The 143,805-nt window shown below is 41.4% G+C and overlaps 6 protein-coding genes and 4 long non-coding RNA genes across 16 annotated transcripts in view; 5 read left to right on the top strand and 5 right to left on the bottom strand.

Moving 5' to 3' along the window:
• LOC6506473 (phospholipid scramblase 1) overlaps positions 1-137 on the bottom strand; it is a 5,169-nt gene extending 5,032 nt beyond the window's left edge. Inside the window, exon 1 of the mRNA XM_032454010.2 lies at positions 1-137. This exon is cut by the window's left edge and continues 266 nt beyond it. The gene's annotated coding sequence lies outside the window, so the exon portion shown is untranslated.
• Positions 138-12,227: 12,090 nt separating this feature from the next.
• On the top strand, positions 12,228-17,546 carry LOC26513641. The gene is made up of 3 exons (XR_001408909.3): positions 12,228-12,267; positions 12,749-13,186; positions 16,721-17,546. It is a non-coding gene; the product is annotated as an uncharacterized LOC26513641 (long non-coding RNA).
• A 1,857-nt stretch (positions 17,547-19,403) lies between these two features.
• On the bottom strand, positions 19,404-21,352 carry LOC6506472 (odorant receptor 67c). Its single transcript, XM_001957767.4, has 4 exons — positions 20,438-21,352; positions 20,185-20,383; positions 19,969-20,124; positions 19,404-19,914 (listed from the first exon to the last, which is right to left on the bottom strand). The coding sequence occupies exons 1-4, from the start codon at positions 21,235-21,237 to the stop codon at positions 19,855-19,857; spliced, it is 1,215 nt and encodes a 404-aa protein (XP_001957803.2). The 5' UTR covers positions 21,238-21,352; the 3' UTR covers positions 19,404-19,854.
• A 20,783-nt stretch (positions 21,353-42,135) lies between these two features.
• Positions 42,136-46,892, bottom strand: LOC6506471. Of its 4 annotated transcripts, XM_001957768.4 has the most exons (6): positions 46,505-46,892; positions 45,086-46,450; positions 44,922-45,021; positions 44,694-44,855; positions 42,310-44,635; positions 42,136-42,257 (listed from the first exon to the last, which is right to left on the bottom strand). In XM_001957768.4, the coding sequence occupies exons 2-6, from the start codon at positions 46,344-46,346 to the stop codon at positions 42,162-42,164; spliced, it is 3,945 nt and encodes a 1,314-aa protein (XP_001957804.2). In that variant the 5' UTR covers positions 46,347-46,450; positions 46,505-46,892; the 3' UTR covers positions 42,136-42,161. The 4 variants fall into 4 exon arrangements, with proteins under 4 accessions (XP_001957804.2, XP_032310230.1, XP_032310232.1 ...); XM_032454339.2 differs by having other exon boundaries at positions 45,086-46,892; XM_032454341.2 differs by having other exon boundaries at positions 44,694-44,852; positions 45,086-46,892.
• Positions 46,893-56,367: 9,475 nt separating this feature from the next.
• On the top strand, positions 56,368-58,265 carry LOC6493460 (odorant receptor 67d). Its single transcript, XM_001957769.4, has 4 exons — positions 56,368-57,159; positions 57,219-57,656; positions 57,709-57,898; positions 57,952-58,265. Exons 1-4 carry the CDS (start codon positions 56,822-56,824, stop codon positions 58,171-58,173), a joined length of 1,188 nt encoding a protein of 395 aa, XP_001957805.1. The 5' UTR covers positions 56,368-56,821; the 3' UTR covers positions 58,174-58,265.
• Positions 58,266-58,460: 195 nt separating this feature from the next.
• LOC6493461 (odorant receptor 67d) lies at positions 58,461-60,437 on the top strand. Its single transcript, XM_001957770.3, has 3 exons — positions 58,461-59,289; positions 59,343-59,532; positions 59,587-60,437. The coding sequence occupies exons 1-3, from the start codon at positions 58,484-58,486 to the stop codon at positions 59,803-59,805; spliced, it is 1,215 nt and encodes a 404-aa protein (XP_001957806.1). The 5' UTR covers positions 58,461-58,483; the 3' UTR covers positions 59,806-60,437.
• A 4,055-nt stretch (positions 60,438-64,492) lies between these two features.
• On the bottom strand, positions 64,493-67,014 carry LOC116655892. The gene is made up of 2 exons (XM_032454783.2): positions 66,676-67,014; positions 64,493-66,576 (listed from the first exon to the last, which is right to left on the bottom strand). Exon 2 carries the CDS (start codon positions 66,350-66,352, stop codon positions 64,502-64,504), a length of 1,851 nt encoding a protein of 616 aa, XP_032310674.1. The 5' UTR covers positions 66,353-66,576; positions 66,676-67,014; the 3' UTR covers positions 64,493-64,501.
• A 13,407-nt stretch (positions 67,015-80,421) lies between these two features.
• On the top strand, positions 80,422-99,001 carry LOC26513948. 2 transcript variants are annotated; one of them, XR_001408911.3, is made up of 2 exons: positions 80,422-81,682; positions 98,802-99,001. It is a non-coding gene; the product is annotated as an uncharacterized LOC26513948 (long non-coding RNA). The 2 variants fall into 2 exon arrangements; XR_006507001.1 differs by having other exon boundaries at positions 97,923-99,001.
• A 7,695-nt stretch (positions 99,002-106,696) lies between these two features.
• Positions 106,697-143,515, top strand: LOC26514116. Of its 2 annotated transcripts, XR_006506959.1 has the most exons (5): positions 106,697-106,864; positions 110,605-111,330; positions 119,692-119,725; positions 130,967-131,010; positions 139,788-143,515. It is a non-coding gene; the product is annotated as an uncharacterized LOC26514116 (long non-coding RNA). The 2 variants fall into 2 exon arrangements; XR_004310862.2 differs by lacking the exons at positions 106,697-106,864; positions 110,605-111,330 and adding an exon at positions 115,640-116,063.
• LOC123257038 lies at positions 111,653-115,593 on the bottom strand. 2 transcript variants are annotated; one of them, XR_006506960.1, is made up of 2 exons: positions 112,275-115,593; positions 111,653-112,233 (listed from the first exon to the last, which is right to left on the bottom strand). It is a non-coding gene; the product is annotated as an uncharacterized LOC123257038 (long non-coding RNA). The 2 variants fall into 2 exon arrangements; XR_006506961.1 differs by having other exon boundaries at positions 111,653-112,224.
• Positions 143,516-143,805: the final 290 nt, after the last annotated feature.

Genomic DNA, 143,805 nt, shown 5'->3' with positions numbered 1-143,805 from the left:
CGAATCGAAACCGCAACAATGCCGATTTGTTTTGATCAATGAATTTTCTATCACTGTCCACACGGAGCGTACAAATTCCACGCAAAAATAACACAACCACGGATATGTATGTACCAACAGTGCTGCCAACTTGGCTATTTTATTGCAAAATATGGAGGTATTTCATTTCCTAAAACTGAAAAACACTAAATTCAAAATTTATATTTTGTTTAAGCTATTTTACAAAATATATTTCTTATTTTTAACTATTTTAAATACATTAATTCTCTAACATTTGCCAAAATAAAGTACAAATAAATGGTTATTCTTGGTATTTCCCCAACACTGCTTGGCGGTCACTGTGCTAACAGTACCTCATTCAAATTTGAATTTTTCCGATTTCATTGTGCAAAAATTATTAAATTCTATAAAAAAAAATACATTTCTGATCAATTCATTTCAAGACACTATATATTAAAAGTTTCGGGATCAGGGATAATCAAAAAAAGTACTGTCTGATTGGTTAAGTGGAGAAAAACAACAAGAAGCGCTTTACGATATCAAGTCAGAAATAAAGACATCCTAAATAGATATTAAATTAAAATTTTTATTCTATTTATTCATTCAATATAAAATTAATGATATTTTTGGCTATTATTGTGGTACTGCCTTTCTGGTATTTTTAGTATGACCTGCGTTTTAGCCAAGTTCGAAACCTTAGGAATCTTAATAACTTTTTGACTTTAATACATAATAGAGGTCGCTTTGCTGAATTATTTCACGGCAAGTGGCTTTAAAACCTTTTTAATTCCGAAACGATAAAAGTTGCTTTAAAACCTTTTTAATTCAAAAAGTTTATTTCCAACATTTTTTTTTTTCAAATTTCCAACACTTTTCGTTTTTTAAATTTCTAACACCACGGGTCCTCATGCAGCGAATGAGGATGTTCCAACACCTCGGATGAGTTTTATAAGCCCTAGTTTTCGGAATAAACGTTGATAACAAATAATAACTTTTTTTTTAAGATATTTATTTTAGAACTTTAAAAATAACTAAGGTATAACTAAAAACAACGAATAAATTATAAGTATTTAGGCTTTCCTTATCTTAGTTATATTGTCCTTTTTTTTATGATAGCTAAGAATGTATATAATTTTTCAAAGAGAAAAAGAATTTGAAAAACTTGTTCATTAAAATTAATACCTATAAAGCAATAAAGATTAAAAATAAATAACTTCGATTGAATTATTAAATAGAAACAACATGGCTGCTTAAGTACGTGTATTTAGGATCTAGAAATCCAGAAAAAATCCATTTTGTATGCCACATAGTGGCATTCACCCTCACACTTCCAGAGGCCACGAAACACAGCCCACATTTTTTTCTAATGCGCGAAATTCCAGTGCGAGGGTGCGGAAGTCAGGGGTGGATGAGTGAAAGGGACGGGGCGGTGTAGTTAGAGCACATAAAAAAAAAAAATGGCGGTTTCCGACGCAAAAAATGTGGGCAGGCTATTGGATAGCTGGGGGAGAGAAAGAGAGAGGCGGAAACGGAAAAAAATGCTAAAAACAGTGTATATAAAAAAAAAAGTATAAAAAAAAACTGCGAACAGAAACCACCCCATGGCCACGGACATTCAGCAGACGTCCCTCACACACACACACAAGCGCATCTACTAGCGTAATTACCCATACAAATGCAGCGAGAAATGGAGGAATCCTCATCATCATCAGTGTTGGATTTTTTTCTCACAGAAACAAAAAATATCAATCAGGATATTACTGGAAAAAATTGTTAAAACTACTATAACAAAAATAGTAAATTTATAGCCATGAATATCAGGAATAGAATGAATATTAGTAGATTAAATATGATCTAGCACATTATTTTTCTTAGTGCATACATCCATAGAACTGAAAGGTCCTGGAAGCGAAATCATTATGGCCGAGGAGAGGAAATCTAGAAATGAGCGCTTAATGCGCCATACTACGCTATTTTCTGCACTTGTGTTGGTGGGGCTTAGCACATTCAATTAGTTGACTTGCAATGGCAGCCCAGGAAATGGGCAAAAAAAATATATAAAACATCCGACTGAGATCGGGAACATATTTGCGGTTAGCAACCTACCCGGCAGAGGCACAAAAAGTAGGCTCACAGCGCCACAATTGTTGCTAGGCCATGCCCCTCCTTTGTTCCAACTCCCACTCCCACTCCACCCATGACCTTTGCCCTGGCCGCCGGTGAACGGTTCAGTTGGTTTCGGCGCAAGAGCCGCCTCTCATAGAATCAAGCAACCGGCAACCGGCAAGCCGGGGAGCATAATACGACGGTAAACAGCCATAAGGCCACCCAGGCCAGGATCCAGTCACTACAGGCATGGGGAAAATATTTAAATTTAAAAAGGACACATTACAGAAGCCATAAAACATTTTATTTGAAAATTTTTTCTAATAAATATGTATATGAATATTAGACGACTAAAAAAATAAATATCCTGCATCAGTTGCTTCAGAAATATTAATTTTTCGTATCCTTAATATGTCTTTTAAGTTCACTGCTAAGGAATTAAAGTGAACTCCTTTAAGAGGAGAGAACAAAGACCAAACTATACATTATACGATAAGCACCAAATCAACTTTGTGCCTTATTAGCCGTCTATTTAAGGCGACAGCCAGAATTCAGGTTGTCTTGCTATCCTATCGTCTGCTTGACTATCTCAGACAAGATCTTATTTATGTCCCTGTCCCTTGGGCAACGGCGAAAGGACGTTAGCCAGGCATTCTACCATAAATCAAGTTTCTCAGAGCGATCAAGAGGACTTCCTTTCAGATCGATCTAAGTCCTTTTGCCACGAGCACAAATAAAAAAATAAAATGAATGCAGCTGCCGTTGAAAGCTCAATAGTATTGCAAAGTATGTCGATTTGGTTGGCCAATAAATAATAAGCAAATACATTGTTCTATTAGAGTTCTATTAAAATAAATATTAGGAACCACACTGTTGTATCACCGCCTTAAATAAGGTCAATTGATAAGAATATATTTCATAAAAATAAAAATAAAAATATGAAGATCCGCATTGTTGTATCACCGCCTTAAATAAGTTCCAATGAAAAGAATATATTTCATAAAAATAAAAAAAAAAAATAGGAGAAACCGCATTGTTGTATCACCGCCTTAAATAAGTTCCATGGGTAAGAATATATTTAAAAAAAAATAAAAATAAAAATAGGAGAAACCGCATTGTTGTATCACCGCCTTAAATAAGTTCCATGGGTAAGAATATAATTATAAAATAAAAATAAAAGTATCAGGAACCGCATTGTTGTATCACCGCCTTAAATAAGTTCCAATGATAAGAATATATTTCAGAAAAATGAAAATAAAAATAGGAGAAACCGCATTGTTGTATCACCGCCTTAAATAAGTTCCAATGATAAGAATATAATTCATAAAATAAAAATAAAAGTATGAGGAACCGCATTGTTGTATCACCGCCTTAAATAAGTTCCAATGAAAAGAATATATTTCATAAAAATAAAAATAAAAATAGGAGGAACCGCATTGTTGTATCACCGCCTTAAATAAGTTCCAATGATAAGAATATATTTCAGAAAAATGAAAATAAAAATAGGAGAAACCGCATTGTTGTATCACCGCCTTAAATAAGTTCCAATGATAAGAATATAATTCATAAAATAAAAATAAAAGTATGAGGAACCGCATTGTTGTATCACCGCCTTAAATAAGTTCCAATGAAAAGAATATATTTCATAAAAATAAAAATAAAAATAGGAGGAACCGCATTGTTGTATCACCGCCTTAAATAAGTTCCAATAATAAGAATATATTTCAAAAAAATAAAAATAAAAATAGGAGAAGCCGCATTGTTGTATCACCGCCTTAAATAAGTTCCAATGATAAGAATATAATTCATAAAATAAAAATAAAAGTATGAGGAACCGCATTGTTGTATCACCGCCTTAAATAAGTTCCAATGATAAGAATATATTTCAGAAAAATGAAAATAAAAATAGGAGAAACCGCATTGTTGTATCACCGCCTTAAATAAGTTCCAATGATAGGAATATATTTAAAAAAATAAAATAAATAAAAATAGGAGAAACCGCATTGTTGTATCACCGCCTTAAATAAGTTCCAATAAAAAGAATATATTTCAGAAAAATGAAAATAAAAATAGGAGAAACCGCATTGTTGTATCACCGCCTTAAATAAGTTCCAATAAAAAGAATATATTTCAAAAAAAAATAATAATAAAAAATAGGAGAACCGCATTGTTGTATCACCGCCTTAAATAAGTTCCAATGATAAGTATATATTTCATAAAAATAAAAATAAAAGTATGAGGAACCGCATTGTTGTATCACCGCCTTAAATAAGTTCCATTGAAAAGTATATTAGTTTTCATAAAAATATTAAGATGAATTTATTCAGAAGTTGAATTCATCAGAAAAGAAGTAAAAAAGCCAAGAAGGGAAGAGATGTTGAGCCAAAGACGGGTGTCACAAGACTGAATTTCCTTCCGATGTGTAAGCCTTTTATATGATTTTTTCGGGAATCGATTTCCGTATTTCAGATAAATGGGCCTACTACGTTTGGTGATAAAAAGGACAAAGTGTTACGAACCGTTTCCAACACTAAGATAACACTCGGAATTTAAATCAAAGCCCCGAATACTGAGTGAGGTGGGGTTAGGAGAGCGTGGGAACCCAGCCCCAAGTGCTGAAAATAAAGCTAAAAATGTGTCAATGCCGGGCAGCTGCAACGAATGCCACCGCCACCGCCACTGCACTTGGTCAATGGCCAGTTGTTTGGCCTTCTGGCCAGCTGGCAGGACTGGGGAAAAAGGGGGCCCGTCAGCATCACGTGCACATATGCCAAATGCAATCACGATGTCGCGATTTCCAAAACGAATGACAGGAAGTCCAGACTCATGGCCACCGATGAAAGACATGGTAAGAGAAAAAAAAAAAAAAACACAAAAAGCAACAAAACAGGGGGATCCCTTACGTACATATGTACATATACACCTGGCCCAAAGCACTTCATCTTGCCGTGGGTCAGTTACCCACAAATTGGCAGAAGGGGAAGTGCCGCAGGGCGAAAGTGTTTTCTAGCTAATTGCTTAATTACGGAAACCGGACAGGAAGGTCAGACGGATGGCTGGCCCCGGAAAAACTGGGTCAGCAAAAGGCGACGCGGCAAAAGGGTTATGCGGAAATCTTAATGAGTTTTCATTCTGGTGGCCTTGCTCTTCTGGCCATCCTCTTCTGCCCTTGGAATGTTTTCTAATTAAAAGCACAATGACCCGACCCGAGTCGACGCGACCCTTTTCCATGGCATCCAGCGAAGGACACGAAGGACACCAAGGGGGTTATGCTAATGAGCCGGGGCACGCACTTTACTTTCCCCCTTGGCCCTGGAAAATTAATTATCAAGTGTTGAACTTGAACTTGCCGGCCGCGACTGTTTATTAAAGCCCGGCTCTTATTGATTTTTCGGGTTGTTCTCTGGATTTTGGAAATATCTAAAAAAATGGAAATTTAAACCTGGAGACCTGGACCTGGAGAGAAGAGGAATGGAGGATTCGGGTTGGACCTTGTCTGGCGGCCACATGTCATGGCCAAAGATTTAAATCAGAACCGACAGCCGGGCATGTATATGTACTCTTTGCTTTTATTTTTATGCTGCTTTTCTTCCCCCTTTTTGAAATCCTTTTTCGGCGCTTTGTCCTGGCCGAGTGGCTCTACGTCAACCTCAACCTCAACCCTTTTTTTGTCGGGCAGGACGCTGGGCAGGCCATTGGCAGGATGCTGGTCGCTGGAACACGGTAATTGCTTATTTAAGCGCGCGCCTTTATCCTTCTACGGGATGCCAGGATATGCAAACAAGGCAGCCTCGAATGGCTGGAAATAAGTTTGGAAAAAAACGCGAACACAAAACAAAGGCCAAGCAAATGCCCTGTGTAATTACAGGGCCAGAGGCAGGGGCAGGACAGCTGTCTAGCCGGACCATCCATCCAGGACCAGAGCGTGGACCAGGACCTAACAGGAGTATCTCGCAATAAACTGAAAATCAGGCAAAGGGGTGGAGGAAACCACGGGTCACCATGCGTGCATATTAAAAATGTTTTGCGAATGAATTTTTTGGCTGCCTGCTTTCCTCCAGTTTTAGGTTTTGAGGAGTAAGTGGGGTAGGTGCTTCGAAGAGGGGTTACACTTGAAAAAAATATAACATTTATTATGATTCATTTACATACATAAGTATTGATACTAAACGAACACTTCGTATTTAATCAGAAGCCTTAAATAAGTGTCTAAAAAACACAGAACATTGAAAAGTAATATTAAGATCAATCATCCATTTTTATTCCCCATACTTATATATCAGATTCATCATTAAATTAATGATATTAATTTATTTTTAGACCCAATATTTTCCCCAGTGTAGTGAAAGGGCCAGCAGCTTTTATTGTTCAGCCAACTGAGAGGTCCTCGCGGTCCCGCCCTTCTCCTGAGCCACCCTTTGGGTTGAGAGCAGCTGTTGGTATCTAATCTGGTCCATCGCCATCTCTAAATCTGAAAGGTCAGGGGTCACTTCCACTAAACAGGGTAGATCGATCGATCTGCCTGCCTGCCCTTCTGGAGGTTTCACAGACTGTCGCGCATCAGACACAAAAGTTCAGAGGAACAAACACAGACAACCAGGCAGCTGGTTGGCAATCGAAAACAACTTTTGTTAACAACTCAATAAGCATGGTAGAAACTACAGAAAAAGCTACTACAACTCCAAAACTAGTTTTTTGAACGAAAAAATACTAATTGTAATTATTTTCTTGCTTTCATGGCAAGGCATTTGAACCTTAAGTTTAATTCTAGATCTAGGAATATGTTTAAAATATATTTTTGATTTTTTAATCATTTTTTACCGTGTAGCAGACTTGATTGGTTCGTCGATCGGCTGGTGGGCAGGCACTAAGACACGCGGCACTGCATGTTGGGGCATTTTTCAACCTTAATGACACTTAACCAAGTCGGACGACAACATGATCTGGATATATTCGTACATAAATTTATATTCTAGGAGCAATGCTATCTCTTGCCACTTGTCTGACGTAAGAATTTACTGAATTTAATTAAAAGTTGGCAGCCAGTCGTAAAAAGTTCATATGACATCCATTAGAAACCTTAGCTTGTATAGCTTGTATATGTTTTTTTGGCATTTAAAATATAATACAATTTATTTTCAATACGATAGATAGAGAGGTCCAAGCTTCAATCCTCTGACACAAGAAATAAATGAAATTATTGTCAATTAATTAAAAATGGACTGGGGCTGGTCTTTGGGGCGTTTGACACACAGTAGGAGTTGTCCATAAATAGAAGGTCTCAGGTGCTGATTTGTTCAGGGAAGTAGCTTTCAAGAGGGAATGGTAAATATATAAAAAATATGTAGTTTTCTCTAACCATTTAAACCAGTCTTAAGTAGCTCTTATAATAGCTCTATTTTATATTTAATTTAGACTTTAAATCCCTTTGCTAGTAAACACCTCTGGCACTTCTGCACTTGCCTAGCCCAGCTTAGCCCCCTCTTGAAGTGGCTAAGCTGCCTAAATGGCTTAAAGCGTTTTCGCCAGGCATTTGACATTTGCATTTGAGCCACAACAATTATCTGTGAGTGGCCGATTGAAGCAATAAACGTATGTAATAATAATGAATTTTAATGTCTGGCATTAACAATTCTTGCATTTTAATTGGTCCACCCAAACGATAGTTTCCAGTTCGATTCTGATTCCGAATCTGTAGCTGAATCTGAATCTGGAGCTATGGTCGTGTGGGCTGGCATAAATTGTCGCTGTTGATATGATTTAGTGACATGGAACAATGCACTGGAATTTATGGCAAAGGCTCCCAATGCATTTAAGCGGATTATGTCAGAGCTCTGCGGCGTGGCGTGTAAATAAAAATTCAGCTGTAATTTGTCAGCAAACATGACAAAATCGGGTAACTCATTTTTTTCTATTCGAATCCAGCCATTCGAATGTTCAGAAAATGTTAATGAATGCACAAATCATATTTATAAAAATGTTGTTCGCCAAGAGAGAATGAAAAAGAAGGCGGTACCCCCGGCAATCGATAAGCGACAAAATGAGGGCGTTTTCGCATCGCTGTGGGGAGTGAGGAGTTGGGGATAAAAAGTGGGTCAATTAGGGAATCTGCTCAATCAGTGTCAAGCATAAACTAATTTTTATTGCCCGACGGTCATTCTCTCTATCATTGAAATAAATATCTTTTTTTCTTTTAAATAGCAGCCTTAAATAGTGGTAATCCCTTGCCTCTTGGCCTGGCCATAATCATTTTTCATGTTCGATGGCGCTACAAGCAATGGGTGGATCTTCATTAGTACTAAAATGCTTTTCCAATTTGTAGCCACCGGCGTAAGTTACGTGCATCTGGCACCGCCCAAACCACTCTGCAGACCACCGTACCACCGACCACCGGCCTTGTAGCGCTGCAACTCCGCCACTCAGAGTTGTCACAAAAATGGCTAGGAATTAAAAAATAAAATAAAGATTACATTAAACTAAAAATTCATTGAAAATATAAAAAAAAGCAGGAAAAGATGGCTATTGCCGATCTTTCCGACTGATTAACACCCGATACTTATCTTAACCGCAACCCTAACTCACTTTTCTAGGTATAGATTCTTTAAAGAAAGTGTTGCATAAATTTGTGTGTCTCAGAACTATCAATTGAAACAATTTAGTTGCAGAACATAATGCAGAACAAATATATTACTCCCCTATATATAATAAATATATCTTCTACAATATAAAAATTGTACGATTTGGCTGAATTTTATACAATTTTTGAGCCGAGTCAAAAACTTAAAACAAACTTTGGTATTATATAAGTTATATGAAAAGTAGTGTCTGAGATCCACCCACAAATTTGAAGTATTACTAATTTAAGATGAAAATAATCAAATTTAAAATATAATATAATTATACTGTAAAAAAAAACATTAAAGCTAAGCCGAATCGATTGTTTCACTCCAGAGCTGGAAATGGTATAAAAAGTCGGGCGAACATTCGATTTTATTTAAGTAGACTAATAACTGAAACCAAAATGAAGATTTGTATTCTGCTGTTCGCCATTTTGGGAGTTACTCTGGCTGCTCCCATGTCTCCTGAAGCCTTTAAAACTGCGAAACCAAGTCTGGGAACTCCGCCTAAAGTTCCAGAGGGTAAATGAAAGGATATAATTTTAAAATATATGTATTTGTATAAAAATATATGTAAAGTATGATTGTAATAAATTATTAAAAATATTAGCAACAATTTTTAATCTAAAATATGCAAAAATCTTTAGGATTTTGGTTAGAATTTAGATTGAAATTTCAAGATAAGATTTGGGGAATGTTAGCTTTATTTTTCTGCCAAAAAAAGCCACGTTGGCATAACTCCTAATAGCTTGCAATCAAATTATGAATGGCTGCAGAGAGATCAACCCGTTTGGAGTTGGTTTATGAAGTCGTAAAGACTTGGCCCCCTTATTGTCAGCATTTTAAGCCTTCGGGGTGATGGGGTCTTTTATCTGGACCCAAGTGCAGTCGAGCTGGCAGCATCAGCATCTGTCACATGCAATTAGAAGTGCGCACCACACACTAATTAACTGCAAGGCACCACCGCCCCGCCTTTGGACTGGCACTGGCTCACCTTTTGAAGCAGCTGGAGGTGGAAGGAGCATGGGGGCGTGGTCTCGAGCATCCTTACAATGTCGCAGCGCCACTCGAGGATTTCCCAGGGGCAGGGCACAGCAGTTTGTCAACAGGAGACACGCGAAATGAAAAGAAATTGCCACTGTCTGCCTCTGGTTTGCTTTTTACGCCTGGCAGCAGTATCAAAAAAAAATAAAAAACGAGGAAACTGGTTAAAAAAAATAAGCAAGTAAAAATGGAGGAATATTCAGATAAAAAGCCAAAGGAAAGCCGGGAAAAATGTAGAAAAAGAAACGCCAAGGAAATGCAGCCATCTGCACGAATTGTAATTGAAAAGATTTCCCTTGAAGGAATTACAAGAGCGTGGCGAGGATCCCTTCCAGTTTTCCTGTATAACCTCCGCTCCTTGCAGCCAACAAAAATAAAGAAAATCAACGAATTTAATAAGGACACCCGCGGCGAGTTTATATTGTACTTTGTGTGAAAAATAATAGTTTTCTAACCAGACTGAATTGGCCAGCGGCAAACGAAGAGCTGAAAATAATTTTATTAACCGGAAAATATTTTCCAAGGCGTCAAAATGCCCTTCCCAAAATGCCCTCAAAAATATGCGACTTAATGAAGAAATATTAGTGAGCCCAAGCCAAATGAAATTTCAGCTTTCAGCTTAAAGGCATTTTCATTTAGCATTTAGCTTTCTGCCTTCCTTTTTTTATGGTTATTTCAATGGCTTTCCTCTAACTTTCTGCGGTTTGCAAATGTGGCAATGGCGAACGGAAAAGCTGAGGCATTTTTTAATGAAATCCCTTAAAAGGACTCGCCCAGAGGGCCTCGTAGATGAGTTCTTGAAAAAAAAATCGGCAAACAATTATTTAAAAATTAAATTGTAATATTTATTTATTAAATTTTCTGACATAAACTTTTTTAAAGTTGAAATTTAGATATAAAAATCTGTAAGTAATTATTTAAAAGCATTTTTATTTCCTGCAGTGCCAAGGTGTCGACTGACTCTGATGACTGTACATTTAATTTCTTTCTTTTTTTTGGCGGTTTCCCCTTTGGAGCTTTTCGACCAAAAGAGGAACTTCTTCTGGCTGGTTTGTCTGAGTCTGCGGCATTTCCATTTGGCATCTGAGTCGCACAAAAGGGTCAGCGTGGCGCGCGGGGCAGGTGGAGGCTTACCCTCGGGAGGCGCCAATGAACTCAGGTGGCAAATTAAAGTATTAAAATAATTACTCGGCTGCCACAGACAATGCAATTATAAGCAGCAAGTTGTGGCAGCCCCTGGGGGTAGCAACTTACCCCTCTCATTACGAATTTCCTTTTTTATTTTCGTAATGGGAGTATCAACAATCGATACAGCAATCAATGACAACCGCACAATCGATCAATAAGCCGAAATTGTAGCAGAAACATTGCCAGCTAAGTGAGCACTGATCGGGCCCCTAACCCCTGACTTTTCAACGAGGGGTGAGATCCGTCAGGGGTGCAACCCCTCATTTTTTTTCTATTTGTGACAGAGATGAAAAAGGTTAATAGGCTTACTTTTGGTTCATTGTGAAATTTGCTCAAGCACTTGAAACTGACAATTCCTGTGACTCGGCTTTATTGCCTCGCTGGAAGTCGCGTCAGAATCCCATTTGTTTGTCAATAAATTTGCAAAAAAAAAAATGAGGGAGAAGTCCTGCCTGTTGCTGTTCTATTTTTTGTGAGCTCTGGTTGATTGATGTTCTCACTTTTCAGGGCAGATTAATGTGGTTTTAAGTTAGTGGAAACTGTGATGGATGCTGATGAAGTTGTCCCATTGCGGAAATCTTTTGGAAAATGTATCTGTAATTGGTGGACTGAAGGTTCATTTAATCAGATGAATTTGGGGAGTGAGGATGTAAAGTTTGGCGTATATATTTATTATTAATATTTAAAATTGACTTCTGCAAGTGTCTTTTTATAAAAGTGTTACATCTTCAATGTTCTGATTTACGTTAGTTAGTATAGATTATATGATTTACAATTTCATCCAAAAGTTCTTTTACCAAACCCAAGACTTCCTTGTAATCATTTAATGATCTAGTTCTCCCTTTCATTTAAACAACTCCCCAAGGATTGTCTCTAAATTCGATTCACTCGATTCGAACTTCCCGTAAATACTTTGGGATATTAAAAACAGTCTTTTTTTCCTGTCGAGTTGAGTCAGAATTTATAACTCTAAATGCAAAAGACAGCTTGTCAGTGGCAATGCGCTTTTAAGCTAACAAGCGTTCGCAAAGCGAAACGAAAACACAACAGAGGAAAATCCATTTACATTAAAATTTATAGAGCATAAAGTGAGCGCTTTTTTTATTTTATTTCATTTCGTTTCCAGTGAACAACACCCCGTAAGCAGGACACAAAAAATTGTTACAGTTTGGCTATAAAATTACAAATTTTTTGTTATTTTTTTCCCTGGGTCCTTTATATTTGAAAGAGAATATGTCAGCATGTGATTTCAAAGAGGCAAAAAAAAAGCGTCTGAAAAAAATTTAATAAAAACCCACCGGAAATTATGTGCGTAAGTAAGAAGAAGCGGCAAACAGGACGTAACCTCTGCCCCTGCCATGGGGTTTATATATTCACCTATATAGACCATAAGTACGCAGCAATATTGTTGTCAGGATACTGTTTTTTTGGGCATTTTTTTCTGTTTTTTTTACGCTCACTCTGCCACACTATTTTAATTTTTCCGCGTCGTTTTCTGTGTGGCACGAACAATTGAATTATTTCGGTACGTGGAAGCTGCAAGGGGTGGTCCTTTGCCATTAGCCGAGTGCCACCCCACGATCATCACCAGGACTCAGGACTCAGGACTCAGGAGGGAGTTCCCTCCTCATCAACGCCTAGCCCAAAAAAAAAAATTCTTAAAAAAAAGCGAATAAATGGAATGGATTCTGAAACAAAAAAAAAATTTGTAGCAAAAGTTGTACGACGTGACTGTTGGCAAGTTTTTTATTTCACATCCCATTATAATTTTTTTTCTTTTTACAAATTTTTAGACGACTTGATTGGAATGTCAGATAAAGTCAAATGGATTTCAGCGTAAATTAAGTTGCCAGAAAAATGGAGAATTTCCACCCAACACCCAGCTGCTGTCTAAGCTTTTTTTTTATTATCCTAAATTTTTGAGGGAAAATGGTGTAAAAAATATACATTTTTGGTCTAGTTTGGAGATTTTATATTGATTCTAAAAAAAATAAATATTCACCATAAGAACTGATGAAAGCCCAAGAAGGAAGGATTATCCTTTTCTTTCCGAAATAAAAAGGATAAAATTAAATGATACAAAACCGGTTAGACCGGTCGTATCCATGACGAAATATTGTGGTATTTTTTATGAAAATATTTGATCCATTTCGCATATGAATATCTCCGGTGAATGGGAATAAATTAAACCCCTTTCGGGATGCAGCTGGCCAAGTTTCGGGCATATTCAGGTAGGAATTCAATTAAAATTGGTGCAAATAGGGAAAAATAGGCCAGGGTGAGAGTCAGGATCCTGGATCTGGACCAGGACCCTTGACACAATCGCAATCAGAATCCCAAACACGGAAACACACAAAAACAGAAAAGCAGAGATGATCGCAGCATTGTGAGAACACAATCAGAATCAGAAAACGGCAGTCACCAAAAAACGATCTCCATTCATTAAAGGGCATTCATCCTTTCACCCTTTCACCGAACCGCGTTGACAAAACTGTTGCCTTAGTTTCTAATGCCGCATTATCCTTCCTGCCAGGATGGTGTCCTGTGTACGTGAAGTGACATTCCATCTAATTTAAATATTGCCGCCGTCGTCTTCGTCGTTTCCCACGATTTATGTTTATGATTTGCCAGCGAGCGAAGAAAGGACCTTCGTTCAGGACCGTCTTCATCGGTTTCTTCGGCACTCGACAATCCTTAACCCCGCTATGCTAATGCAGTTGCCATAAATTCGCTTCCATCGGTGGTCCCGGCTACAGGTTCGCCTTTCTTGTGACTACCGACTCGATTCCCCCTTCATATTCATATTCGAATGAGGCCTTTTGTCTGGCCCGTAATTGTCGAAGAAATTATTTACACATTTTTAATTGGCACTCAAGTGGTTGGGCACCTCCTGCTGGTTTCGTTCCTTTCCGTCGAGAATTTTAAATCAAATCCTAAAGCATCCTATTTTGAGGTCTAAGAAATGTTCTGAGACTCAGACTCTTAGATCCTTTTTTAGAATTTTTCAAATTGAAACCACCTCATCTAAGCTTGATATTAGTTAGTAGATATTCCGAAAAAAGAGAATAATATTCCGAATCCAAGATCCTTTGTTCCCTCAATTGGATCCTTTTTAACACCCAGACTGATACGTTTGACCTAGTCCTTTGATTTGGAAGTGCCGACGATTGATTTGAAATGCACTCGTGGGTTTGGGGACAGAGTGGAGGTCCTGGAGAGTATCATTTGCTTTGCTGACGCACAAGAAGCGAATGGAAAAGGTTGCAAAAAAAAGTAATTATGCCGACTAAGAGCTTCATCAGACATCCCATTATGCGGCCTGCAGCCGACTCAGACGCACGTAAGCTCACATGCAGGCCGCCCCGTGGAAAACAAAGGAGGCACGGTACGGGCTACCTTTGTGCCCAGCCCCACCCACTGCCACCGGGGTGGCATGGCTCACTCACAGCCGCCCCCCTTTTTTCAGCGTCATCATAAATGTTTGCATATGAAGTGCTGCAGGGCGGCGTGGCAGTGGGTGTGGCATGCACTTGAGCTGAGGCATTGAAAAGAAGAGAAAACCTTGCGTTGGTATTAAAAATGCAGTGCATTGAATTTGCCCAACCAGCCCCCCAGATTCCAGCTTCTAGCCCTTTTTGTTCCCCTTTTTTTTGCAACAAATAATGATGCACTTGAAAAACTTATCCGTGTGTGTGTGTGTGTGTACACAACAACAGTGGTGGAAGTTGCTGGAAAAATATTGTAGGTATATATCATTAAAAGCTTACCCTGCTCGGGGAGCATCGCTTTATTAGAGCCAAAGAACCGAGCCGCCTCCTTGCCGACATCCATGCCATTAATATTTCATTTAACGCTGCAATTGTCCCAAGAGCAATACAGCCAGTCGCCACCCACCCACTACTCGCCTTCTGTAGTCCGCTCCTGGCTTACACATACACCGCCCCTAAATAGCCCTAAAATGTTTAATTCATTTTATGCGATTTCATTCAGCTCGGGTTTTAATTATGAGCAGAGAGTCCAGTGCTGACGCCGCCTGGAGTGGAATGGATAGACCGCCGCAGAGGAGCTGAGGTTCATAGGGCAGGGGCAGGTCAAACAGGGGGGAATGCACTGCACAAAATATTCTATTTAATATATAGAAGTGTCTAAGAAATATGGTAGCTTACGCCATATCTCAAAGCTTTTACTTCAAGTCTAGAAAAATATCTAAGCCTTGGGAGATCATTTTAAAATTTCAGTCACTTGTTTTTTCTTTACTAAAAATTCTTATTTAATAAATATTTTTTTTCCAGAGCATTCATGTTGATACCAAGCAACTGACTTGTGTAATTTGTGCATAAGTTTCATTTACTTTGGGGGCGACATAATCTTCAGTTGCTTACTCCGGCTCCACGGCTAATGTCGACCGACCGGCTCCTGCCACCGCCTGGCCCATATCCTTCGGCCCATTCATAGCCAGGTCCTTGTGCATCCTCCGCCACTCCTGGCGGCAGTGTCAGCCGCATTGGGCGTTGGCAGCTCCTTCTCTCTTGGCTCTCGAAATTAAAAAATTGTCTCAATGGCCTTGCCCGCTCGTTCGGTGCCGGGTCTGGTCTGGTTTGGTCTGTGATTATGCACTTGATGTGATGTGCATAAAGCTGAATTTTAATTACGAGTAAATATTTAAACCATTAAGCTCGAAAAGCAGGCTGCGGGCTAAGCAAAAGTCGCCAGAAAACAACTGGATGGGCTGGGAGGAGGTCCTGCCACAGTGGAGCTGGGCTTCTGGGTGCCAAGTAGTTAATGTCCTAAGCGAAGAAATTAGAACGCACTCGAGGATGAGTAGCGGGAAGGAAGCCGAAGGAAACGAATTTTGAAACATAATTATGTGGCTTATGGCAGATCGTGACCAGAAGTTGACAATCTGTAAAATGGAACCGAACACTCCACCAAGTAATTACTTAATTGGATTGCTGGGCCCTGGAAGATGAAGCTCTTGAGAGCTCGAGGGGGCTTTCATGTATCAAAATATGAATACACTTTCTGAAATCCCAATCCTCAATTGGCAAAAAACGAACTATTAATTAAATAAATGCAACTGTAGGGGCTTAACCAAATTCACAAATATAATCGAATTTCAACGCGAATTTAAAACTTTTCTCATGCGTTCTCATATTTTTTATTACTTTATTAATGCTGTGATTATTCGAACAGGAGTCAGGGAGAAATATATTATTAATTGTTCGAGCAGGAGTTTGGGGCACTCAATTAAAAGTTTCAACATCGACAATCAGACGTTGTGAGTGTCGATAACAGTGGCGGTCAAAAGTCTGTGTACCATGGGTAATCAATGCAAATAAACGGGAATCACTCATCGATCGACGTTAATAAAAAATACAAATCTGAAAAAAATGCGAGGCAACAAAACTTTTCAACAAAGCGGTAAAAAAATGGCGGAATATACAAATGGGAAAAATAATTCCATTTCAATGGCGAGGGAGGAAAAAGCCGAAGGAGATGGAGGTCCTTCAACAATCGCTTGGCTCTTTTTTTTTTTGCTGTTTGTTAGCTGTTTGCCTGCTGCCTGCTGATTATGTGTATTTGCATGCTAAAGCAGTTGTCCTGCGGTGTCCTGCGGTGTCCTGCCCCACACCCCATACCCCACACCCAAAGGACCCACTCCCACCCGTCACCCTCTTGTCTACGCGTTGTTAACGTAATTTCCATAAAACATTTTGTTACTTATTTATCTTAATTAAAATAAATTTACATTTTTCTAATTTAAGAGCGCGACGAAGGAAAAACAACAACATCCATATATACAACTAGCCGGTCGTGGCCCCCGGCCCCGCCCCACTTTGGGGCATTAGAGAGCGACATTTTCTTAACAAGCCAAAAGGACATTTGCTGTCCCCCGAGGAGCCAACGAGACCAGGGAGCGAGAAGAGTCCTTGCACAAAGGTTCCAAACGAAGCACAACAAGAGTCGAAGGAAAAAATGAGGGAAAAACTCTGGAAAAAGTCGACGTAATGGAAAGTTGCCCGGGCAGCTCTCCGCTCGGGTCTCATTAGCGCTGGTTGCCACGGGACGGAGGCAAGCAAGGCTGAGACTTCGTCCAGGACACTTCTAAGGAGGCAGGTCCCCGGACCCGGCGCCCGGGACACAAGACCCGGGCAAGACACAAAATTAAAAGCTGATGAGCGTGAATGTTGGGCAAAATAAAAAGATTTCTTAACGTATTTGCGTAGTTTGTGCCCGGCATTTTTTCCATTCCTCCCCATTAGCATTGGAAGGAAAATGCGACAGGAAATATGAGCAGCAAATGGAGTGGATGCCGTGGAAAAAGGACGTTCGATAGAAGCTGATGATGGTCACTAGATGATGTGCACTTAGCAGATAGATACAGATACAGCATACACAGACAGAAAACAGAATACTTAATAGCCTTAATTAATTGAATTTAAAGTTGATTCTGAAGACTTTAAGATACAAGGATCTACTTGGTACAATATATGTACTTTTTATACTTATGGAAATTAGTTCGACAGGATATTTAGTCCTGTAGATTTTAAATCTAATTCGAATAAAGTTGAATTAATGATATAAGAAATATCCTAATGGTTTTAGATTCTAGAACAAAGTACTTCACTTAAAATTAATACAATTTCTTTGAAATAAATAGACAATAACTATGTATCTATCTATAGATATATCTAAATAAGTAGTATCTATAGAACTTAACATTTTTTTATCTAAAAAATATGAAATATGAAAACCAAGTACAGCAACCTCTCTGATGACTAATTATTAGCCTGACATTAGCCACCTTGTCCTAAACAGTCCACCAGCAGCGCAAATCGGCAATAAATCAAAAATCAATACAGTCAACGCCATTTTGCATTTGCTTTAGATAGGGAAGTGGGTGGGTGGTGGCAGGTTGGAGGTGAAAGCGTCAACTGAAAACCAATACAAAGGCCATAAGTGAATCTGTGTGAGCCCGGGCAGGATCTCTCCATCTTCGTCTCGCTGCCAGCTCACGGCTGTCTCTTTCCATCACCGCCTCCAGTGACTGACACAAGAAATGTTAGAAAAGAAACAAGCCAGGGGAGAAAAAAAAACCATCCACCCGCCGCCACAGGACGAAATCCTGAATAATATTGTGGGAGGAGTCAAGCCGAGGGAAGCTTGAAAAGAAGCTGCGCCGGAGAAAAGGAAAAATAAAAAATAAATTCAAAGCAAACGAGACTAAAATTATAAAAATTGCCCTCCTGGTGGTGCCTGTGGAGAATCCACTTTTTTTTTCCAGCCCTCTCCACATTTTTCTCTGACGGCAACGGCGACGGCAATGATGATGATGGTGAGATGGTGATGAGGACCAAGGACCAAGGACCAAGGACCAGGACCAAAACGAAACGAACGCGATTCCAATACGGGACATCAACGTCACCGGGGGTGGCTGGTCCGATTTTGTATTTGAGTTTGAGTTCGAGTCCATATCCTGTTCCTGGGGGTGGTACATAATGCCCTTCCTCTAATCCCCCCGACACCCCCTCTCCTTTATGTATGCAGGACTCGTTGTATATATATACAATCGCTTCTTCGCCTTGTGTACACACTATATAGCAATGGCCCGCAGCGTCAATGGACCAAAATAATAACGACTAACGGCCTGTTAAGGGAAAACGCAACGAGCTGGCAAGGGGGCTGAGTAAATAGCAGGGGCAGGGACCGGGCCGGGGATGTCCTGGGCGGTGGGGTAATGGGGAGTCCAAAGGCAGGACTCTCCGAGGGGACAGTGGGGGTCGGATGGCCAAGGTTTTTTAAGTGGTCGCGCGTGACGTGCACATCGGAGTTGTACATAGGAAGAAATACGATTTCATGTTTTACATTTAACTTTGAGGAAATGTGATTGGAATTCTGTAAAAAAAATAGTAAAAAATGTATAGTTTAGTTAATTAAAGTTTAATAGATTTTCTGATAAAGAAGGAATAAGATAGAGAGATTCCTAAAAAGCTTAGAGATGAAAGAAATATAAATGGAAAAAGTTCTAAACTTGTCTAAAGTCTTGCAGTTGCCTTTAAGGACTTGTCTCTCTTAGGGACCCCCCTTTTTTCGAGTGTAACCGAGGGCTGGGTGAACTGCTCCTGCTGACGTGGTATTTGCCAGCTCCGGCTCTGATCGGTTGCCCGCCATGGCAAAACAAATTCTTATACCCCGCCTCCGCCCCAGCCAGGACTGCCCCTGCCACCTATTTGCACACAAAACTCTTGTTACTAGCTGCCATTATGATTTTGAAAAGCCATTGGCAATGCCATTCCACCCCAGCCACCCAGCCTCCCATCCTCCCAGGCCACTGCTTCATTTTTTTGCTCATTGAAAAACTGTGAAATTTTATAATAAGCATTTTTCCTTTTTTTGTTTTTCTCTCTTTTTTGGTTGTTGCTGCCAGATTATTGTCGATGATTGTGATTGCGTTTCATGTTGTTCCTTTTATTACCAGGTCAGAGCGGGGAGAGTGTAAAAATGGTGGAAATTATGGGGGACATGGGGCTGGGGGACTTGCCTCCCCCTCTTTGTATAGCGATTTTTTACCAACTGCTCTTCTTTTTTGCCCCCCGTTCTTGGCGCTGGTTTTTTGTGAACTGCGGTGCTGTAATATTCCTTTCGAAAAAAATATTATTTTGTTTGCCTCGTGTGCTTCCAGCTTTGGCCGGATTTTTGTGCTCGGCCAGGCGCCATTGGTCTCCATTTAAGCTTATTAATTTTAAATGCGATTTTTAATTAAATATTATCAAAGCGTGTCGAGGGCGTCATTAAACATGGTAGCGATTGGCAAAAGAATTGTAGGGTCAGGAAGGAGCAGGATTTCTTTCAAGAGGTCGTTCGAATCAACACTAATCAGCTACCAGAAAGATTTTTCTTAATTATCCTTGTAGGTGGTTCTCAGCAGGGCGAAGAATTGGTACGACATGCTGATGACCTGTAATAAAAATTAATATTTTTCTTGATATTCAAATAGTACAAGTTATCATGCCTTCATGTAGGTAACCAGGGATATGGGCGGAAATGTTGGAGGCCTAATTGAAGCTGGTTTCTGGCTGCGTTTGATCAAGAGCTTCAGCATTCCGCAGTAGGACTTGTCGCACTGGAACCACTTCTGATTATAAGCAGCATCTCCTACTTTGAGGCTCTGAAAGTGGTACAGAAATTGTCACAAAATTGTCATAGATTTTATAAACATTTAAGCTACCGCTGCTATTAAGGTGTCACCATAGTAGCAGACCATAAAGACCTGAACCATTGAGGTCATCAGGAAGATGCAATAAATGATGATCACTTCCACAGTCGACTCAGTGACCTGAAAGGCTATGAAGCAGATCTGCATGGAGGCCATCAGAAAGTTTAGGAGCAGGGAGAAGCTGTACAGATCATTCACATGTTCACAGAGTCTGCAAGAAATACAAAAATGTAGTTATAAATTCTATTAAATATATCTTAGTTACTTCAAGCACTTGTCATGATATCTAATCATGTAGATGAGAAACTCCTTGTTCTCCTCTACCGCTCCTGGGTGGCAAGGGTGCTCCTCCAGACGCATGGATATGTATTCAAAGTGCATGCAGATCTGGGTGATGACCACCACCAGTAGGAGATCGGCACAGAGGAAGGCTATTCCCGCCAAGTAGGCCCCGTGGGCAATGTCCCAGTAAGTGATCCAGTAAACCAGGTTGCTGCTGGTGGCGTCGAAGGGAAACCAGATGAGGAAGCCGAAATTCCGATCGAAGGTGTCATATCCTAGTAATTGAAACTTCACAGTGGCCTTGATCGCAGGATAAAAAGAAAAGGTCGTGGTGTAGGCCAAGCAGAGGAACGTGAAGATATTGATAACCTGCTTCATGGTCTGTTCAAAGTTGGACATTTTGTACTCCTTTTGCTTTTCGAGGGTCTTGGGATGCATGTCCTCCAGCTCGTCCAGGAGCCGAATCAGGGTCTGCTTGTGATAGACCATGGCGAACTGCTTGAAGTCAGCCACCAGGGAGAATCCGATGCAGGGAGCCACGGCAATGGCAAAGCGAATGGTTTCAAAGTTCTGAATGGATTTGAAGAAAAACACGATCTCTCCAATCACTAACACGTTGAAGTTTATGAATCCCGCGTAGAGATAGACCTTCAGCAGGAGGGACCTCAACGGATTCTTGGATCGATGGGCGTAGATGTCCTCGCCGATGCTCCTGTAGAACTGTACTGGCACTCTCATCATGTCCTTAAATGTCCTGGGTGTATTATCCACTGACTTTTCCATATTTTCGGTAACTTTTCCACTGAGTTTTCGGGCGGGAACTGTTTGCGGTCTATTCACGTCATTTGGCTTATATAGAGTGGGCGCTAGGTGGGCGTGTCTGGCAAGTTTTTGTGCCCCATCATGTTGCGCCTTGGAAAGTGTTGATAATTGTGCCTAAACTTTTAACTAACCAATGTAATTAGCTGTGAACTTTTCCCACTTACTGTGAAGGATTCACCGGCTGAGGTGGTTCCCAAAGAACTGGAAACCGGACACGACCTCCATCAGTGGCTAATCAACGTGAATTGCAACAAAAGATTTGGCCATCTTGGCACCTGTTCTTGGAAGACTTTTTAAAAGTTTTAAATATGGGAGTGGCTCCTCCTTTAAATACTAACACTCTGCCTGAATGGTGCTTAGTTAGGCATTATTGGCTCAAAAGATATTCCGTTAAATACAATCTTAATAAGCCTTTTATTTTTCCAGCAGGCCTTGCCAACAAAAGAAGCTCAAGGTGTGGCCCTGGACAAGGACTGCTTTGGGCCATAATGAATGTGTTGAATGAAATGAAAATAATTTTTCTTGTTATCCTGCCTCCCCGGGACACAAATTGAGCGGAAAATAACTAATAAAGTCGGACGTGGACCAAGGCCATGAATAAAATGCAAGACTCCCAGGCATTTGCCAAGATTACGGCAGGGAAGGTGGTCCTTTTTGCACGGGGGCGCGGACGAGGGTTTCTAGGATGGCGTAAAGGAGCCGAACGAGTCGAAGGCAACCAGCCATGGAGCATCAGGATGACAAGGATGAGGCGGGTGCTGTGGGGTCAGAAGGTTTCCTTCTCTCCGGGCACGTGCAAAATGGCAACTCAAATTGAAATGCTGCCGATGCCACAATGGGTAATTTTCATTTCAATTTTCACAGTTTTCCCCCTCATCTCCTTGGTGCTGACAATTTTTTGCTCATTTGCAGTTTGCATTTGAGAATTGAACTTGTGCCCGAAGCGAACAATGATGTTTTTCAGATGATGACGGAGGAGTAGGATTTCAATATTTTTTTTTACGTTTTTGTGATTATTTTTTAGTTTTGTTGCCGCCTTCGAACGAGCAACTTTATTCCGGCAGCTGCGTGTGGCAAGAAAAAGTTTTGGGTAATGTAGAAAATGTTTGCAACATATTGAAAACTCGTTGCATTCTTCGCCGTTGTTGCCCCGGGAAACTTTTGGGCCAGGCCCTGGATTTAATAAAGCATCTGAAGGTTGGGAGCTATTTCCGAGAAGAATTTCCATGGTCTGTCGCATTTGAAAACATTACAAAATATGCGTTGATAGGTGACATGTTTCTTGAAGGTTTTAATTAGACTCTTAATAAATTCTTTTTATTTATTATTTATTTTATGCTACAATTAGTCACTTCTGTCTAATGCATAAATAATAGGAACAAATGGCATTACGGCAATGCAAATATCTCACATACGATGGAAATTTGTCCTTTTCCAATGCCATGGACTCTCCAATAGCCTTTTCAATTACTAAGTTGGATTAATTAGCACAGCTGCCAGAAATGGCAGATACATAGCAGTAATGCCTATGTACAGAAGTCGTCAGGGGCGGTTTAACTCAAATTGTCTTTTTTCCGCCCCTTGATTTCCAGGAGAACTGCACTTCTTTTTGAGTAAGTAGGGGTAGTATTTGAGTTTGAGTTTTTTTTTGAGTTTGAGTCGAAAGTAATCTATGTTTTCGAGCTGGCGATGTTTTCAACTCGCCCCTTTTTAGAAATCCACTTTCTCCTCTTTACGAGTGTTCTCAGTGGTATGGTGTCTCTGCTAAAAGAGTGTTCCCACATTTTATACCCTGTAGAGGGCGCTCGAGGCGCTTCAAGGATAAAGAAATATTTTCTATGATTTTTGTTCGCTCTATTAGTTGATTTTTGTGTCGTTAGTTTAGCTCTTCCCACACTAGATGTCGTCTGACAAAGGACCTCAAATCCTTTTTCCCATATCACCGTTTAAATTTTGTTTGTTCATATTTCTTTGAGCCACAATTTTGTGTTTTTTGTTGCAGGACTCTCGAGTGCTGCACTTAAGCGCAGATTTTAATTACTTTCCGGCCGACTGGCAACGGAAGGCACACACACTCTCCCAAGGATCCTGGCGAAAGGGGTTTCCATTTGTTTTGGACTTGAGCGGTGACGGGAGAGGATGAGAAGGGGCATCCTTTTTGCAACATTTAGAGAATGCATTTATCTGACGGACCCTTGGATCCTGGAATCTGGCATCTGAATTAGCCGCTCGCCTTTGTCGCCGGCAGGACGCAGGCAGGACGAAGGCAAAGAAAAGAGTGCGCCTCAAGTGCAGGGCATTATGTATTCATGGCTAAAAGAAAAGCTACATGTGTGCGGAAAGGGGAAGGGGACCGAGAAGCAGTCGGAAGGTAGTCCGGGGGTAGGGACTGTGCCAAGAAACGGTGGGCAAGTGCACTTAGCAGCTTGTAGACGCCCCAGTTGACATTGCCACACGCACACAAGTGTGCCGCCTGCCACTTGGGGGTTGTTTTCTTCAAGCCATAAAAAATTCGCACATGAGCACGACACAAATACAACAACACACTCATAAAAAACTAGACAATGGCGTTGGCCAAAATGGGGGAGAGGGTGGGGTTGGTGCAAGCGAGGGAGGTGGAGTTGCTCGGAGTGGTTGCTTGCAACCCCTGCTGCAATTTTCAAATGGCTCAAACGCTCAAGGCGCAACAACACCAACTTCATGTCCATGTCCTGGCCGCTTTTGTTGCAGTCCTGACCCCCATCCTTCGCTTCCTTCCCCCATCCCTCCCTTCCTCCTCGTGCTCCGTGCTACATTTGGTATGCCCCCACATTCGTGTAATCACAAACATGCAACAAAAGCCAAAAACAGGCTCAAGTTAATGACTTGGCAACATGTTGAGAACGCTACGAGAGCAGGACTACTCGGATGCAGTGCCAAAAGGATATGCACTGAGAGAAACTCAAGGAGAATAAATTGAAAAAAATTTGTGGTTTATTGTAAGGCTAACTTAAGCCCAATTATTTTTTCCAAGTGCATCTGCCGATGAAGTCAGCCTGTGGAGCTGGGAACCTAGAGATGGATGCGGGATATGCACCTGCATTTTATTGCATCCTGCCGGAAAAGCAAACAATGCTCCTTTGTCTAGGCCCGTCTATATGGATAAATGGATACCAGTTGGCAGCTGCTGTTGGCCAAGAACCATTCCCATCAGGACGCAAAGTCAAAGACGGCCAAATCGCGATGATCTTGATGGCTAATTGAGCTGGGCCATCTGGGGGGAAGAGATTTGTCCCCGATGCTCTTACCATACCGGTGAGATTGTAGCCCAGCCATCTGTGGCTCAAATGGAGTCCTGCCCCCGCCCCCTACCCATGCACTCCCCCCCTCAGGCGGCACACCACCATTCTCTCGGGGGTGTCACGCATGCGCCTTTGTCACCCGTCGAAGCCATGTCAACACTTTGCCTGTTCGGTGGAAAGAAAAAACCCATTTTTGGGCAAATAACTTGCTCAGGAAATCCCGTTATCGACGATGGCCTAAAGAGTTGTCATTCAGTTGTCGCCGCAGACCACCGCTGGAGATTTCAGCTCACCGAAGAGAAGACCTCTCTGTCGCACACAGTCTCCATCAGTCTCTGTTCTTGTCAAGCTGGAGGGGGACTCCGACTCCAACTTTGTCTTTCGGTCTGCGGCGTGATGTCGTCTGCAAATTGTTCGCGTCGCTATTATCCAGGGGCATCAATCTCCCGCCAATTGACAGGCCTGCTCTCCCCCACTCCCCCAGTCCCCCACCCCACCACTTGGCCATCACTGTGACAGCCTTTTTATGGCCAAGACGAAATTATTTACTCAGCAAACCAGCCGCCACCGCAATTGTCAACCCGGGAATTGGCCAGCACTGAGATCGCCTTCTCGTATGTTGTTTCCCTCTCCCTGCTCCCAGCATCCTCCCCCCTTTTTGCGAACGCCCCTGGTCTTGTGGCAATTTGATTTGTTGGCAGTTTTTCTGTAAATTGCTGCAAGTCTGCCTTTTGTCTCGTTGCTTAATTTAATTTGTATTTCGACCCAAGCGTATTTATGGTTAGTTGGCGGACTCGACTTGATTTTCTTCATTGGTTTTTTTGTCGTTTTCTGATTGACGGTTTGGTTTGGACTCTTGGCAGGACTGGCAGCCAAGGTGGCAAGAGTCAGGAGTACAAAAATGACAATATGAATGTAAATTATGGTGAAGTTAATGGTGATTGAGTTGGAGCTTGGGAAGAGGTCTTAGATGAAAGCCTATAATAAAAACATTAATTCTGATTTTTACTTTTTATTATTAAACCTCTGACAACTCTTTAAAATAACTCTTTAAATAAAACTCGACTTTTAAGTCACTTTTCTTCAACAAAAATACTTCGCTTGCTGCCTTTTTCAGCTTCATCAACTTTAAGCTGATTTTGCGGTCATAACTGCTCCCTCTTCTGGCCCCCTGAACCCCAAGGTCTCGAAACAACAGCAATCCACCAACTTTTCCATATGAATGCCAGGCAAAAAAAATAAACAAAAATTAAAAAATACCAGGCAAAAAAAATAAACAAAAAATAAAAAATACGAAAAAATAAAAGAGAGGAAAAGAGGAAACAGCAAGCCAAGGCCCCTCGAAGAGGTAAAGGGCTTGGCCGGAAAATTGGGGAAAAATAGAGGAAAACTGAGGATCGTGATGGTGGGGGGCTGGATGGTGCTGGTGGGTCCGTTCCATTGCATTTCCGTTGCTTTTGACGCGGTTTTTCCCACACACACTGCTGCCGCATGCAACAAAAGCGTGGAAAACAAAAACAAAACTTTTGCCATTTTTAATTACAGCTCTGAAAAGCGCCGAAAAAAATTCGCAGTTTGCTTTAATTACCGCGCGAAAAGTGAGACAGAATGAAAAGAGTGGGATAGAAATTTGGGAGGGGGGAGTACATTTCTTTTTTTTCTCTGATGAGGCGCACTTTGATGAAAGAATTGCAGCGACGACGCAATTATGGCAACATGCAAATAAAGAAAAGCGAAAATAACTCTCGTACTTGAAGGTAGCAGGCAACAACTCCATTTTTTTCCCACTGCCCCTCGAGCTCTTGGTTGGCTGCTCGGCAAGTGGAAGTGCATTGAGGCATGCAACAGTACAGAACAGAACAGAACAGAACAGAGTCGAACAGAAGCGGCACTGCCACATTGCCACATCCACTCTTACAGCTGCCCCATGCACTTTAACTTTGCCGCGCAATCCAAGAAGGGGGGGCTACACTCCTGCATATAATATAAAATGAATAAGAAATGTACTTCGCATGGCCGCCGCCGCTGCTGCCACGCCCCCAAGCTGCCATGTGCCCATATTCTACAATTAATGGAGAATTCTCCCTGGGAATTGGAACTCACTACTCACTACTCGATTTTCAACATAATTGAAATATTTAAAACAAAGTCTTGCACTTTAATTTCTTAATTGAAAATTTCATTTAAAAAATATCATAGGAAAAGCCTGACTTGCAAGGAAATAAGCATATTCCCCGGGAAACCTACTCCTAGACATTCAATTTTCAAAGAGCTGGAGGTGGAGGGCTCATAATTATGCTGACAAGAGTTTTCTGGCCCCCGACTTCTTGCCAAGACCCAATGCAATGGAAATGTCATTAATATTCGCGCCCATTAAAATCGACGCCAAGCGGAAAAGCCCCAAAGGGCAGATAGATACGAAAGGTAACATCATTGCACTTTGAATGGGCTTCATTAGTGCGGTTTATTGAAACGCCGACTACCGACTGCATACAGATAAATACAATTACAAGTAGGTAGGTAGATAGATAGATAGATAGATGGATGGTTGGATGGATGCGGATGCCATAGATCCCTTAGATACTCAGATACAATTGCAAAAATTAGTATCTGAAGTGGGCATTCATTGAGTTATGGCCACAATGGAACTGATCGGATCTGAAGTGGCCCACAGTGGCCAAGTCGAGGCTGGAGGAAGCCAATAAACAAGTCAATATGAAAAAGCGTACTAAAGTCAGTTATGAAGTGAGAACGTTCAAGAGTTCATGGCAAACACAATTAAGGATCTAATGAGCAAATTAATCAAAATGCGTTAGAGGGAAAGTATTTGCTGAACACTAATAAGCAGGCCTAAATGGCACAAAAAGAGGTGAGAACTAATAGTTTGAATTTAAAGCTTTTTGAGATGCTTCGTAAAGTACCGATTTCACATGCAAGAATAAGTTTTTATAGGGGTAACCCTTGGCTAAAATCGAAAAATTTTAAAATGATATTTAAGCAATATTTTAAATACTGAATTGGGGTACAAGATGTGCTGATTACAAAATGGTGCACTATTTCTAGATCGGATGTATATTAACAGAGCTATGGCTATCGCAAGGGCGCCAAGTGGGGAAAGTTGGAAACCCAACTTTTTTATAGGGGTACCCCTTGGAAAAAATCGAAAAATTTGAAAATGATATATAAGCAATATTTTAAATAAGGAAATTAGGTACTAGTTGCGCTGATTACAAAATGGTACACTATTTCCAGATCGGATGTATATTGGCAGAGCTATGGCTATCGCAAGGACGCCAAGTGGGGGGAAACCTACTTTTTTTATAGGGGTACCCCTTGAAAAAAATCGAAAAATTTGAAAATGATATTTAAGCAATATTTTAAATAAGGAAATGAGGTACTAGTTGCGCTGATTACAAAATGGTACACTTTTTCCAGATCGGATGTATATTGGCAGAGCTATGGCTATCGCAAGGACACCAAGTGGGGAAAGTGGACACCCAACTTTTTTATAGGGGTACCCCTTGGAAAAAATCGAAAAATTTGAAAATGATATTTAAGAAATATTTTAAATAAGGAAATGAGGTACTAGTTGCGCTGATTACAAAATGGTACACTTTTTCCGGATCGGATGTATATTGGCAGAGCTATGGCTATCGCAAGGACGCCAAGTGGTGAAGTGGGAAACCCAAATTTTTTATAGGGGTACCCCTTGGAAAAAATCGAAAAATTTGAAAATGATATTTAAGCAATATTTCAAATAAGGAAATGAGGTACTAGTTGCGCTGATTACAAAATGGTACACTTTTTCCAGATCGGATGTATATTGGCAGAGCTATGGCTATCGCAAGGACACCAAGTGGGGAAAGTGGGAAACCAAACTTTTTTATAGGGGTACCCCTTGGAAAAAATCGAAAAATTTGAAAATGATATTTAAGAAATATTTTAAATAAGGAAATGAGGTACTAGTTGCGCAGATTACAAAATGGTACACTTTTTCCAAATCGGATGTATATTGGCAAAGCTATGGCTATCGCAAGGACACCAAGTGGGGAAAGTGGAAACCCAACTTTTTTGAAAAATTTGAAAATGATATTTAAGAAATATTTTAAATAAGGAAATGAGGTACTAGTTGCGCTGATTACAAAATGGTACACTTTTTCCAGATCGGATGTATATTGGCAAAGCTATGGCTATCGCAAGGACACCAAGTGGGGAAAGTGGAAACCCAACTTTTTTATAGGGGTACCCCTTGGAAAAAATCGAAAAAATTGAAAATGATATTTAAGCAATATTTTAAATAAGGAAATGAGGTACTAGTTGCGCTGATTACAAAATGGTACACTTTTTCCAGATCGGATGTATATTGGCAGAGCTATGGCTATCGCAAGGACACCAAGTGGGGAAAGTGGGAAACCAAACTTTTTTATAGGGGTACCCCTTGGAAAAAATCGAAAAATTTGAAAATGATATTTAAGCAATATTTTAAATAAGGAAATGAGGTACTAGTTGCGCTGATTACAAAATGGTACACTTTTTCCAGATCGGATGTATATTGGCAAAGCTATGGCTATCGCAAGGACACCAAGTGGGGAAAGTGGACACCCAACTTTTTTATAGGGGTACCCCTTGGAAAAAATCGAAAAAATTGAAAATGATATTTAAGCAATATTTTAAATAAGGAAATGAGGTACTAGTTGCGCTGATTTCAAAATGGTACACTTTTTCCAGATCGGATGTATATTGGCAGAGCTATGGCTATCGGAAGGACACCAAGTGGGGAAAGTGGGAAACCAAACTTTTTTATAGGGGTACCCCTTGGAAAAAATCGAAAAATTTGAAAATGATATTTAAGCAATATTTTAAATAAGGAAATGAGGTACTAGTTGCGCTGATTACAAAATGGTACACTTTTTCCAGATCGGATGTATATTGGCAAAGCTATGGCTATCGCAAGGACACCAAGTGGGGAAAGTGGACACCCAACTTTTTTATAGGGGTACCCCTTGGAAAAAATCGAAAAAATTGAAAATGATATTTAAGCAATATTTTAAATAAGGAAATGAGGTACTAGTTGCGCTGATTTCAAAATGGTACACTTTTTCCAGATCGGATGTATATTGGCAGAGTTATGGCTATCGCAAGGACACCAAGTGGGGAAAGTGGGAAACCAAACTTTTTTATAGGGGTACCCCTTGGAAAAAATCGAAAAATTTGAAAATGATATTTAAGCAATATTTTAAATAAGGAAATGAGGTACTAGTTGCGCTGATTTCAAAATGGTACACTTTTTCCAGATCGGATGTATATTGGCAGAGTTATGGCTATCGCAAGGACACCAAGTGGGGAAAGTGGGAAACCAAACTTTTTTATAGGGGTACCCCTTGAAAAAAATCTACAAATTTGAAAATGATATTTAAGAAATATTTTAAATAAGGAAATGAGGTACTAGTTGCGCTGATTTCAAAATGGTACACTTTTTCCGGATCGGATGTATATTGGCAGAGCTATGGCTATCGCAAGGACGCCAAGTGGTGAAGTGGGAAACCCAAATTTTTTATAGGGGTACCCCTTGGAAAAAATCGAAAAATTTTAAAATGATATTTAAGCAATATTCTAAATGAGGAAATGAGGTACTAGTTGCGCTGATTACAAAATGGTACACTATTTCCAGATCGGATGTATATTAACAGAGCTACGGCTATCGCAAGGGGGCCAAGTGGGGAAAGTGGGGAACCCAAATTTTTTATAGGGGTACCCCTTGGAAAAAATCGAAAAATTTGAAAATGATATTTAAGCGATATTTTAAATGAGGAAATGAGGTACTATTTGCGCTGATTACAAAATGGTACACTTTTTCCAGATCGGATGTATATTGGCAGAGCTATGGCTATCGCAAGGACGCCAAGTGGGGAAAGTGGGAAACCCAACTTTTTTATAGGGGTACCCCTTGGAAAAAATCGAAAAATTTTAAAATGATATTTAAGCAATATTTTAAATGAGGAATTGGGGTTCAATATGAACTGATTACAAAACGGTACACTATTTCCAAATCGATTGTATATTGGCACAGCTATGGCTATCGGAAGTGGACCAAGTGGGGAAATGTAGAAACTCCACGTTTTTATAGGGTACAGTACATACAGATCCAGTTACATCCAGATGGAATAATCAAGAAAGACTTATGTCTTAAATTTGAAGCTTTTGAAATGAAGAAATACATTTCTCCTTTTGATTCAACTTTGTTGCCAATTTCACTTAGTCCATCTGTTTTGAGACCGTTCCTCCCCCTTGGCTTTAGTTTGAAACGAGCTTACATCAATTTTAATTACCATCTAAAGACTTCCCCTCGCCATTCTTAACTACGCCCTTCTGAATTATCTTGGCCATCACTTGCAGCGTGCGTTGAAATAATTTGCGTTAATTTTTTGGTATTAACAAGTAACTTTTTTTGAGCACTGTCTCTCTTGGCCAGGACTTTCAAATGGTTACTCTGCGAGGAGGTTGAACCGGCGCCTGCGAGGGGCAATTAATCATAAGCTTCCCCCCAAAACAGAAACAAACAAAAAACTGTTCCGCTTCCCTTATGGGGATGGGATGGGTCTCGGTTTCTTTTTTTTTGGCCCGAAAATGTAAACAAAATGCACGCCCCGTCGTCATGCGGATCGTCATCGGTGTCTGGCGCAGACAAATGGCCAAATGGCTAAATGGCCAATGGGCCAATGTGACTGCCAACTGCAGTTCCAGTTTTTATTTTCTTGCAGTTCTTGCCCTGCTGGAGAGTTTTTGGCTTTGGCAAGAAATGTGCATGTGATTTGGCTTTGGGAATGTGGTTGGCCAAGTTTATAGGCCATACATTGATAAAAAAAAGGGAGTTATTCTTTCCTTAAAATTCCTTATCAAATGCATCACAAAAATTCAATCATGTGTTGGCCTTGTTTGTGGATAAGCTGCTTGGCAGTCGTTTATATTTTCTTTTGTTTTTTTTGCAGCCATGGCTTAGTGCTTAATGCGCTCTTAAACATGCAAATTGGCTCATTATTAGCCACGTTCTCGGCTCCTATTCATGGGTGCGACTTAATTAGCCTGGCTAATTGCAAGGCGCTACCGTTTGCCGCCGCTCGTTTTCATTCCCGTTCCCGGTTTATGGGCTGCTAATTGAGCTCCACAACTCGAAAGTCAGCAGGCTTTGTTTCTTTCCTATACACCACTTTTTTGTGTGTGTGTTTTTTGACCCGGCTCATTTCAATTTCGGTGAATTTTTGAGGCGAGTTTGAGTTTATGATGCTTGAAATTGATTTTGGTTTGAAAGCAAGCGCAGGTTGCATTTGAGGCCATTTGGCTAATGAGATGGCAGGCACCTTAAAAAGTATTTAAGCTTAAATGAAAATTAACAAATTTGCTTAGAAGAGATGTCTGACTGGAGGTGTTCCGAAGCTGTTATCCTACCCTGTAATAATCCACCACTTGACTGACTCCTTGTAACATATAATTACGATTCATGAGAGTCAATTGCAGAAAACAATTAAAATGGCAAGCCCTCCGCCAGGCTGACAAACTGACAATGCAAATTAGCACTTATCCCATTGATTATTGCCAATTGCCAATCGATTCGCACACACAGAGAGAGAGAGAGACCAAAAAAGGATAATAAAACGATTGCCATTCAGAGGGTAGCACAAAAAAGGAGGCAGAGTGCCACAACAAAGGCAAACAAACCGATGTCCTGTTGCAAAATGAACAAAGGAGGCAGCCGGGAAGCAGCCTCTGAACGTTGCAATTAAGCCGAATAGATCTCTGGGTGTCTGTGACCCCGTCTCCCAGGATATAGATTCCTGTGACTGCATTTGCATAATTTCCATATAATTCTCTGTCGCCCGTTTGGAAAAATAACATCGAACAACAAAGGGAAAGGGTTTCACTTCGATATTCCCTATCGAAGAGAATACTTCTCTATGCAAATTCCTGGCCGGCGCGTCGTGTGAAAATTTTATGCCGCTTACAGAGTCAAGGCAGCTGCTCCTGCCAGGTTTTAGTTTTGTGTTTTTTTTTTTTGTCCACTCCTTTGATGCTGTTGATACTTCGCACCTTGGATGTAGAATATCAAACCATTATTCCGCTTACTCCTCGCGGTGTTTTCACTGCAGTCTATAAATATTCCGGCGCTGCATTGACAGGCCCGCGGAAAAACTTTTTCCTGGCCAAAGTTTTCACGCTGCGACAGCTTAAAACAATAAAAAGTGGAAAAGCGGAAAAGCGGGAAAAGTTAGCGAATCATTTGGCGTTTTGTGTTACGCTGATTTGCCGCCATGGCAGCCACCACAAGTTGCAACAACTTGGCGGGGCATTTAAACTTTGTACTTTGCACCACAAAATGAACTGCGTGGCAGCAACTGACAGCCTTGAATGGTTTCTAGTATTTTTAATATTTTGGCAGTTAAAAGATAACTTAGAAAGTGATCTAAATGCTAAATGACCCACTGGGATGTCTATAATCACCTTGAAGGATTCTTATATTGATTCTCTAAAAGCCCTTAACATCCTTATCACAAACTTACTCAGAAAAGATGTAAAATAATAAGAATACATATTTCCACATCCCTCTCCCTATCCATTTCCTCTACTTTTGTTACCAGTTTGTCCTTTCTGTTAGCCCAGTTCCTTTTTGGCAACCAACCGCTGTCCTTTTGCTCCAGTATCCAGGACACACAAGCACTCTGGCCCAACAGGATACACACAGAAAACTTTCCAGCCCCGCCCCCAGTTTGCAGAGTTAAATTAATTAAAAACTTTGCCTCCGATTGCTGAGAACCTGTTACAAGTGACGGGAAATTGCTCCACCGGCAGGCGCCAAAGAGAGTTCGTGAGAAAGCGCCAGAGAGAGGTGGAGATAGTGAAAGAGACAAACAGACATAGAGAAAGAAGGATAGAGAGAGAGAAAAGGTCCTTTCAGAGAGTGTTAATTGCGTTAGCGACCGAGAACTTTGACCCCAAGCTCCAATTTGCGGTCAGCGACATTTTTGAACACTTTCATAACGGGAACAGACAAGCGCCATCTGCTGGCCATTTTCCGCGGCACCTGGCACCTGGCCACTCCCACTTGCCACAAGTATTACGTAAATAAATTTCATGGTGTTAATAAACTTTGTATTTCTTTTATTTCACATTGTCCTTTCAACTTTAAATATTTTAAACTAAAATAGAATTGAGTTTTAAATTTTAAAAAGTTTTAAAAAAATATTAAAATTTGATTATTGAACAGTTTTTAGTATAATTCTTAATATGTATTATTTTTTAACAGCCTCCTGAAAGTCTATAAATGAATAGAAGTAAGAAAACCCCTCTACCTATGCCCCTGGTATTTTGGCGTACTTTTAGGTGTTTTTTTCCCACCCGCCTGTCCGTCCTTGGGCATCTCCTTTTCGCTCCTTGCTTCTGGCCCGTGACAGTGAAAATGATAGCAAGGAAAAGGACAAGGAAGGACAAGGCAAATGGCTAATTAGGTTTTTGGCCCGGGCTTCCTTGGTGACGTCACCGTTTTGGGCGTAATACGGTGTAAAATGAAATTAGAGGGTGGTGGGTGGTTGGACGGTTCAGGGTCGGGCAAAGCTTTATAATGAGTTTTTGTTTTTATTTTGTTTGGGTCCGGGTGTCTTTGGGTTCTACTAATTTGCATTTCCCGTATTTTGGTCAAGGTCAATGTCAACATAAATTCCCCGGCGGATCGGGGTCAGTGAAAAAAATTGAGGAAAAAGGCGAGGCCATTTAATGTTTTTTTTGCAAGGTCTTTAATAAGGGACAGTGGCTTTGGAAGGTGTTCGAATATCAGTTAACATAGAAGAAATAGAGTAATTTTTAAGGTAATTTAATGTAAATAAATTATGATTTTGATAGGATTTCTTTTTAATACCCCTAACCCAAAACAAACACATTTTCTTGAACAACCCCAATTATTCCTTTATTTTGCGTATTTGAAAAGAAACTTTTGTCTGAGTTATTCCCTTTATTTTTTGCATCTGAACCACTTGAAACGCTTTCAATTTTAAGCTCTCCCCTGCTGAAGGAATATACTTCGTCTTATTTGAGAATAACTTAACCAAAACTGTACTCACATTTGTATCCTTGAAGAGACTCGCCCATACATACATATTTTTCCACTGCCTATGTGTGTGGAGGAAACGCACATTTTCCCCCAGACCCGCCTCCTTCTGCGCCGCGGAAAACTCACAAGTTTCCGCCCACCATTTTCAGTTGTACTTTCTCCCCACTCCCCATTTCCACAGGCTTGTTTTTGTTGTACATTTTCGCAAATCAGCGGCAGACAAAAATCTTTTATTCAAATTTTATTTGATTGCTTTGCGATTTTCGCTGTTGTTCGGGGAATGAATAGGAAAGGTATGCTGACAGAGACAGGACATATCCTTAGAAAGAGAGATGCCCGACAGGCGCATGAGAAATAAACATCGGAGGGCACTGAAAATATTATTCCGAAGACGACAACTTAGGGTTATTGTTCAATTTAAGCACGCAGACAGTGGCTGCAAAAGAGTGGAAAAATTTCACGTCACTGGACGGGACAGCCAAAAAAAAATGAAAGAAAAGCTCGGAAAAGTTCAGCATCAGCAGGATAAGAGCGGGACAAGAGGTCCTGGCCGAGCACGAGTGGCATGTCTGATGAGAAGACAGATGGACAAAAGGACATAAGGACGGTCAGGACAGTCACTTGCAGTCAAAGACAAATTTTGGCCGAAAAATAAAGTCAACTCTTTAAAAAGGGCATAGAGTTGTGAGCACTTTCAGGGATATTATGATGTCCTGGAACATCATCAGGTGCAGTTTCAATGAAAAGTGTACCAAGAAATTGCATTTTTGCATTAAACAACTCTTTAACAGCCGCCACTGCCGCCTGATTATTAAATTTCGCACATTAACAACGTTAGTGGCGGCGGCTGGCAAGGCTAGGGCCAAAACAAAATCTAGATAAATATGCCCGGCCAGGATAGGGCAGAAGGCAGTCAAGCGCAAGGTTCAATTTTGAGGCAAACATTTTGCTCGAAGAACGCCGGACTCATAAGCGAGATGCGCCAGTCAGTCGTCTATAAATTATATCCGTTCCAAATTGAAATGCGCGTTAAAATGCAGTTAACTTGGTCGTTTCTGCTGTCGCTGGTTCTGGTTCTGGTTCTGGCCATGTTGTTATGGCCACGAAGGCAGAACTGCCGTTTTATAGCGTCCTCCTCCGTCCTCATTCCATTTTTTTTTGCCTGGTGCCTTTATGCACCCAGACTCCTGTTTTACAGTTTGTGCGCACATAAAAATAGAAAATGGCCAGAAGCACTGCCGGTCGCATGGACACGAGCACATTAGAGTCCTGCCACTGCTCCTGGCCTGGCCAGGAGCCCACTCTCATGCCATTTTTCCCACTCTCATGCCATTGCCCAGTTAGTGTCCACCTGTTTGGCCCAAATGTTGTTCAAAAAAAAAGAAACGGAAATTTCATTGCAAGCAGAGACAAAGACAATAGCTGATGGCAAAATAAAGAGGAATTTTTGACGATCCTGGGAGAGGAGATGGAACTCGATGGTGTCTATTGATATAAGCCACGTGCTTCTCTTAGATTTGGTTCTGGTTGGTTGGGGTTTGGTTTTGGTTGGTTAAATAAACTTACAAAAATTAAGAATTAGAGCAAAGAACCCATAAACTTCCATGGCAGCCAATTTTTTAAATAGAAAACATTTTGCATAAACCATTGAACACTTTGGAGGGGACAGCGACCATTTGTGAGTCCATCGATTGGAAATAGCCATCTGGAGCCGTCTCCTGCTCTACTGCGTGTTTAGCTTATGTCATCACTGAGGCATGAACGAGCTTTGGACACGCTGCCTGATTAAGCATACGCCATGTGGTCCCCGGCACCGGCTTTAAACTTTAAAGAAATAAGGGCGATTTGTGGCGAATTCTGGTAAAAGCAAATACCACAGCCAGGATGGACGGGTTTCAGCCGTTTGTAAAAACTATATTCAAAGGCAAAAAGTTTAGCAAGGAGATGAAAATGCCACGCCATTGGGGGAAAATGCGTGCAAAGTTTTGAGGTTGCCGACGAACAAACATGGCGGCCCGAAAACAGAGTTGCTTGTAAATACATTTGCACAATTTTCTGAATAAATGCGAATGAGCTGAAAAGGATGTGTTTGTGGGAGTAGTGGTGGGGTGGGTGGAAAACCATTTCACATGGGTGGAAAAACTAACAAAGGCCACATAAAGAAAATTTTCCATTTTATATGGAAAATAGGAAAACCCTCACTCATACACGCACAGATACAGAAACAGACACAGACACAGACAAATCCACCACCCAACCACCACCACATGCATGTGTGTATTGCTTTAATAGAAAATTGCAAAAGTTTTGCAAAAGAAAATGCCTTAGCCAAGTCAGTTGAGTCAAGCCAACCCCGCTCGTTTCCATTTCTCTTTTCCATTTCTCTTTTTTTTTTTGCTGTTTCTGTTGAAATTGAAAAGAATGTGCAAAAGTAGCAAACCAGAGGGGTAGTGGAATTGGCGGGCGGGATTAGTGTTTGGGGGCTGGCTAGAAAGCCGGAGTAAGCACGAAATAAACCCTCATCGTCCACGCAGGGCAAGCAGGCAGTCAACTGGGGAAAAACTGAAGGAAAAGCCCCAACGAAAATTTGATATGGTCTACCTTATGAGGTTTTTAAAGGAGAATCTTTCGGAAAAAATAATTATTTTAAAATTGATTCATGTTTTCATATCTCAATTATTTCATTGATTTTAATGCTTCACCAGGGTGATGAAAAAAGGTATAAATATTCTGCAATCTTATTTGGCAAACTTTTCACTTATCCCGCCTCTTTTATCCTTCATATCCTTTTCGGTTCCTGCCCCAGGATGTAGAGGAAAAACATTTCAGGCCAACACACGCAGTGGGCTCTATGAAGATTTAACGGTTTTAACGTTGCCAGTCAGCAGTTCCCTTCCAGTCTGTATCGGTGTGGGTGTGTGTGTGTGGCTGGGGGAGGCAGAGGTCCTGGACAGGATTCAGTGTCGGTGTCGCGTCTGGCATTATTCGTCGCATGCCCCATGTTCGGTTTCCTGTGCGCCCTGCCATGTCGTCATGCTATCAGGGCTTGGAAATCCGGGAAGGGAAATGGGTATGAGAACGCAAGGATACAAGGATACCATGCTACGGGGATGCAAGGATTCAAAGAGCAGGAGAACATGGCCGGGACGCATATCGATTTGTTGAGACACACAGGAGACTCACAGTGACTCAGGTGATGCCTTGGCCAGGAGAACTTCACCTCGTGTTGAGTTTATTTTCTTGAAAAATATCATCTAAAATATGTGCATGGAAAATGCAATTTTAGCAACGTGATAAATGGCTCATGATTCTCAGGATCTCATGGTTTCGGGTCGTATATTTCCTGGTGCCACATACATATTTGATGAGCGATTGCCCGCCCATAATTAGGCGCTACCTCTCTCTCTGGCCTTCTCTGGCATGTGCGTGCAACATTGTGGCAAGTGCTATCGGGCTAGATACACAGATACGGGTGTAGAGCACACTCTGGCCCTTATCGGCGGCCACTATCTTCTGGCCAAGTGCGTGCGACCTGGTAATAAACGGTGCACACTATCCGAACCTGTTCTGGAATGGAAAATAATTAAGTTAATGCAAAATGCATTTTCAAATTGTCGGCCCCGGCATAATTGCCACTCACTGCCAGTTGTTTACAATTTTGAATGCGAAACTTCCACAGAGCTAAGTGCTGAAATCTATCATTTTTAATGGCCACGTTTTTCACTCGGAAATGCCAATTGAAATTGAAGTAAACTTTTGTTATCTGCTTCCTGGGAACTTTTATATTTCATTTACATAATAATATATCACATTGTCTTTGTGGTTCTAGTTTTCTCTGTTTTCTCGTTAACCCTTTTTTTTATAAAGTTAAAAGTCAAAGTACTTATTCGCGAGGCAAATTAAGTTAAGACCCAACCATAAATTTGATATCTTAACTACAAGTTTTCATCTCGTTAACCAGCTTTCGCTGTGAAAGGAGATCGGCGATCGGTGATCCTTTCAACGCGTTTCGCAAGGTCCTGCTTCGGAAGGTCCTCTTTCCCGGTTTATCCCAACAAAAAGCCATTAAATTCATTAAAAGTGCATCAAAATGTATCAGCAGAGGCCGTGTAATTTGCCTGTAATCCATCAGCGTGTCGCCGTCGCCATTGACACCCGAGGGCCCCTTCACTTTACCGGTCATTTTATACACTTAATACTTATATATATATTGTAAATATGAATTACAATGTGCGCCCCAACATGTTAATAAGATGAAGTATGTGAATATGCACTTTCGGGGCCAGGACTTCGGCCCGAACTGGACTGGCAAATTCAATTAGGCGGCCGGGCCTGAGACAGTCATGTGCGATAAGTGGCTGCCACAAAAGCCGCAGACGGGGCCTTTATCCTAGCTTATCCTGTGCCCAGGATCTGCATCTGCACCTGCAGATTCATTGTGTGCGAAACAAGCCGAATGCGTAATTTAATAAACTCACGTGGCAACTAGGAGCAGGTTCGGGACATTTGCAACAACGCCTGCCAGCCATTCAGACGAAAACTAGTCGTCGTGGATTAAAAGTGGTTCCTGGCCATTGCATTTGCGTAATAAAATGCCCAGTTTATTGTTAATTAAAAGGCAGCACAGGACCTGAGCCCAAAGGCCTTTTGACAGGCCCAATGCAAGCAGCTGCTGCCACAGTTCGAGCCACGTCTATCAATGTAATGACACTGCCACAAACGTGATCTGGCCATCGCCCGAAAGTGTGGAAATTATAATAAATTTAGCTGAGTTTGGCCCGCAGTTTCTGTTGCCTTGCCGCAATTATGCAGACACCTTGCCACGGCGTTGCAATTGCATATTGCATATTGTATATTTTGTATACTGCATATTGCATATACTGTCATATTGACAGCATGATGGATGTTTGCCTCTCAAGCAGTTTTACGTCGAATCGAAATCGATTCGGCAGCAGGAGACTCAGCAGAATGCACTGAGAGAAAAGTCTAATTTTATGCAAACATCAGATACCTTTCCGATGTTTTTTATGCATTTTTATATGATGCTTTTTAGCTATGGACTTTATTCTCTCTAGCTATTTAATCATACAAAAGCTTGTTACTAATTGTCATAGACTTTATAGCTTCTAATAAGCAACTAATATCTTAATCTCTTTTTTAATATATTCAAAATTAAGATGAATATTTTTGTAAAAGTGCATTTATTGCCACGGGTGGTCCGCCGTCAAGTGGCTGGACATTAAGATTCGTCCGGCGACTACCGTTGGCCATTTAAGACAATAAATTTCATAAATAGCTTATGCATAAAATGTGCAGTTCCCCGCAGCCGTTCCCTACCCTGGCAATACCACTCTTGGCCACTGTATTTGGGCCTGGCTCTCAACTCCCGCTGCGTTGATATTAATTGGACGACATAATTGCGGGCCACGTTGGCCATAATAATGCAGAGTGCGGATCGTGGGGTAATTGGTCTGGAAACACGTTCCACTGGCGGCACACACACTCTCCCCAATCGGAAGCGAACTACTGGAGTTGGAATTTGTATAAATTTGGCAAACATCGGTCCAGGCCGAAACACACCATCCCGGCCAAGTGGCCATCCCGGCCATCCAGACCCTCTATAATTATGGGTTTTGACGGCAAAACGCTGAGGCTTTAGACCAGGCTAAGGCTGCTGCTTTTTGGCGGCATCGCAATTATCGTTGTGTGTCCGCATTTTAATTTATTGTTATTGGCGCTGCCCTAAATCCAATTGTAATACAATACGCGGCATTTATCATATTTAAGTACCGACTCCGAAACGCACACACATCCTGTATTTATGGCCTGCTAATACGCGGTTTAGGTTTAATGAGTGCGACCACGGATATTCCCCTAAAAAATAATAAAAGTGCAACAATTTTTGCAATGCAACATAAATTCAAAAGAACTGAAGCATTTTGAAATATTTTTATTCCACTTTAATGCTTGTTAAATATTTTATCCGTTCGAGGATGTTTTCCTTTTCCACTTTGAGTTTGTTTGCTCATCATCAGCCCGAGATTGGTTCGAGACCAGCCAGGACACAGGACATTGTTATGATTATAAATATTTATTTTATGCGCCGTTCTGCCCGGCTCGAGGCTTTTGTTTTCACTCCACCTTCTGGGAGCTTCGAAATCGGTTAAATGGACTGTGCTATTTATTTTTTTTTAGTCCTTAATAAGCTCTGTTTCCACGAATAATGGTCGAAAAACGAGCAGGAGGACGCTTAAGGGAGGCTGGCACTGTAAGGACATTCGTGGCATGTGTGTGGCAAGGTATGTGGAAAAGAAAATGGCGAATCCTGAAGATGGAGCAACCGTGATAAAGGTAGAGTCGGTAAAGTACAGCCCAGAAAACATGTCCTGGCGAAATTGCGCACAATTATGGGCCAGCAACCGAATATATCCCTCCGACTCTGCCACAAACTCCCCCCTTGCGTCTTATCCAAGCGGAAAAGAATTATTACGTTGAATTTTCCCAAAATGTATATATATTATATATAGAGAAAGCAATGGAAAAGAAAACGAAGCAAAAGAATTCTCATTTTTTGATAGCCGGCCAGGACAACGCCGCAAGGATGCAGAGAGAGAAATTACTTGTTTATGAAACTTAGTATTATTATATTAATTTAATTTTCAATGAAGCTGTAGAGACCTTTAAGTTGTCAAGCTTTACTTTCCATATCTATTACCTATTTTGTGGCCAATATTTTCTCTCAGTGACGGCTAGAATGTGGCAGCCACATCGCCTGGCTCACGTGCATATGACAGTGGAGTAAACAATTTCATTTCGCGCAGCAGGACCCACAAGATAACTGCTACAAACGAGACACAAGATGCTGCAGTGGCCAGGTGAAGGGAGGAGGGTGGAAGGGCAGGAGCTGGCAGGAGCAACAGCAGCAAGGACAACGACAGCACTTGAGTTCTGTTTTCGAAGCTGTCCAAGAACAACAACCACCCGCAGCAGCAGCAGCATAAGAAGTTGCGTAAATATATTGTCCTGTCGCTTATTCAGGGACGGGGGTTTGGGGTGGATACGGGAAAAGGACTTCGCAGGACTCCGGACTGCGGACTGCGGTCGGTTGGGACCAATTCGAAACTCTCCTGCCATCGCCGTGGGCGTTGGACGCAGTTAGTCGAGCGTGCCTGGCGGATTTTTTAATGCGTGCCTCTATAAATTTTGCACGCCTTTTGTAAATGCGAGGTCCAAAAAAATAAAAGGAGGTTAGGGCGATTTTTTATTGGAGAAGGAGGTGGAGAATGAGGAGCGAGTGGGTCGTGGGCAGCTGTACACGTGGCCAAAACCGTTTTTTTTTCCCCCCCAGAAACTGTCAAATTGTCCGCTCTGGGGGTTTGTCTCTGTTTACGAAAGTCTTGTATATTTGTCATGCGAAATGTTTATCCCCAATATCTTTTCATAAACAGCACGGGCTAAGGTGCACATAAAGAAATTTGGTTGATTTCTAAAAAGTATTTCTATATTTACAGACATTTTTGTGTTTCTTTAAGAGTACCTGACTCATTAGAACTTGTTGCACTTTGGGGTTCAGAAGCTAATCCATCATCTTTGCTTTCCTGCTTAAAAATAAAAATGCTTTTAAGTTTAATTATAAATCTCTCAAAGACTCACTTCTTTTTCGGTCACTTCTTCATCGTCCGCTTCTGGAATATGCAAATCAAAGTCTGACTCACAGGCGCCTCTAAACTTGGCCATGTCCAGAAACTGCAGCCACTCGCAGGCCTCTGTCTTCATCTGATCCAAGGACTGCTTGGTCTTGGAACGATGGCCCTTCGGATCATCGGGACTCACACAAAAGGCCAGAAGCAAGTTGCGACGGGTGAAGCGAATCAGGTAGAACGGAGCATTCTTGGTAGAATAGGCACTGATCAGAAGCTCCTCTTGAGTGGCGACCGCCAGAGGATCCTTGGCAGCGCACTCCTTTCTTTTCTTAGAAGATTTTGCTGGTCCGTAGTCCTGAAGGAGTCGTTGAAAGTCCCAGATGGACAGTTGACAGTCCTGACCACCCACCACTAGGAGGTTGTTGTCCAAACAGAACTCCATAGTGTTGATGTGGGCATTGTGGTAGTCCAAGTACCGAATCAAACGCTCTAGAGCCGTGTCCCAAATCATGATGAGGTTGTCATCGCCCCCGGAAACCAAGTAGCGGCCACACAAGGAGAAGGTCATAATGGAGATTCTGCGTCTATGTCCCCTGAAGAGGCGAATCTCAGTGCCATTGATGACGTCCCACATCCTCACAGTGCAATCGGCAGATGCTGTGGCCAGGTAATGGCGATTAGGATGGAAGAGGCACATGGTCAGCTCAGCCAGGTGCCCCTCCAGGATGCGAGTTGGCTTCTTGCAGTCCTGCGTCCAAATCCTGGCCATGCCATCGTCCGAGGCTGTGGCGAAATAATAGCCCAGTGGAGCAAAAATCACATGGCAAACGGGAGACAAGTGCCCAGGATATATGACTATACAGCACCAGGATAGCAGGCACCACAGTCTCACACTAAAGTCCTCTGAGCAGCTGAGCAAGTAGCGATCCTCCGGGTTGAAGCAACACGAATAAACAGGTCCTTGGTGGCCCAGGAGAGTGCGCCTCGTGTACTTCTTTAGGGGATCTATCATTCCCTTGTCGATCCCTGCCATTCCGGTGTCCAGAATTTTAAGCCAACTGGCGGACTTGAGTTGAACCAACTTTGTGGGCTTCAGGGAAAAGACGTGGATCGAGGAGGCCAAAGTCCCAAGGGCTATCATTGTGTTGGCTTCGGAAAAGGTGGCGCACAGGACCACATCGTCAGAGGCAGGAGCTGTGTAGAGATAGGTCGAGGGCAGATTATCCCGATCCAGTTTCACTCGATGCTTTTCGTCGTTTTTTCGATGCAGCAAGTCCATTCGTTTCGGAGTAGGAGTAAAGATCCTTTCGCCAGGAGGAAAGTGTACATTCCTGTGTGGCGGCGACTCGTTCCTCTTCTTGCGACGTCCTCGCAGGAAGGGCCTAACGGTGAACTCCTTTTTGTGGAGTGGTTCTGGGGCGGCCCAGAAGAGCACTTCCAGAACTGGTTTCCCCAAAATAGGTCGCTGCTGGGGCTTCTCGTCCTCGCTGTAGCTTAGGATACGGAAATGGGTGAGCACTTTCTCCTGGTGGCTCCTGGGCCACTCCTCCAGCTGGAAGAGCAGCTGCCGGAAGGCCCCCTTCGACATGTGCAGCTCTAGCTTTTCATAACCAGCCAGCTGCTTGCGAGCCTTGTTCGGAATATCCTCCAGTCGGCAAATGTCGGCCAACTTGGTCAGCCTGGAAGTGTAGGACTCGTTCAGCTGGCAACTCTCCTTTTCCAGGAAATCAATGGCCCGTTGCATATTGTCCCCGGCCACCATCTGCATGTAGGTTATGGCCATCATGGGATACACCATGAGATGTATCTCGAACCTGTGATGACTGGGTACCTTGGGAACCATCCTGATGAGCCGGTGCACAGCCTGCTCATACTCCTCGAATATATCCTCATCCTTGATAACCATGAAGGAAAGGTTCTCCCTGTTCTGCTGGTACGTCAGTGGATCCTCGTAGAAGTCGAAGCCATCGTTGAGATTGGTCGGATCTTTGATGGGCTCCTCCTCCTCGGATTCGTCACTGGCGTTGTCGTGCGAATCGGAGCCCTTTTCGATCCTCCTAAGCCTCTCCTCTTCCTTCAAAATAGCCTGGAGCTCCTCCTGGGTGATTTCTCCTTTGTCGACGGGTCGAAAGGACATGTCGTCCCAGTAGCTTAACTTCTTCTTGGCCGTGGAAATATCTTCCAAATCGGAAAGATCATAGGATGGGCCACTGCTAAAGCTAAAATTGGAACTTGTTTCGCTGCCACCAAGATCCTCCTCGCCCTCCTCCTCCTCAGGATCTAATTTTGTGTCGGTTTTATCTTTCGTCGGTTTATCTTCCGGCTTATCTTCCTCACTAAATTTATGATTTAATACTAATATTAGTTGATGGTTCTAATTTCTACATAACTTACCTCTTTGTAGGCTCAGTAATCTCTGGCTCCGGAGGCTTAGGAGTCTCCATCATCTTAAACTGATTTGATTCCGCGTCGTACAAGGGCATCGAGGGCATGGGACCAGTTAAAATGGGCAATGAAGAATACTCTACATTGTTGTTATTAGGGGGCTCTTCACTACTGGAAGACAGAAGTTAAAAGCCTATAAAAATACCTCTATGATGAATACTATTATATTATTCCTACCCGTTCTGCTCCACTTTCTGAGCCATTTCAGATTGATTGGCAGTTTCCACGGACAAGCGGTTAGTGTTTGTTTGCTTATTAAACCACCGGCATAAGGAATCTGTAATCATACATCTTATAAATTATAAATCACCTACTTTTCTTTTATATTATAATAAGCTGACCTTCAGAGAAGCTATCGGAATCACTATCCCGTCGAGAACTGGTACTGCTCGACTTTTCCGTATCGCTCTCCTCCAGAGGCTTACTGGTATCATCCGATTCCCCTATTTTTAGACCCATATGTGACTCGAACTCCGCCAAAAACCATTTGTTCATTTTTGATTTATTGAAGTCTTCCTTTCGATGGTGTTCCCTATCCTGCTTATCCTTTTTGTCCTTCAGCTTTTCTTCTTGAGATTCATCAACATCTTGATCGGACAATGGCTTCTCATTTTCATTTGAAACATTTATCTCTTCATCATTTTTTTGGTTGTCTAAGGACCCTACATTTTCGATAAGAGGTTCCTCAGATTTTTCGACTTCCACTGACTCTCCGGTCTGATCAAGATCATTTGTTTCTTCATCAGATCCTTCAGTATCTACAGACTCTTCGCTTTTATTTAAATCGTTTGGGTCTTCATCGGAATCTTCGGAGGCTTTTGACTCTTCGCTTGAAGAGTTTGAATCGTTTGAAGAATCATCAGATTCTGAGTTCTCTGACTCTTCGCTTCCATTCAATGACTCACTCCCATCAGATTCATGACTTAGTGACTCTTCATTTTCATCTGAAACATTTAATGATTCCTTAGAATCTTCTACAGACAACTCGTCCTCGTTTTCATTTGAATTTTCTACAGGCTCTTTATCAGACTCCTCTTTTTCACTCACAGCATCTGCATTTTCATCAGAGTCCTGGATGTATAATGGCTCTTTGCTTTCTTCTATGACTTCAACATCAGAGTCGTCAAGGTATATAGGCTCCACGGTTTCATTTTCATCAGAGTCCTGAATGTACAGAGCCTCTACACTGGCATTTAAGGTATCATCAGATTCCTGGATGTATAGTGGCTCTCCATCGTCCTTTGAAGCATTTAATGTTTCATCAGAGACTTGAATGCAGAGGGCCACCTTGTTGTCATTCAAAGTTTCATCAGATTGTTGGATGTACATAATCTCCCCGTTTTCGTTTAAAACATTCAAAGACTCGCTGTTTAGATTCAAAACATTTACAATTTCATCAGAGCCATCAATGTATATTGGTTCCCCAGTTTGATTTAAAACTTCCTGCGAGCTTTGGACACATACTGGCTCGTTTTTTTCTTCCAAAGTGACTTCCTCATTGTCGCTAGCATCGTCTAGCTCGATGACCTCAATGTTTGGGTTATCCTCCAGTAGGGCCCGGAGCTCCGCCTCTATATCGTCGTCTATATCGTTGTAGGACATGATCGCTAATTATCCTTAGAAAACTTTTGTTTCGCTCTTCAGCTATTGCAATGCAAGCTAATGCAAAGAAAACTTTCCTGTTTGACATTTCCCAGAATAGAAGGCTGCATTTTCGATAAGTTGTAGTGCTGCCATATACATTAACTTTATGGCATTACCTGTTCAACTTAGCGGTTGATTTTATTCATTTAAACTTTGAATCAATTTTTGTACATTTTTTCGACAGCATACCGATTTGAAACAAAATGCTGACACAGCATCACATGAGGGCGCCAGAATCCTGGGATAAAAACCATCTTGGGATAGGGAAATGAGCGGGCTGGTCTGTAGGTAAGACAAAAAAATTAATTTGCATATCCAATATTCAACGGATTTGCTGCTGAAACAAGGTTTCCCATGCCGACCATAAGGGATTCATGTTATGTGATACCCTGCAGTAGGAATAAATTATTTCCTTGAAATAGGGTTACTGAGCCAATAATAGACACAATTGAGTGATTTATTCAGGAAGTATTAGAAGCTATATTAATGACATATTTAAAAATGTTTTTCTGATGTTTCCAGGGCGTAATGTGGTCGACTACCCGGCTATCCTCCATTAAGTTATATTTTTTTAAACTCAATTTTTAGTGGAATTGCCCGAATATGCTGGCAGACCCGCGACCCGCGGATGCGTTTGGCATTCTCTGCAATATGTCGAGCCCGGCAACTCACTTTTCTGGGCCCACAAACCAGATAAAAAGTAAAGTCAAATGCAAAATAAAAAACACAAAATGATAAAAAACCGGCGAAAGGACAGCCCAGCCCGCAGAAGCGAATTTTGTGCTGCATATTGTTTTGTAATTTCGGCCATGATTTATGGCTGTCGGCCGAAAAAGTCTTTAACGGCTTTAACGACCGATCGCGAATATATATGGCAATACATGGATGGGTATTTGTGTCAATTGTCAAGGCTGCTGTTAGACGGGAACAATGGCAAACAAAGCCTCATTATGGGATTGAAAGCCAAATCACTTGATATGTAATGCTGGCTGGTCGCAAATAAATCACACTGCCGCATAATCCATTGTAAGTGTCGAAAAAGTGCAATTGAAATGCAAATCCATGCAAATCGATACTTGAATCATCATCACCCAGTCGGTGCTGCCATCGCAGCAGCACCACTAACTTCAACATGAATGATTCATGCAACGCACGCGAGCAACATGCAACATTCAAATGCAAATAATGCCCGAATGCAAAATGCGAAATGCGAAATTATCCAAAAATGCAAATATGTCGAGTGCGAAAATTTTCCAAAAGGGGTGCGGCTAGGAAAATCCCGCTGTGCCGCTGTGAGGACAACAATCAAATCAAAATAAATGCACCACACCGCACCACACCAATGCCAGAACTGCAACAAAGCCGCCAAAAAATAAACATGCCACAAACAATGCAACACAACGGCGGCGAGGAAAAGTGCTTGTGGATTTTCGCACTTCCGGTTAACTGTTGCTAATTTGATTAGGGAATTTTCTGAGAGGAGGGAGGGGGGCATTGGGTGTGGGCTGAACTCGGCTACAGAAAGGGGGTGTGGCAAGCGAAAAGGCCATAAACATTTTTAGCTGCCGCCGATTTCGCTCTGGCCTGCCAACTTATGCAAATTATCTTGTGTGATTTATGCCCGGAATTTTCTCGCTCGCCTGAGGAGCAGAAACTTTGCTCCTTAGGGTGTTGGCCGTAAATTGAATTTCATAAAATACACTGTAAGTTGATGGTGGAAAGTTTTCAACTATAAAAGAGAATACATTGTATTTCTACAGTGTTTGATATTCATATTCGAACTTTTCATTCGCATGTCCATAAAAATAATTTCACACACAAAATAATGAAGCGGAAGCTGCTCTTTTAAAGTCCTTTCTAAAGCTGCCTAACCCAAGCTAGGATTCAAATTTAAATAGATTTAGAATTTATTCAATTCAATCATATCCTGTCATCTTGCCACCAGGAAACTGGTTCTTCTCAACTCGTTCTTCCTGTCGCGCATTGTTCATCCCGACGATTGTCATGCTAATTGAGGCGAGAGGCGCAAAAAAAGGATTCCCAGGACTCCTTGGACCAGGTAGAAGAAGCCGTAGAGCTTAGTTCCTTCCCAGACATTGTCGCGTTGAGTGCTCGCCGGTAGCCAGTAGTTAAATAAACCATAAAACAAGCAATCAGCCATGGAAAACAAATAAAGCCCACCCACAAAACATAAGCTGGGAAGACTGGGAGGTTTGTGGTTGGGTGGGTGAGTGGCGGGACAGAAGGACATCGGTGGAGAAACCACAGGCATGACAAACATTAACACGGCCTCTGACGCAATTTAACACCAATTACAATATCCGTTACATCTAATTATTGTAAGATGGCCAAAAGGAAGCCACTGGGCAGCCGGCCGTCTTGCTCGACGACTAAATTAAAGAAAAACACCTAGGCCAGGACATGGGTGGCGCCATTTGCGGTTGCCAGGACATTAACAATGAGCAGGACGAAAAACAGAAGCAGGACCAGTGAAGGCAAATGGCGGCTATAAAACAACAGTGAACAGTGAGCACAGGACCCATGAAATATGAGCAGGAAACGAAAGGAAAACACCGTCCTGGCCAGGACTCGGGGCTTGAGTTTTGGGTGGTTGGGGCAAACATTTCTTAATTTCCAACAATTTACGCTGAAAGCTTTCCGCGCTCAAATGACGCACAGACGGCTGCAGGACACCAGTGTCCTGTCCTGTTCTTTTCTTCGCTCAACTTCCTCTCCTTGAAGGCGACGATGATGATCTAACGCCATTATTTCCCGGCCAAACGACAGGCAGTTGTTAATGGGGCTTACCACTTAAGCGCGTCGGCATAAAATAAACACGCGGTCTGCCGCCCCGCCCCGCCTACCGTTTTGCTCCACCCACTGCCCACCAGCCGGATGTCCTGGCAAATTAATTAACATGGCGCTCCATCGCTGCCAGCAATTTTCACACTCGAAACATGGGGATTTAATAAATACAATTTTGTTATAAGAACTTTTTTAAAATTAGTCTTCCCAAATTAAAAAGTCAAGATAGAAAGACATTCTCCAGATAATAATTTCCTTACCTCTATGATACATTTAATAATTTTAACAACTCTATTTTGTATGTATCTTGAAACATTTCCTTATAAAATCCTGTTCATATCCTAAAAATGTTTCTTGTGCATCTCTCGAATTATTTCCTTCAATATACTGTTGTTTTTTTGGCAGTTTTTCTCCCCAGACTCAGACTTAATTGTGAACAGTCTTGTCCAGTCCTTGAGGGTATCCTCAAAAAAGACTGAAAAGAATAGTGGGGTTTGGGAAAGTTGGCCATCGGCTGTTTAACAATTAAGAAACGTTTAAAGTTGGCCGAAAAAAAAAGTTGGGGCGCGGCCCTTCTTTGATTACAAGTCTGGTGGATGGCAGGCAGGCAAGCTGGCTGCCAGGACACGCAGGATCCTTTGAGGTAAGTCCAGGACATTGAGCATACGCGGCACGTTGTCTGCATCCGTTTGACACCTTTTGTCGGCCCAAAATGGCGACGGAAATGAGCTGTCCGTACGTGACTTGTTTTCAATGTTTCCAGCAAGTTGGAAATGTAAAATATTTCGGCCGCTCAGGGCCGATTGTTTGGCAGCTCAAAAGGGTCAGGCCAGCCATCGAGGAAACTCTTTAAGCTGACCCCAAGGCGACTCTGTTTAAAATTCCAAATTTGTGCACTCGCTCAATTTCCTTCCATTCCCCAGAATGTAATTACCCAAAAAAGCGAGTGAAAATCTTTCTGATTTGACACGAATTTGTACGGCTCTCTGCCTTCGCCTCCGACTCCGTCCGGAATAATTAGTGTCCATTGAAGGGGACGGCCCACTGTGGTGGTACGTGCCAAACACAACGCCCTGCGGCAAGGACGAACGCTCCTTCGAGGACTGTCCTGTCTGGCCGGGTCTGGTCTGGCATAATTGCAATTAAAATGTTCGCCGGGAAGTGCAAACACTTTGAGGCAATTGCCGTGCACAGAAATAATAACAGGCAGATTGTGCAAATTAAAATATAATTAGAGACAAACAAGACGCCGAGCAGAGGCTGCTATTAAGAAATTGCGGGCACTTGGAGAAATCCTATGGAAGTGGATAAAAGGAGGTCTTGCATTTCTGTTAGCCACTAATCTTGTGCCAAAAATATTAATATATTATGTCTTTCTTTTAACAAAATAAGCAGTGCAACTCCCATTAAAACCCACTCCCATTTTCTTCAAAATTACAGTGTAAACAGTGGCGCCCACTGGCGAGCGGTGGCCGCGCAATGCCACGCACTTTCCACTGGAAGAAGTCTTGTGTGTGGCTGGAAATTAGCGTGCGACAGCCCTCCTCTTTTTTTTCCTTTTCCGAGGGTTGAAAGTGGAAGCGAGACAGAGCTACAGAGCAGGACGGAGAGCGTAGATCGAAGACAGCAGAAATACCTGGGACACATGGGCAGGTGGGATGGGGAGTGGCGGCGGTGGGGGGGCAACTAACGAGCAAGTAATTTTGTGGGCCAACTGAGCCGGACGCCCAGCGTCTTTAATGTTGCCTTGACTACTTTAAGCCGCCACTGTCTTGGCCTTTGCCCATATCAAGTATACGCCATCATGGCCAGAGGCGTGGGGTGGTTTTATTTCGGGGGGTGGGCCTGTGAGGGTCGTTTTTTCTTCGGAGTTTTTTTGCAGGCCACACCTTCCACACTCGCAGGGGTGACTAACAACTGAAATTTTGTTGCCGGCTGCGTGCGCCGAGCGTTCGCTTTCACTTTTTTGTTTGCCTGGATTTTCGATAAAAAAAAAGAATAAATATAAATAAAATATACAGGAAAAAAATGGGAATAAAATGAAATAAAATAAAAGCGAATTTGGGAAGAACGAAATTTGTTCGCTGGCACGGCGAAGGCAAAAATCTGCTTTATGAAATGTCAAAACTTCAAAGCGAACTCAACTGAAATGCAAGAAAATGAGAAAATATTCACTTGAGTGCGTATGCGCTGTCGACGCTGACGGCGCTGCCATCGTCGCTGCCGACGTCACGTCCCAGGCTGTTGTGTTTCCATTGTCCTGCCACCAAGGATGTGAATGCTGTTGTTGTTACTGCTGCTGTTTGAACTGTTGTTGATAGCCTTTATTAGTTGTTGGCCCAAAGCTTAGGCGCTTACGCTTACGAACTCGCCTCTTCCTGCTTACTCCCCCTCCCACCCGAATGTCCTTGGAGGATGCCAGGATGCCAGGACTCGTGCGCTCAGCAAATATATAAAAAAACGTTTTTCTTTTTTCTTCTAGCCTCGTTTACATTCTTTGTTTTCCATTCGTTTTTCGTTTGGAGTTTACTTTTTTCAGTTCCGGCAGCAAATTTTATTAAAAATTTTATATTAAATCAATTGCGTGGAGATTTTCTCCTTATATTCCGTATTTTTTGGGCAGGGGGTGTCAGATGTGTTCATGCATAAAGTTGGCCTGCCTGGGAGGGGAAGCCAAACACAAATTTATTTGGTTTGAAGTAAGAAAGTATTGGCCGCTGAGTCTATTCACAGACTCCTTCCATACAACAAAATTGCAAAAAATGTACAACACAGAGTAAATGAATCTAAGAACTCACAAGGAACGATTGCTGATTGGAGAAAAGTAATTAAGGAGCACGAAATCGCTCTTGAGGAAAGGTTCGTTTCCCTGAAGAATACCCCTTCTCCCAGTCAATTAGCTATTCCATCTTCAACTAGTGTTTATCATAACTCAGCTTTAGAAACGGCCGAAAACAGTCTTATTAATATTTCATCCGAAATTGCTTCGTTTCTTTTGGCGAACAACTCAGAAACCCCAGTTAATATAAGATCATTTCTAGAATCCATTAAAACAAAAATAGCAAAAACTAACACAGAGATTGACCTAAAAAAAATTAACCTTTCAACTTAAATACTTAAATAGACATTTGTTCATTGTTTTGTGATTTTAAATAATTATAGTAAAAATTTTTTTATTTTTAGGTTAAATTAATGCGTTTTCTTTTCTTTGTGTTTTTTCTTATAATTCAAACCAATTAAAATCCTACAATATAATATTCAAAGTCTAACGTCACAAAACAACAAACAACTCCTGGAACTTTTTTTAATTAATAACAACATAGACATAGCCATTTTATCAGAAATTTGGGTTATTAATAATTCCATGTGTAACCTAGCTAATTATAATTTTATCTGCAAACCTCGCTGTGACGGTTATGGAGGCGTAGGCATTTACGTTAGGAAATATATTAAATACAAAATTCTAACCTTCGATACCAACAACGTTGAGACCATAGCTATTACTACTAAAAACTTAAAACGTAATCTTAATATTTTCAGCGTTTACTGTCCTCCCAATACGAATGTAAACGATTTTAAAGCAGGCTGCAAGGACATTCTGTCTACTGCCGCCAGACTCAAGGATCCCTCACTTGTAGGGGGCGATCTTAATGCCAAGTCACCCATCTGGGGCAGTTCTATACAGGACAGTAAAGGACAAGCATTAGAGCAAATCCTTTTATCAACTGGTTTCTGCTGCATCAATAATGGATCCCATACATATTCCCCTAATCCAACATATAGCTCCGTACCCGATGTAACTTTTATAAACAAAAATACCTTCTCCGCTAACTGGTCCGCGTCCAACTCAAAAATATCGAATAGCAACCATTTCCCCATAACAATTGAGATTTCAAACTGGTCCGCTTCCACAAATGTCCTCAGAACCATACAACCCAAAGTTCTTGAGGATTTCTCAAAAATTAATATTACCTCTATTGATAACCTTTGTAGCTTAACTAAAGACATTATGGAAAAAAATACGATTCTTCTTGACGAACGTAATAAATATATACCCAAAAAATATTGGGACGAAACTTGTGAGAAACTTTTCAGACTGAGAAATGCCAGTAGGCAAAAATACTATAAAACAAAGCTTATTTCAGACGCTGAATTATTTCGAAAATATAACAAAAAACTAAACAATTATTTTTACAAAGTACGCAAAATTAACATGAACATGTTATCTGACTCACTATCTAACCCCCAGTCCTCAAAGGAGTTCTGGCAAAAAATTAAGTCCTTAAAAGCATACAAGCAAGTCAAAACGACCTCAAAACTCTTTGATGATGAGGATCATCTTACCTTCCTACAACACGTCTCAACATCCCCGGACACCACAGGCTGTATTTATTATGATTTCCCACAAATCGAGCTCGAAACTATAAACAAAATATATTTCTCTCCTTGTGATGTTTTGTGTTTTTTGAAATCCCGAAACCCGCATTCTTCTAAGGGTCTAGATAAAATATCCTATAATATGCTACTCTCCCTACCCCCCGAGCAAGTTGACAAGTTTACGTCCATGCTAAACGATATCTTCAACGAAGGCAAAATACCAGAAGTGTGGCGTAGAATCAAAATCGTTCCAGTGCCTAAAAAAAATCTAGATTCCTCAGTGATCACCAATAACAGACCTATTTGTCTACTTAGTGTCGTATTCAAGTGTATGGAAAGCCTTGTAAAAAACAAGCTAGAAGAACACATTGCAATCAATAGCCTCCTTCCTGACCGATCCTATGCGTTCAGAAGAAATCATTCGACAGCACACTGTATAAATGATGTCATAAACAACGTTGCCAATCTGAAAGCCAAGGGCTTTCATGTTGTAGCTGCAGTCCTAGACTTGAGCAAAGCCTTTGATTGCGTTAACATCTCAATCCTCTGTAAAGTCCTTTGTGATCTTGGATTTAACCACCGATACATCAATTTTATCATTGAATTCTTAAAGAAAAGGATACTTGTCATGGGTAAAACCGAAGTTACGGTTAGCAAAGGAGTCAGTCAAGGAAGCTGTTTAAGTCCCATCCTCTTTAATCTCTACACTGCTGTTCTTCATTCTATAAGCGACCACCAAAGCCTCATTTTTCAGTACGCGGACGATTTTTTCCTTATCTCCTACAGCAAAAACTTCTCGGACGCAAGGAACATACTTGAACAAAAGGTCAATAACTTTAACAATATCTGTGATACTATTAACCTTACTTTTAACCCGTTGAAATCGTCTGTGATACATTTTAACAATAAAAGACGTACACTAGGTATAATGTGTAATAATTTATTAATTAAGGAAGTTGATCATGTTTGTTATTTAGGGAGAACTATCTGTACAAATAACTCAACCATCAAACATATTAGACACACGCTTTCAAAAGCCAATCAAACTAACATGTTTTTAAATATGTTAAGTGGTTGCCGTTTTGGCATTCATCCCGGCAAAGCCATTAACCTTTTTAAAGCTTTTGTTAGACCAAAATATGAGTATGCCTGCTCATCTTTTGCTAATATTTCTAAGACTGTTTCATCTGCTGTTCAGGTTCATGCAAATTTATATCTTAGAAAATCTCTTGGACTTATTAAATCAACCCCGGTTAACATTATTTATCACATGGCAAGTGAACTTCCTCCAGCATACAGGATGAAGTTTGCGACAGCTAAAGAGTTAGCAAAAATTTTTGCCTTTAACCTTCCGGCTGCCTCTCTTTTAAAAAACAATTTTTCCGCTAAGAACACTAGCTATATAAAGACCTACCTAGAATTTAAAGATATATATGATTCCATAACACATGTTGACTCCTTCACTCATAAGCCTAGGATTCTAACATTTGACATTGATTTTTTCAAAGGTGTATGTAGTAACAAAAATTCTTCTAACCCTGACTTGGTGAGCAATTTAATGAAAGAAAAACTTCGTATTCTCTCTGACAAAAGTTATGACGTTATTTTTACCGACGGTTCTGTTAAAGATAATTTCACTGGGAGTGCTTTTTACCATATAAATAGCAACACAACGAAGAGTTTTTATATGAACAAAAAATTATCCTCGCTCACTGCAGAACTTACAGCCCTAGAGAAAGCCATTGAGTTTGCAATTGAACAACAACTGGTCAAGGTAGCTATCCTGTCTGATAGCTTGGGTGCTTTACAAACCCTCAAGAATTGCCATTCTTCTAATCGCATAGGGTCTGAAATCTTAAAAAAAGTTAACTCCAATCAAAGTATGCTGTACCTTCAACTCCATCACGTTCCTAGTCATGTTAATATTAAGGGAAACGAAATAGCTGACAATGCAGCGAAAAACGCCAACAGCTCAGGAACACTTATCAATTTTAAATATGAGATCAACGATGCTATTAACCATATTTATAATATAATTAAAATTGAATGGGAACGCGATTATAATGCCTTCTGTTTAGAAAAGAACAGGGGTTATTGCAATCTATTTCCTTATGTCACACATAAGCCATGGTATAGTTCCAAACACTGCAATCTCAATAGATTACAAGTTAAGCAAATTAACAGGATCCTCAGTGGCCATTCTTTTGATAGATACACTCTATTCAAACTAAAAGTGTATGACAGCCCCAACTGTGATTGCAACCTCAACACCATAGAAGACATCTCTCACATTCTCCTGAAATGTTCAAAATACAATAATATCCGTCGAAGATTCCCGCTTCTGCTTAAATATAATGACATCTATCAATTTTTCAAACAAGAACCCATTGAAAAATACAATGCAATAACTGATTTCATCGAAATGGCAAAGATAGATCTATAAGATACATTTACTTTATTTAACTAACTATCGGAATATTGGATTTAAGTATCATAATGCACTAACATAACAATTCACCCTCATAATCATATGGTCACTCTAAACAATCGTTTATCGTTTCATGTATCATCACTATATACATATGTTTATACCATCAACATCAATGTATAAATAATTTGTTTGCAAATCTTTAACAAGTTTCTCGAAGTTCTTAATTTCACACATAGGCGTTGGCGTTTACCCGTCTTCACGGGACGGCCAAGGAAATCTTCCCCCTCGTTGAGCTGGGAAGTAACTTAATATCAAAAAAAAAAAAAAAAAAAAAAAAAAAAAAAGAAGTAAGAAAAGTGATATTTTTACCTAAAAATGGGATGGGGATAAGATTAGTAATTGCTCATTTAAGAACTAATAGAAAACTTTATAAAATATGGTAAAAAAAAAATATTGCCGGTATGCAAAAAATAAATAGGTATGTAGGTGTGATTAGGAAGGCAATTGTAACTGCAATACATGGATAATATCCCCATAAATTTTTAAATAGGAGAATGACCAATTATTTCTTAGCAAAGTCGAAGAGAAAATACACTTTCTTTTACTCTTGGTATATAATTTTCAATGCTCGTGTTTGATATAATTCTATATAGACCCCCAAGACCTACTTTTAATTACCTCTCTCCTGATTGTTTTTCTAATCGCTCCCATTAAGTTGTCAATATTTTGACAGTTGTGGCCAGCAAGGCATTCCAATAAAAGCCACGTTTATCCACCAAGCCAAAACATTCAAGTCTTAGCTTCAGTTTCGTGTCCTACAATGTCAAAATCAAATAAAAAACTAACGCCCGTAGACCGGTATCTGAGAATAGTTCGCGTTATTAGATTCTTTGTTGGATTCTGTGGCAATGATGTGGCCGATCCGAATTTTAAGATGTGGTGGCTGACCTACCTGGTACTGAGCGCCATTGGGATGTTTTTGGCCTGCACAGGATACACAATTTACAGGGGAGTGGTGATCGACGGAGACCTCACCGTTATCCTTCAGGCCATGGCCATGGTGGGATCTGCTCTGCAAGGACTAACAAAGCTTTTGGTTACGGCGAACTTGGCACCTTTATTGCGTCACATACAGTATGGCTACGAGGATATCTACCGGTGGGATAAGGACAATTTTATGGGCATTGAAATCATATAAATATTTCTTACAATCACAGAGAGTATGGTGCCAAGAGCGGCGAATACATCAAGTGCCTGGAGCGCATCATTAAGATCACCTGGCGGATCATGATCAGCTTTTTTTGTCCTTGTCTGATGAACCTGATTGCCGTTGTGAGTTTTCCCATCTTCTACTTGGTGGTCTACAAAAAGAAAATCATGGTCATGCAATTCCTGATGCCACTTATTGACGAAAAGACCGACACTGGCTACATGATTCTCTCGGCGGTTCATGTGGGTCTCATTTTCTTCGGTAGCTTCGGCAACTACGGTGGCGACATGTATCTCTTCTTATTTGTCACCAATCTCACTCTAATCAAGGATATATTTTGCGTAAAGCTAAAGGAACTCAATGAAGTGGTGCTCAAGAAAAACGAATACGAGCAGATGAGAGTTATGCTTTTCGATTTGGTGACCTGGCACCAAAAATATCAAAAGTTTGTATCGATTTTCGTAAAAAATAATCAATTTTAATACGATTCTTTAAAGCATTCTTTTGACAACGAGGAGGATCTACAGCTTTGTGCTTTTTGTCCAGCTCTCTACCACCTGCATCAGTATGCTGTGCACCATTGCCTGCATTTTTTTGCGAGTCTGGCCAGCAGCTCCCATCTATCTTCTTTATTCTGCCACAACGTTGTATGCCTTTTGTGGTCTTGGAACAGCGGTAGAAATTTCGGTAGGCTAGAGCTCCTTTATTCCAATAAAATACTATTTTATTTTATTGTGCAGAATGACGTCTTGATCAGAGAGATCTACTCCGGTTGTTTGTGGTATGAGCTGCCCGTAAAGGAGGAAAAAATCATCATCCTGATGCTGGCCAAGGCCCAAACAGAGCAACATCTTACCGCTGCCAATATGTGTCCTTTGTCCATGAACACCGCCCTCCAACTGACCAAGGGCATCTATAGTTTCAGCATGATGCTGCTGACTTACCTGGGATTAGAAAAATAAGTATAGGAGCACAAGGAAAATCTTATAACTAGACAAGCACCAACTGTATTACAGAGTCGATATTCTCAATAAAGATTTTAAATCAAACCTAGAAAGATATTGATTTTTTCTAAGGGAGAATCCCTCGGAACCCTCTTTTTTAATTCATTGAAAGTCCAGCGCAGTTCTCAGATTATTACCCTAATCAATTAAAACCACTTAGCAAATCCCACGCCAATTAAGTTACAATTATTTGTCACCTATAAAAGCCATTAAACTGGGCCTAGATTCAATTCAATTCAAAGTGACCCACAGTAGACCTGCTAGAAAGATGGCCAAAGAGGATCTCTCCCCGGACAGGGAAGAAAGTGAAACTATTTATAAGGAGTTCAAGAAATTAAGGAAAACACTGGATGCATGTGCTCGGTTTGTGGGCTACGAGGTCACCATTCCCACCTTTAAGATGAACTGGAGGTCCTATGCCATTATTGCCATTTCCGTAGTCTTTGTGATGGGATCATTTTACACTATTTATGAGGGATTGTTCATTGGCGGGGATTGGATGGTGCTTTTGCAGTGTACTTGCCAGGCCGGAGCCGCATTCCAGTCCATCGCCAAGATAATTTTTTATATAAAAGATCGCCGATTTCTTTGGGAGATTCTGGATATATTGGACGCCACCTACGAGCACGAGAGATGCGGGGAACACTATAAAAGGTGCTTGCAAGAGGACTTCCAGCTCATCAAGCTGTGGATGAAAGGATTCGGAATATTATACTGCATTGTAGTCTTATTATGCGTTTTGTTTCCTCTAATCTACTACATCCTGTATAAGAAAAAGCTGTTGATGATGACATTTCTAGTGCCTGGCATGAATCCGGACACCACATATGGATACTCTCTCCTCACCTCCTTTCATTTCGGGTGCATGGTGTGCGGAGGCGTGGGAAACTATGCCGCCGATATGTATTTGTTGTTCTTCATTTCGTCGGCTCCGGTCTCAAAGAACATCCTGCGCTGCAAGCTTCATGATCTAGATGTCAAGCTAGATGCTTTCAAATCCCACAACCAAATCAGTTCTCAAGAAATCCGCGAGGATATGGTCAAAATTGTCACATGGCATCAGAAATATTTGAGGTAAAAGTTTTTCAAATTTTTAAGGATATGATGTTTTGATTGACTTCCTTAAGAGTTCTTGAGTGCTCGGAACGCGTCTTTTTTGTGATTATTTTTGTGGAGATTGTGGCCTGTTGTGTGAGCAATCTGTCTCTTCTGTACTGCATTCTGAGAGGCGACTGGCCGTCGGCAAAGGTGTACATCTTCTACTCAATCAGCACATTCATGATGTACTGCACCCTCGGGACCATTGTCGACAATTCGGTGAGTTGGGTGTCCTTTAAATGAGTTTTTTGCTTACAATTGGGGTTTCCTTAGAACTTGGACTTCATGGATATCGTTTATAATTTCCGTTGGTACGATTTACCTCTTTCCGAGCAGCGGATCATGCTCTTCATGCTCCGGCGATCCCAGGCCACCAGCGGGCTCTCGGTGGGAAAAATGATGCCCCTTAATATGCAGACCGCCTTGCAGCTTTCTAAGTCCACGTACACGGTCCTGATGATCTTGCTCCGGGGCAAGGAGACTGTTGATTAATTTTAGCTCTTTGTCTAATGAACTTGCCGCCTAAGAATTTAATAAACAGCCCCGCCACTTTTTATGGGCACACACAAAAAACATAATGTCTGTTCGGCCACAGACCGTGGAAAATAGTAGAGGAAAGAAAAAAAAGGCGGTCAATGTAAATGAGGGAAAAGTATGAAAAAGCATCGTTGGTAAGTTGTAAAAATTGTCTTTTAATGCCGCGCAAATCCAGCAGATTGCCACGTAGTGCTAATAAAATAAAGTTATGTCCGGGCATAAAGAACAGAAGCCCCGCACACCAAAATAGTGTGCCACACCACCTCAGCAAGGAACACAGAAAATAATAATATCCACCGAAATCCACAAAAAATGGCGTTGAAAATTGAGTGCGCGGGCGCAGGACGAAATCATAGGATGGTTGATTGGGAGGGGGGCTGTGAGGGGTCGGTAAACGCATCATTAATCAAATGTCCGAAGCGTAAGCACCGTTATTCATCATTGCTTATGGATAAGGTGCCCCTGCCCAGCTCTTTGCATCTTCTACGTCCTCTGGAAGCCCCACTTCATCCCCTCAAAGGCAGAGGCGAGTCCTTAAGAAAAACCTCATGAGTTGCCATATTCTTTTGAAGCTTTTTTGGGGCGATTTGGAGGCTTTACTTTAAAGTTTATTATTTGAAAAATATGATAAAAATATTTCTAATAAATAGATTTTATTTTATACATCTGGGAAGCATTTCCTTTTGATAGAAATATATTTAAAAAAAACCCTATATTTGTAGAATTATTCTGTAGACTTATAGAAAATCCATACACACGTGTCCTATTCCAAAAAAAATCCACAAAAAAACGTGTCCTGCTCCGCACTACTCCCCTGTCCACCTTCTCCGATAAGTTCGCTATTTTTCCCCACCCACAATCACTCTCCCAGCCACCCTAATGGCGCATATCAATTTGGCTCAGCCACGTGCTGATGATTTCTTTTGCGTACTTTTTCCCAAATTTTTTTTTGTATTTATTTTGTTGTGGGTTGCCTATATTTTGAAGAGCTTGTAGAGTATATTTCTGCGGCCTGAAAGTGATTTTGGTGGGCTGTTTTATTTGGACGTTGTTGGAAGATCATAAATCAGGCTTACATTGCACAGAATCATCAAACAGGCGACATCTTTCGAGGGGACATGGGCAGGAAAGTGTGTGCCTGGGAAGCGAGTCTGGGGGGAAAGACAGGAACTGCTAATGGAGTTTTTACATTAGAGATTGCTTCCCGTTGACTGGATGCTGATTTTGTTGTTTTTATCAAGGCAACAACATCACAGCATCACGATGTTGCTCTAACACCCCTTCAAGTGTCAGTTACATATTGTCGGGACAACAAAACGCTTCACTTTCCATCACAGTCAGCAGAACAACAACAGCCGCCAACAGGACGAAATGAAAAGAAAAAAAAATAAAATCACAGGAAAAAAAAGGTTAGAACCAAAAAATTTGCATACACAGCAGCTGAAACAGGATGCGTCCTTTTTTTCCGTTACTGTTGGTGTTGTGGTTGTCTGTGCCGGAAGTGTGCACATTGAAAGGTTTTCCCCTTTTTTTTTTTATCGCCACGTCTAGGGCCTCTGATTTTTTTCCTTATTTTTTTGGTGGAAAAAATGTTACTGCAGAAGTAAAAATGTTCGGTATTAATTGGCTGGCAAGCCAGGGATGCTGGGCGAAAAAAAAGAGAGTAGGGTGGGACATGGTCCTAAATTAAATAGAAATTATATGCAAATTCGAATCGAATTTCCCATTAACCCCTTTAGCCCCTGGTTTCATATCCACATCACGTCGACGTGTTTAAGTACGCATCATTTGGCCGCCTGCTTGTAATTTAATTGGTTTGGCTTTCGGCCTTCGGCGCTCCTTCGAAAAGGTCCTGGCAATGAGGCGACTAATTTATGCCATCGTCCTGGAGGGTAGAGCCATCCTTGCACGTGCATCGCCGTCAAGGAGTTGCCTTATTAATTATTATTCTAATTAATAAGACGCAGATGTAAGCAAGATGGAAAAAAAAACTCCGAGAAGAAAGGACGAAAAAAAAACACGGATGAAAAGGAGTCCGGAGCCGGCAATTTGCATATGAGTGACACAACAGGACATTTGCTTCCTGTCACGAAGAGGACACAAAAGAGGCGACAGGCACGTTCAAAGGATGCCGGGCGAAGGGACGGCTGTGGAAGAGGCTGGCTCTCCAGGACCAAATCTCATGCATAATGCAAGTGCAAAAGGCGCGTGAGAAACTCCCAGGACGAAAATTATAGTCCTGCCAGAGACAAGGATCCCTTTCCTGCCAGCTGCTCCTCACAGCAATCGAAAACTTGAGTCCAAAACTAGGAAAAAACTCCCAACAACCTCAACAGGTACTGGGGTATTGCCAATCCATCCAATGACGCCCAAACAATTTGCCAAATCCGTAAAGTCCTCTGGTAAATAGTCCTTAATCCCCGCCCCTAACCGATCAACCCCGATCGATTTGGCATTGCCATTTGCCAAAAATTACCAGAGTCAAATGTCAAAGCAATTAAGTCGCAAAATCGAATCGATTTTCGAAGGGGTCGCAGTCCCCTTTTTTGTCACTGACATTATCGTTGTCATGTTTGCTAATTCCCTCTTTGTTGTTTGCCGTGTTTGTCCTGTTTGCCATTTCACTTTCACCTTTCGCTTTGTTTGCCAATTTCTTTCTTTCCCTCTGGGGTCGTTGTTGAGGGTTAGAAGTGTGCCAATTTCGGTTGGCTTTACTAATTATGAGGTGAAGTTATGACAGCCGGGATTACACGAGTAAACAAAACGGCTTTCTTTTCAGGAAATTTTGACTAATTGGGGGTGAAGTTTGGCGGTGAAAAGTAAAGAAATTAATTTTGGGAGAGTTAATAGAAAAATATTAAAAACTGGCTTTTATTTACAACAATTATTCTGTTTATTTCATTGTATTTCAAAGGAATCTCTTTAACTTTGACTCCAGCTGTCGGCGGCCTTTGTTTTCCGTTCGTTTCAATGAAATTCAGAAAAACAATTTCCTTTATGGCAGCAGCCCCTTCTCCTTTTTTTTGGCGTTGCTTGGAGTCCAGGCTCAACGAAATTGGTTTTGAAAAATATTTCACATTTCAATCTCCCCCAGTGCGCCATGCCATGTTGCTTTCTATCTCTCGGCGGAGCACCTTGGCCGAGAAAACTTATAATAAAATCCAGTGTCCTGCCTCCTGTGGGCGCGTTTGCAGGACGACCAGGTACCGGGCACCAGGCACCAGGTAAACGTAAATGTGAGCCGCAGAGAAAAGCCACAACAACGGGCCAAGTAAAAAGGAACCGCACATTGTTGGCTTTTTACTGTCCCCACAAATAACAATCAAAATATCCCAGCCCCCATCCACATGCCACGAGCCACTGGTTGCCACTGGGGATAAGATGGCTGGGCTGGCCTGCGGGAAATTGCCGCAAGTCCTGGGCTAGGATCTCCCCAAAGGCCTGTGTGGAAATTACAGGTGCCTAATGCAAATTTGTGTGGCATATTTCTCGCTGCTTCGCTGTGCCTCCAAATAAAAATAATAAACATTTCGCTGAATTTGCGCGATTTTTTTGAACGAGTATTATTTTCTATTATTTTTTTTTTTTTGGGCTTTCAGTTTCTGATTTGGATTTGGATTTTGATTTCGAGCCTTTGCATTTGCTTGATTGTCATCATTGAGGCTGAAAAACAGATTTGCCTCCAATCAACGTGGCACTTAATTTCGTTTATTTGATTGGATTTGTGTTTACATGGCTGCCTCTCGTTTTCTCTCGTTTTTCGAGTTGCAAGTAACGAGGAGGCAGGAGTCGGTGGGTGGACTGGTGGGTGGCAGACGGACCAGACATGTGGGTGGGTGGGATGACTTGTTAGAGGACCGAGCCAAAATTCGTTGCAAATTAGAAAATCAAATCACTTTTGGCCGGACTCACACGCCGACGGCAAGCACACACAAACACACACACACCCAAAATTTATGAATATTGAAAAATTAAATCGACATTTTCTCTTGCGAAAAATCTTACACACCCTCTACACACAGATCCTGCAAAAAAATAAAAAAAAAACCAAAAGAGAGCAAAAAAACATGGCCTCGGAAGTGGTGCGTCGCTTTTTGTTCTTGTTTGTTACTCAGCTTTTTTTTTCGACCATTTTTCCAATGATGGATTTTCGAAATTTTAATGGTTGCTTTCGCTGCTTGGATGATTCCAGAGTCCTGTGAGTCCCGCAAGTCCTGGGTAGCCTGGGTAGTCCCGGAGTCAACTTCGTCAGCGTCGCCGTCGTCTGGTTTTGTCAGGCGGGGGAGAAATTTTTTGCCCGCGAGGGGTGGATTCCTTGGCCCATGCACTGTGGGCAAAAATCCCGTTTTTGGTGCATAAACTCTAGTTTATAAGATATTGACTTGAAACTTTTTTGTTGTATTATTTTAACTAAAACAAAATTTTGGTTTTTGTTTTTTTTTTAATTTGCGTACCGCTCAGTGGTTAAAAATTCACTTTTATTTAAGAAATTGTTACAAATTATAATTTGAATCACATTTGGTATTACATTATAGAAAAATAAAATTAAAATCTGTTACGTATTTAGAATCTATTCTACAAACACTGAAAAAAAATTGGATAACATTTTTTTAATAACTTAAAAATTTTAACTTACTCTTTTCCTTGTGTTTTAGTTTTCAATATCGTCTGGTACCTCTTCCTCTAATTCGATTTCAAAAGTGTCACTTACATCATCGTTGCCATTTTCTTCATCTGTGTCTTCTGCGCACGAGTTTTGGGATGTACTTCCGTTTTTGTGGCCAACACCTGGGGATATGATTGGCGAATCCAAAAGATCGACAACCTCTGCTGGCAGAGGCATCCTGTTGGTTTTTGTGAACCAAGAACTAGACAGTAAAGGATCAGACGAATCCATAGCTCTGTGAAAGACATCTGACATATTGTCAATCCGGCTACATTTTCTGGCATGATTTTGCCGGTCAGCCTTGAAAAGCTTGTGTCTTGCTTCTGATGCACTTTCTGCTAAGGAGCCAACAGGAACAATTGATTTTTCAATGATAATGTATCCATGTACTAAAATTTTGTGTACTGTTGGCGACATGGGGTACCAAAAATAATTGCTCCTATATATAGTAAAAGTTTCAAAACAGAATAATTTGAACTTTTCTGAATTTATAGGGTAATGACAATTTATGGCTATCAAAATTATATGTAGGCGCTGAATCAAATTGTGATCTATTCCTAGTATAGAGGACAATAATTTTGGGTTGGAGAATGCCCGCCTCGCCGTATTTCCGTCATTTGTATTGCCACTGCCATTTTGTCTCGGCTTGTCCACATGAAGCCCCATATCTTTCCAAAACGCTGCTTGAACTTTATATTTTCGTGCCTCCAATTCGATTTTGTCATTTCCCTTAACATGCCACTTTCTAAGCTCAATTCTGTATGATATTTTAAGCAAGAATTCAAAAAAGCGAATCCATGCATGAAGGGAACTTAATCCATACTGATCCGTATGTGGCTTCATAACAAATATTTTGGAATAAAAATCACTTGTAGTAAGAAGCTGGGTGGGCTTTGCCCCACACATTGGACACGACTGGCAGGAATTTGTTCCTGTTAATATATTTAAGACCTTGCCGTCTATAAGTGTTAGGTGCCCATCGAATTTTACAAAAATTGCATTCGATTGAAAAGCATGCACGTATAAATCCAGGTTTTTAATCTGATTGTCCAAGTTTTCTTTTTCTTCTAATATAAGAGACGTTGTTTCCTTTAAGTATGCTATTTTTAGAGGACGGCAAAATCGTATGGACTGAGGCGATTTATTTAACCAAATGACTCTTTGTTTTTGATCTATCATTTTTATGGGAATAATTGATGTAACAAATAGAGAATCATCTAAAGATTGAGACTCTGCGATGCTTAATTTTTGTTTGTATAAACTGTGACCAGTAGACCCATCAAACCCATAGCTAAAAATAAGAGTACACTGAGTAACATCTGAAAGTATTTCACAAACTTCCTTTTGCATCAGTAATATTCTTGAAGCGGTATGGTTCAATAAGTTTTGCATGGAAACTTTTGCTTCATTTTCGGTGCATTCTATTCCAGCAGGTCTACATTTTAATTTCTCCTCGGCTATTTTCGAATAAGAGGGGTAAATGTCGCAGCCATGTTGTTTACTAAGTTGTTTTACATTTATGTATTGCTGCTTAGTAAACCCATTTTCCATAAAAAAAGCGAATGCCTTTTCAGGAGTAATTGGACTCGGAGCCAGCAATCCAGTTCTATCAGATTTTTTTATAACTTCATTTTCAGTTGATTTTCTGGCAGAAATGTTAGCAGCGTGTAGTAACAAAGGGGTTGAATTTTGATTTTCTATCGCAAGTTCAGATGCCAGCTTTATTTTGAGTCGTTTACCAGCAGCTTCATATGTCAATTTCGGACGACCACCTTTCTTCTGTGGGGATTCATTTATATCAAAAAGTCGTATAGTCATATTGCCGGCTAGCCACATGGCGTGTTTTTGTCTAAATCGCTTTATGTTTCGGCAGCATCGTGGCAAATGTTTATTAATGTAATTAATAAAGTTAGTAATTTTATTTGATATTTTTTGGTTTATTGTTTCGATTTGATGATCGTCATTCAATTTGTCGAATATGTAAGTCTCCAAGGCTTCTCGCGAGCGTTTGTTGCTTTCCCAAATTGCAAGAAGAGCCCCGTGACCAAACACATATGTGCCTGGATAAACGCAAGTTTACCAAAAAGGAGCAAAAAGGAGCAAAAATGGTTAATTGTATGACAACAAGGACACTTTTGTAGTTAATTTCTCGTTCTTACTCTTTTGCAAGGCTGTGCCATTAATAAGTTATTCTCCACAAAACACAAACACAATTGTTAGTTCAAATCTAAAAAGATACACATATAAAACAGTTCACAGTTGGACAACAAGACATATAACAACAAATGTTTAAGCTAATTTGCATTAATAATTACCTTCGCAAGGAATTTCCATTTTTAGATTTTTAAAACTTTTTTTTCACACAAAGCAGCAAGCACTCAAAGTTTACCAGTTTTTCGCGCCAATTTAACAACATTGCAGGGTCTCTCAAGCAGCTAAATTTGTTTGAGTGGCAACACTACAGGGTTGCCACCAAAAATGTTTTGAAAGCGGGTTTTTTCAAATGAAGATATCTAGATTCGATTAGTATGGGTCATTCATAAAAATTAATTAGGAAAAAAAATAGGTTTATGCACCAAAATCGGATTTTTTACCCATTGTGCCATGGGTGGGTAGTTTTTTTTTTCCTCTCCGGATTTTAATATTTTTTCTACTTTTTTTTCTCCACAGTTCACTTCCTTTGTTTGGCAGCCATTGAGGGTGAGGGTAATGTGGGTGCCAGAAGCTTAAGGGATGGAATCGATATTTGTTTTCCCTGGCAGCAAAACAGAAACAGCAACTGCCAGGACACCCAGGAGATACAACCATCCCACCATCCACCCACTCACCAGAATGCCCACCATCGATGCCCGCCTAATCCAATGTCTCAGGAGCTTCGTCGTCCTAATCAATATGCGCAAATGATAATTTTTAATGGCTTCCGAGCGCGTTTGTTTACCATCAAGGCAGGCCAGCATTGCTGATTTGGCCAAAAGCAGTTGGAGAAAAAACTTGAGCTCTAGCCAGCATTCTGTTTAGTAAACTTTATAAAAAAATAGGGAGCCCTGAAGGCTTTTATAGCTAGTATTATAAGTTATAGCTTAGTTCACCTTTAATGTTACCAATATTGTTAAAATCCTTGAAACTTTTTTTACTCTGTACTTACTTAACTCAGCCACCTCTTGGCAAATTTAATTTCCAATCGCCGCCAAACGTCAGCGTCAACCTTAACGGAAATTTAATTTCCATACCGCCCAGACCAAGTAGAAGCCAAAACCGAATCTTAAAGATATATACCAAGGTGTAAGCTTTGGGATTCTGGTCAGCCACGCCCCCCTCGGCGAAGGCCATTGTTTTTGAGTGGGCGCGAGGTATAGCGACTCAAATGCTAATTGCTTTCTAATACGGTAATTTCAACTCTCCGCCAACGTCTCGGTCTCGGTCTCGGCAGCGGGCTTATTGCGGATTAATTCTACAAGCCAATTTCTTATGTAAATGGCCAGCCATTGCATGTTATTTTTACCCCAGAATCGCCAGTTCGTGGGGATGAACAATGTTTTTGGGGAGGCGAGGGCTGGGCTGGGCTGGGCAGGTGAGGAAAACGCGATGGAAATGCTAATTCAAAGGCGTCGACTGTAATTAGAAGGCAATTTAAGTTCTAATAAATATTTCAGTTGGCAGCTTAGCCCAAAAAAAAATGGTATGGGGAGTGGAGAAGGCCAGCTTACGGATAAGATGGGATTTTTTGTGGTAAGATTTGTGGGCATAGAGATTGGAAAGAAATTAAAAGCGTGCTGTCAAGGTAACTAAGATGCTAATTATGGAAATTAGACCGTTTAAGACCCAATGTCTATGATAAAATGTGTTACTTAATACCCTTAAGTCCAAAAAATAAACTATCTAAGCTTTGATGCTCAGATCCGAAGGTGAAATCTTGATGTGAACATTTTGCGCTTCACTTAGCCGGCGAAACTCTATCCTATCGATTACAGCAAACAGCCAACTCAAACAGCCCATAAAAAAAGGGAAGAACTCCGAAAAAGTGAAATCGTATCCATGCTAATTTTCAACCATGATTCAAAGCAAAACTTAAAAAAAAAAATAGAAACCGAAAACTGAAAAACAAACTGACAGGGCAAAGATCTATGGGACAAACCCCGACAGATGCACGGCATATTAATCTCAGACAAACAGATAGAAACGGGCCATTCCCTATCAGAAGGATATACAAAAAAAATCCAGCAAAAAACCGACAAAACAAAATCCTTTTTTTCCATGCCCGTTTAATGCCAAATTATATCCCTATGCAAATAAGTTTTTTTCACTTGATTTTTTCATTAAATCATGACGATTTGACAGGAAGACAGTATAGGGATGGGAAGGGGATGCTGTGCCAGGGGGATGGGTAGGAAAATACGTATTCCAGGGGCGGAGGAAAGGGTTGCCCACATAGACGTAGAGACCTCTTTGGCCCGAGGGGTTTGGGTTCAGGTTCGCTTAGTTTCTGTTTGTTTTCTCGTTTCAGGTCCAGGACTGGTTGTTGTTTTTTGTCCTTCCGCCTGGGGCATTTTAATGGCTTTTCGAAACGAAATTGGAGCTGAGCCGAGTTAATGTGTGCTTTTGCAACTCTATTTATCCGCCTGTCTGTTGCTCTGCGTACTGAGCCATGAAATTGTATGAGGTCACGGGTCACGAACTCCGGACAAGGTGAGAGGTTGTCATTCGATTTGCAGTCTCTACTCTCATCTTAATTGATCTTCCAATGGGTATCGAGCAACCCCTCAATCAATAGTTTTTCATCGCCCTCTGGCGGCCAGTGGCCGCCCATTCCAGTGCTTGCCAAACTGTTTAACCATACTCCCTAGGGCCCATCATATCCAATAATTTCGAGGCCCATATGTAGGACAACTTGGCCGACAACCCATGATTACATTCAACTACAAACTCATTAAGCCAAAATCAACAACTGAAACTTTGCAATTGCCATTTGCATGTCTTGTTTTTACAATTTCAGTCGATGATATTGAAACAGTTTGGGTAGACATAATAGTATTTTATAAAAATTTAAATAAAATTTAATAATTAAAGAACTCCTCAACAATAAAGGTTTATCTAACTGGTATGTTTTGGATGCAACCTTTCAGTTTGTGAAACATTAAAACACCAAACTCCAGCTTTACCTTTCGAAGTTATATTTTTATTATATATTCTAAATTTCCTCAATTTCAAAAACCTTCATATTAAATACGCCTTATTATTTCGCACTAGATTGTGCATATACTTAATGTTATATGGAATCGATCCATCATCGAGCCAGTTTGTGGACCTGGTAATGAGAGCGCGTGCATCGGCGTACTTAATTTTCGGTGGCATCGTTGCAACAACTTTCGATCGAGTGACACACACAACACACAGCTCATTGAGGTTGTGCAACGCCTTTGGGGATGGGGCTACCTTTATCAGGCTCCTCCTTTTGGCGGTGAATGTCCCCCTGCAATTACCCAGAAAAAACACGCAAAAAACGAGTGCCCCAGCAGCTATGTTGTCCTTCACATTTTCGGCGAAGTTTGGAGCTGTCATCATGGTTGTCGCTGCCGTTGTTCTTGCCTCGTTGCTGGTTTCCTCGTTGCCCCGTACTCCGACTTCTTAATGTCTGAGGCGTGCGTCACAGGCCGAGAGCTGGTCTGGTCTGTGATTAAAATAATGCACATATATCTGAAGTATGTGGGCAGAGCTGCAGCAGCAGCTCTCGACTGAATGCATTCGCAGGCACAGGGCGATGCTACAGGAAGGTGTTTATTAACAGATCGTTTGGCGAAGCGACGGCTGCATCGAGGACCCTTAACCCTTTGAGTGCTCCGTTCCCGTTCACGTTCCCACTTAGCCATTCAGTCGAGCAGAAAATCATGCAAAGTGTCGCCAGTGCACAATGTATTTAAAAATAATTTTAATAACATGCATTACAGTACGCACACCCTGCCACTGCCACCCGTCTTTGATCCCGTGGCCTGTTATTATTGGTAGTTAATGGTCGGGTGTTTTTGGCCCAGTTTACATGGCTCTGCCGCTTTTAGGCTGATTGCCATCTTTATGAAGACATAACGATGCGGGAATTTGCATGGGCGGACGGCTGACGCGTTGCGTGTGTGTAGCCATAACTCCAAACATTGTAATTAGAACACGAGCACTACAGGTAAGTATAAGTTCTCCTCATGGCTTTACATTTATTACGAAGCTAACTCCAGGCGGCCATTACCTTATAAGCTACAGTCATGAGAGTTTTTAATATTTTTTATGGCCAAGATCTTAGCTTTTGATGAACTTTTTAATGAATATCTTAACTATTTCTCAACCGAACCGAAAACGGAATACCATTTATGAATCAGGGATCTATTCCGCTCCAAACTGCATTAAAAGTTTAAAAAATTCGAGGGGTAAAATTTTGGCCCAATTTTTGGCCAAAATTATGATACCTCTTAAAAAAATTTCAAAAAATGGACCGAAAATTTTGTTTCTACGTTTTGATAGAAAATGAATGTACTGGAAGTTCTGAGTTCGGGAAGGTATAACATTCTTGGATCTGCCAGGTATTAGCCGAGTTATACACATTTTTCCATTAAGAAAATACAAAAATTGGTCTAACCTTTCTGATACTTATTAACTTGGCCAAAATCGAAACTTTTCAATCCCTTTTTGTTGTATATCTTAACTATTTCTCAACCGATCCGAAAACGGAATACCATTTATGAATCAGGGATCCATTCCGCTCCAAACTGCATTAAAAGTAAAAAAAATTCGAGGGGAAAAATTTTGGCCCAATTTTTGGACAAAATCATGATACCCCTTTCAAAAATTTCAAAAAATGGATCAAAAATTTTGTTTCCAGGTTTTGATAGATAGCACTGGAAATTCTGAGTTCGGGAAGGTATTACATTCTTGGATCTGCAAGGTATTAGCCAAGTTATACACATTTTTCCATTAAGAAATTACAAAAATTGGTCTAACGTTTCTGATCTGTAAAAGTACACTTCACCTACATTGAAGTGTAAGAGTACTTAAACTTTTGATTCGCCCGCAGTTACCTTTCCTTCCATGTCTTGGCGTACTTTCACTTTTTTTGGATCGGTCTCTTTTTGCGGCAAGAAGCGCCAAGTACATAAAAGCCCAAGTTGCGATCTGGTTTCTCACCAGTCGAAGACAACGACTTGAAGCCTAATTACACTTAATTTGCAAGGAATGAATGCCGAGGGGAGAGGTTGTTGTTCTTTTATAACTGCAACAACATTCCTCATTCAAGGGCCCGGGTTCTGGGACCCTTTTTTAGTCAAAAGTCCGCCACTTTGTTAAGCCAACAGTGCGAATCCTAACGCCGGCTTGAAGGGACACAGAGAAAAAAGCCACAGCTAGTGTGCAAGCCAGAAAAATACGATGACATGGTATAAGAAATATATTTCTTTCTGTGGACTTTAAAAGTCAGCCAGTTGGTCAGTTGATCGACGATTAGCGAGAGGAACCTGGACTCCTGCTACGTGCTTGTGGCATGCAAGACGATGCGTGCGTACCTTTGGACGATTATCCCGTTGGCCCTTCGATCCGTTCAGTTCAGTTCAGTTCAGTCCAGATCCGATCCGATCGGAGCCATAAAAGAGGATATAATTTGCTTGGCTAGCTTGTTTGTTTTGGCCACCGAACGGAACCCGGCTGGGCCGATGGAATATATCCCTTTAACCGGATCGTTAACGCAAATTAACGAGCAATCATCAAATCGAAGCCAATATTGGATGGTTTTGGGCCGGGTTCTGGGGCCAAAAAGGCAGCCAAAGCGTTTATTTTAAAATTAATGCGCAGCTCAGGGAGCAGCAGCTGCCTTTTTTGCTGTTTGCAGCGAGTATTTCTTCGCTTGCGGTATTCTCTCATTAAACATTGAAATTACAACAGGCCAACAGGCCAGGTCAGCTGGCAATGTCCGGCATTTACAACATAATTCATTTCGTAGCCAGTGCGAGTGCCTGCCCCTGCCGCATAATTGCAAAGTTGCAACTTGCAAGCTTGCAACTTGTTGCCATCTTCTGTTTATTAATTGCTTTTTAATAATTGCCCCAACTACAGCATTGAAATAATATATTCGCACAATTTATCAAGGCAGTTCCACGCTCTTCACCTCTTTTCAGGCTTGTTGCAATTTATTGAAATTAATTTTCGCATTATCTCGCCGCACATATTTGCGTTTTTAAAAACGCAAAATGATAATTGCCTGGGAGGGTTATTTTATTAATATTTGCCTTGGCATTTTCTGCAGGGAGAGAAGCAAATAATTCTCTAAGGGGATGTCCTGGCACACTGCTTGCTTCAGAACAGCATCCTGCGAACTGCTTGCCTGGTTTCGCTCTTCGCACAGCAGATGGCGCCAGTTGATGGCAAATTTGCAAAAATCTCTAGGGGTTGGTTTATTGGCATTAGAAATTGGTAATCCTGGCAAATTCTTTTTTTTTTTATAATTTAATAATATAAAAACATGTTCACCATCATGTATCATATACCTGGGTTTTTATTGCCAAGCTTAATATTTTAAATAAAAATTATTGAAAACTTTTTAAATTCAAAATTAGCATCTAATGCTATTACTATGATATGGTTTTCAAAAGGATATTAGGGTTGGATAAGTGACATAGCCATTAGCTTTTGAGAGTATTTTTTGCAAGGTTTGTTATCCAGATCCCTAAAAACAAGATATAAGTCCTCCTTCCCCTTATAAAGTGATTAATGGAGTGGAAACTAGAGTAATATAATGATATATGAATATTTAAAGGCTTAAAAAGATAAACATTCCAAAATGGGCTTTTAAAAAAGTTTTTTTTAACAAAAAGAAGTACTCAGTTTTCAAAATTTAAAGATTTTTTAATTTATTAAATTAATCTAAAACATAAAAATGTATAGAACTAGATAGGAGATAGAATTTCATAGCAATGAACTTATATTTATGTTTTGCCATAAAATTAAAAATTTGCACCCCTTGCCATGGCACCTCGCCCCTTGCAAATTGCCCTGCCCCTTGGCCTTTTGTGTGCTAATTAAACAAAAGAAAGGAAAACCCTTTCACACCTTGCAGACCTTAGAGGGAAAACTGTTACAACTTCCTTTGTATGCTTCGTGTGGTGGCAGAATAAATTTGCATAATTTTTGCGCAGCGTCATCAAATTGGGAAATTGCGAAACTGCGCGAATAAAACCAGAACAAGCAAAAATATTAATTTTCACAGTTTGACATGTCGCGGTGGTTCGCATCTGCCTCAGATTTTCCCTCAGGTTTCAGTTTTTTCAACATACATATTTTTGTGGCAGCTTTCCAGCATCCCATGCAGTGGCATTCGCATGCAAATGAGGCAACAATCGAGCCGACATTTGATCGTTTTTATTTTTTTTCGTGTCGATCCTCCTCTCGCCATTGTCCTCTGATGATTTTGCATATAAATCAAGTTTCCTTTCGAGACGTAGGGGTTATTGCAACCCTCTCAAGGAATTTGCATCCGAGGCCTGGCTTAGCCAGGCTCCCTCTTCCATGTTTGAAATGAAATCATAAAGGATAATGAAAAGTGAAAGGGCTGCAGCGTGTGAAATTCGTGGGTAATTCAATTAGCGCAGTTCGCCGGGAAGGTTGTGACAATTCCTTAGCACATGCTGCCTCAAGTTGCTCTTGAGAAATTCCATTTCGACAGGCAGTTAGGATGATTTATTGAACCAGTATTCCCTGGGCCAAAAGCGCTAGAAGGAGGAGTTCCAAGCCAAATGCACACAAAGCAAGATACCGGAGAGAAAATGGGTGAAAGCTAGAGAAGTGCTCAACTACACGTGTGCCAAATTCATTTCCATGCCATCCTTGTGGGCGACTATTGATGTAGCTGTGGGTCCTGTCTCTATAGACGTGTGTGTGTGTGTGTTTGTGTGTGTCTGTTTGCTAAAGGATAACAACAGCAGCAGAAGCAGCAGCATCAGCAATAGCAACAACAACGACAGCTAATACACAATTTGCATATATTTATCCATCAAATTGATGGATGCTACTGCATACACAGCACAATGGGCGGGGTTGGAAGGAAGTGGTGGGGGATGTGGGGAGACAAGGAGGTAGAGGACGATGAGTACGAAGACCAGGACATGGCGTTGTTGCTTTGACACGTCGCAATACCCCAAAAGGATAATGACAAAGACAGTGGCAGCAACATCAGCAGCAGTCAGGACGATGTTAGATACACTGGGAGACCACAGTCTTTCGTTCTTCTATACAAATATTTATGGAAAGGACATTTTCTTCAAGTGCACACACACACACACACATACACAGATAGAGGCACACACTTGGCAAGCGTGAGCAATTTGCAAGGCGCTGGCGAAAAAGGGCAACAGGAAACTGTCAAGAAGGAGAACAGCTCCAAGGGGAGCAGGCAGAAGGAAGCAGGCAGCAGGCAGCAAGGAGTTGGAAGAAGCATCCTTTAAGTTTCCTTTCTCGCCTAGGTACCCAACCGACACTTCAATCGCGCCACGTTCGACGCTCAAAACTCAGGAAAAGCTTGGGAAAAGCGTACCGACAACGAACAGCCAAGGTTGGGCTGCCATGAGAAAATTACATTTTCCCCGGAAAAGCACTCAACCCGAAGACATTTTCCGTTGGCAGTGGCAACTCAGTGTGGTCTGATGTTAGGGTGGGTGGGTCCTGGGTCCTGGGTGCTGGGTTCTACAGCCATTTCAAGTGGGCCCTTTGTGCCCCATGTGTGTGTGCGTTGTTTGGCTTAGTATGTGTGCTGCTTTATATCCTTTTCTGCCGCTGCTGCCTGATAACAAAATTTTCTATTTTATCTCATAAAAATATATGTAAAACGTCCTCCAACTCCAGGCAAGCTGAAAAGGGGGGGCTCGGGAAAACGAGGAAAAGTGTAAGAAAAGGAAAATTCTTTTATGCATACATATACATTTTTATGTTGCGATTGTTTTCCCGTCCTTACCTCAAAGTCAGTCTTCAGTTCGCTTTTCCAAAACCCATTTTCAAAAAATAAAATACACAAAATAATTTAAGCTATTAAGGCATTTAATTTCTTTTTATTTTAGTTCTCAGAATGATTTTAACATTTAAATAAAAGATTCTATAATGAGTATCCTTCGGTTACCTTCTTAAGAATTTTTCCTTAATCTCCTGTGGCAGGAAAGTCTTTCCATCTCAACTCTTTGAGCTTTAATTTAGCCAGCTTTTCTCTCTAATGAACAGCTGTTTTTCCGCCGGCCGCGAATCTGACGATAAAAATAAAGCCAAGGAAAGCGCGCCAAACAGGTCGCGGAAAATTAAAAGAAAATGAACAGCGGCAGAGCCGCGACGTCATCAGCTGTTGCTGGCATCGTCATTAGCCCCAACTTGGTGGAGAGAGAGAGAGAGTGGAAAATGGAAAATGAGTGCGGTGTGGCGTGGGTGGGGGCAGGGGGAACAGCTGGGCCGTGGTGTGGGCGAAATGAATGAAAATGAAAATCGCACAAATGAAAATGAGCGTCGTGACGTTGCCGGTGTTTTGGCCAAAAGCACGTGTTGCCGGCTAGGGAGATTAGTAGAAGGCTTTCCATACATTGGGCATAGCTGGAATTGTAAAAAAATAATAATAATTAATTATTACTTATTTATTACTTATTATTAATTATTTATTACTTATTTAATTAATTATGATTTTTAATACAAGTTTAGTAGCTAACTCTTTTAGTAGTAAGTTTAGAGAGAGTGGCTTAGTAGCTCCATCTAGAAAGAACTGTTAGGAAAAAGCTACTAAACTAATACTTAAGAAATTTTTCTTTTAAAAAATAAAAATATTTAAAAATATTTAAACAAATTCTGAACTAAATATATTTAAAAACAAACTCCCATTGTAGCTGCACAATTAAAATCAGGGAAACACCCACTCTGCTTCACCCACCCACTCACCCATTTTGTCGACACCGGGTTGTGTTATTGTTGTTGTGCCGGCACGTCCTCGCTGGGTCGTGTCCTTGAACTAGAAACCCGTTTAATTTAACTGTTGCTTAATTGCTGGCAGAAGCAGAAACAGCAGCAGAGGCTGCGCCGTCGACGCCGCATTACGTCATTAAATATTCCACTGCCAATGAACCCCAACCTGCTGATTTTCCTGCTTCTCTGCTGCATTTTCCTCTGCTGCCTCGCCACTGCCACTGCCACTGCCACTACTGCTGCTGGAAAACTTCATTTTGGGTAATTTCTGCCTTGCTTTGTTTTTCATTTTCATTTTCATTCATTACACGGCGTTAATTTCCTCGTACCGAGTGCCAAGCCATTCCCCTCGCCAAGCTATTTTCTCCGGGAAAACCATTTGGAAATGGAACATTTTTCGGGGGTTGCTAGCCGGTGCGAGTGAAAGGACACGCGTTCGAGCGAGACAGAGGATCAGCACGCAAGCGCACTGGCCAGCTACGCCAACGCCTCAGCCGGCGTCGCTGTCGGGGCAGAGTTTTCCCCTGCTGCGGGAAAACAGAAGCAGCGGGCAGAAGGCCAGAGGCGAATAATGGCCACCCACTCTCTGGTCGCTCTCTCTTTCTGGCGGGAGCCTCCTGTCTCTTTCCTCGGTTAGCGGCGCTGGCAGCGAAGTCGCAGCCGCAGGGCGACCAAATTTGCAAGCGCCCAAAAAATCGGGTTAACTATATAGATATCCACTGTACAGTAAACTTTCGACGTGAACTTCAAACAAATACTCATAGGGTTAAGATTAGACGGAAGAATTGTAGGGAGTCTTGGAATTAACTTAGCTACAAGTTGCTTGGAAAATCTAACCCTATCGAGTGTCTACTGTACATAGATATCTCCAAAACACATACAAAAGTATGTGCCACGAGTGGGTGGACGCTTTATAGAAGTCGGGTGGATCGGTGGGGGGTTGGAAGCCAGGGGGAGATTTCACGGAGATGTGGAGTGGAAGCTTGAAGGCTTCAGCAATATTGCTGTATTTTTGAAATTCCAATTTGCATATTTTGATGTGCGTCGTCGGCGTTCGACGCTTCCACTTACTCACCCGCTGGCAACTTCTCTCGCATTTCACGTCCGTCGCTTCCTTTTCGCCCCTCAGCAATTTTCGCAATTTTATCGAATACGCCCTGGGAGGATTCCCCCGGAAATGGCGCCTCCAAGTAGGCAATACTTTTTTGCCGCTCCCCTGAATCCGCCAAAAACAAGCCAGAAAAGACAAAATCGTAATTAAGAGGCTAGCAGGATAACCACCTGTTGCTGGCATTTCAGTTCATTCACCTCCTCATTATGCTAATCAACAAAAAAAAAAAAGAGAAGCGGTGCCGGCGCTTAATGAAAGCGGCAGAGGCGGCAACTGCTGCTGCGACGCTGGCAGCGGAGAAAGAAAAACAATAACCGCGGAGCTGAGGCGGTTGAGGCGACTGCGGCGTCACCTTGACCTTGAGACCCACATTTAAAATAATTCACTCGCGGCAGCTTCATCATCATCACGCCGCCGAGGGATAGGAAAAGCTGGAAAATGCCGAGCCAAAGTAAAAACAGAGACACCGAGGCCATTATCTCATCAACGAAAATGAAAATGAAAATGAGCGCAGCTCCCCCCGTTCCACCCCCGCAGCAGCGCCGACGTCGACTGCGGCAGCGGCAGTGCAGTCAGCGACTCTGCTTTCAGTGGCTGAGAAAGCTCTCATTATCACACGGAGACAAAAACAGGGGTTACAACATTAATTATTTGTGAGCTGAGAAATAAAATAAAAGAGGTAGAAGAGGATAGTCCTTCAAGGACATAGGATATACTATTCATTATCCTATTATTAAATACAATAAGTCAAGTACTACTATTTTTTCTAGGTGATTATATTCATTTCCATTCATTTGGCGGCTGGAAGGGGAAAGTGTATGTAGGTGCCACACTCTCTTGCCGCTTTCGCCCCCAAAAACAAACTAAGGCCAGAGCCTGGTTGGCGTCGACTCGGCTGCTGTGGCAAGAAAAAACAGCAGTAGCAGCAGCCGAGTGGGTTGCAAAGTAAATTTTTAATGGGCGAATGAAATTATAGCCCCCCAGAGGAGGGCCAACAGCACCAGCAGCAGCAGTAGGAGCAGCCGGGCTGGGGAAACTTTTGCCGGCACCGGGCTGAAATAAATGAAATGAAACAAGCGGAGCCCAGCAGCGAGGAAAAGCGGAAAAGCTGAAAAGCGAACGCTGACTAACTACGAACTTGCCTCATTTTCACAGTGGTAGCAACACCAGCTACGTCATCTCGGCAGCTGCCTCGCTTTTAATGCAACAGTTACGTTTTTTTTCCCATCTTGCCACCCACTCTGGCCGCCAAAGCTTTTCTTTTTGTGAACTCATTTCCACGGGGCTTCCCCAGACGCAGACTTATTTGTTGCCACCATTTCTGTTGCATGCTGCGGCCTTGCAACGTCTACCAAAAACGAAAGCGAAATTAAAATGAAACTAGAAATTAATGGTGCCACAGAGTCTATGAAAGAAAAAGTTAAGAGTCTCCTTTTCGAATCTGATAATCTTCCATCATAAAATGGCAAATGAATTTAATTATCCTTTTCGATCTCATCTCATCTCCCCTCGGTGCTCATTTAATTACTCAGATATCTCAAGCTTCCAAGGACAATCACTCAGGGAAAAGATTCCATTCCTCCAACCGTAACAAGGACAATCAATCGCCTCACCCAATAAGGACAATATCCTTCAATCTTCCCAAGCCAAAAGTCATTGGCTGAAGAAATCAGAAAGGAGCTGCCGACAAAAGGATCAGAAGTGACCCTTTTTCATGGCTGGGGGGAGAGACGGCGAATGAAACTCATTTGAGTGCAACCGAAAAAAAAAGAATAGAAACTTGGGGTCTTCTCTCCATTCTGTGGTGCCTTTTGCTGCCCGACTGGCATTCCCTGATTAGAATCGACTGGCGGATACGCATCGCTGGCATTGAATGGCTTAAGGTTGCCAAAGTGTCAGCATACAGAATGGTTCCATACAGTGGTCAGAAGGAGAATAGGACTTGCAAAGGAATATAACAAATTAGTAAGATTAGAAAGGATATCAGACACTTTCCAGTGGAAGAAAACTTAAAAAATCCTGTTGAAAGAAAGTCAACTATTAAACCAACAGTATCTATATATATTTCCATTTAAAAGAGTATTTATGCTTAATGGTTTTCACTTCTGATCTTTGGCCCAAAATGAGATTAAAGAAAATTGACAACTAAATGAAAAGAGTCCCCTTTTCCCATCCTATCTTTTTTTGGGGTGTTTTTTGCGAGTTTTTTTTTTGGCAGAAGAAAAAATGGCAAATTTCCAGTACATTAATATGGCAGCCGATAAGGCAGCGGTTTTCCACGGGGGATGGGGGCGTGGCACTCCGGCTACATGTGTGACATATCACATGACATTCAGAGCGTTATATATTCAAAGAGTTTTTTTTTCGGCAGCCATCTCCCCCTGTGTCCTGGCCAGGACTACTTTCATTTTTTTTTCCTTTTTTTTCGCAAGGATTTCAGTTGCCTCGAAATTGAATAAAACAACCTGAAATGACAAACGAGACCGAATTGTTGGCTGTGGGGGGGTGGGTAGTATTTGTTGTTGTTGCTATTGTGCCAGGGGTCAGGTCAGGGGGTGGCTGAATCATACGTGTGTGTGTGTGTGTGTGTGCACGTGTGCACCCGTAATTTTCCATTTGTGAACTTTTCCCTTTCTTTCTGTTGTAGATTTTCACGCTTCCGGCATTGATGAAGCTGCTGAAGGAGTCAGTCGGAGCGACAGCGGCGGAAAACGCTGAAAAACCAGCGGCAGCCGCAGCTTGACAGCCAGATAGACATAACAACAACAACAACAACAACGATACTAACAAGCTTTTCCTCCACTGACGAGTGTGTGTGTGTACGAGCGTGTGAGGGTGTCAATTTGCAAAAAAGCGAAAAAAAGAAAACATTTTGGAAAATACGCAAAGCGCGACGGGCAAAAATCGAAGTTGAAAAATAAATGGAAGACAATTTCGTCAAGCCAGAAACGAGAGGCCAATACACTGAGAAACAAATGGACTAAAAATAGGGTAAATTCTTAAAAATATTAAGATAGAGAATTATTAATTAGGAGGCAAAGTTAAGGGTTTAATTTCAAGGGTTGTATAGTTCTGACTACTTTCAGAGGATTTTTATTATAAAGAGCAGAGCTTGATCTTTACAATTTATTCTTTAAACCTTTTATAATTTTAAAATATTAAATTTGTATTTAATAAATATTAAACAACATCTTTTTCATTTTGCACTCTGCTTAGCTGCGGCTCAGTTAAGTCCAATGGCAGGTCCTGTTTGTTTATGCGGCCTATATGGGTTCCAAATAAAAAATGGCTGCCAAAGGCAGAGCCACACACTCACACACACATGTGTGTGTGCTGGTGTGTGACTGTGTAATAAGATATTTTAGTGACTTGTGTCACAGCGCATGCAAATCCATCAAATGTGCTGCTGCTACTGCCGCCACCCGCCGATATCCATCCAAAAAGAAGCTCCCTTTACTTATTTGTAATGGGATCACAAACACACTTCAATTTCATTTGTGACGCTTTACGCACAAACACACTGCCAAAAAGGAGGAGGATGGATGGGTGGTTTGGCGAGATGAGAGCTCAGAGTCAGCGTATCAATCACAAATTAATGAGATGTGAGTGCCGCACAGTTTCAGGAGCTCAGACCGAAAGAAGAACTCCAAACTGACAGTTTGCCATTTTGCCGGAAAAGCTGGAAAAGTGAGTTGAAGTGGTGAAGAAGTGGGGAAGTACGAAATTTACCCATGAAAATGTCGCCCGACCAAATTACATACAATTCATCACATTTCATTTGGCAGAGTCGATCCAGGACTCAGAGTACAGTCCCCCCTTACAGTCTTCTCCCCAAAACATATATATCTTTTCTATTTCTGTATCGACTGCGTATACGTATTAGTGTTCGGTTACTGTTTCTGTTTCAGTTTTGAGGTCCTGGCAAATTGGTCATGGCCCGTGTTTAATGGGCTTTGCGACAAAGGCTTTCAAACGAGCTTTGTGCCACACAGGAATACTCGCAGCCCCACAAAATCTCCAGCATGTGTCGCCGGCTTTGTCTGTCCAATTTGCTTTCCAAATCCAATTGCTTGATATGTGTACATATAAATAAGGTAAGTTTACCGCACACGGAGGATGTCAATTCGGGATGGGAGACGGGAATGGCTACGAACGATATTGCAGTTGATTTTTTTTTCTGAAACTCTGAAAATAAAGCAGTAGTGTCCTTAAATTTTTTATGGAAAAAATATGGACAGCGTATGCAATACTTTTGCAGAGAATGAAAGCTATCTTATTGAAGAAGGCGTGATTTTTATTTTTGGTTTTTAAGTCTATATATTTTAGATCCTGAGAAAGTTTTAAAGAATGAATGGGAAGTACAGGAAGTGCCCCAAGGCCTTCCTTATTTGGGGGATCCTTCGAAAGCCTTAAACAAATTCATGGAAAAACCAAGAAAAGCCATTGAGCAGTCTATATATCTCAAATTCTTAAGAGGAATACCTGTGAAACTTTTAGACAGAGCTTCTATAAACCGGCATAAACAATACCCAAATATACGAATATCTTATACCACTTCCGCTTTCCCACTTCTCTAAGTTTATGTTCCAACCCGGCATATTCCAAAAGTGTTAACAAATTCCAGTTCAATAACCATACAACTATCATTTTTACCTAGCTCGAGCTGAAACTTGCCTGTCATGCTCCCCAGCTAGGTGGAAAACGCCTCCCCCTGTCCTCCTTCCAACTAGCCCCTTTTCTGACAATATTTTTTAACGCTCAAGAATTTGCCAAAGTCTTGGCTTCGGCTTCGGTTTGGGCCACAAATTGCGCAGCGTCATAAAATGTAAAATTTTCAATTGTCTGCAATCTGTGTGCGAAAGAGTGTGTGAGCTGACGACTACTCCCCAACTTGAACTCCAGTGAACCACCCATATATATACACACTTATATATGCTCATCCCGGCCCCTCGATTCGGGGCTGGATCTCCTCAAGTAGCCGCAGACCAAACATTTTTATGGACGCTTACAGTTTGGCAACCGTTGGCCGCTTACATTGTTCACATGCTGCCGCCAAAGTAGCAGAAGCCACTAACTTGGCTGAAAGGCAAAGTATTAGAAATACAATAAAGTCGAGTCAAAGTGAAAAGTTTTACGCAGCGGCTGCTACTGCTACTGCTGCTGCTGCTGCGTATTTTCCAACAAAGAAATTCAGTAAAAATGCAGGAAAAGCGCTGAGAAAAAAAAAGTTTCGCAAACAGAAAAGTTTGCTGGCGCCCGATGAGAACTACCTTTCGCCCGCCGTCAGAAGGGGGGCTCCGGCCGGGGTCCTGGGCGTTACAAAAGGGGCCGCCACAAAAGCGCAACCACAAATAACTTTGTTTGCCACATATGAGGCGGCTTCTCCCCTTTTTTCCTTTTTTTTTGTATGTTTGAGGCGCGGCTTAAAAACTTTTAACAATGCACCAAAGCTGCCAAGTGATTTCTTTCATATTATTAACTTCGGCTTCAAGAAGCAGCTCATGTGAAGTGGCCACCAGTGGAGGAGCTGCTGCTGCTGCTGCATCTGCAACTTGTACAGGAACTTGGACCCTTTTTTTATTTTCTAGCTTTTCGACTGGCACTTGACCGTAAAGAAGTCACGCATGCGTGCCGGCCAGTGTCATTTTCAGGGCGGATTATGCACTAGAGGAAAAATGTTGATTAGTTCATTAAGAAGGTACGAGTTTTAGTCACTTTAAGTTCCTTTCTTTGGATCGTTTTTGGGCAGTGTAGGTATCTCGATCTAGCAACCAACACGCTCGAGCTTCACGCACAAACTGAATCCGGTTGAGTGATATATCCCGAGGTTGCCAAACAGATGTGAAGGGTTTTCTGCCGTCTCAGTCATGCAAATCGCCTATAAATTCTAATTTATTCAGCGCGGATCGACAGGGCCCTGGCTGCGAGGGGTTGCCAGGGATGTGCCAGGGACTCCTGTGTTTTATAATATCCCAGGTAGACACGCGGAGACGCCTCCTGGCCCTCCTGGCCGAGGCGTTTGCGACGGCGCATAAATTACCCAGCACGAGGTATTCGAAGCCAGATCGAGAGATCAAACCCCTTTAGAGAACTGGTCACGTAAGGCCCACATCAATCTGTCCGCCGTCTTCTCATTTTTTATGCCATTCCGCTTTTTTGTTTTGTGTTTTTTGGGAAGGCGTTCTGGATGGGATTTTGGCCAGGCAGAGGCCTTATTTTATTCGGCTTATAAACTGACAAATTCGCCGAATGCTTTCTGTCATTTGATTGATGAGCTGGCGTCTGAGTTTTGTTTGGCGGCTTAAGGTTGGTAATTTTTTTAAAGTTTCCCATTAAGCTTCAGGAGGTAGTTAGGTGAAGGGATATTGCAGAAGGAGGACCTCAATGAGCAACACAATTAACAACTTAAGATACTCTTGTGCCCAAAAGTCTTTATTGTTCGATTGACTTCCGTTTTATTGTTTTGTTTATTTTTGAACCCTTTTGAAACCCAAACCAGAGAGTCTCCCAAGCACTTGGTGACATCGACAGTACTTGAAATTTCATGGCAATTCAATGACGGCACCCCTTTCTTCTTTCGAAGTACTATAAACTATAAAACAGCATGTAAATGTGCTGTTAAATGCTACACGACATAATAAAATATTGGCATTGGCAGAAAATCCAAGTCGCAGGGCATAAATCAACAATTTTTATGCAATTGCCGGGGAGATAGCAGATAGAAGAGCACTATCCCTTTGATCCGATGGGATGGGGTGGCCGCATATCCTCTAACATATGCCAGCCCATTAACATGCGATTGTCAGTTCGGTTGTGATTCGGCATTATGAATATTCATAGATTGGCATTGTTTGAAATCGGCGTAACGTAAATTAAAAGGCAAATTTATAATAATGCCAGAGGATCACAAAGGGGTAACCGCACCCCCTAAGACCCACTGAGCTGATCAGATAAATGCCCTGGCCAGAAAACACTTTTCCAGTGCCGGTTTCCGCGGAGGGGCTGGCAAATCGGCAATAAATCGCCTTCGGATGCCACGACAGACAATGGGGTTAGGGAAAAGGGTTTCAAGAGCATCCTATACTCTATTTTTTATTGACAATAGGGGTAGGAAGAAAAAACAACACACACGGCAGACAGAACACGCAATAAACATTCGGGGAATACCTGACTTTCCTCTGCTCGCCACGCACAAACATTGAACTCGGAGTGGAGTGTTTGCGGTTGGTTTCTACTTTTTCGGCTGCACTTAATTAGACTTTTATGCCAAAGTTTTCAATACACATTTCATGCTCAAATTGCTGATATGGGATGGGTACGCATCGCTTCATATCTGGTATCTCATCTGCATATAAAATCTAGGCCCGCATATCGTTTCCTTGGCTACCTGGGATCGAATTCGAAACGCTTTTGTCTTTTGTCTTCACGCATCATGAATTTGATTGAGGATTTTATGCTTTGCATGCGATAATTTTACATAGCCCCAGTTGGAGGGAAGTTGGCCGGCAAAAGTCTTTCTCAAGAGAGTTTTACTTTTTCTGGCAACTTTTTTTTTCCAGCGCAAAAGTGAAAGTGGAAAAAGTTCAGAGTTCGGTTGACAGTCACTTGGGCTTAGAAAGTTTCGAGTCTGAATAAATCCTGATTAAGTTCTTTTGATGGCTTCCAAATCGAAGCGTTAGTATCCTAAAAAAAGGAAATATTTTTAAATGAATTTGTAAACTACAACCTTAGCCCCAACAAATAGTTACCTCAAGGTAATCCTGAGGTGCAACAACATTTCGAGAATCATTTCGACATGAAACTGAAACTTGTGCCACAGAAACAAAAGCAACTGGGAAGAGGAGCAACAGTGGCTTTATGGCAACAATAAGACCCGAGTAGCAACATCTTGGGCAACATAATGAAATTAAGCCACATTGTGTGGCTCCTGCCTCCCCCAGCCACCTCGAGCATCCTGCGGCTTGTGTCTTTTAGGAAAAGTCAGGAAACCCAAGAGAAATTTGTGTACGTGAAAATGAACACAACTTTTCCCAGCTTGACTCATTTTCATTTTGCATTCCCCGTCTGGCCCACTTGCCGCATGTTTTTTGGGCTTTCCCCGGCTGCTGGAGTGGGTGGTGTGTGTGTGTTTTTTGGGCGCAATTAATTAAAACTTTGTTGGGGTTGGTTATGGTCGTGTCCTTGTGTCCTTGTGCGGGTGGCGACGTCTGCTGCCGGGAAATTATGTCAAAGTGTCTGGCTTTTCTTTTTCTTCCTCCTCGGCTTCTTGTCTGGGGCGTTTTGTGGGAATTCCCCCAATTATTTCGCCGACATCGTCCTCGTCGTTGCCGGCGAGAGCTTAATTTGTTTTTACTTTAGCTTGGAAAGAAAGTGCGGTGGGGTGGGTGGGGTCTGTGCTGGGTGGTTTTTCCTTTTTGGCCACTTGTTGCTGGCTCTGCCATTTAATGAAATCAATTATGAGCGAGGCGAGCAGCAACTGGTGGCTATGAAAATGAAATGCCACTTGCTTGCTGCTTGGATGGCTGCCACAATTTGTCACCGGGCACATCACAACAGCACCGGCATGTCCTTGTCGATGGGTCCTGGCACATCCTGCTGCTCAAGTGGCGCGTTCCGTTTTCCTTTTGACTGAAATTTCAATAAGCGAACAATGACTGAAGTCTGAGATTGGTTTCTGCTGCCGCTATTGCTGCTGCCACTGCCTGGCAATTGTCATTCAAAATTCATGCAACCAACGCAGGCATCTGGCAGCTACATCCTTTTACAAGGATGGCAAAGCACACATGGAAGATGGAAGTTAAAAAAATATACCAACACAAATATATCAAGAAAAATTAAAGTGTTTGAGATTAAAGCATTCTTTAGAATTTATAAAATTTCTAGCTTTTTTAGTGATTTAAAATTGGCATAAAAATGGCTCTTAAAAAATCTCTCTCTGTAGACAACGCATACAAAATAAACACGCATCCTGTACGACACATTCAATTTTACATTCCTATACGTGTGTGCCTTTAGTGGCATCCTCGTGCACCCCCAACCCGTTAGATGCCACAGCACCAGCACCCACCTCATCCTTACCCCGTTCACCTTTGTCAAACAATATAGGGACGACTCGGAGCTCTGTACTTTGATTTTTATATTCATTTCCCGCTCGCTCCCATCGACAATGACGCTTATTATGAATTCTTTGTGATTTCGCCAGTGTTTTTTTTTCGCCGCTCTCGTGTCTTTTTCATATTTTCAATATCTCCTGCCAAGGCTGGTCCTGGGTCCGCCCCTCTAGTCAATTGAAATAACTCGCATGATGATTGTTATTCAAATGTGATTTCGCTTCTTATTCTCCTCGCATCGCATTCCCGTGCATCCTTGTGCTTATCGTGTCGTGTTGTTTGCTTTACATTCTGTATGCAAAAATAATTATTTATATTGTTGCATGCAGGCTGGGGCAGGATGGATGAGGCAATGTATTTTTAAGGAATTCTTAGAATTTTTAATTATTCCATTCCCAACGATTGATGAACATTGAAACCGAAACTGACATAATTCCCGGTAGCATTTGAAAGAAAGCATCACTGTTCTCTAACAAGTTTATTTATTTTGTCAACTGATAAAATAAATGATATATAATGCACGAACCCCATTGCAATAAGATCTCATATTATTCCGGCCCATAACTTCGGAGAGCATAAAAAGTAAAACAAAAATTGATGACAGCCCCATCATGATTCATGATCTCGAAGGACCAACAAATCTTAACAATTTGCACTAAAAAACAGGCTGGCTAAAGAAATGAACATTTCATGGGCTGAGCCATCGATTAAACCTTTCTTTGATGGCCAAAACCTTGAACCGAAATCGGTCTTCTGAGACACGGGAAAATAAAGCAGGATATGGGAGCAGGAGGTGGATATAGAAAAGCGAATCGAGGGGATTCGCCCTCATTGTGTTCGTTGTGAGCTGCGTTTTCTGGGGCGGCGCGGCTGTCATCAAAAAATATTGTATTGTTATTATTTTATTTTTATGTGCCACTGTCGAGGACGCTGGCTGATGTTATTTGCATAAGGATGCCCTGTTCATGGTCCTAAAGGTCCTGCCGCGGCGCGGTCCTGAAAACCAGCAGCCGGGGAAAAAAAAAGTAAAATAAAAAGCGTTTTGTGTTCGTTTCGCTTGCTTATTTCGCATTGTAAATTTTTATGCTAAAGCGAGTGTGTATTGGTGTATGTGTATGTGGGAGGTCCTGCTGCCCCGACCACACCCCCCGGCGGACCCCCCCTTCTGCTGCCTAGCGAGCCAAGCAATCACACACATTGTAATTGAACACACACGCTCGAACGCATTTTGTTTAGATTTCATTTTTTTGTGTGTGTTGTGTGTCCTTGTTGCCGCTCCAGCTCCTGATTCTCCTCAAGCTCCTTCTACTGCTTTATTCTTTAGCTGGTTCGTCCTTTTTTTCACATTTTGGGTTCAGGAGATGTCGACATAAAATGCAAAACAGAATTTCATTTTCGGCAGGAATGCTCTGAGCAGAGTTGTTGTTATTGGGAATGCTACAACATTGTTGAAGCATGTAATATCCTGCCAAGGATAAGGGTTGGAAGGCACACACATACACACTGCCACACAAAGAGGACCCTCCCCTGCTACTTTCCGTTCAACATCATGTACGCTGTTGACGATTTCTGTTGGAGTTTTTCGCCTTCGTACTTTTTTTTTGCGCTTCTTGCGAATTTAGTTTATTGGTTTTGTATGCGTGTGTGTGTGAGAGCATGGGTGTATTGGTGTATTTGCGTCTATGTGTGTGTGGGAGGAGCTCCTTTTTTGGGGTGATTGATTGGCATTACGTACCCCGACATTTACATACACATTTCATTTATGCAAATGCTCGCAATTCATATTCCACAAATACTTAACCAAATTACAATAAACATTAGCAATAGCAACAACTACTGCTCGCATTTTAATTTCCATTTTCGTCCAGGCATTTCATTAAGCATTTTCGCAGCTAATTTCCCCCCAAGATTTGCACCAGTTACCCGCCAGATATCCCATAGATATCCCATTCGAGATACGGATTGAGATCTCTTCTGTAATTTCCTGTCGCAGCCATTTTGGTCGCCACGTCGTTCGCTTCATTTTCATATTTCATGTCAATGGAACTGGAACGAAGATGGCCAAAATGCACTGAAGGTGTGGCTATTTCGTTCACCTGGTCATTCGGTTATCCATTCCTTGGGTATCTCAAGAGAACCGACATTACTAGAACAGAACGGAACAGAACTTGAAACTCGATGCCAAGTACAGGGGCTGGAATGTCATGCCTGAAGAGTTATGCTGATGAAGAGGCGTTTACGCTAAAGACAGAGGCACAGTGGTAGGATATTTAGGACTTTTAAGATATTAAATAATATATTAAAGATATAAAAGGGTTATACCATGCTAGACTTTTTTGAGGAATTTCTGAAAGAAGTGACTCAAGGCACCTTGTTTCTTTTAGTTGTCTAGTAGGTTTATTGTTTTTTTAATTTTATACAATAATCCCTAATTTTTTTTAATCTTTATTTTTAACAAACTGAGCCCCAACCACTGTGCCCGCAACTTGAACAACTTCCTCCGCTCGAGACTTGGATTTAAATTAGCATTTTGCATAAATGTTTGGCATGTCATCATAAAGCAACACGAGCACGCACACACTCACTTAACACACACATTAGCCCACATATAGTATGGCATAAATACATAAATATATAAATACACATATAAGCCCACGTACGGCTGACAGTTGAGTTGGAAACATCAAACAGGCCATCGCTGCCACACGCGGCGTATGCGTAATGCAGAAAGTGAGTGCCTCAAAGGGACCAAAATGCTTTTCCTTTTTCTTTTTCGCAAAAATCATTTGCTGCCATTTTTGGGGAGCGTTGTGGGTTTTTGGTCCGGTGTGCATCAACCGAATCAGGTAAAGCTATCTGTCGAGTCGATCGCCTAGCTTCTATATAGAATAATGTCACCTAAGCAGCACAGCGCAGCAGAGGAAATTAATGTTCCTTTTTTGGGAAGGGGCATCTGGAGATGCCTGCCACTGACGGCTGATGTCTGAGCGAGTGTGGCAGATTAATGATTCCAGAGAGAGCCTGAAATAGAAGGCAAAGCGGAGGAGTGGAGGCTAACCCCCAAAAAGCTATCCATGCCAGCCTGATTAGCTTTCTGGGATGGTCATTAGTCGCTGCTCAGGAGGAATTTGGTTTTATGAAATTCCAAAAGTGGCATAACCAGACACTTAGGGTCAAAATAATATCAAAGGTCAGTAGGGATCATAGTCAATATTTCATAAATAATTGCCAACTCAATGGCTTCAAATATTATATCCATATATATAGTATATAGTCCCTGCTTTGTTGACTTGAGCTGTACTAACCCACACACATATGTCAGCTAACTAGGGGAATTATAATAAAAAATAACTTGAAATGCCTTTTTGATGTTCTTGAAAATGTTCATGGAGCAGCAGCCAACAAACAAACTACAAGTTTCTCGCATTCATATATGAAGAAAGGGATCTTATAATAAATTCCACTACGGACAGACGAGTTGAGGATGACGAGGAGCGACAAGGATTGCTGAAAAACTTATCCCACTCCCTACAGGCGGACTTTATTTTTATTTCCTCATATTTTTTTTTGCCAAATTGTTGCATGCAAATTCAGAGGAAAGCTACTCCCACAATGTGAGCATGTGTGTGTGTGTGTGGGTTGTAGTTTCATTAGGATTACAGTTAGCTTACAGTTTTGCCAACCCCCTGCCTCAACCCCCAGTGCCGACTCGAGCTGGTTATTGAGTTATGACGCATGCGAATGGTGAGCATACGGCAGGGAGGAGGGAAATAAAAATTTGCTGCTTATAAAAGTCGGTAACTATAGCCATCACACACACATACATTTACAAATATATATCCGGGAAGATTTCAAGTTTTATATAGCATAGTGGCTATGGAAGTACCCTAGTTGGATGTGTGTTTGTGCGAGATGGCATAACAAAAGCTTTGGCAATAAGCATGGCAGCCGAGCCTGACAGGCATGGCTCGAGAAAATCACAGCCAGCCAGCCAGCCCCTCCCCTATCCATGTTCCGCCCCTCCGTTTCCATGTCCTGGCTGCTCCTGACTCCCCTTCCTCTCTCCGCTACTGGCATCCCTTTGAATTGAAGTTGCAGCTGATCCATGAAAATATGTTGCATGCAGCCAGGCAACAACAATATCTCGAGTACTGCTACTTACAGCTTGTGGCTCATAAAAAAAATACAAGAAGGATAATACAAGAACAACAAAAAAATCCTGGCAAATATACAACTAACATAAAATCTATAAAAATGTACAGAAAATTGAAGAGCCAGCCAAGAGAAGCTGGCAAAATATTTGCCCAGGAATGCAATTTGGATTAGGTTAAAATGAAACAGGCTTTTCCTCCGAGCTGCAAAAGGCTTTCATTCAGGAGATGTGAATTTCAATATTTTTAATTCACGCATTCTACAAATTCTGTGGCTTTCAGGGAAGAAAAATGATTGAATTATTCAATTCACTTCAAATCATATATTATTGGGAGAGACAATTTCGGACCAGAAGTAACCATTATCCTTGAACCAATCACTTCTTAAAGCATTCAACTCTTTGGCTGGGCTGTTCGATTGGTTTGTTTGTTATTGGTTCTGCATAAAAGCCTCCATTATCGATTCAGGCTTACGAGTCTTCCCCCGCAGTACATATATATGTATATTTTTTTATCGGAAAGCAGTCCACCCACTCTGAGATCCAACCCCTTCTCAACATCCTCCGCCCGTAAAACCCGAGGACATTTCCTTGTTGGCGAATGCTGTTGGCATGTTGCTGCTGCATTTTACATTTTTACTTCGTTAACTTGATTTCCGCTGCCAAATGAATGCATCGAATGTTCCGAATCGCAAAAGTTGACAGCTTCAAGCGATCGAACAGAGAACCGGGTACCGGGCACCGTGCTGGGCTTTAAGTTTAAATATTTGGATATGGAGAGGCTGAATAAACGAAATTCAATTTACGACAAACAAAATCATAATCCATCTATCATTCATTAGGAGGCGAACACTTGCCGCGAACCGGGGACGGAATGGAACGGAAGGAACTTCATAGATACGCCAACCTGCACGCCCAGATACAGATACAACGGGAGCTATCTAATGCGGATATGTACGGGGGGTTGGGATTTTGGGGGGTTGTACTGAGCAGCAGCATGAGGGCCTCTCGTACCGGGGCTTTTCTTTATTTCTTTTTACATATTTTGTTACGCTTGTAAAGCTCAAATCCCCAGCGTATAAGCATTTCTACTTCAGTCGCTGCTCAGTTTAGCAGGCTACCCATCCACCCCACCTCCCGCCCCATTTCCCGGCAACATTTTCCCGCTTTTCCCCAAAAACTCTCTCCTAGCTAGCTACCCGCGATGTGTTTGCCTTTGAATTTGACAAAATACGCGGCTGGCGAAGGCCTGATAAGGTCGCACTCGTACTTTTTAGGGCAGGCTCAACAAATGGCCAAAAAACAAGTCCTATAAGATGTCCTAATATCTCCTAAAATCTCATAAATTTTCTCTCACTGTATCCAAGTTTCTCACGCACTTTCCTCAGAAACAATTTCTTTCACTGCAATGTCTGCTCTTCTTTTTTTTTGCGACTTTTTTTTTTAGGAAAGGAGAAAGGTCCAACACCTGAGGGTAGTAAGTGAAAGAGACAGCAAGCGAAGGTGTGAAAGGGAGGGCCTGCTCTCCGGCCGAGAGAGAAGAAAGCAAGTGCGCCGGCGCAGTTCTTGAACTTCAGGGGCAGCGCTGCCGACGCCGCACTTGACGTTTCCCTCAAAAACGCTTTTGGGGGTGGCATTCGGCCATCCAGCAGTACGTCTACCCGTATCCGTTTCTGTATCTGTGTGCGAGCTGTGTGCCATTGTGAGGGTGTGTGCGAACGGACCACAAAAACAAATGCCAGCCAGAACTTCTGTGGGCAGTAGCTTCTGGGCCTTGCGCCCGGCAAGTCTTCTTCGTTCTTCGGTCTTCGGCTAAGAACTCTCCCCAGGACGTTCTTCTCCTCCGGAGTCCTTTCTCCGGCTACTCCAATTCGTGTGCGTGTGATAAGAAAGGCGAAGTCACAGTCTCGAACTCGAGAAGGACCAACAGCCAAAGTATCTTATTGGAGTCACCGCCGGAATCATTCCTTAACGCGACGCGTCTCGGTGCGGTTGTGTTCCGTAGAACTTATCCAATTCTCAGATTCAGAAACTAAGTGGATTAAACACATTGTGACACAAAGTCTATTTGGACCATAAGATTGTATTTAGGCCGGAAATTATCCACCACATAATTGAAAAACAATTTAAAAAAAATAAATAGACTAGTAATAGAGTTTAGCAATTTTTAAGATCTAGATCTTTACTAAAACTGTGTTTTAGGTAAGTGTTTTAGTTTAAAAAGTGTTTACTAAAAGTGTGTTTTTTCGAACTTCGGTTTTTCGGTTTTTCAAAGTGACTTTTTATTATAATTTTCTAAGTTTTTGAAAATTTTGACAAGCTATGCGATGTTACAAAAAAAATGTTTAAGAAATTCAATACAATTCAATAAAAAAAAATAATTATATTCCTTTTTGCATTTTTGAGTTTTTGGAAATTATTTTCAAATTTTGACAAACTTGCGATGTTGCAAAAACAGTTTTGGAAGTTGAAGACAATTTAATAGAAAACAATATTTATTTTTGAAATTTTATGATAGATTCCTTTTAAACGATTTAATATTTTCGAAAATAAAAAGTAATAAATAAAAGCCTAATCAAATCTTCATTTCATTTTAAAACTTGATTCTCCAATTGTTATGGTTGTAATTTAAGAAAGAAAAATTAGTGAAAAGTTTCACACATAAAATTGTAGAACCTAGAATTTCGTTCTTAAAGTAATTTATAACTTTCTTATAAAAAAAATTTACAAGACTCAAAGCAAAATTTTATGTGTTGAACTCAATGGTATCCACAGTGACAGTTTAATAAATTGTAATAAATATTTTAAAGTTTAAATATTTAAGATGTGTGTGTTTTTCAATAAAGTTTTCTTATATTTTCGTTCCAAAATGTTCGGTAACTTTTGTGATCACAGCACTTTAGTTCTTTTACACTTCAATTATATTTGATTTTAAAATCAACTTTCAAAATTTATTGTATCTGTTCTTAAGTCCAAATTAGAAATAAATTTAACAAAAAATAAATGCCGATCGCTTTTCGATCAGCAACGCAATAAAATCCGACAACCGCACCCAACGAGCCAACGCGCCAAAATAACTTCACATCCTGCGGAATCAGGACGAAAAAACCAAAACAAGGCCACCAGAACTCCAGACAGCCGGCAAAATAATTGCATAAATTAAAATCTTAATTATGCCAGGACACTCACAACAGAGAGGCTCTCGCCGAGAGTCTCGTCCTTCCGCTCTCCCAAATATCTCTCACACTCTCAAATGTCCTTTTGCCTGGCTGTGACGTCACTAAATGAGCGGGGTACAAAATGAAAACTGAAACACGGAGAGAGCGAAGAGAGAGACAGGACGAAAAATTAAACAAGAGGAGAAATTTGTTTGCGGAAATGAGGACGCTGCGGAAAATATGCAAAAAATGCGACGGCAAAATTAATGAGGAGTAACAGGAGCAAAAACAGCAAGGACCTCTCTGCCAACGGGCTCTGCCTCTGCCTCTGCCACAGCCGCTGCCTCTGCCAAAGGCTCTGCCCTGGCTCTGCTCATTACTCAAATGAGAAGCGCAGGACTCGTTGTCCTTGGCCGTGATTTTGCTTCGCTTCCCGGCATCTCCTCGCCGCCGTTCATTAACATAATTTTAATTTGGGTTAGTGAGACAAACGGGCATTGAACTTGGCTGGAAATCAGGACGAAAGCAGCTGTTGGACAGCATCAGAATTCGCTTCCTTTTTTTTACTTTTTTATTTTTTATGTTAATGAGTCTGCGAGGATACAACCCCTTTCACTTTCTATGATCTCGCGTATCCTATTTATTTTTTTTTGTGCCTCTTTTTTTATGCAAATGAGCTTTTTTTGGTCCTTACCTGAGGGCCTCGTTTTTTTATTTTTTGAGGGTCTGTTGCAGCTGGCCAGGATTTAATTGCAATACATCGATCACAACACACACACACACTGGCAGCTAATTTGCATAAATTTTTGCAATTTCGTTGGAGTTTTTTGTTGGTTGTGCAAATTTTTTATGCAAATTCAAGTGCATTATTTGCAAATCATGTTCCGCGGGCAACTCCGCTGTCAATTACCGAATTGATTTCCTCTGACAGCGGACTTTTCCGAGATATGGCTTGAGTGCTTGTCGCTTAGTTGTTGGATCGATGCGGGATTTGTGAAGGGTGTGGACTGGGATTGAAGGGGCGAACTGCTGGGGTTGTCTACTTTGCCAATTATGATCTTAGTTCGGAAACACTAACAAGAAATTGCTTGGGGGTACAAACAGAGGTGGGTACTACAATCAGAGATTATTGAATCATTTTTGTAGAATTTATTTTCCGTTCAAAGATGCTGTTCCCCAAGAGCTGTACTACGTATATTACGTATACGCCTATTATACTTTCTTTAGTGAAAAGAGATTTAAAAGACCTAAACCTTATAACGTTTTTATAATTTCCACATGATATTTTTTATCACATAGCCTCACCCTAAATAAAAACCTGAAACCACCCACAAATCGATATTATTATGCTCGGCTTTGTCTGATACGTTTTTTTTGCGATTCTGCCAACGCCATCAATCGCGATGCAAAATCGCTTTAGATAAGACCCCGAAACAGCGTTGGCCATTTATGACATCGCGCACCCATAGTTCAAATCTAAAACGCTTTCCACCCGCCGAAACTAAATGGGAAATTGAGAAAAGCACACACCCTCCTTCCCACACACATACACACATGCTCTGCTCGTCAGACAGGCAACTGCCATTTTCTTTTGACTTTCGCACACACTCTACCACACATGCTCGCATTCGGAGCGTTTTCTTCTTTGGGAATGTTTGATGGTTGCTGTACCAATACAAATACAAACACGAGTCCTGGTTGGGGGTGAACAAAGCAAAAAATAAATAAAGAAATATAGAAAAAGGCGACACACACACACCCGAAGTCTGAGGGTGGTTAAGTGCTTCATGTTTCCATATTGGCATGTGCGAAAAAAAAGATACAAAATCGGTGGAAAAAAATGAGAGACAGCGCCGGCGAAATAAACCAAATATTTTATCTGCGGCTGCCTCCCGGGCCCCCATCCCCACTACCATATCCTTTTGTAGATTCTTCCTTGCTCTCTGCTTTGTGTTAGCGTAATCCTTTTTAGCAAAAACGGAGTACTGCGAAGAGAAAAAGAAACTACTACAGAGCAAAATACATATCAAAATGTTGAAAATAACTGACAGGACGACAAGCTCATCCCCCCTAGACCCCACTCCATCATCAAGGATACCTTCATCCTGTCCCTGTAACTCCGGCGCCATCCATTTCTCTGTCCAACTGTCGCGGGCTTTGACGAGAATTGAATTATAGCCAGACGCACATGCAGTTTTGTTCAGTGGATGTTGAAGTTCCTTCCTTTTATGGGAAATTTTTAGGAAAGAGTTTTCCATCGAAGAGCATTTTCAATTCGACTTCGCACTCGACATTTTCATCCTTGAGCTCGTTGAATATTTGCCTTTGTCAGGTGCGCCGCCGACAAAACCAATTTTCAAATATTTTCACTTGGTTTTTCGTCGCTGTCAGGCCACTCATTGGCAAAATATTTGCTTGACTAAACACAGATACACACTCGCACACTCGCAGACTGGTAGACTGGCAAATAAATAGACAGACAGGCAGACAGCCAGGACAGGACTGTCAAAGTCAACAATGCATTGTTGGCAAATCAATTTTGGCCATAGGATGATGCTGTTACCTAGCTAGCCTATTGGAGAGAGAGTGAAAGGTTTCTCCTTTTTGGTTAAATCCTTTAACGAGACAGACGGGGCAGATTATGCAAATTAGCAACGAACAAGTTTCTATTTTTTTTTTTTTTGCAAATCAATAACAAGCATCGAGTCAGGTCGGAGTGTTAGGCGAAAAGTAAATTTGCATAAATTTCTGCAACCAGAGATTCCCCCACTTTGGCTTTCCCTTTTTGCCTTTATTAGTTTTGCAACAAACGCATTCTCGTTCTCATTCGACATTTTACAATTTTTACATTCTGCAATTTTGCAATTTTTTGCATTCAGTCGGAAGGGAGGAAGGCTGAAGGGAGGATTCCGCGATTTAAGCGAAGCGAGTTGGCACAAAATATGCAAATGAAGCTCAAGTTGTTAGGGTTGTTGCACACTGCCGGTTGGGAGGTTTGGGGGTTGATCACTTTCATAGTGAGTGCGAAATCTTATTGATTTTCTAATGCCAACTAATAAAAAGTTAACAATATATTTGCCTTAAAGCTTACAGATATACAACTGTCTTGAAAATGATATAAGTAAAATAATAATAATCCTGCAATCCAGAGACTTTGGAATTCCATTCGAGGACAATAACCTCAGCTCCCAAATCTCAGCTCTGTTTTCATATTTAGCCATGAAAGCTCTGCGCAAACAATTTTCCGCATTCTTATGGCCAAGAAAGGAAACTATAACCAACAATTGTGCTGTGTAAAGGAAAGCATTTTCAATTTCTCCACAAAGCAAACGTTACGAGCCCGGCCAAGTCAAGCTCAAGTACAGTTAACAGTTTGGCTCTTCCTGAATAAAATGCAAAATATTAAGCATAAAATATGTAACCCATTTCAAAGGAAAAGTAAAGGAAGGAGCCGCGAGCTGTGAGGAGGGGAATAACTGAGGATGGTCCCTGGTACATTGGACTGATGCTTGGGCGATGCCAAATCTAGAGGCACATTCTGGCAGATTTACTGCATATTGGCCCGGCGTCAAAAGCAGCCAAAAATTGCGCGAGGCGACGAGACGGGCGCACAGTTGAGTGCGTTGCCTCGCTATCCCCAAAAGGACGCCCCATGCCCACCACTTCCCAATTTTCCTAACCATTTGCCACCCATTCAGCCACCCACTTTCCATTCTTGTACTTTTTTTTTTTGCACTGTGTAGAGAATTTCTGGCTGCGACTGGTTCTGGCAGTCAGCATTGTCCTTGTTCTGGTCCTGCGCTCTCGTGAATTTATTTCCATCATTAGTTTTGGCACTTGAAGCTGAACATAAATGTGATTTATAAAGATTTTTCCATTTCTCGCCCCATACACACACCGCAAAAAATCAATCCAGAGTATGTACAAGATATTTCAAATACACGGCAGGGCGATAAAGTTTTCTGCACCAGGACAACCAGGACGAGGAGGAGGACAAGGATGAGGATGAGGGCACACCCACATCATCGAATATGCATTATTTTGACATTAGCATAATTTACTCTGCGGCAAAATGTCGCGCACTCCAGAGGATGGGAAGGATGAAGAGCCGTATCCTGGGACTCATCCTTAGACATCCTGACGGTCTGTCATTGGCACTGAGGCAGCACGCTTTGTAACAAATAGGATTCCATCATAATAATGTTCTGACTGCCTTACCCTTAGCTCAATATATATATTTAGAATATATACAAGGAATATATATATATATACTTTTGTTTGTGTATGTGTCCTGTGACAAATACGACAGGATTCGCAATTGCAAATATTTCAAACTCAAACACACGACACATCCCTCTACTATTCCCTGGCTCGAGCTTTCTCCGGTTTTCCTCTTTTTTGGCTTGGGGATTTGCTTTCAGCTTTCTGCCATTCTGCTGATGCTCGGCAAAATTGATGACTATAGTGCGTGATGTCATTTGCATGACAGTTGAGCATCCGCAGAATAGCAGCCAGAACAGAGGGCAGAGTTACAGGGGCCAGGGGCTGAAGAACTTAAGCGAAAAGTATCTACATTTAAGAGATATTCGAGACTGCTAAGCATAGGATTGTAGATATAGATTTTTTATACAAACTAGGGACCTGTTTAGTTACAATTTTCAAGTTAGTTGAGAACTTTAATAGCTCTAAATTAAAACTATTATAGATCATGTATTAATATTTCCATAAATATAAGTCCAATCCTAGTTCCAAGAACTTGATATACTCTTTATATCTCTCACTTTTATTTCCCCAGTCAATTAACATTTCAATGTCAATTTCCTACTGCCTACTGGATGGGGGCAAGGCAACAAATCTCGGGCAGCCAGTGGAAAAAGAAAAATTTGTTCTTGACCTAGAAACAAAGGCAGGCACCAGGCAGCACAGGCACAAAACGATGACGACACCAGACAGGGGATTCCCCACCAACGACGACGTCACCAAAAAGGCCAGGACACGAAGAAAAGAAGAGCGAACCAAACAAAAATTAAAATTAAAACAAGGACACAAAAAAAAAAGAAGAAAGCTCCCTCGTCCCCACCCGCACACAAGCCCAATAGCTAGAGACGCCACAACACCAAGGAGGAGGAGGAGCAAGTGGGGATCCGCCAACAGCCGGCAGCTGTGGGCCAGGACAAAAAATAAGAAAGAAAGACTGGGACGGGCCGGGAGCAGCCAGAAGTGGGTTAATAAGCAAAACTCAGACGACGATGATGACGATGGAAAATGGCAACGAAGTGCATAATCAACAAGAGAGGAAAATTCGCAGTGGGTGCGAACTTTACTCATTTTCATTTAGGTTCTCGGTCTCCGGAAAACTTTGCCGGCATCCCTCCGTGAGTATCTATGTGTGTGCTGCCCTGGTGTGGGTGAGTATTTTATGCGAGTGTGTGTGTGTGCAAGGACGACTCCTTGCTGTTTTTAATTTCATTGCAAAGGGAAATGAACGAAGAGCCGAGAGGAAAGAGAGAAAACCTCAAGGAGCGCGAAAATGAAACCAAAGACACTGCCACGGAAAGTCTGAGCGCCAAGTTTCCCGCCCACTGGCGGCCTCCTGCTCCTCCTCCTCCTCCTCTTCTGGCTAAATTAGCTGCAACAGCCGCGCGACATTAAAAAGTTTGCCAGGACCCGACCCTGACTCCCTTGGCAGCTCGGAAAAAAAAAATAAATGAAAAGAAAATGCAAAGAAAATTTACCGTGAAAAGTGAAATTAAAATGGAAAAGAAAAGAAGTTGAAAACTTTTAGGAGTGCAGTGGAAATTAGCGGCAAGTGGAAAGAGTCAAGGTCATGAGGCAGACAGATGTAGGCTTAAAGTAAAGATTTCTTTACTAATATAATCCCATAACTCCCATATCTCCCTCATAAACAACATTAGCCGGACACCCGAAATGTCTTAATTGCTTTATTGACCCATCACACTTATCAGAGCGCTCCATTTGAATCCATTTTGCCATCAATTACCGGCAGATACCACCAATCTATATACTTTTTGTGTTTATTGGCGCGGCAACTTTGTAAGCGAGTCACACCATTAATTATTCAAACTCGATTCGTTGGCCAAACAACTTCCTCCCGAGATATCAGAATTAATTTGGCCAACAAGCAAAAAGCTGAACTGTAAATTGATTTGGCTCATTAGGTGGTGCGAGCAAACAAATGGCGGTAGTTAAGAGAACCGTTAGTAGTTGCTGCAGGTTGAGATACAAATCTTGAGATACAAACCGCGAGAGATGGTAGTCGGAATTAATTCCTTCTCTAGCTGGAAGAAGACATACTAATATAATAAAATATGAATTTATTATTTAAGTAGCCACCTGTTTTAAAAACATTAATTGAAATGGGGAAAAAAGGCAGCCAGCGTTGGTAATTAAACTGGTTCCAAATTAACATTAAACAAAAATTAAATAAATAAAGATAAGCAACTACAGTTAGTGGCAGCGGCAAACATGTTTTGGGTGCCACACAAAATTAGCTGAGAGACCGAGGGGACCGTGCAACATGTGGCATGGCGGAATGGCGACGCTTATAGATAAATTTCTGTCAAAATTGCTGATTGACTTCATTAATAACCACGCGTCCAGCCACCAGAAGGAGTCGGGCTAGCTCCACTTGAAGTAAATTGCTTTAGGCCTGGTTTTTAGAGGAGACTGGGCCATAACCTAGGCCTAGTCTTTTCTTTCAGTGCTTTCTTCTGGACAGGCTGACAGCTGAACAAGGCAGCTGCTGAAATGCAAAGCAGATGGGGCCAGAAACGGGGCAGGAGGCATGGCATCACTTGCAACTCGCACAAATTAATAGGAAACTTGTAGGACCTGAATGCAGTGGCACGATTGATAAGCTGCGTGCTGCGTGGCCATGTTCGGTGTCCGAATGCTGCCACAACATGTTTCTCACCGCCAAAACTGGTCCTCGAAATCAGTGCGAATATTTATGTTCCTCCAGCACCGGGCTGCTGTCTGCTAGCTGGGTATTTTAATGGGCGCCTGCCTTTGCGCTGCCCATGAGGAAGCGATTTGGCCGATTCGGTCGATTTGGCCAACTGATTCTGTCGATTTCATCTCCACTTGCAACTGTCCGGTTTGAGGCTGTTTAATTGCGTTGCAAGAACCGTTTGCTTTTAATTGGTGGCAGGGGCAGGGACAGGAGACAGACAGGGAAGAAAGCCAAATTATAAATGCCAGGCAGATAACTCAATAAATGTACAGATTAGTTACAGACGCAATCAATCAGCGTCAAAGGCGAGCCGCACTAAATTGTCAGACTTGCTAATAATTGCAACAACAACAACTGTGGCAAGTGCAACCAAAAGCCAGCCTTTCAATTCAACAAATCGGCATACGTGGCACTTCACTGATCACTACACAGAGAGAAAAGAATTACTATACTTACAAAGTGACTTAGACTTGAGGCAATCTTACTAATCTTTAATCATTAACCTTCATATTATATTCCTTTTAATTATAATTATTATTCTTTTTTCAGGTTACCCCTTTTTTCTCTCTCTGCATCATATACTGTGGCTATGTGTGTGCTCGTAATTTGGTTGCCTTTCACAAAAGACACTTGACGTGGCCAAGATGCAGACAGACACACAAGACACATCGACGTCGACGGCGTTGACAACGGACATGGCACATGATATGATGTTGTTGTTGTTGATTTTGTTGCATTTTAGTTGTTGTTGTTGTTGCTGACAGTTGGTCATCATCGGTCCGTATGTGCTGTGCATTTTTTACGAGCATTTGCCTCGCTTTTGTGGCCGCAGATGCGCCGCAGCACCGCTGCTGCTGGATCTGGGGATATGGGATGGGATATGGTGTCTGGGTATCTGGTATCTGGTGGATGGGATCCAAAGCTGAGCTACATAAATTTTGTGGCCCGGCGAAAGGCAAAAATTAAAATGCGCTTATAAAGCAATAAAATGCAGCATAATAGTAATAGCGGCAACGGTTAATGACCACGTAATGAAAATGTCTACGATTTTGAGAGATGTGCGAGCTGAAAGATACATACATGCAACATTGGCGGACGTACGCGGATGCAGCTGTTTGGATTGTGCAACGTATCTACTAGATGCAGATTGCATCAGAGAGCGGGCACCGAAAAAACCAAAAAAATAAATAAAAAAATAAACAATTATAGAATGTATCTCGCAGATTGCAGATTGGATTGTATCTGCAGGTTCATGCACACTCAAAAACCAAGCCGAGAGTTATGGCATTCTCTGGCATTCTGGCCCTGTCAACGGCAATTTGCCATAACATAAAACTGCACGTTTACACTAATAGCACAAGTATCTAAAACGCGCAGCAGGTGAGCTCAGCGCTTGTATCTGTATCTGTATCCGTATCTTACTCTGTATCTGTATCTGTATTCCCCCCTATCTGTATCTGAAGCTGGACTGACTGGACTGGCCTGGCGCCGAAGTCGTCGTCGCCATGGTCAGGCCTTCACTTTTGTACAGCCTGGCGCTTGATTAAAGTTCAATGCATATGAATTAATTACGTTTTTAGTTAGTATATGTGCCAGTTACCCCTTTTCCCGAACGAGTATCTAAGCTTATCTGTCTCGCTCCACTCGGGGCACATCCATCATCCCGTCCAGTTTCAGAGTTCCAGTTCCAGTTTCTGGCCCGATGTGGGCAGAACTTCCTCACCATAAAAAATGGCACAAAAAAATGGTTAAAGGAAACTGGACAAATTGGCCATAAAACTGGTCCAGAGACACCTTTGTCTTTCAGTTATATTTTATATAAAAAAAATCTTCTTTCTTTATAAGAAATTATTTCATTAAGCTCAGTGAGATCTCTTGGCCACAAAATTCCATCAAAATTTCTTTGCACGTTTCTGCTGGCCCCTGCCCAGTGGGCGGGACACATTTGTGGATGTATGGGCGTGTAACCGACTTGATACATTTTAATTTAGTTGCTTTAATTAATTTTTAGTTGGCGATTTTTTCCGCCAGATATTGTGGCTCTTGGTGGTTTAATTAATTCTTTGCTAAGTGAGAAATTGCCTGACATGCGGTGGGTGGGAGGTTGTCTGTTCGCCCGCTGGCATCAATCAAAGTGATTGTTGAAAGTGGCTTTCAAGCCAGCAGTCTATGGTCTGCCGGATTTTATAATCCAATATCCTTGCGTCATACGATTGTATTTCTCAGGTTCATTAGGCGAAAGTTATCGGCTTAACCTCTCGCTGTTCGAACAGCTCATAAACCAGTCGGCTAATCAAGATCACTGATCATTAGGCGAAGCAAACGTCAACACTTCAGGCCCGGCCATAAAAATGTCAATCCAATCCGCTCATATAAACCTCAGAGCCATTCAGTTAGTCGTCCGTCAGACGGTGGGTCCTGCAGATGCATCCGAAAGCTTGCCACAGCCATTCGCGGCGATTTATGTGCGAGTTTTGTTTGCTTGTCTTGGCTTTTTGTATGCAAACTGTCAATCAAAGGCTGCAGAAGCCAGCAGAAGCTCTTGAGATGCTAATCAGCTCAGACTTTGGCAGTTTATGTACTGGCCAGGCTGATGTTGTGGCGCCGTTATGGCCCACAAGGAGCGGTAGCAGCTGCCACCGATTAATGGTAAGAAAAAATTCAAAAAAAAATAGATAACATATTTCTCTTATTTTTCAGATTAAATATTTTTAGAAATTAAATATAAACTGTTATTTATTTAATTTCAGATAACTTAATTCTATGATTCTGGGTGTCACTTTTGTGACAGTGAGCCTTTCGCCTGGCAGGCCCCTGACATCCCAGGGGTAAAATATTCGATATCTGGTGTGTGTTGGCTCAGCGGGCGGTTAAACATTTGCTCGGCTACCTCAGACACACACTGAACTTATAGTTGAATCTAAATTTGAATATGCTTTCTGGATTTGAAGTCAAAGGCAAAGCCAAAACCAAAATGATTTACGTCGCTGGCAGACAAATGGCAGAGGGGCCAAGAAGCAAACAGCCAAATCTGAAATGGCAGCAACTAAATGCAAATCATGGTGGTTAGCACTCGCAGTGCGAGGCGATTGTATCCAGCGGATACCGTAACAGCTACATCAGATACAACTGGCTGACTGACTGACTGGATGGCTGGCTGACTGACTGGCTTGGCTCTCTGGCTGGCTGGTTGGCTGGTTGGCGGGTTGGCTTGGCAATCAAATGCATTTATTTTGCATATAATTCAAATGATAATTTGTGTGCAGTCAAGTGCTTTTGTGGTTGTCTTTGTAGTTGTAGTTGTGGGCGTTAAAGAGTCGCCTTCTCGAAATGTCAACTTGTGCAGTTCTGTCAGATAAATCAATCAAGTTGATTAGTTTTTTCAGCTCTGCACCCGGTAATTAGCGCGTGTGGGGTGTGACTTTACAAGTACATTCTTCGGACAAATCAAGGTTAAGACAGCCATTGAAAAGGTTTTAATATCAGCTTCCCATCGAGTGCAAATCAAACAAATGCCAGTCCTCAAGTCTAAAATCGTGGCTATGTATGAAGTATCCGTATCTTCGGGGCTTACACACTCCTTTTTTTTTTTTTGCGGCTAATGCATTGGCTAAGTATCTATAACTTTCCATTACTTACTTTGGCTCTTTCCCTTTTCAGTTTTCTTTTTTCTTTTTTGCAGCCAACGGCGCCAGCTAATGTGCAAACATAAAATTTTAAGACGCCGCCGAAAGGGAAGCGAATCAAGGATGGCCGGGAGGCAGGATGGAGAGTCTGGCAGACGCTTTTGGGACTTTCATATTTGCCGAAAGTATTGGCAGTCAATTTGGTTATTGGGCAAAGCCAATATCTGGCAAACATAATCCGTTTATGACTCTAATTGCAGCTTAAGTCTGACAAGACAAACAGGGCCCCAAACGAACAGCTAAGTAGACACATGAAGTGCAGTTTGTGAATCAATCCTTCTGAATTTCTGAAGAAACCGAAGCCTATTTGCCATCAGCGAGGTATAGAGTTCCTACGTGCCACTTAAACTAGTCGTAGGAACTTAATACCGTGCTCTTGGAGGGCTGTCGACCATCATGAAAGTGTATCCTTAAGTTTTTAGTATTAAGAATAATAGAAACAATAGCCCCTTAAACAGTTTCAAGTATCTCCAGTATCACTGATCTTTCCAGTATCATCTTCACCCCACAAAATAAAAGGACACCCATCAAGTCTTTAACCCCCTTCAAGGGACTTTGAGAAGGGTTAAGATCGGATCGAACCGGACACTTTTCCTCAAGAAATAAATTACAGCCCATGCAGTTCAACAACCTCTTTCTGCATCTTAGAAATACGCACTCCAGAAGGACCTTCAACCCTTTTTGCGGACTATCGCTGGCTCTTTATCTATATCCTGGCATTTGCATGGTCACATTTAATTGCAAAAATTGTGCAAGGACGAGCTACCGTTATGTTACGTAATTGATAACGGTTCATTTGTTTTTTTTTTTTGCGGATTTTCCTATCTACTTGATTAACGGTAAAGGTAAAGGCCGACGGGGTTAATATTCGCAAAATAACACAAAGGGGATGCAAAATTATTGGCCATTGTAGCGTTAAAATATTATTGCAAATGTGCTTGTTGAATAAAGTTAAAAATATATATGTTTAAAGAAAATTATGTCTATTACTGGGATTTTATTTATGTAATTACTCATTAAAATTATGTTTTAAAATAATATAATAATACACATAAAGATAAGCCTTTACTTTCTGTAAAATATTCTCCTTCGTACATAGTTTTAACTACAAAATTGTAAAAAAAATATTACTTAAATCTTTATTACAAGAATCAAAATAAAATTTCATAAAAATCAAAACAAACTTTTCTTTATTTTAAACCACGGTACTTAGCCAAGTTCCTCACCAACTTCTATTATCCTTCAAATGGATTATTTTCATGCCACTAGACGGCGAGGAATTCAGACTCTTCTTAGCCGCCAATAGAGGTCGCTCTGTAAATCAGGACTAGAAAATGTCCTTGCCCAAGGGTTGATGGCCGAATGCAAAATCAATTTCCCTTCCCCCGACCCAGCCACAGCCACCATTTGATGGCAATTTCCTGAGGGACTGGCTCCGAACACGCGGCAAATAAAAATCAATTAACCGAGAGTGATGCTGCAGATTCGCATATTGCGAATTTGTCCGATGCTTATTGGATTTGGCGGCAGTCGGGGCCAAAACAAGCAAATGAGAATCAATGGGATTGCTCCTGCTGTTCTGCGACTCTTACTTAGCCACCTGCTGGGCTTTTGTGAGCCATCGAATGGAGGGAAGTCGCCAGGACTGGGGAATGGGGAGCTGGATTAGCTTCTCAGTGTCTGGGAGACTTAATATCTTTGGGAGACAAGGGCGATTCAATTATGTTAATTTTATAGATTTTTCAGGCAAAATTACTTCAGTCAGAAGACTTTCTAAATTAAAACAATAAAACTAAAACGTTTATCTCTTTCAATTACTTGAGTTACTTTAGTCTGGACACCAACCGCTAAAGAACAGAAATCAGTGCTAATCGAGCCAAGATTTGATCCCTTTACGCTATGTTTTCTAACAGGACGAAGGACCTGAGAACAGCTCCCCTCAACTGTGAACAGAAACGCAACATAATAACATAGAAAAATCAGAGAATAGTCTCCACAGTAACCCCTACAATCGTAGTTTGAGAGATTTCGCTCAAAACATCGCATCTGTGCCTTTTCACTCAAAACCAAACATCGCAGCACTAACGAGTCTCCGGCCAAACAATACAAAAAGAGGGCGGAGTCTGAGAAACGAGTCGAATACATCGAAAACATCACCGTTGAGTGGAATACAGGCCCATTTCCCCTTCATCTCTTCGAGTGAGTGACTTTTTATCAGGGGCTCTTTATTTTTTAAACGAAAAAATTGAAATTTGTGATCTGACCGCGACCACGTTTCTATTTCAATGCCCAAATCCAACCCCCTAGTTAACCCTTTCGTGGTGTTTTACGTATATACGGCTATATATCTAAGCATTAGTTACGAATGTCAAACTGGTTTCCCGACAAAAAATGCAGCAGATGATCAACGATCCTTAAATGGAATCCCTCGAAAATATGCTTCGGTTTAGGATAAATGTTTTTGAATATATTTGTTTGAAATTTGAGGAACTATAGATGATAAAGTTATGAGTTAAACATAAGCTCTTTTATTTATAAGCTTATAATTAGACTTATAATTGTTTCTATATAAACACATACATAATATCTCAGAAACATATTGCTAATAAAGAGTTCTCTGAAAAGGTCTATATATCATTAGGATATAGTTTTAAAGCTTCTCGAAGGGGTTTGACTGGAAAAAGATTTAAAAAAAGAACAGAAACTAAGGCTTATTTGGATAAATTATTTCAAATAAATATATTAAAAACTAACCACTTCTAAACCCTGAAAGCCTCGACTCTAAAGCCTTAAACCTTAGTTCTAATATCCTGAAATTAAATTAAAATCAAAATTTTGATCAAATTAGAGACCCAAGCTCTGGGCCTCTAATGAAAATGAAAATGGAATTGTTTTGCCACCCCACCATTACTTTGTGCATCTGCCTGGCACTTAGCTGCTTCCTGCGGCAGGACTTCACCCCCAACCAACCGGAATGACAACCCTTGCCTCCTAACCCTTTAAACGGTTGACACTTCTCCGCTGACCACATACTCGCTCACAGAAAACCATTGAGAGCCACTATGAGTGACGCACTTTTCAAGCTAGCAAAAAAAAAAAACAAAATACACAAACGAGGAAAAACACAAACAGGCTCAAAGTCCTGGAGTTTTGCTCCTGTTTTCGTTGTGCGTGACGCATTTTGTGTGTGTTTTTGTTTTTCGCCTTTGGTGTTTGGAAGTGGCTGCCCCTGCCGCTGCCCCTGCCACAACAACTTGAACCCCCCGCAAACACAAAATTCTCCTCCGCGCTCACTCGATTTCTCAACCCTTTCGTCTAACCAAATTGAACAAGTTTTTTAGAGACAAGGACGCTGGAGGGGAGTATAATTATGGCACGCAGCTTTCGGCCTTTGTCTTGTTTTCCTCCGAAAATTGATGGCAAGTTTTCACATTTACAATGCCAGTTGGCCCGCGTCGCTCGCCTCGCGAACAGTGAGAGAAAACTCGGCCGAGAACTGAGAGCCGACCCAGGAACCCCAGGAAAAGTGCGTACTCCAGGAATGGGCTTTTCCGGGGCCGGAGCCGAAAAAGTATGAATTTTCCCTCCTAATTCCTGGTATCACCAACGTCGTTTTGTGTTTTGTGCGACTTGAGAGTTTCAATTTTTATGCAAATCTGTGTAATGTCATTTTCGGGCCAAAAACGAACAATTGAAAATGAGTCATTCGAGGAAGAGAAATTCAAATGGCATTTCGATGGCAGAGGGCCAAAAAGCAAATTAAGTGCTCCACGCTGCTGGCTTAATTGAGAAACGAGAATTTTTTACGGTTTTAACTGGAATGTGTGTGGGAGAAAGGTGAGTCCGAAATTGATATTACTTTCCGACAAAATAAAATATTGATTTCATTTTAATGCAATTTACTGCACAAACTGGCCCAAAGCTAGCAGCTAATTGTGGCCCTTAACCCTCGTCTAAAACCCGTCTAAATACAAAAACTAATTTCATCTGAATAGTAAAGTCAAACAAAACAAAAACGCAATTTTAATGGCATTTTAATGAGCCGCAAAATAGGCGTTCAATTTCGTCCAAAATCAATTAACTTAATTAAATACATTTTATGCATTCATTTAAGCCTATCCATTATAAGCCGATTTTAATTGCTGGTCGAAAAAAAAAAAAAAAAATACAAATAAATAGTAAAGACTATTTGGAGTTGATGGGCTGAATGATTATGAGGCTTTGTGAATGGAACGCCTGCTTGCCATCCGTTAAAAATGTGACAATAAAACCCCAAAAAAGATTCGATTGGTTTTGGATTTTTAGTGTTTTGACGGGTTTACTGAACTCTCCCCTGTCTGGTTAATTGTATTTTGGCCATTAATGAGATTTTTGAATAGTATGTAAATAGACAACACTCCCTCCCACTACTACCTGTTTTCATTTAGTAACTTTTCGACTCAATTACATTTTCAAAATGGCGTCGCAAAAATGCAACCAAGATGAAGGCTCTTCGGTTACTCGGTTCTTCGGTTCTTATGGGAAAAACTGCAAAAAAGCCGCAAACTACTGAACTGCATCCGGGGGTTAAGGGCTCTGAGCTGAGCTGGTAATGGGAGGGGGGTTGGGCTTGAGCTCAATACCTCAGGGGTTGCAATTACACTTACTCACTCACAAACTGAGTTTAATTATAGCGCGCGACTAGCGAAAAAACTCAGCCAGCCGTTAATAAGCATTTAATTACTCATTCGACTGGCGCAAGTGCGACTGGGACGGACTATCCGTATCTGTATCTGCGTTTTCGCATCTGTATCTGCATCTGTCTCTGTATTTGTATCTGCATTTGTATTCTGTATCTGTGTATCTCTGTGTGTGAGTGAGAGCTCTCTCTGCCCAGTGCCTTTGCTGTGGCGTTCTGCTGGCGTTCTGCCAGCGACTCGGCTTCACCTTCGCGCAGACGCTTGTCTTGAAAAGGGGGCGGAGTTTTTTTTTTATTCACTTTCTTGCCATCGCTCGCGACACCCACACCCACCACACCCGCCACACGCCGCCCCATCGCCCCATAGCACCACCCAACCACCCAGCCACCCGCTTACTTAGTTCGTCTCGCTGCGTTGCTAGGGAAAATAATATTAAAAAAAAAAAAAAACACAACAACAAGGCGGTGGGGGAAAAAAAAATGAAAAACATTTTCATGTACAATTTTTTTCGCTGCTGATACTTTTCTCTCTTTCACTCGCCCGGCAAATTGTAGCCATATTGGATTTTTAGCACTTTTTTCCGCTGCTGGGACTGCTTCTTTTTTCAAATGCCGGCGGTTTCTGTGGGTGGCGGGGTAGTGGGGTGGCTATTCACCCTCATTTTGCAGGGGTGGCTTAAAAGTTGATTTCTCTATTTTTCCCTGCTTTCCTTTCCCGGCCTTTTTTTTCCGCGCGCAAATAAATTGTATATAAAGTAGACGCGGGGGCATCCTGGAGGAGGGTGGGTGGTTGGTATTGGTGAGTTTTGTTGCTAGGTGGAACGCAACAACAACAATCTGTTTCCGCCACTCCAAAATCCGCTCAAACAAATGAAAAAAAAAAGCAAGTAGAAATGGTTGGAAAGCATTTCCCCTCAGTTAGTATTTTTTTTTTTTTTTGAGTGCAAAATCGCGCTTCATTAGAAAAAATTGCAGTTGGCAGCGCTGCCAACGTCTGCGGTTGATGGTTGCTGCTCCATTTTTATTTCCAACTCCCGTTAATTTGCATACGTATAAGTGTGGTATATGGTACACACACACACACACACACACACATATATATAGCCCATGTAGTCCTGCTGATTTTTTATTTCTTTTCTCCGCTTTTTGTTGGCTTTTTTACGTCGCTTGTTTTTGTATTTGCTTAACCACGGCCATGGCCAATGCCACCCCCTTGTGATTTTGTGCTGAAATGCTGGAAAATGTAAAATCGCCGGGACAGGCTCCGTGGTTCATCCTGCCAGTCGTCCTTGTGCAGTTACCCGCCAGCAGCCGATGTCGCCAGTTCGCCAGTTGCCAGTTACCAGTTGCCAGTTGCCAGTTGCCAGTTACCAGTTACCAGTTGGGACAAATAAATCTTAGTCATCAGCAGCAGGCTGCTGGCCAAGATCAGCTTGGCCAAAGTCCAGCTTCCATTCCGTGCTTCAAGTGCGGCACTTTTGCAGCATTTCCAGCGGAACGACGACGACAACGACAACAGCAACTTGGAATCCAATTTGATTTATGGCGCAAATTTTATTGTCTGGACAGTAAAACAGTTGACCAGTTGACCAGTTGACCAGACCAACTTGTTAGCCACTCTAACAGTAAAAAGTCGAAAGTGCCTCTGTGTTGGTGAATCGTGCGCGTGTCATGTGTTGCTGTTGCTGATGTTGCTGTTGCTGTTGCTGTTGGTGTTGCCGCCTTAGCTGCAATATTTGTTGCTGCTGACGGTGTCGCTGCTGCTGCTGCTGCTGTGACATTGACTTTTGATAAAGTTTTCCACCATCCACCATATCCATATCTCTATCCACACACACGGAGTGTGCAACTTTGTGTATAAATTATATTATGAAAATAAAAACATAAATATCAACTCAAACAACTGAAACAACTTTCGCTTTGGACCGCAAAAAGAACAAATTGGTAACACCGAAAATGAGCTGGAAAAAGTTTGTTGGGTCAACAAGTAAGTTTTAAGCATAACGTTTAAAAAAACACAAACTAAAGTTTCCACAAAACAGTTTATTTATTTAAAGATTAAAGTTTTTGTTTCCTTGAAGAGTTTCACTTTGAAATATAAGCTATCATTTAAATAATTTAATTTGCTAAGTATTATATAATTTATTTGATAACCAACTCGATTAAGTTTTATTAAATAAATGCCGTTTTTATTTTATCTAAAGTGGGTTGTAAAACTAGCCATTATTATAATTGAAAATATTTCCATTTCAATTGGTGGGTTTTTAATTAAATCTAGATTTGCATTTATGACCCACGTATGGGTACAGAACTCTATACTTTCCATTAACTATAGTTTACAAATATATCAAGTAACATTAATGTCGTATTTTTAAGCAGTTATATATCACTGTGGCCACCACCTCATGTCCTGGCCCCTTCACTTCTCCTACATTTCTTAATGGGAAAACAGTCCAATCGAGCTGAATCTGCACCTGTCCGCCATTAAATAAATAATGAAAAGACAGCAACGAAAATCAGCGAAATCAGTGGCATTTTTAACGCTTCCACTAACTGAACAACAGCGAATGCAATCTCTTTTTTTATTTCTCCCAGCCTGCCGTCTCACGACTATCGAATTAAAATTTCCACTGCCACTGCCTCAATATTGATATTTCATCAGTGGGGGCCTGTGGAGAGTTTACTTTAAATATATATATTGTATACATATATTGTGGAGGCTGGGACGATGTGAAGTTGGTAAAGCGCATTACGGTTTTAAGCTGGCAGCCGCTTATCAAGGACCACTTAAACAACCGCCGACCCACTGCGAGAATTTCGCATTCGCATTTACATTCCCATCAGCCTCGTCTCCGTTTCTCCTTGGCAGTTGAAGCCAGAGCTAAAAACACTGAGAGAAATGAGATAGAAATGGCCAAATATGTTCCTTACAGTATAGGATTCGAGCCATACGATCTGTAGCAGAGCCCTCCAGCCCTCAACTGTTTCTCTGAGTGCTTGTGCGGTTGGCTTGGGAGGAAAATCCGGACTGGGCTGGGTCGGTCTGTTGGAACGATGTGGAGCACACTGAAGTGCAGATTGGCAGCTTCATCGCTGTTGATTCAGAACTGGACTGACGGGAACCGAAAAACCCACTCCCAGTCTCGTCATTAAAAACAACCGAAAATAAGAAGAAAAACGAAGCATTCATTTCGAACATAAACAACAGCGACAGCAGCAACAAGAATACCCCAGAAATAAGCCAAAATAATAGCAAGTGAAATTTGTTTTATATATTTATACGAGAGGGCGTTGTCGAGGGGGGGGCATCCAAGGGGGCTCGAAAGGGAAGCTTACACGTGTCTGGGCGGAGCTGCTGCGCCTGCAGCACATGTATCTGTATCCGTATCCGTATCTGTATCTTTTGCAGTCTCCCCGAAGGGACGATGCATGTTGTCGAGAGAGAGGTGACCCAAATTAAAAAATTTCTTTTACAGAATAAGCATGAAATTTGTACTTTTAAGAACTGACTAAAAGAATATGAATCCCTTAAAACTTATTTTAAAATATTCTATCAATTCTTAATGGCTTTAAAGTTCTCTTTTGGAGTTTTTAAACCTTCCCCAGAGATACCCATCACCCCTATTCGTTTTGTAATTTAAAAACTCTCAACACCGCCAGACAATCCTTTCTTTTTTCTGAATTTTTTTCCAACCATTGCCTCATCAGCAGATATTCATCCTTTGCTGTCGTACCTTTTGCTTTGTGCTCTGGATACTCAGTAGTCCTCCCACTTCCGACCACCCTCTACTTTGTCTTTCTTTTTTAATTTTCGGCTGATTTTTTGATTAATGCTTAAGCGTTTGCTCCTTTTTTTCTGGATGGTCTGGATGCTCCAGCTCGGACTCGGACTCGAAACTCCTTTTATGCAAATCCCCAGCACTTTAATTAGAAAAGAGGGAGAATATCTTTGGCATTGCTTCGCTCCAAGAGTAAAGGGAAAACTGCCGTTCATTTCCAAGTTTTCCTCATTATCCCCTGGCTGGCTGGCTGGCTGCTCTTCGCCGGCACTTTGTGTTTGTCATTTATAAATTGGAAAAGTTTCCTTAAGCAAATTATGCCATTTTTTCCCAGTCTTCAGTCGTCCCAGCCCCCTCACAAACAATTCGTTCCATCTCGAACCCTTTTTCGGGAATCGCTCTCAAAGAAAACACAAAGAAAAGGGTAAGAAAGCGATGCCAAGGGTACTAACCCTGATTGGCAAAGAGCAAAAACTGAAAGCGGTATTATCGTTTGTCTTTCTTGTCTGGTTTTAATACAAAAAGGAAAAATATATATATATATTTATAAACCCTTTTGCTGCTGCTCAGCTGACGTTTCTCAAAACAAACGTCACATGGTCCACTTCCTTCTTCCCAGATTTCTTACGCATTCAGATTTGCTTTTTTATTTTATTTTTATATATTTTTTTTTGTCCAAGACTGGAGTTGAGGTAGGTTCTCAAGGTTCACGGGGACCTGAACCCGCGAGTTCCCTACACAAGAGCTGGTGACGACTTTTGCATCCGCCCTTGCCATGCTGGAGTGCCGGTTGTGGTGCATTCAACTTGGGTCTTTGATTTATTGCTCCTGGCCCCTGGCTTCCTTTCTCGGGGGACCTGAGCGTCCGAATCCGAATCCGAATCTGAATCTGAATCTGAATCAGATTCTCAAGCTGGATCTCAATGAAAGCGAAACAATGACGACGAGCCCTTCATTCCTTCTGGTTCCCCCTTTTTCCTTTTTTTTTGTTGAATTTTTATTCCGTGTGTTTTTGTTATCCCACATTGTTATTGGTGACCCTGCGTTATGTAGGTCTATAGGCTACCTCATGGCACTTTCGGTTTTACCGGCAACCACCGACTTCTGTGATTACTTCACCCCTTCGCTCGACTGACCCGACTGCCTGTGATGTAATAAATATGCTGCGATCCTCAAACCGTATCCGTATCCGTATCTGTATCTCATTCTCGTTCTCAGTCTCTATCTGTATTTGTATCTGGTATCTTCAGCTTGTATCTGCATCTGTCTGTCGTCTTTTTCGTCGTGTCTTTGTCTGCCACTTGCCCTTTGTCTGGCTGGGGCCCATCGGCGAAGGAACATGTGCTTGTGGCCCCTCGTTTGGCCATAAATTGGAGGAAGGGAAGACGAAAATCTGTTGATTAGTGGGAAAAATCGAAAAAGGAATCCGAATGAGCGGCAGAGAATAGAATTCTTTGCTGCATTTTGCGGTCAGCAGGTTGGATAGATTATGTCATAAAGATAACCAGCTAACAACAAGTGTTGCCTTTGTTGGCCAAGGTGTAGGCATCCCAATTAGCAGGGGATTTCTTCTTTTCAGTTTTCAGTTAAAAGGCCCTTCCCTTTGTCCTTTGTGGCGGTAACTATCATTGAGGCTTAAACTGTGAGGGGATTCTTTCCAGCTGTGAGGCATTATTTCATCCATTTTCTTCAACCATTTGAAGTAAATTGAAATCGGCCTGAATGTCTTGTAATGTTCACTTGTGACTGTCAGTCATTTTCGAGCCCCTAAGATTGCATCACCAGAGAGAAATATATAGCAGTACGACACCCACAATTAGCCGAGCAAAAACAATGCCACCGACTGTGAGAAAAAGCAGACTCACCGCAGAGGCGGGCGGGAAAAACTCACTCAAGTCGTTGTTCCCCCGGCGACTCAGTCATGCGCAAGTCTTTTGAGCCAAAGTTCTGAGTTCGAGTCGGTGCTAAAATGTCACGTTCGATCGTTGATGGTGTAGGCCCCTCCTTACCAGCCCCTGTCTGATATGTAACCCCTTTTGGGCTCCAGCTAATGCATATGCCAAATCGGGCACGTAGGCGCATCAAAAGGAAATGTCAGTCAGGCGACAAGCCCACAAAATGCAACAGCAACAACAGCTGAGCCGGAATCCTTTGGCGAAACACGTGCAAAGCCCACACACATACAGATACGGATACAGATACATGTATCCGCAAGATACAGATACATTGGCGAAAAGACTGTGGTGAGTTCTGGGCCTGTGTGTGGTGGGCGACAAAGCCACAAAAGCACACCAGCAACATGTTGACTGCAGCTGCTGGCAAAATTGCAATTCGCAAACGGCCAGAACGAGAGGGCCGCACACTTGCCAGAGGGAGAAGGTCCCCACGTATGTGTGGATATATGCTTTTATTTCTTGGCCTTTTTTTTTTATTTTTTTTCCTCTGCCGGCCTACAAGAGCCGACCAAAGTTGCTGCCGACGCTGGCGTTGCCGTTTTGCTGATTTGCGAGTGCGAGTGCGAGTGGCTTTCTTGGCCGCCAGTTGCCAATTGCCACATTCGCTATTCGGCTTTGAAGGCGCTCGGGCGTCCAAAAAGAACCATCGATCACTGGAGAATCCCCCCAGAAACTTTAAGAAAGAAATAATAATCCCCCCGAGACTCGAACTTGACTCCCCACGTGTCCTGTTTGAAAATAGAATTAAGAACTTTGCCGTTCTCTCTAACCCACATAATGAGAACTTTTTAATGGCAAAGATTGTTTTGTTTGTGTGCCAACCAAACAGCCAAACAACCAAAAAAATAACAAACAATTTTTGAGTTCAAGAGGAAATTGCATTTCGCTTTTCTGTGCAAAAACATTTTCCGGCAGTGAACTTTCGTGATTGTGTTTGTGTTTGATTTCTGACGTTTCTGGTGCCGTCGCTCAGCTTCAGTTTCTTGGTGAGTTGTTGGCTTTTAATTGAAAATAATACGAGAGGAGAATTTCCTCTGGCACTTTATCAGAATTTCATTCGAGAGTTGACAAATATACTTATGCATATCAACTATGCAGCTTAATGGAAATTCGTGTGTGCTTTTCTGCTTTGAATATTTAAACTGATAATAATGGAAATAGTGTGCCTGATGCCAGGAGGAGGAGATACCTAAGAACACAATCCTGGCAGCTGTCTAGCCGATGAATGTCAAGCGATGACGTTCTTCCGGCCTGCCTCTTCTAAACTGCCTCATCAAAAAGAAAACCTGGCCCAGCAAGTCACATACTACACTCGCATACTCGCATCTACGGGTTTACGAACTATAATCGTCAGTTTCCTCTTGGCCAAGTCAAGACGAGGCTTCCTGCACGACAGCCAATGCCAATGCCAGGGCGAAATTACACAGGCAAAAAACATTAAATTGGGCGGAGGTATACTTGATTTTTTTCCAACGAAAGTTTCAAGTTCAGACTTCAAGATCCCATATTCGTATTCAAAATAAATACCTTTTCGTTCGCTGATCCAAGTGGACAATGGGGTACTCTGGTGGACTGTCTAATATAATTTGGTTAGGGAATAACTCAACTAAGCGAAGCGCCAGAAGTGGCTCATCAAGATGCCAGAGTCGAGTTAGAAAAACAAAATGTTTACTCGCAGATCAGGGCCACACACCATACACCATACCACCGCACAACCAAAAAAGGCCAACAAACAGAAGACAAACCAGATAGGAAGAAGACCAAAGACCAGAGACTGCAACTTGGCCAGAAGAGGAACAGCAAAAAGGGATAAGCCGGAAAGCAACACGGAACCCAAATTAATACAATAATTGAAGCCAATTTAGTGTAATTTTCTTGAATTTCTTTACTGTTGTTGCTGGCAGTAGTTGTAGTTTGTAGTGTGTAGTGTGTGTGTGTGTGTTTTGTTGGCCGTCTAGCCATTGACTTTGCCAACTATTATCGTATTTGTTTGCCATTTGCTGGCAACCCTTCTCCGTTTGCCCTTAATCCGCCTGGAAGTCAATTTCCCGGGGCCAGGTCTAGTCTAGTTTGGCTCACTTCGGTTACAGTTTATTCTCCATTTCTCGACTGACCACACCCAGTCCCATGCCATGCCATGCCAGGTCGGGCATTTTCCTCGGGGCTAACTATAGTTTGATTAGTTTTGGGTCACATGGCCCTGTCTGGCTAATTAAATTAAAAGCCCTGGGACCAGCTCTTTTTCTGGTGAAAGTGCCCCAGGTACAGAATCTCCTTTCACTGGCCAAACACTGGCCGAGTGCTCTTCTCACATTAACAGATTAGCAGCAGATATATATCTCTTTTTGTTTTTTTTTGCTCCATGGAAAGTCGTTAAAGCCCCGCCTGAGACTTGACTTGGACTTTTTTCCGGGCCTATGTTGTTGACCGGGCCATGAAAATCAAACATCAAATTTATGTGCCGAGTTATGGGCCTGAAAGTCGTTAACAGTTCGACGTTTTGTTTATAACTATGAAAAGACTATCCATCAATTGTGAGTGGGGCGGGCTGGCTCATAAAACATAAATTAAAGTTGACCTGCGAGATATTCGCTGAAAACGCTTAAAGCCCCACAAAAATTGAGATGTTCTGTTATGTGTGGAAGTGTTCATTTTTATCTATTTTTTATTGCGGATTTTTGCATAAAAAAATTCCGTTTTAATTAAAACCCATCCGGACTCGGGACTATGTAAGCCTTAAAACCAAAATAAAAATCAAACAGATGACAAATATCCATGAGCTTTAATTACTATGGTTTATATCCTTTTCAAAAATCATCATGTTATCCTTACAAAGGCAAACAAATTGCAAAAAAACAAAACTACAATTTTCCTGGTTTTATTTTTGGGGCTTAACTTTTTCGCTTTTTGGCTTGTTGTCGTTGTCGTTGCCGTTGCTGTTGTAAATTGTAATTTGAAAAACATCACCGCAAACTGTCAAAATGCTCTGACATTTACAAATTATTTTGCTGGCAGCCGAACGGGTCGGTCCTCAGTACAGCCAGTGGTGCTGTGTGTGGTTGGCTGCACCACCGAACCACTCTGCTGCTGCACCACCAGGCTGCTGCCAGGCCGGGCCGACGAGCGATTTGACGCTTTGAAATGCGAAATGGAAGCGGTCGCCGTTAATTTGCGTCAACGGGCTAATAAAGTTTTGGCATTTGTGTGTTTAGCTTTTTTTACTCTACATATATTTTTTGTAATTTTGATTTTGGCATTTGGCAGAAACACGACAAAGTTTCCTCAGCTATATATCTGTTTATTGGCCGTTTCGGCATTTGTGCACTTGGCCAAAAAGAGGTGACAGGTACAGGGCTTGGACTTCTGTTACAGTGTTTCCTGTTTTTGCTGGCCTGGTTGGCCAATTTCGCCCCGTAAATTATAGGAGGCACTTCGTTCTGAAGCGTATGACTAACTCGATCTGACATTTCAATAGCACATCGTGGAGCTATTCGAGAGGCGAACTTCCGTTCTCCAGACAGTGCATCCAATCAGCTGCTACCTTGCCATCTAGTCGCTGTTAATTGCATTTGATTGAGCACCTGAGCCGCTCCGCTCCGCACCGGGTATCAATGAACTCCAGAGTTTCCCATCGCCGCGGGCTATGCAACCGAATAAGTGAGGATCCCCTTCAGACAGAGCAAAAAACAAAAAATAAAAAGATTGCCCTGCTCGTTGTGCAAGGTGCAAATTCCCAAGCCCAGATTGTGCCGCAGCATCGAAGGTAGAATTATTATTTTTCTAGCCGGATCTTGGGTTTCCAGGCGGCCCATACCTGTTCTTCGGCATGGTGCTTCCTTCACATGCTGCCCCTCTTGCCAGGCCAGGCCAGGCCAGGCCAGGCCGTTTTATGGTCTGTGCCCCGAGGCTGCGTGTCTAGGAGTGGCCGGTGCCTAATAGCTGAAGAATATCAGCCTAGACAGGGGAAAAATGAATTATGATTTGACGGTAGGCATTTAATGGATGGCCATGGATCTTTGGCTCTACTCCAGGCCCTACTCCACTCCACCACAGAGCCAAGAGAAGAGAAAAAATATTCTTGTTTGGCGCCAACATATTGACAGCTGCTCGTGGTGTATCTTTGTATCTCTGTGTGAAGTTATTTCGTTGGACAGGTGAATGCTATTTAGTTAGAATGCCGGCGGATCGTATCGGCGGCAGTGCATCGGTTTTCGGGCCTCTTTGTGTCTTCTAATTGAATTTCCTGACCGAAAGATACAAAGGCAAGGGACGGGCAGCAGGGGCGATCCAGGGCCTGGGCATAGGTGAAAGGCAGCAGGAGCCAAACCGCTGACTGCTTAAAAGGTGCCATTGAAAAGCATTCCAAATTGGAGCATGACAAGTTTCAGGGGCTTGATGGATTGCCGTTGCCTTTTGGCTGCTTGACTTTCATGGGTGATGGATAGTGAAAGGATAGTTAGGGATTGCTGGAAATGGGTATGGGAATGGAAGGGGTAGGCTATCATCTTTGGCTCAAATGGGTTTCCCATATCAGACACTTTAATCTCTATAGAAAAAAAATTCAATTAACATTCAAAGACTCTAACTAATTAATTCCTTTCTTTCTATTTTCAGGTAAAGCTTGAAAGTTTAGTAATTTGTTTAAAACGTAAGTCTGACATCAACTTCTCTATAAGCCTTATTTGTTCCTCCCTGCTTGAAAAAGTATCTTAACCTGAAACTCGAGTCAGTCAAAGAAGTTAACTCCCACCCCGAGCTGCATCTTAAACTGTATCTTTTAGCCGCAGCGCCCAATTAGCCAAGAGGCATCCTTCAGATGTGCCAAGCCAACTACTAAACCAAGAAGTTGAGGCTGAGCCACTTGCTCGGACAACCCACACAATTGACAAACTGTGTGATGATGGGCGTGTTGCAAGTTCTTGTTGGTGGTTTTGGAGCCACGAAAACCAGCCAAGAGGGGGCCAGAGGTACCAGAGGCAACCGCAATGGCAGCGGCAACAACCGCCCACCGACAGCAACTTTGGCAAAAGGGAAAACAATGGCAATGCATAAATTTCAGGAACAACAACCCAAACAGGGCAACTTTTGGCCAAAAGATGAAGAGCACCAGAACGAGCCAGAGAAAAACTCATTAGGCGCAGCGCCTACGAAACATACATAAATGCTGGCAATAATATCCAACAAAATTACGAGGCTAATAACATAAATTCAGACAAAAGCGAGTGGAGTGGCATGGGGCTGGCTGACTGGGTTAGCTAACCTTTATGCAGTTTTATATCTATGAGATACGCACTGCGTAAAAGTTCATTATAATAAAGAATGCGGCTTCGGAAAGGCTATATAGAGTGGTAGTCTGGAGGAGTCCGGAGTTTGCCAACCCGCGCGCTTATCATAAATTATGGCCCAGAAATATGCGTAGAGCCAAAATGTCATAAACATAAACTAGGCGAATTAATTGAGACAGAGAGAGGTGCAGTGGACTATAGAGAGAGATGACTGCCGCGAGATATCGATAGAGCGGCTCATAAAGCCTAAAAATTATGCGTTTTTAAGTCATGACCCATCCCCAGAGGTTTGCACCTGCCTGCCCAGTACACATGGCTGGCAACGCAATAAACCGGACCACAGTATCCTCAGGTTTGCTGGCATTAGACCAACATTTGGCCAATAAGTGCGGCCACTACCTGAGATGCCAACAAATGGGCTTAAAAAAATAGGGTTTCTAAAGGTCTCTAAGCATTGAGTATCTCACGAAATATATAGAAACTATCTGGCTCCTATTTGAACCACCTCAGGTGTACATTAGTAACTGGAATTGAGATGAAGACGGTTTCGGCCTAATTGAGTTTTGAGAGCCGTTGTTACACTTCATCGCAATGGGAGTAAATTAAACTGTCATTAGTTTACCCTTTGGCATTTTTTGTCGCCGTCATGACCAGTTGACTTAAAGGTGGCTTTAGGCCCGGCCAGAACATGTGAAGTGGCGCGTTTGTTTCTGCCAGTTTTATGTTATTTTATGTGTGTACTTTTTTCTTTTTCGTGTGTCGGTCTTAAGATCTTCTATAGTTTCTTCCGACGTCTTCCCTTGCAGCCGTAATAATTTTGTAGGTTTTACGAGTGCCGCCAAGACAATTAGGCATTTGTTATGTGGCTCTGGCTCTGGCTCTGGCCAAGTGTGGGCATTTTGTTTAGCGGCTTTTGGCGCTTTGATGTGAGCAAGTGAAAAAAACTATATACATATATAGTAGAGATGAGGGGTAACCCAAAAAAAAGAGGAAAAATATAAGCAACGAACGCGCGCGCCCGCAACGAATCTAACGCCTTTTCAAATTCGGTTCTCAGCCGCATTGTTGTTATTCATTTTGTATTATTTTTTTTTGGAGATACATGGCTTTTAACTTCTGCCGGGTTGTTAGTGTACCAACACATATCGGAGATTTATTTTTCCATTATGGCATGCCGGCATCGTTGTGGGTGTCGGATGCCCTGACACAAGCCATTGGGGCATGACGGGGCCAAAAAGAAAAAAATAACTATAAAACTATGTATACAAAATACAAACAACGCCAAACAAAACCCCGAAAAAGTTTCGGGGGCTTTAAGCGGTTTAAACAGCCCAGCAGCAGCTCGTCGAAGCGGTTTAAACAGCGCGATGAGCAGACTTTTTGGCGGTTTTAACAGCCCAGCATTTTTGGGCTTAGTCAGTTTGCCAGTCAGTTGGCCAACAGCCCGAACAAAAAAGCCAAATACTTTAGCTCCGACATGGTTGCCCAGAATTCGGACGATAGTTTAGCAATTTTATAACGCTTCTAAGTTTGGCTTAAGCGGTTTTAAAAGCGCTTATAAAATTGAAAAATCGGAGTGTGTGGGCTGATAAGTCAATTACAGTTTTGGCCTTGATCGGACCCCGGGCCAAAGCGCCTTTTACCGCCACTCTAACCCCCAATGAACCGAACTACAAACTAAATATAAATCTCATCATAATGTTATAGTTTTAAAAGAAAATATTGCATAATTCTAGAGACAGACGCGAATTAATTAAATACAAAATATTCTAATTTGTTTGAGAGCTTATACGTATATATTTTGTATTTAATTCGGCTAATTAACGACACACCATAAAAATATGCCAAATGGGAAATGTTTATGATGGAAAGTCGTGGATCGTGAAACAAATTTCCCAACCGATCTTTGGATTGATCGACCGATCTAGGGCCATAAAAACAAACCCACAAAAAGCTGTTCAGAATTCACATTTTCTATAGTTTATCGTTTATAGTTTATACCCTTGGCTTTTGTTCCTAATGATTCACTTGATGTCGTGCGATGTGTGTTTTTGTTGCTGTTAATGACTTGACAGTAAAGTAGCCTACACAATTTATGGCAAAAAAAAAAACACAAAAAACATACATAATATAGGAAAAAAAATATAATGAAATAAAACGAAACTTGTCCGCCTACAATTTCTGAGTTTCCTTTCAGCTTGAGTTTGGCTGCTCCGTCTAGTTTGTGCTTTTTTTTTCACCCTGTTTTTAATTGAAACATTTTTGGCCATATTTTCTTAATGATCTGACATGACATGGCGTCTGCTTTGTGTATATCTCCCGGTTGCCTCACATCGCCCATTATAAATTCAAAGCAATTTCCACTAATTTAAGCGCGGCCAACTAACCAAATCAGATGTATCTATAAGCGGATTCTTATTTGGCTAAGAGCGTTGACTGGCTGACATTTGAATGGTTGGCGCCCGATATCCGATTCGCGATCGTTTCAGTGACATATGTGTTTCATTCATACATATGTATATACCCCCCACCCATATCATTATTATAATTTGTACCCTTTCTCTGTCGGAGTTTATTGCTGCAGCAGTTGCTGTGGCGAACGCCAACGCCTCTGGGCCACAAAAGCTGCAAATGCTGGCCACAATACCCATTGTTGTGGATACCAACCCCAACACTTGTCGTTAAAAAATGTGTTGAAAATGCTTTTTTATGACGCGAAATGAGCCGCAGTCATAAAGTGAAGCCAAAACCCAAAGCATCCAAGCCATAATATTTAGATGAATGCCTTCTAGCGAGCAACGGTTGTGTGTCTTACCACCTGGCCATCTTACCAAGAGGTGCAAGAGGTTCTTGGTTTGGTGATTTCCCAGGCGATTTAAAATACGACTGCTCTTTAGAAAATAAATAGAAGGGGAGTACGAAAATAAACCAATAAACTATTAAATTTATGAATTATTTGAACAATTATAAAGGCGGCTAATTAGGCCTTCATTTTCTCAGAAACATAATGACTTCTTTAGTGTATTGTTCCGCGAATGCAATGGCTTATACAACAATTAAGGTAATCTGAATAAATTAAACTGCTATAAGGCCAATAAAGATTTAATAAATGGGGTTCAAAAACCACTTCTCAGGTTTTTTTGCACACTTCTCAGGCTGTGAGACAACAACTCCTTTTGACTTCTGGCTTCCATTTATTTATGAATCCGCGATCAGCTTATAATACCCACTAATTGAGTTGATTTATGCAGCTGCCGCAGTTGCTTTAACCCATTCGATTTGATTCATTTGAATTTATTTAGTTTTTCATAATTTCAGCGGTCTGTTTGCTCTTCGGGCTCTTTGTCTTTATATCGCTATCAGTTTCAGTTTCGAATTAATATATATATTCGATTATATTTGAGTATATTCGAGTGTGTGTATGGGTGGGTTGGAATATATAGTATTTCTTGTCGCTAATTTTGCCTGGCCGGGCTGTCGGATTGTCGCTTGTTGTCTCGTTGTTGTGTCCACACTTGCTATTATTTATTTATGCATGCAGGGAGATGGTGTCCCAGAGCAGTGGTGGAGGTGGCTGTGCCAGTGGAAGTGGAAGTGGAGGAACAGATTGCGCGCCATGATTTATGCTTGGCACATTTTATGGCCATTTTGTTGGTAATTTATTAACAAGCTTGTTAACAACAGTCCGCTCGGCCGGCTGCGCATCGGCCGGCAGTGGGCCGGACCCGAGCCCAAAACTCCCAGACGCAGTCGCAGCCGCCGCAGCCTCCAATATGCAGATGGCCAGTAATAAGCTATAAGCCATGAGCTTTTCGGCCAGGCCAAAACCAAAAAACAACAAAAATGACCAAAGACAAAGAGGTTAAAGGCCAAAATACAGCAGCTAGACACAAAATACCAGACAGCAGGTGGCTTTAACGACCGCAATCATGCTGAATGTGCCCATGTGATGTTGAAAATGATGATGATGATGATGGAAACACTGAAAGAAAATCTTTGCTTAAATCCAAGGGTCAAAGCTTCGAGTCAGTGCAGGATGACGGCGACTTTGTTGGCTGAAACTACAGAGCCAAAGTCATGTCCATATTTATAGAAAGTTTGGCCCACACTCTCGGCTATGGAGGCCAAAACTTTGACATGCAGTTCCCGGCCATGCCAAATAGCCAAGTCCCCCCCTTCCCGACCCTTTTCAAACATGATTTGTTTGTCGAAGCGCGTGCAGTAGCCAAGCCGAGTGCCCAAGAGGATGGAGTGACTGCCACCGTCACCGTCACCGCCACCGTCGTCTCCTCAAATATTCTAAATATTTGCTAAATAATAGAGAAGACAGGCCCGTATCGTAGTCGGCACAGTGACTTGTCTTTAGTGTGTAGGCAGTGAGGCGTAGACAAACATTGGTGAAACCGTCGAACAAACGGAGAGCCAAGTCGCCGGCCAAAGCTAATGGCAGTTGCTTTGAATAGCCACGGCTATTTGCGTAGTAAAGTGTACGGACAGTATACACCCATATATATATCTATACACATAGGTATACATATATCTATAGAAGTTGGGGAAAGAGCTTCTCCTCTTGACGGACATTGATGATGGACTAGTTGGCCTTTGTGAGCTGGCACAGCTGTAGGGTAAAAGAAAGGATTTTCAGCTTTAATTTCTATTTCTATCTTTAATTTCATAAAATAAATGTCTAATGACACTTTAATTTTTAGCTTTGGACTAGAAAATATTTCTTGAGCACTTTCAATTGATCGAGTTAACTTCAATTGTGGGCCAGAGGCAGTTGATTTGAATTTTTTTTTAGCCAAGTCAGGCAGCCTGGCAGACTGGCAGCCAGGCAGCAGCAGCGCCAAGTTGTCAACTTAATTTACAGCTAACATGTGAGCTACAAGTTCGCGGCGATTGAGCAAGCGATAAAAAGTATTAATTTCATAGACCCCATGCAATTAACATAAAGTGGACAGGGAAACAGATCTCGGCTCAGCTCAGCTCGGCCCGGCCAAAAGCGAACGTGGTCATATAGAAAAAGGCTTATAAATATGCAAAACAGTTTCGATTACAAGAAACAAACTCCATCTACTTCTACTTCTACTTCTACTTCTCATACTCGTTGAGTTTGGTATTGCAGATCAAGATACATAGATATCAGCAGTACTATCGATATATCTAAGTAACGCGAATAGTTTCACTTCGTACTTGATCGATCGCAAGAGGGTTTTATGGTTTTATGGCTTTATGGGCCATTCGACGGCACGAGCGACAAACATTTTGCATTTTGCATTTGTCCAGCCCCCAGACTAGCCCCCACTCCACTAGTCCAATTCAGTTCTGACTTCTATTTGCATAATCGGTAATGAGTTTTCATTTTGTGAAATGCCACTGAGGCCATAAAAACCAAAAGCCTGTTGAATGCAGCCAGAACTAGTCTGGATATTTAAGTGCGGCCATCCAGATTCAAATCTCATGGTTTATGGACTGGATTCGAAATGGTAAAAATTACCTTATTATTTAATAATCGAATAAACTTAAACAAGTTTCCAAAAACCTATAAAAAAAATATGAATTAGTAAGTAGGGGACATTTAAGCCATTTAAGCTTTGAAAAAAAAGAATAGAAGAATAGATTGTGGGTAGTAGTCCCTTTCTAAAAGACAAAATACATAAAGAATGGCACAGGAGCCATCCAAAAATAATTTCAATAAATCGTGCTAGTGCAATAAAAGTAAATTAAACGCTTTCAGAGGCCATTGCCTGCTTGTGTCTCAATTTGCGGACTCTGAAAACTGGAATCGCCGGTGGATCCCATAAGATTCCAGCTGCCCCTGATGAGCTGCCGCAGACATGGCCCGAGGAAAGGTTAAGGAAAGGCTACGCGGAAGCTGTCTCAGAGCCAAGAAAAAACAAGAAATGCCAAAAAACACTGAAGAAGCAACAAGAGAACCCAACTTTCTACCTTCTTACTTTTTGCAGGCCCTCGGGGGCCCCAAAAAAATACAAAAACATGAAAAATTTCCAACTGGTTTTGGGACTGGGACTGGGACTGGGACCCTTCCATGTTTTATGTTTTGGAGGCGCAAATGAAATGCAAATGTTGCATGGCGTCTTATCGGAAATCTATTGACTGGAAATTTGCAACAGATAAGGCGGAGCACTATTAAGCCATAAAACGCATGCAAATGAAGGCGTTGAAATGCGCAAAACGGCCGAAAGGAGTATTCGGGGCTGGTCGACACTTCACTTAGCCAAAAAAGCCAAAAAAGCCGAAAAAGTTAAAGGGCGCAAAACCTAACGCGCTTCGTAAAGATAAAGCCAGTGCCCAGTGTCCAGTGGCGTGGGGCAGGAGAGTGGGTAGGGTCAGTGGCAGCTGTCTGTCTGATGGTCTTAACGGGGGTAAATACAACTTCGACTTCAACGAGGCCAACGGCTGACTGGCAATTAATTATGCCCAAAGTCGCTCATTCTCACTCGCTCCTCTTCCCAGCCCCTGCCAGCGCCATCGCCCCCGCCCCCTTAGATAGCAGGCATATGTTTATTTACTTAATTTACTTAATGACACACATCTAGTAGGGAGCACGAGTCAAACACAGAGAACAATAATTACTAACACGTTCCAGATGTTATTTTAGAATTTTTGAAAACCAACAATTAAGGATTTGGGATGAAGATTTCAAAGGGAAATCATCTCAAGCGAGGTATTCAAGTCAAAAATATTTAATTTTTCTCAAATAAAAGCCTATAAAATTTTTTAAAGTGCATTCACACACACAGAGTTGAACTGATGAGGTCATCGAGGGGAAGAAGAGCAAGCCATGTTTGTCTAATAAATAACATTATTAATTACCACTGCAATTAAGCATAAGTACGAGAGTAGGGAGCTCCCTCGTACCACTTTCATAGACACAAATTCAAACCAATTTCAAACTCAGAGACCCAGACACAGACAGGGACATGGACATGGACATGGAAAACAGATCCAACGCCTGCACTTGATGACCCAATTTTTGAATTTATTGAGTGATATATGAATGCATTAATCTTAGTTTATGTTTATTAGTTTGTTTATCAAATTTTATGCAAACTGAAAAAAAAAACATAAACCCGAAACTGAAACTGAAAACTGATCGCTTTCCCGAAATATAAAAGATCAGAGCTGTGATCTTCGGACCACAATTTATGATCAACTTAATACGATTTTATGTTGCTTTTATGGGATCTCGGGGATATTTATGGTCGAAGCGAAAACTTTAAATGCCATTTATTTCGGGGTTTTTTTAAGGGAACTGTTTTTTAGAAACTCTGCATCGTCAGCGCCTTAATGAATGCCTTATAAGTTCAGCAGACTCCGGGCCCTGCTAAGACAAATCATTAATCTTTAGCCGCTTGTTATTCGCTTAAATATGGCAACTGTCACGACAAGGACAAATCAGGCAAATACTATACCAACACCGACAGTGAGAAGAAAATTCTGAAAATTACAGAGCATCTACTACAAAGTCTCTCGACCGCGGGAGGGAGCATTTTAGTCAGTCTAGCCATGTCACAACGTTTAATCTTTATTAATTACAGTGAAATAATAAGTAGATCCCTCCAACGTGCACCCTTGCCTTTCTCTACCACCACCACCATCTCGGGCAAGTTTCCCCGATTCTCTACCATTTCTCAGTCCTTTCTCGGGCAATGTCAGACGCACCACCGTCTGATTAATGCCGGGCTAGTAGAGCCAAACGAGCAAACAAGCCACAAGCAGCGCTACGGAAAACTTTTAGAAATGCACTTAAAGAATAGTTTTAGCATCTAGATATTATTTAAAAAAGTTTTATTAGACTTCCAAAGGGGTTTAGACAACAAAAACACTAGGAAATGGCCTTATACCTTATTTCTAAAATACATAGAAATTCACAAATATTATTTTAAGTGTCCTGTGTCGAGGCTCTTGCATGTTCTCTGGTGGGGACAGTATTCATTAACGCTGCCTCGTTGGGGCGAAGAACTCCCCAATTTGTTTGGTACCAAAAAGAGCTCAGCGGGTGTGAGACAAAAGAGTGGAAAACCAACAAAGAAAAGCCGGAAAAAAGGCAGGAAAAAGTGCGGGGGAAAACGCAAATTAGATAGCAGCATGTGCAGGGCAACCATTTGATCCTTTTTTTAATGGCCAGGACGGAACGAAAACGGTCGGGCTAAAACCGTGCCACGCCTAATTACGCATCTAATCAGGAGAGTGGTGACCCCGACACGCCGTTTTTGTGACCTCACCGATTTCCGAGGAAGAGGAAACATCTGGCAGAGTTAGTGAAAACTTGTGGCTTGTCAATCAGCCGAAAGCTGTTCAAATATTTAAACAAAACCCAGCCTCGCTCTTAGCATCGCGTATTTGCACTTCAACTTAGCTTAGACAGCGAATGCAAATGCAACGAATTCAAATAAATTCAGCGGCAAACAGGCCAGGATAGGACGGACCAGGACAGGACAATTAAATATGCGCATAACTGTTGATAATCATCGAATCAATATGCTGACAATTTTCTCACGCATTCGCAAGACTCGGGAGATACACACAGAGATAGATATTCAAATGAGTTGCATCCCAAAAAAAGACAAGGACCCAGGACGAGGGTTTATCATCATCATCATCATCCTCATCTGAGCCGTTTTTAGCTACATCATGATGCTGACATCAGCTCGAGCGGCTGAAGTCAACAAGGAGGGTTTCTTCCGAAAAAAAATGAAAAATAAAAACCGATTTGTTCGGCCAAGAACCCAAACCCTTTCCTCTCTAACACAAAAAAAAAGGATTTGTAATTTGAATGTTAAATAGCAGCAGCCACAGCTCTCATTCCATCCCTCTTGCCAGTTCTCTAAATTTTATTTACTGCTGAATTAATTTTTACTTTTCTTAAAACGCGAAAGGATTTGCCTGTTTGCTTAGGGTCTCCTTTCCATTTCCATTTCCATTTCCATAGCCATTTAATACAATTCGATGCGCGCCGCCTTTCAAGTCTCTGGGAAGAATCTATAGAAAAAAGTCTATTAAGAAAACGATTTGGTTCTTTATTCCTTCGATTTCTTCTTTAAAGTTTCGCTCGCTGCGTAATGGCAATTGACAGGAGCAGTCATATGTAAATCTCGGGGTGTGGCAGTATCGTAGTTGCCACCAGCTGCCGCTCGCCGGTCTCCGATTTCAGATCCCAGTCAAGAAACCAAGGGCGCAATTAAAAGGGGCGAAGGAAAAACATGTTTTTCTCTATTATTTAACGGTTTTCAGTTTTCGGGAAAAACATGGGAAAGACATTATGGAAATGGGCTGGAAAAATAATGGAATAAATAACCCAAAATAAATGTGAATATGTTGACTGAATAATGAATAAAATATGCATTCAAATTCAAAGATGTTTCTTAAATTTAAATTAAGAAAGTCCCTAGAGAGAACTCATCAGTAAAGTATTATTTTAATCCTTTAGAAATAGAGAGTTTCTGTAAGCCAAGCCCATATCCTTTTGGCAAGAATTATTACCTTTTTTATATTTGATTTCCTTGACTTGAATAGACAGCCCAGCCCAGCCCAGCCCAGCCCCTTGGCAAACCGCTTAGAAAACGTTGATTGCATTCTGAAAGGGAGTAGAAAGTGCTGAATTGCAGTAATAATACTGCAACCGATATCGATATATGCCATTTGATTTGCATAATTCTGCACACAAACAGAAACAGAAGAAGACCCCACCCGTGTTCGGAAAAAAACGACGTATTGACAGGACTAGGGTTTCGGCCAGAAGCGGACTGGGTTAGGGTTAGGGTTAGGGAAAAGAAAGAGACACCAAGCGGCTTAAGCTGCAATACAATCGGCGCGCCCTTCTCGGCTGTCTGTTTGTGTTTTTGCAAATTCATCGATAATTGGCAATTTGAAATGGCAACAACAGTGCCAGGGCAGATACAGGGGTTGCTTTCGGCTTTCGACTTTCGAGAAAAACAAACCCAGCCCATATCCATTATTGACTTTGGCACATTTGAAGAGCAAGAGAGAGAGCGAAGGACCCCCGGATTCAGGACCCTCTAAAGACCCTGGCTCGTGTCAAGGGCGCATTGCAAAATTTGTGCAAAGAAAAAAGAAAACAATGAAAATAATAATACAAAACGAGTCTTCGCACAATAGATAATGACTTAATGACACTTTAATTGTAAACAAGTTAATTCGGGCCATTGATGGCCAGTCACAACCAATTATCGCATCGATTCGAGCCGAAAACGGTGGCAGCAATTAGTGTCAGATATTAAAATTGCCAAAACAAAGCTGAATTATAATTATTATCGCAATGGAAACCAGATTGGTGGCTCATAAATTCGAGACGAACTCCTCGCTTCTTTGCCGAGATGAGAAATTAATGGGCCATGTCTGACGGGCAAATGTTTTCGATTTGTTTAAACAATCTTTGTGAATATTTGTTGCTGTTCCCCATGTCCGTCGATTGATGGATGTGTCTTTTCACACAAGATATCGCACAGAAAAGATATATCTCGCAATCAGTAGAGAGTAGAAATTAAGTTTTTCTCTCCTACATATATTCTCACAAAAAATTGCTAAAAAAATGTATTTCTTTATTATTCTACTTACAGGGGACGAAGAATGACTGAAAACTATGACTTCTGTGGCCCCCAAGGTAAGAAACTTGGCCAAAAAAGGCCAAGCATAAAACTTACGAAACAAAACAAACACACATATTGCAACTTTTACTTTGAATCTGAGGGCTCTGGGCTCTGGGGTCTGGTCTGGTTGGGCCGGAGCCCGAGCCGGAGCCCGAGGTCGGTCCGCTTTCAAGTTTCGTTTTTTGACAGCTGCTGTCAAATGCTGAAAGGCAGCCCCAGCTCTTGGGGCTCCCCGTTCGGGTAGAAATCTAAAACAAGTCACACACGAAAAGAGTCGAGTCGAGGCGAGTCGAAGTGAAATCAGAATCAGGCTTCAGTCTCGGTCTTTCGGGCCCAGGGCCTATCGCCAAAACATCTCTATAGCACCACACATATGTACCTATGGCCACCAAACAGCAGCGGTCAAGGTGATAGAATAATGCAAATAAATAGAAAAGGTATATATTAAGTGCTACCATTTTAACCTGGAGCGTATTGATGCACACCTTGTGGCCCAACCATGTTCCTTAACCTTCTTCCTCTTAAAACAAGAGAGAGGCAGTGAAAAAACAATGAAAACATTTTTATAGTTTTCATGCACGAAGTCCACGAAATGAAAAATTCTACAATTTAAACTGACATTTAAATTGATAGTTCAAGAGATGCACACGACAGATACGAAGGGAGAGAAGCCGAACCCACAGATACACAGATATTTTCCAGTACTCGCAAACATGTGAGCTCTGTACCCGAGTATCTGAATCTATGAGCTATATATGCTGGAATGCATACGTATAGTTGTTGTTCTTTTTTTTCTATCTGTGGCTTGAGCAACTTCTGCTTCTGATGCTGATAACAAAAGCCACAAACGAAAAACAATTGCCGAGCGAGGAATTCTGAAAAATATCATCATTATTATGATGACTAACCGAGAGCTGTTGTGGTTGAGCAGCCCCTCGGCCGCGATGATGGGAAATGTTTGCAGTGATAGGCCAGGGTCAGACATCAAACCACAATGAATAGGAATACTTTTAAAACCTCCAAGAGACTGTCAGGTGCACTGAAATGTTACTTAGAAAACATTTTCTAAAAGGCTCCTACAGTCAGAGCAACTATCTCACCAGCAACAGATCCTCCGAGCGACACTGTCAAGTGTTATATGTGCGTGTTCGCTATCGCCCAAGTGCCGCAGATGGAGATACAAAGATACATAGATACACAAGCCATCCATATATGTGTATGTATACACTTATAATGTATGCCTGGCGAGTGGAGCATAGATTGGGCTACGGCGCTAATCTTATAATTAGCATTCCTGGCAGATAACAACAACAAGAACAGAGTCAGTGACAGGCGGTGGCTGAACGTTGACTGCTGCTGACTGCTGACTTGGACTACAAATAACAAACAAGTTGCAATTACAGCAGCAGCAGCAACAGCAACAGCACTCGACTGTTAATCGGGTTGCATGATAACTGCACATTAATTAAAAAAATAAAGAAAGAAAGAGCGAACGTGGGGGGAAATTACAGATCCAAGCTAATACATTTATGAAACGAAACGAAACCGAAAGAGTGCTAATTGAATTATTGCAGCAAAAAAGTTTGTTTGCTTCGTGTGTTGCCATTTCTGGTTGCACATTTAATTGCGCCACTCCCTCAGGCCTCAAGCCTCATGCCCCATTGCCCCATGCCGTAGACCCTCCTGCCACCGAAAACCCTTTCCAGCATATTGCTTTCGTTTCCAGGAAGACCCTCAAATGCCCAGACAGAGCCAGACTCCATTCTAACGGTAAGCAGTTATAACCAAACCCAAAATACCCCGAAAAAGTCCATTAATGGAATGGGGGAGGTACACTGCTAAAATATCTGATTAAAAAATAAAAATGTTTAGACATCAAGGAGATACATCTTTTGAAAGTAATAGAGTTACTGGAATGAATAATATGTATTTTGAATATTTTTATTATAATCTTTTCTCTCACTGCATAAAACAAGACCCAAGTTCAATTTCTTCTCGTTTTTTGGGGGCAATTCATAAACCGAAAATAAAACACAACAGAATACTGAAAAACGGTCAAGCTCAGTTTTCAATTGCTTCGGGCCTCGTAATCCGAGAGCATGTATGGTATGTCCCAGACTGTTGGCTGGGCGGGGGATATTAGGCCAAGCTGCGGGCTTAGTCACTTTTTGGGTAATGTCCTCGAACCATATTAGTTTTCAAGTCCTCTTGCTGATATGACGAGCTACCCGAAAGATACAAAATGCAAACAAAAGCAAACACCACGCCACACCACAACACACAAAGTATCTGTATCTGCAAGTGCACGCAACTCGGTGTGGTATCTGTATCCATTTCTAGGGCCAGAAGGCGGCTCAGACATTTCAACAGCATGTCGCTTCATTTAAGTTTTTTGCATCAATGCACTCGTGACAATTTGTCATAAAAAACGTAGAACGGCCAACTGGTCAGCAGCAGAAGAGGGAAACAACTTTCATTCCCAGTTCAGTTCAGCGAAGTTAAGGCCTAATTTTGGGGAACACTGGAATGTATTTTAGACAGTCTGATTAACTCTAATCGGTGTGGCCATCTGGCACCTAAGCATATTCGATTCTAATAACTCGCTTCCCATTAATCGGACCAATAAAAAGCTAATTGCATGAATATAAAAGGCATCTCTCGGGCTAATCATCTCTGGACCATATTGGGGGGTCAACAGCACCCCCTGTGGCGATACTCGAATTAAAAATAACCAAATCACCTGCGGTGGAGCCCCGCCTCCACCTCAAATGTCAGTTTTGTGATCACTTAAACGCTAACGCATCCATATTTATATAATTCATTTTTAAATATTTTTCAAGTCACACAAAAGCGAGGCAGGCGCACTCAAAACATATATTAAATATCAACGATTTTACGATGCATAATGGGAGCGGAGGGAGCTGAGAACTGAAGGTGGATTTTTATTACCAATAATTTTAAAATTTGTTGCCTTGCTTCTGAGGCTGCTCCACCAGAAGCGTCAGCGTTGAGCGTTCAGCTTCTGCTTCGGTGGACGGGTGCAAGCAACTTGTTATAAATATAAACACAGATACTTATGAACGCGCATATAGAACGTGCATACTCATATCCATCGGAATATATATATATATATTCTGATATATATATAGAAACGTATGCACGGGCATGTGTGCAAGTGAATTGATTGTAAAGCTGCCCGACCGACCGAGCGACGCGATTATTTACGGTTTATTTTCAACACTTCAAAAATAAACGCACATATACGGAGGGGTACGGCGGGCGGAGGATCTGAACGAAAATTGGAGAAAGGGGAAAGTACTCTCTGTCTCTGTCCCCCATTTGAAACAAAAATATTGCATACTAATTTTAATACATAACACGCGGACGACTTTGAAGGTAGCCAAAAATATCAAGAAATATACATATATATATTTTTTTTTGGGGGGAAAGGGCCGAAAAGTGTCAGGCGAGTTTTCAGGTTTTTTTCTTTTTTTTGAATTTTTGTTGGCAGGTGGAATGAACCTGCTGAAGATGCAGCGAATGCATTCATATTTCAATATTTTTGTTGTTTCTTTTCACAAAAATAGAACCGACTGAGCGGTACGATACTAAGAGGAAAGAAATAGACATACTACCCAGAGGCATACAGAGTAGAGAAAAAAAAACACTAAAAATTAATTTCCACATAATTTTTATGAGGCAATTACTCATCGACACTCTCTGCTCTCGTTTCTTCTTCCCCCAAAAAGATATTTATAAACTGCGATACAAAATCGCAGAAACTGACAAAAAAAAAAGAGCGAAAAATGAATCAATGAAACACCATGGCGTATGCGTAATTTTAATAATAGCTCATTCATAGAGGGTAGGAACTCTGCTAACCCCGGCCAAAGGAGGTCGAGTGACACAACTGCCCAAACAATTTCTAATGGTTATTAGTACAGTGCTGGTCATAACACTGTTTTTACACTAAAATAGCATACATTTTAGGTGGGATTCTTGTTAGAATGAAACGCACTGTTGGCGCCATAACGCATATGCATATTATTCCCATCATTACGCCCCGGCCACTCCCTCCTAAGTGTCTTAATAGGTGAAATGTGCTTTAAACTGCATATTATTATAATAATTCATTCTGTCATTCTGTATTTTTTTCTAAGCCATACCCGCCCGATGGTGTAATTATTTGGAAATGCTTTTTAAGCGATAATTGCCGGTGGCACCATACGTTTTTAGTTTCAGTTTCAGTTTCTGGCTTTCTTTTTGCCTCACTGGCTGTATGTAGTTCTTTCGGTTATTTCTTTTTTTCGTTAGCTGGGTTTGTCAAATTATACAACATTTATCATCAATTATCGCAGAGTTGTTGGTGTTGTTTTTTGGTGGGAGAGAATGATTATTCTAGGGCCGAGGCACACGCAACATCGCAACATGCTCGCCGGCGACATCGTGTCATGAAATTGAATAAGCGAATGACGTGCTGACTGCCAGTTGAAAGTACTCTGGACTCTAACCACAAAACGCAGTTTAAATGGAAGCCATTCCAGGCTCTACATATACATATATGACATTTCATGCCAAAATGCAGACAATTGTCAATTGTAACAACTACACCCCTTTTTTCCACATGTTCTAGTAGCTTTACTTTACTTTTTATTTTCTGCTCCCTCTATATAGTCACATACCTACGATACGAATACAAGAGAAACTTGTGGGCCAGGGACCAGACCACATGCTAAACGAATGTTGACAAACAATTATTATTTTATTATTATTTGTTTGTCTGTTGTCTGAAAATTCCCTATCGCTATACTCTCTCTTTCTCTTTTCCGCCACTAAACCTATCTGCTCCGGTTCCGTATGTCTATCTATCAGTCTGACAGTTAGTTTGCATGACTTTCACAGATACTCGCACACAGACAGATACAGATACAGATACAGATAGAGATACTTTTTACACTCATACGCCAGGCAGCGTCAGTTGTCGTCAGACCGTCTGCCGGGTCTCGTCTGTTTACTTTGTCTAACTGCTATTTGTAATACAATTCATGTTTTTCTGTTGATTATTTTATTATTATTTTTTTGTTTTTGGTTATTGTTTGGGCCAAAATCTTCACATGCAACACATTCGCGTCTAAAATTAACTAAAGCAAACAGAGACAGGAGTGTGGCGGCAAATAAACAAACTCTGACAGTTGCAAATCAAGCGCTAAAATATTTGCCACAATTTCATTTCATTTTTTCCGAGCCCGGTAATTGTGGCGAAATATTTAATGAAGTTCTCTGGGCTGTCGAGTTGATTGCTTTTGATTAAATGGCTGTCAGTTGGGCCACTGACAGGGTTACCTTCTGACAAAAAATACTTTTCAATGGGTTTTTTTGGCCAAATGGAAAAGTATCTGAAAAGTAATGGGGTTACTTGGAAAGTGCAACTGCATCTCTCTGCATATCTGATCCATATTTCCCAACATATTTCCCCTCTCTGCTATCCAGCTGGAGCATAACTAATAACTTAATTCGATTCGGGGAAATGGGCGGCCAGTCTTCTCAGCCACATTGGAGTGTATCTGAGCCCAGAAATCTAAAGCTTAATGGCTCATTAAAGCGAGAAGAGCGAGCTGTTTCTATCTTTCTTCCCTCTGCATTTTTTATTACAAATTTATTGTTGGTGGTAATATGAATAAAAATGAAAATGCAACGGGGGCTGAGTGTGTGTTTGTGTGTGTATCTGTGAGGCTGCTAATTATGCATGCCGCATATGCAGCGCGCTCACGATGCGTTTGCATTAGAAAAACGGCAGCAACAGGCTGCTTATGCAATCCGACCAGAGAAGAGGAAAAATAAAATACAAAACAAGGAAAAAAAAATTATAATAATAATGCAGCAACAGCAACAGCAATAGAGCAATGGAGGCAACAAATTCAAGAAGGGGCAGGATGGGGCTAGGCAGGAAAAAAGATACAAATACGAAAGTTGCAATAATGGCAAACGAACCGAGGCACGCAGTTGGCCTACGAAATGAGCATTTCACATCGTGTGAATTTTAATTAAAGCAACGCCGCCAACAAAAGCAACATCCCCAACATCAACATCAGCAACTGCAACTGCAACTGCAACTGAAACTGCAACCAAAGTTAGACGCACTAAGTTGGCTAAAACCAATCCCCATCCCCCCACACTCTTACCTTCTCATCGCTCAGCGAGCTTACTGCTTAATTAAATGCAACATATGCCGCTAATTAAATTTATGTGCCCGTCGCAAACTTTGATTATCAAAAATTATTTATGCAAAATCTCTGACAGGAAATACCTGCAACTGGCAGTGAGCAGCGAGTTGCGCGGAGCAACCTGCAACCTGCAACCTGCAACCTGCAACCAGCAACCTGCAACAGGCGATGCATGGCTTGATAAGCCCACAACCAAAACAGCAACACACACTACACTATACTATAGTATAGTATAGTATATTGTACCATAAACATCAACGGTAGCTGGCTGCATCGACAACAAAGCTTGGCTTAATTTAATTGTACATAGTTTTTGGTTGCATATTTAATTATGCTGCGGCAATGTTGCAGTGTTGTGGCGGCTTTGATTTAATGAGCCAGTCGCTGGTTAATTTACAGAGGAAGCCAATCAAGTGGCAAGTCCATGGGGGAGAGGATTACCCAATTGATTATCGGCCAAATGAGTTTATAAGTCTTTAAAAGAACTATTCGATTAGTCAGTGTTCCTGAATGACACTTTCTCTCAATGACAACAACTTTGTGGGCCATTTGCATTTGTGCAATGTCTATATAGAAGTGTATATAGTGTTTGTATGGACAATGTGTGGCAAACACTTGCACTATGCGCATAATCGACCAGGGAAACCTCTTACATATTTATTTATTGTGCCAAGGCGACTGACTTGCCGGCAAACGAGGCGGAGTGACTCACTAGCCGATTAGAGTCCACCACGAAAGCTGATGTCTTCATGACTTTCAACTGATGTTGATGGTGATGTTGGAATTTGATTCATTAAATTAAAATTAATGTGTATTTACGCGCCATTCTACAGAGAGCCAGAGCCAGAGCCAGTACGGGCCTGGCCAAAAGTATTGCCAACCGAGCATAAATTACAATATATTACCAGCGGGCACTCTGTTTAAAATTAGCCACACTGCGAATGCAGAAAACAACACGATTAGCTGAGAGATATGTTTATTTTTTTGTCTGAATTATATCTGCAGCAAATGGAATACGTTTCCCTCGTAATTTAATTAACTTGCTGAGGCCAGAAATTCGATATTGTTGATGGCTTTGCATCTGACACTTGATTGACAGCAAATGGCAAAAAAAAATAAAAATAAAAAATAAAACCAAAATGCCTAATGGAGTTCACAGATTTGTTTGGCCACAAACTGGTTTTCTCGCCAAAATGCTGGGAAAATAGTTTCAAGCTCAATAAGAGCCTGATAACAGATCTACAAGTAAATCAATATTTTTCTTATAATTTTTTTTTCGATTTTTTTGTGGCCTCGCTTTCAGGTACTATAATTAAGCGATTGTGGCGCGGCGATTGGGAAATTAAAAGCGTTTTAACAGCGATTTTTGAGCGATAAGATGATCGGCATGGGCCAAAGGAGAAACGAGACTAAAACTATCCGCTAACTATAAAGCTAAATAACTAACTAAATGTGTAACAAGCGCGACAACAAAACAAACAAAACTATTACATGCCACGAGATAGAGATAGAGTGTAGCCTACATCTGCTCCCTAGTCTGTGTGTTTTTTCATTAGAAATGCCAATTGCACGTAATACGTCAAATGTTTTGTGAAATTATTTTTAATGAAATGTTGTGTCATTAGGCGGCAAGGCAGGCCGGTAGGTAGGGCACGAGAGCACTGAACACACAGAAAAATACAAAAATACTTAAGAGGGGCGCGTCTGGTCAGCGATTAGGTCTCTCTCTCCTGCCCATTGTTGGTTTTGTTAATTTAGCTAAAAGTCCATTAAACGTTATAGTTCTTATGGATACTGGTACTGGGTACTGGTGCTATTAACGTAATTGTTTATAAGGCACCCGGGGACCTCTCCTTTTTACACCTTATGCTCTGGCAGCCCCATCAATAGCCGTAATTATTATGATGTGTGACATGCAGCCGGCCAGGTCATTATCATTATGTCCAGGGACAGAGAACAGACAACTGTCCTTGATGATGATGATAATGATGATGGGAGCAAAACAGATTTCTCTCCAGATCTTGATCTTCCCAGCAAAATATTTTAATTTTTTCTTCGAAAAAATTATACTCAAAAGAGGGATATTTTATGTGGCCTATACCCCAATAAAATTGGCACACAGCTATACGATTTTAGTATCTCGACCTTAGTCTGAAGATCAAATAAAATAATCCAGTCCATGACTTTTTTTTAATAGATGGCCCATAAAATCTTAGGCCATTTAAGATCGTTTTATGGCCGATCGCTCACACACCCAGAATGGGGGCAGGTTCATCGACTCCCACAGGAACAGGGCCGCGCCCCAAAACACTTTCTACCTCCACTTGTCAACACCCATCCCTCGGACCATCAAATGGCAAAAAGGGAGTGAGCTCACTTCATTTTTATTGCATTTTAGCAACGCTTACTTTCGAACAATCCATTCGACTCTTCATCCATTCGAGCCATCTACCCCCTTAAATGCCTCACTTTACTTAAGCAAACTGATTTTTATCATCGCTGCCGTCGCCTCGTTTTATGAGCATCATCAAAAACTAATAAAAACTCAATGCGTTCTTTATTTGCAGGCGAGTCGACTCGAGTTGAAAGTGGAAGTCAAACCCTTGGAATTGAAAACGGATGGCGGATGGCGGATGGCGGATGGAGGACGGTGGAGATCCCCCGGCAAATGGCAACATGTTGCACATGCACTCGCCAAAAAGCAATTTGCATACAAATGTTGCCAAGGCACTTCACATACTGCACAATCACGGTGTTGGTGAGAGGGGCGGGATGGTGCACCAGGGGGCGGGCGGTTGTTGCAGCGGAAAAGGGGTAAAAGCCGCTTCATAATTTGATATTAAACATGCACGCGTCTCCCCTCTGGCCCAACTTGTAAATTTGCAAATTGCTAAAATGCATGACAGGAACAAAGGCAACGTTCGGGGGTGGCCGGGAGGGGGGCAGGACACAAGACTGGGCAGCTGCGTGAATTTGCATTTACATGAAGGAACCGCAGGACGGGAAAGGACCACAAAAAGTTACCCAAATTCAGCTTCAAAAAAAAAAAGAAATAAAAGAGAACTCTGCTCAATTGACTTTCAATTGCAAAATAAACAGAGTACACTGGGAGAAATATTAAAGGCGTTAAGGTAGAATTATTAAGAAAGGTAGAAGATTATCTAAAAACTATTATTTTTGTGATAAAACCTACTACTATTTCAAGATACATGACTTTTAGTTTATTTTCTCCCCCCAATTTTTCTCCGTGCCTTTTGTCCAAGACAAAAGACAAACCCAAATGAATTTATTTTCCGTTTTATTCTCAATCTGCTTTTTGTCCGTCATATGATTGACATGCTCGATTGAACGATTGAACGAGGGGAGTGGGCTCTTTGGAGAAGCGATCCACATATCGTTTATTTTTGGCGGCAAGTGTTTGCCTTCGATTTGCAAGTTTTGTTAATACTGCACTCGAAGCTGCCCCGGAACACCTCAACTGGAGAGGATCTCTCCAGTTCTTTAATAAGCTTCAAAAATAAAGAAGAGAAACACTTTTTTATATCAGATTTGTACACGCAATAATAACACACATATACTACATAATGTGTGTAGTGTAGTGTAGTGGCCTGTAAGGGGGTACCTTTGTAAATCATATTTATGAGACATTTCCCTTCGCTGGAATAAAAAAACATAAAAATAAAAAACAAAATAAAACATGGGAATGTTAAGTAGGCACGCAATGTGCGAGTGAGATGGCCTGAAAATGCGTCAACTCGCACTCTCTCTCTCTCGAGCCACCCAATTTCCCAGCCCCCACCCCCACAGAAAAGGGGGGAAAACAATAATCAATAAGTAATACCCGCCAGAAACAGAAACTAAAAAGAAAGTCACCCTCGTTTTTCCCATTTCCCGCCCCCTCTTTTTCTCTCTCTCTGTCATATGTGTGGGTAGTTCATAACTTTTCTCTCTTGATAGCCCATGTGTGTGCGTATGTGTGTGGGTGTGGTGGTTTTCTTGGCCCGCTCCTCGCAGGACTTCCGGCGTTTGACAGCCATGTTTGTCCTTACCACACACACACACACACACACAAGCTCACATGATTGTAGGCGTCGCCATGTGGCACCCCAAAAAGTGTGCCACTAACTTTTGTTTTTTTGGCCAAAAAAAGAAAACCTAAAAGAAGTTGGTCTGCTGACACAGATCGGCGTGGGAACGAGCGAGATAAGCGGCATGAATGAGCAAATTTCGGACTCACCTACCTGCCTTCTAATAATTTTAACACTTTTATGATGGCCTTATAGGCTTACTAATATGAAGCTTACTTCTAAAACCCTTATTTTTTTGCTAAAAAAAAAAGAGAAAACCAATTTAGGCCCAAACTGATTTATTGTTAAAAATTTCATTGAAATTCATGAGGCTTTCGGGATGGGCCTCTGAAAAAAATAAAGGGCGTGGCCCAAGCGTGTAGCTGCTCCTACGCAATGTCCAAGATTTATTTGAATGGAACGAAGGGAAATTTCAATATTTTCCGAATTTCTATAATAGAAAAGGAGGAACCATAACCATAACCAGAGTCTGGAAAAAAAAAAAATATATAAAAGAAATAATAATAAATAGAATTCTGTGGGGAGATTATGAAAAGAGCTGTTGATGTATGAATTGTATGGCCCTCTCATAAATCTAGGGGCCCTGTCAAGGTGTCCGAATACTTTTGTTAATGTCTGTATGTGTGTTATGAGTGTGTGGTGTTCAAGTGGCAGTCATAAATTTGAAATTTATGTTCATCTCTCGTTTGGATTTCGAATGCCATAGTTTTTTTACGTTTTTGGTAAAGAGAACCTGCCCCACAATAAAAAAAAAAACTCTTTCCTCGCTTGTTAATTAAATGCGATTGCATCATCGCATCATCCATCTGTATCTATTCTCTCTTTTTTTAATATTTTTTTTTTTTTTTTTTTTTAAATTTTATCAAGCTATGACTGGACAGAAATTGTCGCTAATCGCTCCTCATGTACCTTAAGACATGGCGCATTTGTCTTTGTCTTTTTTCGGCTTTGCCGGCTTTGACACATTTTTCTTATGAATTTTCTGTATTTTTCCTCTCAAATTTATTTTTTTAGTATTTTGTGGGATGTTTGTTCTGGCCGCCAAAATTGCTTGTCGAGCATTTGTTGGACATGTTTTTGTACTTTTGCTGAACATTTTAAGCAGATTCTCAGCCACACTCAAAAAAAATAAATAAAAGAAAAATAAACCAAAACCGTTAAAACATAAAAATCAACTCTTTAGAGCTCATTAAACAACAGTGAGATACTCACTCGCTGGCTGGCAAATAAAAAAGCCAAAAGTTGACCTTCAAAAACGCACCGAATTCAAATGGCAGCTCAGCGAAGCGAAAATCGCCAACAAAAGTCAGAACTTGGAGCTTGGAAACAGGTTGTTCCATATCCCCCCCTCTCTCTCTCTCACTCTATTGTTAACTTTTTTATGCTTTTTTCAAGCGGAAAGAACCAAAATAAAAAAAAAAAAAGAGAAAATATATGTAAAGTTGAAACAATTTGCTGTGCGATTGCATTTTAACGATTATTTACGATCAAAAGTGAGTGAGTTTGCGGTGAGTTGGCAAGTGACCTTGTGCCGCTGCACTTGACACGTGCCAGAAATTGATAATGAGAGGGGGCTTTAAGGTGTTAATCACACTCTGGGCCAGGCAACTAAAAAAAAACAACCAAAAAAGGCGCCAAAAAATAATATTATAATCATAAATGGTGCTACGCTGATTTCTTCTTTTTTAGGAGTATCTACATATATATTTCTATTTTTTTTCTTTGAAGCTTTAGCTCTCCAGCTATAGTTGTTGTTTTTGTTGTTGTTGTTGCTGGTGGGGCACTTGAAAAGTCGTGTGCGAGTTGTTGTTTACTTTTTCGGGGGGGGCTTCGTCGGCCTTCGCTCGTGAGTCTTACGGTAAATATGAAAACCAACAGAAAAAAAAACTACGCTCGTCGCGCGTATCTAGATAAATATCTGTGAGATACACTTGAGGCCAGGCCAGCAGCTACTGTATGTACGCACGGCGACTGCGAACGCTGGCAGCGACGCCAGCAGAAGGGGTTTCTAAAAATTGGGTTGGGAATTATAGAGCTTGGAAGAAGTGATCATCAGAAATGTATCTTTCAGTTTTCTTTTTGTATCTTTTTTGAGATTGCGCAACTGGGAATGAGGTCTATATACCTCAGCCCTTATCTGATCTGTAGAATCGTCTGTATCTGCTATATTTATGACCGCTGTTGCCCCGCTTATATCTCTGGGCTTGCCGTTTTCTTCTGTTTTCATTTTTATTTTTTTTTTTCATTCTTTTTCCAGAGAAGCCAACGACCAAGAAGCAGCAACAACGACGCCGCACAACAACAATCGTAAACAGATCATCGAACTCCGTGCTGCCACAGTGTTGTTGTTGTTGTTTCTGCTGCTGCCGCTGCTGCTGCTGCTGCTGCTGTTGGCCTTGAAGTGCTCTGCCGCAGTATTTTCGAAAATATTCGTATGCCTGTTTTTGGAGCTAACTTTTTAATTGTTTCATTAATTAAAAGCCGCTTTCAGTGAGAT

Source organism: Drosophila ananassae, chromosome 2R, assembly GCF_017639315.1.
Source record: "Drosophila ananassae strain 14024-0371.13 chromosome 2R, ASM1763931v2, whole genome shotgun sequence".
In the NCBI taxonomy this organism is placed as follows: Eukaryota; Metazoa; Arthropoda; class Insecta; order Diptera; family Drosophilidae; genus Drosophila; species Drosophila ananassae.
Note: the sequence above shows the minus strand (reverse complement) of the source record. Positions and strands in the feature narration are given on the sequence as shown.

Bases quoted from the DNA above. Each gene is read 5' to 3' on its own strand.
- LOC116655892 (XM_032454783.2), bottom strand. From the start codon at position 66,352: ATGTGGCTAGCCGGCAATATGACTATACGACTTTTTGATATAAATGAA.
- LOC6506471 (XM_032454339.2), bottom strand. From the start codon at position 46,346: ATGTCCTACAACGATATAGACGACGATATAGAGGCGGAGCTCCGGGCC. The intron at 45,022-45,085 runs GTCAGCTTATTA...GTATGATTACAG, and splicing joins TTCCGATAGCTTCTCTGAAG to ATTCCTTATGCCGGTGGTTT. The intron at 42,258-42,309 runs GTGAGTCTTTGA...TTTATTTTTAAG, and splicing joins AAGAAGTGACCGAAAAAGAA to CAGGAAAGCAAAGATGATGG.
- LOC6493461 (XM_001957770.3), top strand. From the start codon at position 58,484: ATGGCCAAAGAGGATCTCTCCCCGGACAGGGAAGAAAGTGAAACTATT. The intron at 59,290-59,342 runs GTAAAAGTTTTT...GACTTCCTTAAG, and splicing joins TGGCATCAGAAATATTTGAG to AGTTCTTGAGTGCTCGGAAC. The intron at 59,533-59,586 runs GTGAGTTGGGTG...GGGTTTCCTTAG, and splicing joins GGACCATTGTCGACAATTCG to AACTTGGACTTCATGGATAT.
- LOC6506472 (XM_001957767.4), bottom strand. From the start codon at position 21,237: ATGGAAAAGTCAGTGGATAATACACCCAGGACATTTAAGGACATGATG. The intron at 20,125-20,184 runs GTAGCTTAAATG...TACCACTTTCAG, and splicing joins GTGACACCTTAATAGCAGCG to AGCCTCAAAGTAGGAGATGC. The intron at 19,915-19,968 runs GCATGATAACTT...TTTTTATTACAG, and splicing joins CCCTGGTTACCTACATGAAG to GTCATCAGCATGTCGTACCA.
- LOC6493460 (XM_001957769.4), top strand. From the start codon at position 56,822: ATGTCAAAATCAAATAAAAAACTAACGCCCGTAGACCGGTATCTGAGA. The intron at 57,657-57,708 runs GTTTGTATCGAT...GATTCTTTAAAG, and splicing joins TGGCACCAAAAATATCAAAA to CATTCTTTTGACAACGAGGA. The intron at 57,899-57,951 runs GTAGGCTAGAGC...TTTATTGTGCAG, and splicing joins GAACAGCGGTAGAAATTTCG to AATGACGTCTTGATCAGAGA.